This window comes from Cinclus cinclus, chromosome 7 (genome assembly GCF_963662255.1).
Source record: "Cinclus cinclus chromosome 7, bCinCin1.1, whole genome shotgun sequence".
Lineage (NCBI taxonomy): Eukaryota > Metazoa > Chordata > Aves > Passeriformes > Cinclidae > Cinclus > Cinclus cinclus.
The window spans coordinates 19,170,993-19,315,171 of record NC_085052.1 but is presented as its reverse complement, the minus strand read 5'-3'; the positions used below and the strand labels follow the sequence as shown (position 1 = coordinate 19,315,171).

Here is a 144,179-nt window from a genome sequence, read left to right as displayed (position 1 = left end):
CTCTGCCCCAAAGGTCTTACAATTTAAATTGGCAGTTCAGAAGAATTATCTCCCTATTTCAGGAACTGGAGCATAGCAAGATCAGTGATTTGCTCAAGGTGACATGGAATGTACAAAGAAACAGCACCAGCTCATTCCACTGTCCGGTTGAGATCTATCCTCCACGTTACCCCTCACTTTGGGAGCACTCTGACACCTGAGCTGCCTGGCTTTACTGCCCTAAGGCTTGAGGTGTGGACATGGCCAGTGGCTGGGGATGGGAGTGGCTGGCCAGCTCTGCTGCAGCACTCACTGCTCTTTGCTGATCGTTGCTGTAATCCATGGTGCCTGCTTTTATGGTGCTAATTAATCTCTCTTAATTAATGAAATCCTTCTACTTCATGTTCCTCCCCTTTTTTTCCTCTTTGCCTCTCTTTAGCTTCCATAGCTGAAACCTACAGTCCTCCTTGAGCAGGGGCTGATAAAATCTCTAGCCTTTAAACATCTCTGTGTACTCATCTGTGGCAGTGCTGGTGGCTCCATCTGCTTTCCTCCTTTGGTGCGATAGCAACTTAATCTTCATGGCCTGTTATATTTGAAGCTCACTTGATTTCTCAAAAGAAAAACAGCTAAGCATTTTAGCACCTGCTGCTTTCCTTCATAGGCTGCTACATGTAATTGCTGTTTAATCATGACCTGAGTTTGCAAACACTGTATTTACAAAGTACTCCTTTGAATAGACTTATGGGCTTGACTGAGGTCAACACATCAGGAAATATTGCTTGCCTGCATCTTTGCACTCCAGGACTATTTTTAAGTTTTTTTTTTATTTCATCCCTTAAGTCCTACCCATAACCTTTCCTCTCTTCTCAGGGCACAGATTCTATTTCTTGCCCTTGTGCTATGAAACTCGCAGTTCCACGTCAGGTAAATTCACAAGCAGAAAACAGGCTTGGGAACTACAGGACTGGGTGTATCCAGCCTGTCTACCAAGTTATCAGTTCTGGTGTTCCTGAAAAAGCAAGGAGCAGAGCACACTGCATAAGCAATAACACATAATAAAATACAGTTCTCATTCTGAAGGACATTCGCTTCATCTTGGGACACAGACTGTACTTCTGGACTCACAGACACATGCCACTGCTTGGCTGAAAGGTGACAGAAAATTCTAGGGAGCAGAGCCATCAGTATTACAAAAGAAAGTTTCCGTAATTCTGCACATTCCACTGCTAATCACAGCATAATCTTCCACTTTGTAAACCCTGCCAGTTAGTTCTCTGTTTAGATTTTTTTCATCAGCTTCTTTACCTCTCTCAATATCTAAGTTTACAGTGCCTTTCCTCCAGCTCAAGTGGCTGATTTACATACAAAAGTGATCAGCTGTGGGAAGAACAGTCTAGCGAATCAAATAATAAGTGACATTAAATGGCATCTAAATGATATTACTTCGATTCTCTGAGCTATGAGTCGCAGTGTGACCATGCACACAGTAATTATTTCCTATGCCTCTGGTCCCCAGCTGTAAAATGGGCAAGGTTCTGAGTTCCTGGGAAGTCCTGTGTCAGTCTGGAGTCAAAGTGAGTAGTGTCTGTGCAGAACTGAGAAACTGGTGGCGGGATCCATTCCAAAATGTCCTTAGAAAGCTGCTAGAAAGGCAGTTCCTCTGAGTGGAAAGAATCACACTGTGTCTTGTTTATATGACAGAACAAGGACTGCATAAGGACCCTCTAGTTATATTAACTTTTGCTCTTTTTTTCTGTTCATCCCTATCCTTTTGTCAGAACATGCAAACAGTACAGTGAAAGGTCGAACTGCAGATTGATTCATTAGCACAGTGGAGGTCCAGCCCCATGAAGCAGTACAGGAGATATAGTGACATCAGAAAAACTTCCATGGCTCATATAAAATTTAATAGTTTAGTCAGAGAGAGAGAGAGAAGAGACAAAAATCATGTTTAAAAGTGATCACAGGGAAGTGGCTGTAAAAAATCCCAAACAAAACCAAATAAAAATTTATATCTTGCTGAATGTATCAGCTCACACTCTATGATTCTCACTTTCCTCATGGACTTTCACATGTAAATGCAGAACTGTTCTGTTAAAGTCGACAAGAATAAAATAATTTGCAGTGTATGTTTTCAATGTGCTTGAACAAAATCAAGTTACTGCTCTAGCATCAAGTCACTGTTACACCAGAAACTGTAAATAGACTATGCAAGGCATATGATCTTTTACAGTAAAGGACTAGATTATTTTCCTGGTTGGACTGATGTATATCACAGATGATCTTTTCCAGGTCAGGGTGAACCCTTAAAGGCTGAATAAAGCCTGATCAAGATGCAGAATTACCTGGAAAAGGAAGGGAGTAACAGGGATACCACAGAGACTTGGTAAAAGCTCCTTTCATCACCTTCTCTTGTGGCTGCACACAAAAAGTTCTACCCCTACTTAGACTGTCCCAAAAATACACCCCAAGCATCCCTTGCAGAGACCTTTGCCTCTGGATGAGGAGCAATTTCAGCCAAGCAGTGAGGTGGACATACTGACCTTTTCTCCCCAAAGACCATCTCATCCATCCTTGAAAGGGGACATGAGGAGTAGCACGCAGTTTCATGTCCCACCGTGCTTCTCAAGTGGTAAATGAGTAGCACAGAGAGAGAGGCTGTGGTATCTCCACTGACACCAAGCATGTCACTGAGCTGCCAATACAATGGGAGCTGGGAGAGCTGCTGGCCTAGGATCGGGTGTCAAGGAAAAGTGGCAGGAGGTGAGAAGTGCCAGGAATACTGCTTCCCAGCTGGCTCTGGAAACAGTTTATGCCTGTGTCCATCTGCACTCAGATCAAAGCTTCCCTGAATTATTCAGGTGCTCTTTGAAAATTCTCATCATGCAGAAAGTGAAGGCAGCTTGGCTTTACCTGCTGGAAAACAAGCACTCATTGTAAGCTCCAGGGCCAAATCAAGGTTCCTCTGCTCACACAATGACAGCAGCTCCTCCCACCTTTATGGCAGAGTTCTCTCCTCCTGTTACACCAGGTTCTTACATATATGTCTCAAATGTGTGGGCGCTCAGTCCTTGCAGGCTTCAGTAGATGCTTTGCACCTAATTCAGCCCAACCTTGCAGTTCTTCCTTCTGCAGTGTGTTGGGCATGTGGAGATATATGTGCTTAAGAACAACTACTGGCAAACGCACGTGGGTGGTGTTGAGTCCTTCCAGCTGCCTCTGTGAGAAAAACATTCAGTTCAGCCTAAAAAATATAAGATAACAAAACCTTGGGATTTCCAGGTGGGCAAGGGAAGCAGGGATCTTTTGTGCTGTGATGCTGCAAACACACTGCTGAAGAAATTGGGCCCCAGCATTGACCTCCACACTCTGAGAGCAGCAGCACACAGTAGCTTAAAATAGAAAAAAATGGCCTGGGAAGGATAAGATGGGGTCAGAGCTCTCTGCTATCCTTTAAACTACCAACAACAACAACTTCTGGGGAGTGAGTCTAGAAGTCCTTGCATTAAAAGAGCTGTTCTGGTGTCATGGGCAGATGCAGCTGTCTCATAAGGAGGGAATATGTATAGTCTTTGTATTGCTTTCTGTGTATAAAGCCCCCTGCCTATCCAAGGCATTATAAACTGTGATGTCTTTGTAATATTTCAGTTGCATTTTTTCTTCTAAATGTCAGCAGCCGGAGAAAAACTTTTACCCTGAAAAGTAACTTTTAGAATGTAGCTGTACTAGCCATGTAACTGAAAGATGAAAGGGTTAAAAGATGGAAACAGTCATCCCTGTCATTTTTTGCTTTTGGACTTTTCAGGCAGTTTTTGGACTTGCTGAACACTTGCAGATAGCAGGCCTCATTATTAGAAAGCTCATCAGCCAAATACCACTTTTCATCCTCTGCAGTTAACTAAGTTAACAGCCTACAGAGTCAGGCTGCTCTTACAAAAAAAGGTATCAGCAATAGTAGCGCTCATGATAGTCCATACTGATCTCCTAGAATCATAGGATTCGTTTCCCTGATTGTCAGTATTAGTTATACTGCAAAGTTTGTGTCCTTGATGTTCATAAGTGTGGATGATGAGGGTCTGTACCCTCTGAAACCCCCAGACTCCTCCTCATAAATCATCATCAGCTGCATTGCAGTATAATTCCCCAATAGACAGTGAAGTGGTTTGACATTTTCACACTAGGAACTCATGACCTGTAGTGCTTTAGCTTAGGCAGGTAAGGTGCCACATACTACCAGAAGATACTTTGACGACAAATGTATTCTTCAGAGAGGAAGTGACTTTGCAGAGCTACATCCACAGCAAAGCTGCAGTGCAGGGACACACTAATGGAATTGTTTTGACCAGCAGAGAGAGTTCCTTGAGGTCAAAGTATCAAGCAAACTTAAAACAGCAAAATACAGGATGGTCCTATAATGGGGATGTCTCTTGAAGTAAGCAAATGGAAGTCCAAAATACCTCTTCATACATGGAATAAGATCTTTATTACCTCTCTTTCTAGATAATGAAGGCAATCAGAATCTCCATAAGAAAGTCTATCCAAGACAAAAGTAAATTTTCTGACCTGTTATCAGGTCCTCCACTATCAAGACTACTTCCTGTATGATTTCTTCTGTCACGCCTGCTCTGTGGAAAGATAATTTATTTCTGGTACCTAGTATTTAAAAAATACTTCTTTTTCTCATGTTTTGTTATTTATAGTATCACTACAATATTTGAATGACATCAGCAATACTTGTGGTTAAAGGAATTCATGATTCCTAATGCAAAGAAGCTATAATTTACTGAAAATTATATTAGTCGGATGATTCTTTCTGAATATTGTCTGCAACTTGAGAGAATGAGTTTGTAATATGATCCCTTTTCTGGATATTTGAAATAGGAGGTTTTTGAAGGCCGACAAATTATATGTTAAAGTTTAACTTTTAAAATTTGTTGTTTTCCCCATCACATTTCATATGAAGCACAGGGAAGAAGTGAACAGAACTAGCAGTGAGGTAGTTGAGTTTGGGTTTTTCCCATTGGAAAATGACTGGGCTTTTTGACTAACACTGTATTGTGATGATTATAAAAAGTGAAGGGAGTGGTTGCTGTTTCTGTATGCATGTTAATACTTGCTCCACAGGCAGCTACCTAAGACTCGGTGGTAAAGATTACTGCGGACTGTACATCCTGCAGATCAGCTAAAATCATCTTTGCCTGTACAAATTACTCATTAGAGGAAATAAATTATCTTCCTTTTCTTATGTAGAATTAAGGAATAGAAAATATTTTTTCATCTAAATTCCTCTATAAAATGTATGTTATTAGTAACAAATAGGTGCTAAAAACACTCTTAAATAAATGAAGAAACAATGCCATGGTTGGTCATGGAAGGGATTTGTAAGGATCCTGTGTGACTTAAGTAGTCCTTTGTCAAATGAGTTTCCTGATCAGACTGTATCTTCAGCCACACACTAACATTTACCTATTATTGAGTAATTACTGAGAGAGTGGAGCTGTAAATTAAATAAATATGTAAATACGCATTGCTATTAGATCGGGTGTTTGTTTCCTTTCTCTTGTTGTTCAAGATAGGCTCTTTAGAGATATTGTTGTCTCAAGGACAGGATAGATCTCTCTTCCTGGCTTGTATAGAACAACTCTCCCTTAAGGAAATTGACACAGTTATTCCAATTTGTCAACTAGCCTGTGATGTTGTAAGGTGGTTGTGGAACTGTAATCTTGGAAGATTGCCTTTGGGTTAGGGATGGGTACAAGGAATAGCCTAGTATAGTCCTCCAAGCCACAGAAGGATCTGACTGTGGCTCCAAATCAGGAGAGTATGTTTTTGTTGTTTGTGGTATTTAATGAAATCTAATATGCCACCTGATGTGCTGGAGGGTCTCTTTGTATCTGAACTGCTAGATGTGTTCTCCCCTCTGTGTACTGTGATAGGCAGGGCAAAGATTTCTGGCCTCTTTAAATTGAACCATGGTGGGGTTGGGAGAGGTAAAGGCAACAGCTTTTTGCCAAGATATGACTGCAGCAATTCACCAACACAGATTTTGCTGTGGTGTCCCTATTGCACTGAGAATGAAGAGGGAGGTGTTTATTTGGAGAGACATCTGCAGAAGAAATGCACTTAAGCCTTGTTCTTGAATATTCCCGAAGGTCAGGACAATCCTGACCAGGAACCCAAAACTCTGAAGTACAGCTCTTTTTCTTCAGGCATCAGATGAAAAAATAATGCAGAATAGTCTGACTTGGAAGGGACCCACAATGATCATCGAGTCCAACTCTTGAGTGACTGGCCCGTATAGAGATTGGAGCCGTAACCTTGGCAGTATTAGCACCATGCTCTAACCAGCTGAGTTCTTCTCAGGGTCAGCTGGGAGGGTCCAACAGTGCAGTTCTTCACTGGACATCAAGTGTGAAGGAAAAGTTGTTTCTTCTTTGGTGAGCAGAGCGGCTAGTGAGAGGTTCAGAATCTGCACTGCTAGTGCAGTATCACCACTCCTGGGAATTCTTCATGTTTTTAAGCTGTCTAATGGAGATGAAAATTTGGTTCTACTGGTCCAATTGGAAAATGCACGTCCTGTCAGATTAAACCAGAATGTATCCCATTGTTTTATAAGCAGGCAAGAAAATGTTAAAGATCAGCCCATGCATCATCTCTAAATCTATACCATGTGGTAGAGACATATTTCTGTCTATTTCTGAAAGATGGAAATACATTTCAGGGTCTGGCCTGATGTTTTTTGTGAGGGAATTGATATTTTCAAATCTTAAAGCCACAGCAGGGTGAAGAGAAAAACGAGGTGGTGGTGGACTGTACTGGGAGGTTGTATAGCCTTGGTTGTTCTTAAAAACAAGCCAGACAAAAAGGTGTAGTACTTCAACAGTGGTTGAACCTGCCTTGGCAAAGGCATGGTCTTATCAATCTCCTAAGGTCAACTTCAGAACTTCAGCCTTATTTTCTGTAATTCTGTGAAAGGATAGAGTTGCTGCTGTTGTTATTATTTCTGTTACTACTGTTTGAGGAGCACTTCTCGGAGATCAGGCATTGCCTGGCGTTGTACTTGTGTGTGAGAGAAGGATGGTGTTGCCCTCAGAGAGCTTACAAATACGAGCCAAGAAGCAAGGGCTGGTACGGACAGCTGAGGGAATACAGTAAGGAGCAATGAGATGCTATTGATCAGCAGGATAGACAGTACTCATAATACATCAGCAGCCTAACTGCTGTCAGATTTCTGCAGGCATCATGGCTAAAGGAGAGTTTGAAGGAGGATAATGAGGAAGCTTTGCAAATGAAATCTCCAGGCTCCCACCATCCCTGCTCTAGAGCTGGGCAGCAACAGGATAATGGTTTGCCTCCCACTTCTGACTGCTCTTGTGTCCCCACCTGCTGCTGCCCACTGCCACTGAGGGCACAAGTGGTCCTCTTCCAAACTTGCTTCTATACTGTATTGTAGCAGGATGGCAGGAGACAGAGCCAGAAAAAGGCCTGGCCTTCTATCTCACATGCTGTGGGATCTCTTCCAGTGACAAGAAGTAAAGTTGATGAGTCTGTATCGAGACAGTGAAGTGACCCCCGTGCTGCTCCACATAATTAATAAATAAAGCACTGGGGGAGTTTTTGCCATGCCGGCTGCTATGACAGGGCTGTCTACGGTGCACTTAAGCATTAAATGACCAATTTCTGTCAGACTAACTTCCCAAGCCTCTCTCTCTCTCTCTCACACACACACACACACACACAAAGCTAGCTTCCTCGCTCCCTGCACTTGGAGTTTTTCAGCAACTGATGGCTCCTGGTTCATTTCTGTGGAATTAATTGGTCCCTGAATGAATTCTGTTGACAGGGCAATTTATCATGTGTTTGGGTTGACAGTGTTGGATACCGGTAAAGGGGGGGAGTGGTGTGTGAGTAGGATGAGGGAAGATGGACAGGATGGGGGTGGGTGGGAGGATGAAGAAGAGGAGGAGTAGAAGAAAGAAGAGGTGGAGGAGGAGATTGCTTGAAAAATAAAATAAAAGACAGAAGAAAAATTCTATTCCTTTTGGCACTCTTCGTTACAACCCAGTGAAATGGATAATGCACAAGAAGGATTGGGAGAGGAAGGGGAGAGGAAGGGAGTGCCATGTGTCTTGTAATGGGAGTCATGATGCTGCTTTTCCACAAATAGCATCATGGCTTGGGAGGAAAAAAAGGAAGAAAAAATCCCAACAATAATTGTTGTTTGTTGTAATTGTTCTGTGGTGTCTTTGGGGCTCAGCCAGAAACCTCTACCTGTGATGCCTACATCTCTATTTCTCCCTCATACCAAGTGAGTGAGAAGTTAGGGACACATCTGGTTAATCCTCAAAACCCTGACAGGTGCCCTAATACTGTTTCAGTAGGTACTGAGTGATGTCTAGCACCTCATGATACTTTGGTATCTGTCATTGTCAGGGACATCCAAGGAGGAATCACATCTTGCAAAACAAATTCTGTGATTTGGGTTCCCAGTTTTCTCTCTGTACAGGTCAGAAAGGGATGACTGGTCCCACATATGCCACTGATGATCCTAGGTTACATAATTTCACATTGTCCAAGATTGAGACAATGCAGGGCTTCCCAGTATTATTAAAATTACATCATCATTACATTTTCATTAAAATGCCATGATTCTGGCATATGATATGGATTCAGTTCCTAGTCAGAGCAATGCAGATGATAACTTTACTGCTTTTGACTTCACAACTTGTGAATACAGAAGAGTGGGTATCATGCACATGCATGTGCTACACAACATGGATAATGTTAAAACCAAACACAGACAGAAAGAAATTCAATTTGGTTCCAACAAAAGTATTTGCATAAACATTAAATGGATTTTTAAATTGTGTATCTTCCAGGAGTCTTTGATGTCCTAAAGAGATGTACTATAGACTTGGTCAGGGGAAGATAGGTCTGTGAAATGTTGATTGTATGCATGGGTAGAGGACAGGCTTCATTATCTTCATCTTCACCTCAGTAAACTCCTGTAAACTTCTCTCTACTGCAAGTGGGATGTATCAAAATACTCAATGCTGAGATCAGTGGAATAGTTGCCAATAGCTTTCCTGTTCATCTTACTGCAAGCAGCATTAAGTCAGAGCTCAATATTTCTGGAATGGCCATCCAGGGCCTTTAGCTGCTGGCTAGTGGGACCTCTCTTGGTTTTGTAGCACTGTGGCTCAGTTTACCAGCATTCAGTCATCATCTTTGTCTTGGGACCCAAGGTTTCCTCAGTCCAGCTGTCAAAATGAGAGCCTATATCATAAACAGCCTGGAGACAGAACTGAATTTGAGTGGCAAGCCCCAAACTGGGGGTGGTAAAACACAACAGTGTGTGATAAATGGTCTCTTATTTTGTTCAGTCATATTAAAAGCAAATGCAAATATAATTATCGTCTGGTAAAAACTGTGCAACTGAGCTTTGAGGAGACCAAATGCTTGTTTATGGTTGTCTTTACATTGTTGTGTTTACCCTGGATTGGGTCAAGCCTCTAGCCTGCATCCTGCTGGACAACATATGAGCATCTGAACTTCTAGGGTGCTAAAACAAAGCAGTTTGGGTGAGAAGATATGCAGGAAGCCAGAAGCCAGTAAAACTGCAAAGGATATAAGACAGCCTTTTTGTAGAGCCCCCAAATTTTCTGCTAGTTAGAAAGACATTTAAAGTTACTATGTTAAGAGCAAGTTTACAGGAAAGAACATAGGAGTTGTCTCTTTTATTTACAGTGTCTCCACACACAGATATAAAGTCTAAATTCAGGTTATTTATAAAGGGATTTTTTCCCTTAAATGTAAGATTAGTAGTACTGCTGTTTATAAATATGAACAAAAATGAAGGACATATAGTTTGGTAATGAAGAACTCTGCAACATGGTTCAATCACAGTTTGGTACCTGGGAAACTCCAGCACTTATAACTTGATACCAGGTAAATTCAACCAGAAAAAAGTGCATATTTCCAATAGTGCAGGTAATCAGCTGTCAAAATATTACAGTTAGGGTTCACTGTATTTTCCAGCACTTGAACCTTTACAGTTGATAGCAAATGTTCCTCAGAAACAGATTCTCCTACTTCAACTCCAGCTATTGGGCCCACAGCAGGAATTAATTCAGAGCAGCCCTAAGGGTATCTCATATCAGAGGCCAGACAAGATGATCACAGTGCAATAGGAGTCTCCTCTGGGGTAGCTGTGGCAATGAACTTGAAAACAGCTATCTTAAAAGTCAGTGCCTGATTCCAGTTTCACTTGCTCACTGTTTACATGAATTCAGAGGGCTGACTGACAGTGGTGCGTACAGAAGGCAAATCAAGCTTCTGAGAAAAATGGTTATGATCAAGCTGCCCTGAGCCAGTGAGGTGAACATGACATAGGACACATTAAAGGAGTAAATGGCATATTTTCTCCTCGAACACTGAATCTTCAGGACAGGAACACAAACAACTTTACTAAAAATTTACCCCTAAAAATTGAAGAGAGAATAAAACCTGAAAAAAATACAAATATTTCTGCATTGTGAAATATAGATGGAAGAACTATTGCTGAAGAGGCAATTATTCAAAACTGAAGTCTGCATAAAATAGTGGAGACAAAATTAACCAAAGCAAGCTCCAAGAGGGCTGCATTTGGAACTAACCAGGGTATAATATGTAGCTAAAGCAGCAAGGCAAATTACTTAAAATTATTCAATATGCAGTCCTGCAGCAGGCCCCACAATGAGAAATGCAAGCCCAAGTTGCAGGCTGTTTCCTTCCTTTTAATGGTGTTTCTGTGGATTTAGAAGTATAGGAATTGTAAGCAGGCTCATGTTTTGCCTGGCTGACCATCTCTAGCAGTAGTTTCAACAGATTCTCTATAGGAAGGCAGAACTGTGCAATGGGCAGACAGAGGAATCTCCTGCACTTGGTTGTGAGCTCAGATAATCTGCAGAAGGCTTGTTGAGTGCTCGTAACCCTGGATTTTTTTTCTGTTTATAGAACTGTCCAGCCTTCTCTGAAATCTTGGTAACTTCCTGTGGTTATAAATTCACTTGGTCAAAACACAGACTGGTGGGGAAAAATTTTAATCAGCTTTTCATTTGCTACTTTGTAATTTAATCAATTGCTATATTTTTCTTGTCTTCTTGTGACCTGCAGAGTCTGGTTCTGCTAAGGAAGCCTGTGGCTTATCTTCTGGGGAGTGTTCAGGAACCATTTTAATGAATTCCAATTAAGAATCTTTCTGACACCAGGGGATGCAGAGGTCAAAGAATGCCCTAAGCAGCACAGCAACAGACCATGTGGAGCACAGATAAAGGTAAGAAAATGTCACAATTATAAATTTGAACAGAAAATTCCTGAAGACACAAAAAGCATTTGACTTTGGAAGGATTGTTGAGTGAATTGTGTAGCTAGGATTTCTGCCTGGAGCCCTGGAGAACTATGTAAAGATTCTTGTATACTTGGTGAGGAAGTAATAGGAATGCTATGCCTCATTTATGTAGTGACTAATCTGGAATGGAGGTTTACAGAAAGTTGTAGATGGTCTAATCAGAAACAAGAGGTTTTTATTCATGTGTGACTTGTAAGGGAGAATTATTGTGGTTGCCTGAAGATAAAAACATCCCTGAGTGCCTTCTGGTGTGCTTATGATTCAAGCAGGAGATTACAGTGGTCTGCATAGCAATTTGTCTTTAAGCAACTCTGTTTATGACTAGTAAAATGAAATTCAGGGGACTAACCTCATGGCCAAGTGGATACTCAGTCAGGAGCAGAACTGACAGATTCTCACTGACATTTGTAGAGTCAACCTCTGTTTTTAAAACAGCACAGGTAACTTGTCAAACTGATATTGCAGTGTTAACTGAGCTTGATAGGAGTTCTCCAATGGGTCTGAGTGAGTTACCCACCATATAGATGAGCATCCTGCAGGATTGAGGAAAGGGACAGAAAAGACAAAATAAGCAAAATCTCATTGTTCAAGTTGAGACCATAATTGATTGTATATACAAGTTGGTTGCTATCAATATCATGTATTTTCAAACACTGGAGTCAAGCCTGAATTCACAGCAGAAATTTCTGTGAGTAGCAGTCTGCTACTTTGGCACCCAGCGAGTAGTGTGAAGGAGTTCTTTAGCACTGTGTTTATTCAAGGGACATCAAGACCTCCATGGAGGAGGTGTGGCTGGTGCTTCTGGTTTAAACTCTTTCTCCTCCTCCTTCTAATAGCCATTTCATTCTCTCTTTGGCTTCTTTAGTCTGGGCTATATCTTAGATGACTTGTTCAGCATTTAAATAAGAGGTTGACAAAAGCTCATTTTGGGGGATAAATATAGAGTGGGGATAGATGGTAGAAATAATATGTTGTTATTATTTTGGCCCTTCTAACCAAAACTAGAATCCTGCTTTTTTTTTTTTTTTTTTTTTCCTTCCCCCAGAAGATTGATCAGTTTAGGAGCAAGCCATGTTAGACAGACTGCCCACTAGTTTTGAGTGCCAAAGGAGAAAGTGTCAGGAAAAATGTTTTCTGTCTTTACTAAGCAAACCAGATGATCAGTGGCTTACAGATTTACCATGCTTTGAAATAGGGTTAACAGGACCAAGTGAGAGGACCTGCAATCACAACACTTATGTCTGAAGAGAAGGAGCATAAAGAAGTTCTTGAATGTGTATGATTTTTGACAGTATATATCTGCTCTGGTAGCAGCATGAGGTATTTCAAAATGAGTGTCTGTTTTGGCAAATTAGGAGCTATCCTGGAGCATAAGCCAAGCTCATTAGTCTAAGTTTTCAGCTGCATTTTGAGGCTTTTGTTTGGTCATTTAATGTGGGGTATGATGCTCACTGTTAACATAGATAGATACATACAGCACAAAAGACACGTTCCGTGCGTAAGCAACCAAATATTCCAGGCTCAACTTTTCTGTGTTCTGAGTGGTTGTGCAAGGGAAGATATACACCAAAGCTTTGATTTTCCTGAATTAAAACCTTTGTAGTTCAGACATGACAAAAACCCCCTAGTACGCTTGCCAATGTATGACTCATTTAGAAGGAAAGACTCCAAAAAGCCTTCCAGTCACCTTAGAATGGAACACAAAAACGATGGGGCCCAGCCCTTTCATATGACCTTGAAAACATCTTCCTTTCCCTGCAGACTCTTCACCATGGGTCTCAAATGTTCTGGTGTCTCCCTCTCTTCTGAGGGGAACGGATGATGTCTGTGCTTAGGCTCAGCTTGGGGATACAAGCAGGTCTCAGGGCAAATAAAAATGTTATTTATTCTTTTTTTTAGTTTTGTTGTATTATCCAAGCAAAATGTAAAACACATGCATAAACAGAAAATAATGAGTCAAGTTAGGCAATCCATATTCAAAGACAAAATTAGAAAAGCACATTTGACATTATTGGAGATATTGATAAATAGTGTGAAAATTTTCCAGAATCAAAGAGTGTTCTGATTTACTTTTAGTCTTGTTTCTACTCCCTCTCCCTTCTTTTGGTGGAAGCTTCACATGACCCAGACTAGGATTTTCCAGGAAGGCAGTAATTTCAGAGAATTCACCTCCAAGGAGAAGATACATTCAACATCAACTGGATGTTTCACAACAATGGTACTTTGTGGCCTTTTCCCCAAAAATACTTTGCTGCTCAAAGTTTATTCTGTGAGAGCTCTTTGATACATCTGGAGGGGTTCAGGAGCCCACTGTGGTATGTGCAGTGCAAGCACAAAGCAGCATGAGAATTTCTGCTGCAGACAGAAATACCTAAATCTAGTGAGAGTGATCAGCTGATACAGACAGAAGGGGGAGCATAATGAAATAGTTGGAGCACAGGGTATAATTCAAGTTTATTCTGATTTATACTAAAACCTAAAAGGAAATTGAATGGTGACTATGTAATCTAATTAGTATAAGAACAGGATGAGCTTTTTCCTAATCAATCTAAACCCCAGAATTTTCAAAGAAGAGCAAGTTAAAAATAAATGAATTAATTAAAACTAAGGTCTGAGTAGATGGAGACAAAAAAGATGTATAGATTTTCAGGGATCTTTAACAAAAAAATTCGGAAAAGCTAAAACTCAGTGTATAATGTGCAACTGAGTGTCTGAACACTTTTCAAAGTCTTGTAGTAAAAATACTGAGCTGTACATAATTACATACCTAGCTCACATTTGGACCCTTTAGAAGAGCTGGTCACAACTGCAGAGGTTGAGCCTCTGGAATATTTTGACAAAGGTGAAACCAAATAACAAAAGATTATGCAGTTCAGAGTACTGGCCAGTTTCTTACAGTTGGGGGGCAGTGAATCTTCAAAGCAGAGTCCTGGGATGGGAACAAACCACTCTTGCATGCATCTATAACAAGAAAAGATGCTCATGAACATGGAAAGTGCTGGGATATTGGTGGTTCTGGGAAACCTGTGGTGTTTGGTTAGATCCTTGAATATGAGTTACATTTTAGAGAGCTCCTTTTGGGAATTTTGGCCGAGTGTCTCCCAAAACACTGAAATTAATTAATAGCTTTATGGCCATTCCTTGGCCTATTGGTGTGCTTCTTGTGACCTCTTTGTTAGCACTTTATTTCCACAATGTAGAATTATAAAGTTTATCTTTTATTTTGTCAGTGTTTTCCTATTCATTTACTTAGACATTCTATGTATTACATGTAAGTATTCCCTTGCCAGAAAATGATGCAGCAGGTAGAAAACCTATGTTGAAAATTCATTAACTTTTCTTCCATTTACTTTCTCAATAATCTGTTAAAAAAATAGCTAGGCTAATTGATGATGCTTTTTCCCTTTGATTTTATCCGTACCTGTATAGAGGGCAGGGGGATCCAGTGTGCTGGCAGAGCTGGTGAGATTTGTGTTATTCCTTTTCTGTCAATGATCAGGTGAGCAGCACTGAATGAGTCACTTTCCCTTTCAGTTTTGTCTAATGACAAGTAGGCTGGTCAGAACCGGAGTGATGTCTTACTGTGTACAGAACATAATGCACAGAGTCGTTGTCTCAGCATCTGTAGCTGATATTAATATGGTTCATGGTAACAGTTTGTAGTATTCCTTTCCAAGACTGCAGCCTTTGGCTATGCTACTTTGTGTACTCAGTACTCTGTAACCTGCCTGCTAAAAGCAGTCTTTTAGCAATCTCTTCTCAAGACCTCAGACACTGATGTACAGATTGTATTTTGACCTGATATGTGTAGCTCAGTAAATGTGTATATGAAAGCTAGCTAGTATCACCGGGTCAATATTTGACCAGATTAATCTCATGTGAAAAATCTTACTTTGTATGTCCAGTTTGGCAAGTCTCAAACACTTAGTAAGCAAGAATTATGACATAAACTTTAATGTCCTAAAGAGCTTTTTTTCCACTTTGATTTTAAGCTTTTTGTCTTTAGTTTTTGAGCCTGTAATTGACACTGGGTGGTAGAACCAAAAGAACTCACAACTCTTTAAGGAAGGCTGAGATTTCAATCTTTTATGACATATTCTTCTTGGAACAAAACTTTGATAAGACTTGTAAGGTAACTGTGAGAAATAGTCATGTACTGTATTCTGATTTTGAGAGAACTGTTTGGCTACTGCCAAGATAATAACAATGATACTTGCAAACTGTGTAAGTGACATATGAAGGCAGAGCTGTTCTGAGCAAAACAAGGTAGAAAGATAAAATATAAGTACCTGAGATGAGGTTTGTGATGAGGTGCCTAAGAGGCAACGTAAGTCCACCATCAAGCAACAGCTCTGTGGAAGAAAACTTTCTTGATTGATTCAATAGCAACCTAAAGCAAGTATGCGAATGAGAACACTTCAACAAATAATTTAAAACCTGTTTTTGGAAAGCAAAAGAAAAAATTAGTAAAAATTTTCCCCCCCTTTTTTGGGCAGACAGCAGAGTTCAGAATTTTCCAGTGAGAACTGGAGACAATTTGAGATGTCCTATGAAGTTCTGCTCTCCCTGGGGATTGTTCCAAGAGTATCATCAGCTCCTAAGTGCCAGCTCCTTTCACGTCCCATGGTGTGAGCTATTGACCTTTGCTGCCATTTTATTCCCTATTTTATGCCTTTATATGAAATACTTCATTTGACTTGCAAACAGTTTGCAATCCCCTTCTTTCCTAGCAGACAGGTAGAAATACCTCCTCTGCTTTTCCTCAGTGGGTGACCAGATAGGCACGGTGGCACAGCAGCTTTGGAAAGGGTTTGGAATATGTCCTGTCCCTCCTCTGGCATTGTGGCTTAGTTCCCAGTGCCCCAGGGATATAGCATGTCACATTTACTGCTCCTTCTACATCCTTTAATCATCAGAAAACCTGCAGTTTAAGAAATCAAAGAGCTTGCTTAAGATGTGAAAAAAGCATTTCCAGAGCAAAAGGTGATGCCAGTTCCTTGCCTCCCACCAGTGCTATGAGGAAGGAGCCAAGCTGCAGATTGAACTGAAAGTGAGAAGGGTAAACTCCCCCTTTCTCCTTTCCCATCCCAGACCCAACCCAGCCCCCAGTAAGGCTTCATCTCTCCAGGAATCGAGTCCCTCTGAGCATGATGCTGAGCCAGAGGAGTGACAGGTGCCTCCTGATATGCCTAAATGAGAAGAACCAATCGGAGGAGCCTGCCCAGCTTTTGTTGTCATCTGGCTTTGCTCACGAAAGATGAGTTTGATTGACAGATGCATCAAGGTTCACAGTTTATTGGTTTTTGCAAAAGAGCCAGATCTGCCAATTTAGACAGGGGAGTGACACAAAACTTTCCATCTAAATGGACTAATTTTACCACAGGGAATTCCCAGGCAGAGCGCTCCAAGGCAGGCGCAGTCCTGTTTTATTTTTTAACAAGGACTGAATGACAAATATAAACGACAGTTCTGGGCTGACGGAACATCAGCATTTGACACTTCACAGGGGAGCGGTGAAATAAACAATAGGCAGAGAAATTGAATTAGAATCAGATGAGAGCTAGAGAGGGAGACGAGGGCCTGATTCTCTACCAAATCATTTATAAAAGAGCAAACTGAATACTAAGTAGCTATAACATGCTCACATCCTGGTTTATTAGCAAATTTAATCTACTAGGATATTATATTTGCTTGATGTTAATGGGTTGCTGGACAAAGGTGAAAGGTAGGGAGTGTACAAGGAGTTTCTGTTCATGATGGTGCAAACTTCTTGTGCTAATCTTACCCCGTTACTAATAGAATCTACCAAGTTGGAAAGCAAAAAGTATGACAAGTTGATTTAATTTCTCTCCTGTTCCCTCTGGCACATTGCCTGAAGAGTTCTGTCCAGTCTTCCTGCATTCTGGCACTTACTAAGTTTTGGGTACCCAGCTTTGTAGCTTTGGCTCAATTCTTTTACTGCTATTTTATTCTTTGTTACTTTTCAAGTTCAAACAGGCAATTAATGACATTTTAAGGAGAATGATTCTGTGCGGAGTCTGTCTGGAACTTTATGAGTGTGGGGTGTATCTGCTTGAGATAAAAGCTTGGCTCAGCTAGTAGAATTAGCAAGCTATTATCCTATTTTTACTCCGTTTTGACAGGCAGATAGGATATATAAACTTTCCTGATGGGTTGGACAGCTAACTGTTAGCTAGATGTTGCTAGTTAAATTTTGGATTCCTGGATTTTATGTCATGTTCTGAGATTTGAAGTATATCTAGAGAAAGGATTGTCAATATTTTTTAATTAGCAACCAGTAAGAACAAAAATCAAGCAGTAGAAGAATAGCTGCATGTAGAATGCATCTATGTGCATAAGCTCACCTTTCCCAGTTACATTAGAAGCATTTTCCTGAAAGATAAACTAGTGATTTTAAAAGCGTACACTAAAAACTATGGGTCTTGATGTTACAGAAAGCAGCATGAAAATAGGGGGCTTTGGGTTGATTTGCTTGGTAATGGTAATTTGACTTTCATAGTTGAGTCTGTGAAGTATGTATGTGGAAGCTGATTATCTAGGCAGTGCAACTTACCATTGCTGGTGTATTAAGGAGGTTCTAAATGCAGAATGCAGCTCTGTGGTTAAAACAGGATTCTCATGGATGCTGGCATGGAGAAAATAAAAAAAGCTTCTTTCTTCTGTGCAGAGAGGTTCTCTACCTGTGTGAAGTTACACCCTGTTCAGTCTGAGTTTTCTATGTAGTTTTTGTTTGCCATCCTTTCATGGGTGTTCAACAGGGTGTATTTGAAATTAGTCTCAGTTTAAAAGTCATAATGGAATCATAGAATGTTTTGGGTTGGAAGGAACCTTAAATATTTTCTCAGTCCACCTCCCCTGCAATGGGTGAGGATGCTACCCTCTAGACCAGCTTGCTGAGAGCCTCATCCAACCTGGCCTTGAGCACTTCCAGGGATGGGGCATCCATAACTTCTCTGGGCTATATGCTCTAATGTACCACCACCCACACAGTCAAGAATTGCTTCCTAAAATCTAATGTAAATCTATCTTCCTTCAGTTTGAAAAAAAAAACCTCCAAAAAACCCAACACCAAACAAACCCCATCAAAACAGTTCCTTACAGCTTTTCTCCCAAAGGTCAGAAGCCACATATCGTCCAGGTTTCAGTGGATCAGCATTTGCTTACAAGCTCTGGCAGCAGGAAGTTAGGATGTAAAGTAAAGATGAATATTGCCTCTTACCTGAAGCCTGCTGTTCCTTACTAAAGGGGACTGTGGAGAACCACAAAGACCGTAAGGATAGAGAAGGTCCTTTGAATGTGTGGGGGAAAGGGAGCAGTGTGGAGAAGCCAGTAGTACCTGAGCATGGAATGTGGGGTGCTGGATGCTCTCCCCATTGTGTATAAGAAACATGTGGGGGGTTATAGCTGGGAGGGTAGGAGGCAGGGAGGAGGAAGGGGGTTTACAGAGAATCCATGTTTTCCTCATCGTGGGCAATATCAGGGGCCAACATCCCTGGGGCAGAACTGTCAAGGCACCGAAAGGGATCTTGAAGGAAGGGCATGGCAGGAGACAGGGCTTGCAAGAAGCAGCCAAGGTTGGCAAGAGGGTTTCTCCAGCTACATGGAGAAAAAACAGTGGAAAACAGTCCTTTCCAAATTGCTACTACAGAATGAATTTCCAGGTAGAATTTTGAACATGAAATTATCAAATAGACTTTGGATGGCATCTTCCACCAAAATGTCACACAGGAGAAAACAGGAAAAAACCCAAGCCTTTGATAAACTTCGGTATCAGACCAACCCTGTCAGCCTTGCCAGGACTTACTGAGCCATTTCCAAGTCTTATGACATTTGTGACATGTGCCTCCAAAAACACTAAGCCACAAGGTCCCTGTGATGCAGTGAGATGCTTCCTTTACACTAGAAGTAAATTTACAGAGGAAGAGGCACCATTAATAATGTAGCTGTAGATGTCTTGAGAACACTGAGACTAGAGTCAAATAAAAGTTTTATATTTAATTTATATACATGTATATAAATATACATATATACAAAATGGTGCTATATACAGTTTAATTATTTCTGTCTTGTGATTTTTGCCTGTACTTGGATCATGATTTTTAAGTATGAGGTGCTGACAATGCAAACATTCTTTACTTCACTGCAGACAGAGCCTGAATCATGTAAGTTAACTGTCCTGAGGATATTCCCAACTTTTTTTCTAAAGCAGAGAAAAACTGATATATATAGAGAGAGAGAGAGAGAGAGAGCGAGAGAGAGAGAGAGACTGTTTATTAGACATACCTTCATTAAGCACTTCTTTTTTAGTGGGTGGATTCTTCCCTTAATATTTTAAAATACTTTTGTTTGGACACAGACATCATTGTATAGATTTACTAGATTATTGTTTTCAGGATTAATCTTTTCCTTTAAAGTATTGGTATTATGTTCACTGTTCTTCCATTTTTGCCACTCCCCATGTCCTTATAGTTTTTCAGTACTGATTGTGTGTCCAGTAAATTAATCGGCTACCTAAATGAATACCTTGAGATGTGTATTATCTTCTCTTGTTTACACTTATTACAGAGTGTATTTAAAGAAGGTTGTCATAATCTCAGAATGTTCAAACTTTTCTTTATTTTTCTTTTCAGAGTAATCATAAAGAGGATTTCTTTACTTAGTGTTGTATAAACCCTCACAAGATCATTTTCCTCATTAGGAGACAGACTGTGGTGCTCTTTATAGTTTTATCACATAACATTTTCACACTGAGATCTCCCATTGATTATGCAGGAAGATTATTAAAGGAACATAATATTAGTTTGAATGGTGGAAATAGCTCTTTCATGCAAGTGTTTATTTTTGCACGATATATAAGTTCTTGAAAGTTGAAAAAGTTTTGCTGTAGTTCTACCGCCAGTTATGAAGACTTACACAGGCATGTCAGCGTGAAGATCTCTGGGCTCTATTTTGTGATACAAATGAGATAATCATGCTAGTTTCCAAATCATTCTTGTAAGATTATTTTACCAGGATGAATTTTGAAAATCCATTTTGCTTTTGTCTGACACATCTATCTGGTAATTCTTAGCCTGTCTTTCACCTCTGACGGTGAATGTGCTTTAATAATTTCCTTTGATTCCAGTCAATTTAACATTCAGGATTAATCTATCAATTTGCTGTTTGATTCTTATCACCTAAACTGTGGTAGAGAAAAAGAATTCTGATGCATAAAAAGTGTCAGAATTGGGGAATCCAGTTTTATTCCAATTTTGAATGCAAGCCTATCCCTACATCACATCCCAGGCCTGTCTGTCTTGCAGGCAGCAAACCCTGGAAACTGAGGCCTCCAGCTTCAGGAGAGTTGCCAGGCAGTTTTGCAGCAGTGTTGCAAAAACTGAATTGCTTCTTCAGACTATTTGGATTTCAACAAGTTGACTTTCACTTATGGAAAATGTCCTGTTGGGGGATTTTCAGCCTATGCCATTAGTACTGCAAGGGAAAAATAGAAAATAAACCAAAGGAAATGCTTTAACTCTCTGATTAGCAGAAGTATTTGATTTCATGACAGCACTTATGCACAGGCTTTCCTTAAGATACACATGTACTGGCAGAAAATGGGGCCCACTGGCTTCCATGAGGTGTTGTGAAAATATTTTATAATATGACTAAAAACTGTAGGAGCAAAATTGGTTTGGCCTGGCCTGACTTCTTGCTACATTTTTAGTCTGCCTCTAATGACCTTAAACTGCGTAGGACTTCCTGGAGAACTAATACTTAACTGAGGAGAAATTGGCTGAATACCTCAGTATTTGTTATGTTTATAGCATACCTGAATATAATGACCAGCTCTTTGTTAGGTGGATGATGAATAGCTTGGAGAATGGGTTACTTATGACTCAACATTGGGTTTTGCTCCCCAATTGGCCTAGACAGAGTCTCCCAGCTGGGACTATGAGGAAACAAGCTACCCCTATATTTCTGATGTTGTGGCTACCCAATAGCATTTTGATTTTCTGAACTACCTGGGGTACCTGATGTGTTATGGATCATTGGGAATCAATTGAGTGAGACCAATAGAAGAGGGAGTCCTGCTGGCAATGGACAGGAGCGTGTGGTGGCTGCTGGGGGCTCAGAGGCTGGATTGTACTGTAGGGTGCTGCAAGTGTGTGCAGTGCCTTCCATCACGCAGTGTGGTGGTTGTTAACAATCATAATGGCGTTTACACGGTGCCCAAAAGGTGCCAGGTGGAACAAATGTAGCATCCCAGAGACCTCAAGGGGAATCTATTGGAGAGTGAAGTGCTGGGGGAGTGGGGGAAGAGAGAGAGAAGGAGAGGGAAAGAGAAACAAGCCAGAAGCCACAAAAATGACATAGAAAAAAAAAGCGCTTTTATTTCTCATGTGCACAAAAAGAGAAAAGAAAAGAGTCAAACAGAACTGAGGAGATGAGGAAAAGCCAAGAGGAGCTGCAGAAGCCGAGAATGGATGTGACCCTGCACCTGGCACTGGCCCCCTCCCGCCCTGGTCTCATGTCTAGCTTAGCCTGGAGATCAGCAGCAGAGCTGCTCTACGCTCGCGTTTGTTATCAGTTCTGTAACTGTCAGTGTGGTCCCTCCTTCCTGCTTTTCAAGTCTTCCACCATCCTGGGCTCAGCCAAGGAGCACACTATGGTATTTGTGGGTCCCTCAGAAGCCCTCACTCTGTCAGTGCCAAAAGGGGCAGCTCAGCTATGATTCTTATTTCTTTTTCCAGAGGGGTGCTTTTCCTTAGGATCAAAGGCGTGGACTTTTTCCAGCAGTTCAGCAAAACAAAAAATTCCTTTAGGAAAATGTTAATAAGCATATATAATTTTATACTCAAGAGAAGAAAGAGGTGCAGGGCATTTTGTTTTCCTGTTCTTGTTCAACATCCTCACATTTATGCTGTGATTAATTTCAAAGTCTTACTCTGAGTTCGATTCATCACTACTGATGGGCCAGAAAGCATGCAAACTTCCCCCTGTTTCCACAGCAGAGCTCAATGCCACCAACTCTCCCCAACAGATTTACAGGCCACAAGTGCCAGCTTTACTGCATCCACCTCATGCAATCCTCCCCACATCCCATTGGGCCAAAAGGATGTGAGAGCTTCAGAGAGCAGGACTCAAAGGTACTGCCCAGTTTTGAATGCCATGGTCCCTGTTATTTCCAGCCAAGCACAGCATTTGAGATTTCGTGAGATTCTTCCCCCATGATGGAGTGGAGACATGAGACCCAGTGTCACAAGATTTCTGCTTGGTCCATTACATAAAGCAACTGTAGCAACAGAACTAAGAATGACACGAGAAGAAAGAAGTGAAGGGACAGCTAAGAAGAATAAAGAAACAAAGAATGATTTGTCAGGAAAAGGAAAAGAGAGAAATGCCATGGAAACATTAATTATTATTCACAATAATGCTTAACGTTTTGATAGAATTTTCTATCCAGAATCATAAAGCACTGAGCCGGTGCTAATTAATTCAGCTGTGCAAGCCCCCTGTGAACTAGAAACTGTTGTTATTCCCATTTTTGCAGAGTGTTGGAATTGAGGTGTGTGGGGAAATTGGACTTGACAAAGGTTTTCTAGAGCTGCAAGGAGAGCTGGGGGGTTTGAGGTCCCAGATACCTGCTCTCATATCAGCAATGCTCTTTCCTCCCTGGATAGAAAAGTCTATTGGGAATGAGAAATAATAAAAGAGAGCGGTAGATATTGTATGGAAAGAGGATATGAGAAAGAATTGTGAGAAAGGTAAGAGACAGCAGAACAGAGGAGTGGTTTGTGTTATAGACTTCACTGGATTTTGCATAATGATTTCTTCCTCCAATCCTTTTTCATTTTTTCCTGTAACATTTTTGAAAGGAAAATAATTTAAAACCCCCCACCTATAACAAAGCAGCTGTTGGCCTGTTGGGGAAAGGGTCCTTACAAGGTTTGGCTGTTCCCTCAGGTTCTGGATTTGTGCTGTGCTTTATTGAACACATTGTTTTGTTTTCAGTGAGCACAACGAGACTTGCACAGTACACACAGCGTGTTCCTTATCTACAGGATGAGACGAGGCTGTTTTAATAACTACCATGATGAAGATGGAGATGAACTTATATACAAGAGGAATTGCCTTCACATTACACACATTATCTTCCTACAAAGCAGCAATTGTTTTTTGCAAATAACATAATATTAAATAATTGGTAGAATTTTTGCGTTTCCTGCATAGTCCAGTCTAATGGAATCTAGATGAATATTGATGGTTTTCTTCTGCATAATATCACCACATAAATCCCCATGTCAGCTACTAGACTTGGGCTATAATACTGCTTTACAATGCATCCACCGACTGTAAATCAAAACAACCAACACAAGAAACTCTTTGGCAAATGTAATTCAGTACATTCGCATGAGGGTCTACAGATGGTGGTGGAAGAGGATTAGAATGCCCAGTCCTTTGTGTAATTCTGCTTTCCTTTGAATTTTCCTGGTCAAACTACATGCTGTACTTATGAACTTTCCAGACGAATCCAATGCCTAGTGGAAATCCTCTTTTACCAGTGGAGCTAAACCAACAATAGATTTGGCCCTCCAAGGGTCAAATCAAGCCAGCCATGAGGGAGACAACTAAATCCTGCTTTCAGATTCTAGCTCATGTCCTCAAGTTTAGTGAAACACCGTCATAAAAATAAGCATTTCTGAGCTTCTGGCTTCTCTTGACCTGGGCACTGGGCTGTAGGTGGCCAAGTGTGAAGTGTGACAGTCTCCTTTTGTCTAGCTTCCTCAGGAGCTTCTCTTTGCTTGTCCTGGGATGTCTTGCTTCTGCACTGACTACCTGCTGAGTGAATCTGGGTGGTGCACAAGTAGAGCAGAGGTTGTACTGAGAGACTAAAAGAGAGACCACTGTAACAGGGCTCAGCATCTACCTCGTGTCTGTGAAGGGAAACAGAAGGAGTGGTGAAAGCATATTTTTAGAAATTTATCAGAATTTTCTTCTCGTAGAGTAAGATCAGACAACAGGCCAAATTCTGGTCTTGGTGACTGTGTAAGTACTCTGCTATTTGCAGCAGGTTACTCAGAGGTAAGATGCGCAGAATGATACTTTTAATAGATCAGGAGTAACCGCTTTGATTTTATTCTGTACAGGAACAGATTTTAGCTCTATATCTTCTATGTAAATGTCCCCCCAAATACCCTTAACATTTGGGCACCGCATAAAAGAAGACACAGGCCTATAATCAGCTAAAGCCATGCAAAGGCTGAAAAAGTTAGGTGAAAGGGGCCTTTGGGATCAACACAGCTGTTTACTGATGGTAGATTTCATACATACAAGTTAAACTTGGAGACAGAATACCAAGTCCACTACCACATCTCCTCAGAGGCTTGGAACTTTGGATTTTATACATTATGTTGGCTGTACAGATTGCTCCACTGTTCACTGTTATGGCCTTCAGGGGTTTTATTCTCAATCCTGTCTTTGTCCATGGACAACAGCCCACGAGTTTTATCTGAAACCTCTCTAAAACAACAAGGATCTACTTTGGCAGACTTGGTGCCCTGGGGACAGGCTATAGCTGCCTTCATGTTTTCTTTGAGTAATTTTGAGGAAGTGTCAGTGCAAGGAACAGTTTATGAATTTGCTGACAATACATGAGTAATAAGCATTTCTATTGACAGTTAGCCTTTTGCAGAACAGTGTTTGTCCGTCACTTGGGAACCAAAATGAGCAGAGAATCCCTAGAGAATCATCAGGTGACCATTTGGGATAAGGGGTAAGTATTAGGGTGCACAATACAGGATTGAAGATGAAAAGATGGGGCTGTATATTGGGTCTGGCTGGTAGGATGCAAGCATATGGATTTGAACGGGGACCTTATAAATTAGTAGGTGTATGAGCAGATGGGTGGGGAATCAAAGGGGGGCCCATATAGCAGGGCTATAATGGTTAGGAAATTAGGTGTTGGGCACAGAGGTGGCTGTCACCAGCAGTGGAGATCTGGAGAATGGGTGTTGGGCATATCTAAAATTGCAAAAGTTGGGATGTGGGTGAACTGAAGTCGTCACAGGTACAGAGTTTAAGGTAAAAGGACTGAAGGCTAAGGACTAGGGAACCAAGCAATTATCCCAGCCAATCCTGAATTTGTCCATCTCAGTCTCAGCTGTCCAGAGGGCAATCAGATGGGCCCACATGAAGCCCCACACTTTCCACCACACGGCGCAGTGAGAGCGCAGCTGGGCTTGTTTTCTTTGTTTGCCAACCAGTGACATGGAAAACTTTTGTTGCCTCAGAGTGCTTTTTTTTGTTGACTGATGTATTTGGTAACTTTGTCAGATGTGACTTGTCCACACTGCTCCCCAGAGACAGGATTTGGGAAAGGAGGGGGAGGAGAAGGCGACCGGGTGGAGCTGGCATCCAATCCTCTCCAATACCATCATCCCATTGTAGTGCAAAACAGAAAGGAAACAAAACCCTAGAGTGAAAGAGGAGCATCAAACGTCAGAGGAACTCGTCTGCCATTCAGGTGGTGGGGAGAGATGGGACTTGGAGTTTTATTTTTGTAGGGTTTTTTAATTATTATTTTGGTTTTTTTGTTGGTTTTGTTTGCTTGGGTTTTTTTAGAAAATTGGGGATTTTTTTTGTTCCTTTTTACAGACCTTCATGACAAAGCATAAAAACACAGTTATATTTATATATCTATTTATATATTTCTTCATTTCGTTGGTTTGTTTGTAAATGTTGCTCCATCCTCCTGTCTGAGCTGATTGTGTGTCACAGAAATTGTGGGTGTATGTGTGAGGTTCCTCCCAACTCTGGCCTGCAAAGTCACCACCTGTGAGGTGCAGCCAACTCTGGGGGAATCCATGCTGGAAAGTGGGGATGAGGTGCACAGAGAACCCCTCGTGGGGTGCAGATCTTTACTTGGTCCTTTCTTCATTGCCAGATGGGCCAGGTCTCTGTGCTGCCATCTCTGCTCTAGCCAGACCGTTCCCTCTGTCCTGGGAAACAGGGTGAGCATCACAGGTTACATACACTCAAGAGTCCACCACAGAAGAGTACATCTTTGGGGAACAGTGTTTCACGAGCGGCATTCTCCCCTGTTTCCCTGGCCCTTACCGCTCCCAGAAAGGGGTCCTGTAAGGCAATGGCTGCCAGCTGCATTGCTTCCCAGCCCCCTGGAGTCCTGGAAGCCGAGAGGACTTTGCATGGCTGAGCTTTCTGCGGGGGTGTTGGAGGGCTCCTGCAGGAGAAGCCGCTTGGCCGCAGGCTGTTCCTGGCGCGGGGGCAGCGGTCGGGGCGGAGGGCAGGGGAACCAGGGGGTCTCAGTCTCATGTGGTGAGCGCTTGGTCCGGCGCTTTCGTGGCGAAGAGGAAGGAACTGGACTGTGGGGAGGAACGGAGAAGGTCTCTTCACCCTTCCCAGGGATGGAGGGAGGTGATCAGACAGGTACAATGTGGAGGCCTAAGCTGTCGCCCTGCAGTTTCATGTGGTTTCCATGGTAACTAGTGGCGGTCATAGGCAGCGGCAGCAGTGGGAGGTGCGGAGCCCCGGGATGTGGCACTATAATAATAAGGGGAACCTGAAAGTTAACACAGGAGAAGAATGGACTGGTTGAAAGGACAAACAGTAAACAAAAAAAAAAAAAACAAAACAAAAAACAGAAACAATCAAACTAAGAAAAGAAATAAGGGACAACTGAAAATAAAAAGAAAGGTAGAAAGAAAGAAAAGCTAAAGAACCAAAATAAGAACTTGGAGACCAAGCTCCTAATGGGATTAGGGAAAGGCAATCAGTGGAAGCCAACTGAGGGCCACACTTGAGTCGATAGGTGCTACTGTGACCCCTGGATAGGACACGTCTCTGCAGGAAGGAGATCCTTTCGCATCGTCTGACAATCAATAGTAAGCCCATGAGCATTTGTGCTGGTTTTGGCTGGGGTAGAGGTAGTTTTCTTCAGAGTGCCTGGTAAGGGGCTGTGTTTTGGATTTGTGCTGAGCACAGGGTTGATAATGCAGAGGGGTTTTTTTTTTGCTGCTGAGCAGGGCTTACACAGAGCCAAGAGTTTTTTGCTTCTCTACTGTCATGCTGGGGAGGAGTCTGGGAGTGCATGGGAGGCTGGGAGGAGACACAGCCAGGGCAGATGACCTGAACAGGCCAAAGGGATATTCCAGACCAGACAACATCACGGTCACTGTGTCAAGGGGGGAAGGAAGGAGGAAGGGGAGATGTTTGGAGTGACACTGTTTATCTTGCCAAGTAACCCTTCTGCATAATGGGGCTCTGCTCTCCTGGAATTGGCTGAACACCTGCCTGCCCATGGGAAGGAGTGAATTAATTCCCTGTTTTGCTTTGCTTGTGTGTGTGGGTTTTGCTTTCCTTATTAAACTGTCTGTATCTCAGCTGAGGAGTTTTCTAGTTTTTATCCTTCCAATTCTCTCCCTGATCTTCCTGGATGGGGGAATGACCGAGCGGCTGCATGGGGCTTGGCTAATGCCTGTGGCAAAACCACAACAAACATCACAGCACAAATATGCCACACCTGATGCATAGCCACAAAGAAAGTGTCAGGGCCAGATGTTCTGAGTGTACCTGACAAAGTGTAATGGGTCACTTTAAAACTAGGAGGGGAGAAATGAAACAAAATTACAGTGTTTTACTACCTGGGATTTGGGTCACATTTGGCATGAAAGCTTTTTAGATGGTTATCGAGTGTGTGTTAAATAGTGATTGATTATTAAGGTCACATTTACTGAAGTTTAACAGCACTGGAATAAAATGTGCATCTATTATCCAGTTGTTAAACCTCAGTAAATATATAGGTAATAATCACAACTGATTTATTTTATGTATAATAAATCTCTTCCTATTCCCCTGCAAAGAAATGTTGTATTGGAAGCTAAAGTCTCATAGGAGTTTGTTTTCCCCTCAAAAAAACCCTATTTCTGAGCATATCAGTGACTGGAGATGGATATATATCCCTGCAAGAGAACTCTACTGGCCATTATAAATCTTGTGATGCAGCCTGTCTCCCACTCTAGACATTAGTCCAACTGGTCCAGTAGGAAGAAATTCTATGGGATTTAAAGATTTCCCAGGAATTGACTCTGGATTTAATCTGGGAAAGGAGTGAAAGCTTATCTTAATCAGGCCTTGAAAGTATGCTGGTTGTGGCCTAAGAGCAGCAGAACCTAAATTTCAATTTTGATATCATCTGGAATAAATTGTGGATGCAGTCCATGGAGAAGCCAGACCTGAACCAGAGTTCTGAACTGTCTCATGAAAGAGGAATTGGCTTCAGAACTGATACAAAACATGCATGGCGTATATACCCGTTTCAAACTGGACTGGGGAGTGAGGAAAAAGGCCTCTCACCTGCCCAAATACTTGAAACTCCTCTTCAGAAACAAACAAAAAATCAAAGAAAAGAAAACAAAGAGACAAACAGAAGGAGCGCGAGGCTGGGGGTGTGCTGTGGAAAGGTACTCACTTAGTAATGCAGGGTTGCTGAACCGCCAGGCCTCGTTGTAGGTTGTGTACTGAGGGTGGCTATAGGGGTTCCCTGAGAACTCGCTCCCTGGAACAAAACAAGGAAAGTGTGAAATACAGTTTGGAATAAAGATTTATGTCTGCTGTTCCATCAGACCACTGTTCATGCTGAATCTGTTTGCCAGCAGGAAAACTGGTGTATGTAGCTTCCTAGTCTAGCTGGAACTCTTCCCTTCGAGTCACTGTAGTGTCTGTCCAGTGCAAAGTTGCTTACCCATACCATTAAGCATCACAAAACTGACTCCTTCACAACCAAGAAATCAGTTCGAATCCAATAATACAAATAAACTATTAAAGTGGGGTTTTTTGTTTCATTTTTCCCCCATTGCTTTCTGTCTTTCAATTCTCAAGCTGCAGTAGGACTGCATATGCAAGCTTTTATGCACTTAATTATCAGCTTTCTTATAAATAACATTGAAGGTTCTCCAGTAGTGTCAAGGCAGCAGGCATAGAAGGTTGATGGGACAAGCTCACAAGTAACTCTGGAATTAGTAGTGCTGTTAATGGCAATATGTATGGCTAAGGTTTTGGTTTTTTTTTTATTAGGGTACTGAGGCTGATGGTATATTTGTAGAGAAGAGTATCATTCATTTTTGGAAATGTTCTGAGTTGGCTGTGCTTAAATACAAAACAAAATGGAAAATACATGAATCACTTTCTTTCTTACTCTGGATGATGGTATTAGAAAAGTGATTCATACATGATTAACCTCCCTTTTATGCTTGGTTAGTGAGTTAGAGAGAAAACTTGCTGCATTTTAGCTCTGGAAAATATTTTTCTAATGATTAGCACTTTAGGTACTATGCTGAATCTGAAAGAAAAGTTGTGCTTCAGCTCCCCTTTTCACATTAGGAAAATGGGCCCAAACCAAAATTGTTCCAAGCTTTCTGATCTAGTACGACTCTGAACCAAGATCTGAATGGCTCAGAGTCTTCTAAAACATTCAGTTTTATTGTGCAGAAGGAGCTGAGTCTCCCCATTTCTTAGAAGGCTGTGCAGCATATTTGAATTGGTAACTGAAGGGGTATGGTGCTGCATTCAAAATAAACAAATCTCCCCAAACTTAAACATGTATCATTCTATTATGGAAAATCACGGCATGATCTGATCATAAGCTCAATTTAATGTAGTAACAACAGACTGTGGACAATCAACCCCGTCTGAAAGACCTTATGTGCTTAAAAGGCAGTGTAAGAATAGTGTGCGTTTTAGCTTCTGGTCTGCCCAAAGGCAGAGGTGGAATTGTTACAACAGAAGTGTTTGAAAAGTGCCTGACAGTTGATAGACACCATGGAACAGGAAAAGAAGGTAATGCAAGATGGGATGTATGCCTGTGATACAATTACCAAAAAATGTCAGTTAATTATGGCATAATCTCTGCAAATCTCCTCTCACTGGAGTGTTAAAGCCAAAACCACAGATTCTCAGATGGTAGAAATGAAGTCTGTTCAAGTCAGGGGATTTGTACTGTTTTAAACTTGAGGAGAATCTTTACAGCAATGTTTTAGTGTTTCAGGTTGACAACCAAAGTAGTCAGTGCAAAAATTAGTATGAATCAAACCCAATCATCATCCAAAGATATTTTAGTATAGTAGCTTTTAGTTTCAGCATAAAGCCTCATTTTGTGTGAGAGATCTTGCTAACTACTGTTTTAATGATAATAACTCAGCATAATTCCATAGCTAGAAACATCCTGCATGGCAAATCTGACAACTAGCTGAGAAGGAATAGGTGAAACCTGCAAAGATGACCATGCAATGTAGTCCAGATTTCCCTCTACTGAATTGACTTATCTGTGGAATATACTGGAATGAATTTGCTTCCCAAAGGAGAAAAAAAAACACTATTCTCATGAGAATTTCTGCTTTTGAAGTGCTTCATAAGACATAACTTCACTGTGTGGAGAGAAATTGTTCTGATATTTCAAGACTTTTTTTCTCACTTCCAGCTATAAACTGTTTATAGCGTTGCTAAAGCACGGGTTAAGCACAGGAGAAAGAGCCACAGCTATGGAGCGTGGGGAGGAGGGAGGGCAGCCACTGGAAACAGTGTTTATTGACGAGGAGTGAAAGCATGCATGCAGCAGGATAATGAGCTTTTGAGCTCAACTGTGACCAAGAGGAACTGAGCTATCGCCTTCCCAGATCACTAATGAAACAAGTGTAATTTCCTCATCAACATTGGATTCTGTTTAACGACTCCCTGCCGCTGCTGTCCCCAGCCCTCTGCAGGCTCTGCACTGCTCTGTGTAAACTTCAGTTCCTCCACTGGATGCTCACTTCACTCAAATAGTTTGCAGAAACTTGATGTCCTTTCTGGGAAAGAGGAAGAATTGAGAAAAGGATCAAAGGTATTCTGTTGTTTTTATAGGAAAACTCTCAGATATGCAGGTTAAGTGTAGCCCAATACCTGATTCATCTTTTTGTGAGTGACTAACCCCTGCTTTTCCAGGAGTGTGCTCAGGACCACTGGCTTTTGTCCATGTTTACAATCCAGGACCTGAAGTTACAGGAAGGGCGAGCGCAGGAATCTTGTCACATCATCCACATAAACCTCACAGACGTTTGCATTTGCTGGTCATGTTGCATGAATGCAGTGCTACAGGAGACAAGCTTTTCTCTAGACTATGTGAGTAGAAGTCTAGTGAAAGGTTGTCATGGGTAGAACATAGCAGCTTTGATTAGCTCTGGTTAAACAATCTTCTCAGAAACAGTTTTCCACTGGAAAATGCTGTTGCATTGAAATGGAAATGTTTTGCTCGAGCTTGTCAGCTTCAATAGAATTTTAGAAAGAAAAGTTCTGAAGTTATTGCAAATTGAAACAAAGTATTATGTTTCAACTTTATTGTTTTGTTTCATTTTGCCTTTCTCATTTCATTTAATTTCCTTTCAATTCTTTCATAATTTTAATATGTCTTGATGTCTAGAACATGTTGATGTTATTGAAATGTTTCATCCTGATGTTTGCAAACCAAACTGTTGCAAGGTTCTGGATCCTCATACCAGTGCAAGATGAAAACAAATATCAAGGAATCAGAATTCTGAATGGGGTTAGAAATCTGTTTTGTGAAGTTGTGTGTTTAGCTCTGCCCCTTTGTTAAGAGAAGGCACAGCCTCTTTCCCATGTTTTCTCACTTCTGAACAATAGGTTTGTTTGCATGTTAGTATGTTTCTTAAAGATACTTCCTGAGTAGTCATCTTGCCAGCTTCTTGTTTCCAGTGTAGTTAAAGCACTGGCCCCTGAACTTTCTTGGCCTAAGGGCACATAACAAACCATTGGCACCACTGTATTTGATTGTTCAAACTGGACTCCTAACAGAGGTTGCAAGTCAGCCCAGAGGACTGATCTCAGGAGGCCTATATTCTGTGCAATCTGTGCTCAGGGAATCTTTACTAACACTATTTCTCAGCATCTGTATTTAAATCTTATTGGATTAGTCTTCTAACACAGAAACGATAAGGCATGAAGTGAGCCTAGCAGGTGGCAGGTTCAGAACAAATAAGGGATATAGTTTTCACAAAATATGTAGTTTAGCTACAGAACTTCTTGCAAAATGTTTCTATGCATGTTAAAGGCTTATATGGGTTCAGGAGATATTTTTTACATTTGTAGAGGGAAAACCTATCAAGGGTTTAATATTAAATAGAAAGGTACTAAGTCTGGCTTAGAAAGTCTCCTGGTTGCAACATGGAGACTGGGAGATCTTTTGAGAAAATACCAATACATGCTCTCTCTACTCTTACATCCTTCCTCATATTTCCCCTATTGGCCCCTGACACAAAGTAGTGGCTGCAGAGATCTGCAGAGTGACCCATTAAAGCAAAGTCTTCTGTTTCTTCCCAGGAAGCCTCTTTATCTCCATCTTGTTGGCTTCAGTCACACTAGAAAACAGGAAGAAAAGGGCTTCCTAGCTGGGTCTGACCAGTGGGGTATGACTGAAACAGCCAGAACCTGATGCTCTGTTGAAAGATGCAGTAACTACTGCAGGATACCCAAGTAGGCCACTGGAAAAACTCCCTCTGCTTGAATGTTGACATCAGATTTAATATGAAGATATCCATCTGAACAGATTTTTCTTTTTTTGAAGTAAAACTTAACTCTATTCTGTATAATTCCGTTCCTTTTCCCTTAGGGTATATTTCTGGGTTTGTTTTTTTTTGGGACATTACTGTCTTATATGCAGCCTCCACATCAAGGAGTTGAAATGCGCTATTCTTGGATAAGTGACCCCTGATATTAGTAGTCTTAAAATTTTTGTCCCAGTTTAGAAGTCAGTATCATCTTTGTTGTGAGGACATTAAATTTAAATAGCAAACACTGAACAGTTTCTACTCAAAGAGCCAGCTATTTTGTTATTATTAATAATTTCTATATGCTGTGACCTCCTTTAAGTTTTGATCATAAATGATCTCAATATTGTCAGCTGAATTTACAGACTGTTATTGGGGGGCATTGTGTGGGGTTTATTACTAGGTTTTATATTGTTTTAGTGCTTGTATGGTTCTGGAGCCGAATGATCTCCCTGAATAATTTAGAGTAGGACATGCCCTGAAATTTGCCACTGGAATAGGTTGCTCAGAGTAGCTGTGGTTACCCAATCCCTGTAAGTGTTCATGGACACGCTGGATGGGGCTTTGTATGACCTGTCAAGATGTCCACCATGACAGAGTGGTTGGAACTGGGTGACCATAAAGGTCCTTTTCAACTCAAGCCATTCTATGATTTGTCACTTAAAAGATGTTAAGACTTTGACCTGAAAACATCTCCTAACAGTTATATTTTCACTGTCCTCACTGAAATTAATGTTCATTTAGCTGGGTGTTCCAAGATCTGGAGGGAAGGTAAGTTAGGCTTTCCACTCGTAAGCCCTGGCAAATCATATGATAGTAATTGAAGAGCTTTCTGTCCTCAACTTTTTGCTGCTTTGGTCTGGACTCATCTCTTCAGAAGCAGAGGTTGCCAAATGGGCTCTGTACCTGCCCCTTAATCATCATGACTTGCAAGCATAAAAAGCAGAAATCAGTGGCAGATGAGTTCTGAGTTACCATGTCTGAGAAAAGAAAATCCTGCCTCTTCATTTATCTGCTGGGGGACAACTGTCATCAGAGGAGAGTGGATAATGGAGCCTGAGGTAATAAACTCTTCAGTTGTCCTAGACCAAATGCTCTCTCTTCTTCTAAAAGACTGGAAGAATCCATATGCTGAGATAAGGTCTTTCTCTAAAGCATGAGTTTGTCTTTTGATGTAGGGTTAGGTTGATAGTTTCTTGGTTTGGAGGCACTGTTTTACAAACAGGGGATGGCTAAGTAGTTGGTTGTTGAGAGTGAATAGTTAGCATTTCTCATGAAATGCTGTTAATAATTTCTGAGTTCTTAGTAAATTTAGGCTATATAGACAGTAGGTGTTCAAATACGGCAGGTATTAAATTACCATTTTCAGCTTGATGCCATGGCTTTAGACAGAAGGTGAGTTGTCACCCGTAGTTAGTGGATAGGTGAGTATCTTGAGCCATGAACAGTACATAATAATCTGCATGGGTCATTGGAAAATAATTACATTAGTTAATGAATACTAGGGTTAATTAATTACCAATTAATTGCCACAGGTTATAGCTAGCTAGCTGCCCATAGCAGCAGTGAATCAGTTACTCGGGGGAAAGTGATACATTACAAAAAGGGTTGTTAGCTGCATTGGTTATAGGCACCTGATGGTTTCTTTATGAAAAGAATAGCTCTGCATGTCAGCAAAGCAATAGCCAAGTCAGCTGTGAAAGCTCTCACAGTGCTGGTAATGGTTCAGACATGTGTGCACCATCAGTGAGGGTTGGCAGCTGACTTACCAGGAACCATTCCTGCAAGAGTTGATGTTGGGTAGCTGCCTTGTCCAGTTGGGGGAACATGAGGTGGGTAGCCAGGCAAGGTTGTGCTTGCCATATCACGACCTGTAAAGGGAGAGAATCAGAACCGATGATCAATACAGATAAGATCTTTCCATATTGATTTGCTATCACCTCTTTTCCCACTGTCACAAAACTTGATAGGCAACTACTGCACAGCCTTCTCTTACATGAGTTCTGTCCACCCACTGAAAATTCTGGGTGAAGACTGGGGGGCTTTTGAACTCACACTGTAAGGATGAGTGTCAAAAGTTAGCTTTGGTGAGGCTCAAAAGAATTTGGTTTGTTTTATTGTAGATTTTGGATCTATTTTAACTAAATCAAAATGGCCCTGATCTACACAGAGAATGGCAGCATGTTCATTGCCAGAGTAGCTGAAGTCCTGTCTATATGCAGTGGATGCAGTTCCAAACTGTGGTGATGTTGCTTTAGGGCGTGATCAATGTGCAAGGCACTGGGAAATGATCCAAGAGTTTTCTGTGCCTCTCTTCCCACTTTTGTCATTCACCTGCTGATGGTTTTAGGCAAGTCACCTCTCTGTATCTCTTCTTTGTATGCTGCAAACTCTTTGGTGCAAGGGCACACTTTTAGTACATTTGCACAGTGCTTAGCATAAGAACAATACTGGTTGGACTCTTTCCAGGTGCTGGTGTACTGTATATAATAATAGGATCATGCAAATTAGTTTGAGTCTCACTTCATTTTTATCACAGGTACAAGTTTTTGTTTATAATACTTAAAGCTGTGATTTCTTTTCACCACCAAAGAAGTAGAGAGGGGTGTGGACTGGGTGTATGATTGTAGTATATTTTTCCTCTCTTAGGAAGTGCAGCTGGGGGCTTCTTGGTTGATGCCAGAGGCATTTCCTCATTTGGACTGGTTAGCCTGAAAATGGGCCAGCCAGAAGGGCATTTGCTGTTAGTGCTTATTGCATTTAAATGAACTAAAATAATCTCAGAAGCTGCTGGGAGTTTCAAGCCAAAGCAAAACAAAACAAACAAACTAAAACAAAACAAAACAAAAAGCTAAATAAATTAAGATAATCTTTCCCCCACAGCTGCTGAGAGATTTACAGCTCAACCTCCAACACTGCCTACTGAGATGTCAGCCTGGTCCAGGCATCGAAGGCCTTTCACATCCCCTAGGTGAACTGTAGCTCACCAAGAAGTTTGTGTTATTTGTTCTTCTTTTGTTAAATTTGTCTCTCCTGTCTATTCTACCTGGAGGGCAAGAGTCTGATTGGCCTTTAGGAGTGACAGGTTAAGTATAGCCCATTAACACCATTGGAGCCAGCCATGCTGGGATATGCCAATGAAAGAAGAGGCAGTATTGGTTTAGCTCTACTACCAGCAGAATGATAACTGATAAAAGCAGGCCCTGGAACAAGCATGAACCTTGGCTGGGGAATCAGAAATAATTAACAGTTACAAGGCAAAGCAAAAACTAATAAGCATGGAACATTAACCTGAAGGGAGGAAGTTTCTCTGGGATGAGGTAGGCTAAACCAGTGTCACTGCTTTCACAGGACTTGAGTAAAGATTACTGAGGTGATTTACTCAAGAAAACAGAAATGCAAGTTCATTGTTTCTCCCTGAAGAAGTTCCTGATCAGTGGCTGATGTTCCTAGCTTATATCTTCTTAGAGAACAGCTGAGCCGTTTTCCAGCCACTCCCCAATACTGATAAAATAAATACATAATGTATCAGGGATTAATATTCTACACTCTTTTACTCTTTTATCACCATCATTCCTTTAGTGATTTGTAGCTGTATGTTAAATGGAATGATTAACACCCAATAGATGTAGTTATTTTTTTCTCACTTTGGTTTAAGGCAAGAAATTTTTTTGCTTAAAATTCTTGTTCTTTTAGTTTCATTTATTGACTAGCCTGAGAAATAACAACAAGTGATGAGTGAGAAAACAGTGTCACTGAAAAGTTAAAAATAACATTATGTAGCTGTAGGCAAAATTAATTCATTTTGACAATTTCATTCAGGTGGGATCACATATACACTCACTCTGCTACTTGATGTGTGCACATATGCCCCTGTGTTTTTATTCAGACATGAGCGCATAGAGGTTGATGTTCAAAACTGAGCATGGAAAATTTGTTGGGAAGTGATCATCTGTCAAAATCCCAGTCTTGAAAAAGAAGATGACAAACAAGTACTGTATCTGTAACATCAGTTAAGAGTCTCACAGAGAAACTCTTAAAATGCTGTTATATACAAACAGACCCCTTCTATAACCTCCTCTCACTTTAAACAGGTAGAAAGGATTATTAAATTCTTGTACGGCAGGGCCATGGCAAAGCTAGCTCATAACATGCTTCCAACTGCAGCCAGTTTCCCTCCTGCAAGAACTTTCTGAGTAAGGAACAGTACCTGCATCATTGTGACATTGTTTGCACTTTTCAGTGCTTTGTCCCATGTCTAATTCCCTCTAAGAGTCCTAAGGCACATGCCTCTCAAGAAACAGTGCCTTCTAGGCTAGAAGATGGTCATGCAGAACAGTATCCCCAGATATCTGTACTGTTGGAGAGAGTTAGGAGACTTCTGGGTTTAGGAAGTGCCCAGAACTCAGAGGCTCTTACTGGCTGCAGTAAGGTAGGACCAAGACAGTCTTATGAACACAAGTCTTCTCTGCTGTTACTTGCTGTTTTCCTACACAGAGGTTTAGAAATGGAAATCTCACATGACAAGACAAAGGAAGGATATTAAGCCAAAAGAGAAAAATAATATAGGAACATGAAGGAGGCAGAGGTAAGATATGTTTCTTGAGTATTAGGAACTGTGGTCTGCAGTAAGACTTGTCTGTTCTGAAAAAGTCCAGATTACATTCTTTGAAAAATGGTCAGTGGTCACCCAAGATTATACCCGCTGTTTCACCCAAGTCACCCCTGAAATTCTGCAATTCAGTGTTGCTTCTGTCACCTTGCTCAGGAGTTTCCCTTAGTACATACCTGAAACTTGACCTTTCTCCTCATCTTTCCCTCCTGCCCATAAATGCTGCTCTTCCCTTAAAGGCCACCTACCTCAGCTCTGTACTCCTTTGGCTGTAAAACATGGTCTCTCACCCATCCTTCCTGCTCCTGACATTCAGATACGATGCTAGGTTCTTTACTGCTTGGTCTGCTGTGTGAAGGCACCAGCTCACATTGACACTCCCAAGCCAGGTGACTGCAATACTGCTCACAGCACAGCTCTGGCAGTGCTCACCAACTGCCCATGTCTATCCGACTTAACAGCTGCAACCCATGCTGAACAACCCAGGCAAGCCTAGAGCTGGCTGGGATCTTCACACTGCTGTCATGTACCTTTAGGCTAGCACACCGTATTCTGTGCCTGCAGTACTCAAGGACATGATGGCTATTGAGGCAACACAGAATTTTGTTGTTTGCATGTTTCTATACTAAGCCCCAAACTCAATCCAACTGGGACACCCAGTCACTTTTAGACAGTTACAGCTTCTTTTCCCATTTTATTCTAAAAATGAAGGACCGGCATGAAAGCTTTTTGTTTCTTCATTGAGCTGAGAACATATGCTGCAGATACACACCTGGAATGTGGTTGCTCTGGTTCCCACTTGCACTCAAAGAGCTTGCAGCATTTACTGGCCTCCCCATCGGACGAAACTGAACCCCTTGCCTAGAGCATCCCCACTCAGTGTGTGGCCAAGGCCGGTTACCTGCTATCAGAGGCTGGCTGCTGGACTGCCCAAAGTGGGCACCATGATGAAGGAAGGCACTGTAGCAAGGCGTGGACGCATCATCTGAAAGGGCCATGTGGAAGGGCTGAAGATCAGCCTGCCCAGAGCCGACCGGCGTGGTGGGGGTGAAAGGGGTGAGAGAGGCTCCATGAGGCTCTTGCTTTATACTGAGGGGAGAGGAGAGGTTTTCTGTGGTAGGGTAAGGGATGGACACAGACAGACAAAGGGAACAGGGGAAGGAAGAGGAGGGTGGGGAAGGGAGGAGAGGAAGAACAAAATGGGTAAATGAAAATGGAGTGGTTAAAATCTATAGGGAAATTAATTTTAAAACAAAAATAAAAATAAAAAGGCTAGGAGTAGATCAGAGGAGCCAGTGCTGAGACAACAGCAGTAAATGTGCCTGGGGGCTAGGCTCTGACTGCAGGAATGCCTCTGCGGGGCAGCAGGAGATGAGGGGAATGGAGTGCAGTGGCAGAGGGGAGGAATGGGAGGCAAGGAGAGGAGAGGTGAGGAAGGGAACATGCAGGAGAGGGAAGACAGGAACAAGCATAGGATTGGGAAGAAGAATGCTCTGAAGCTTTTGTGCGCCCTTTCCTGCTGCTTTTCTTGCTGGCCAAGGGCATATGAAGATGCTACACTTACACAGTTTGGCCCAAGGAATTGCACCATGTTTTCTCTTCAAACCCAAGGTAACCTTCCTCAGGAGAGTAGCCTTGCTATAAGCACCTATTAAACAGATTGCTGGGTGTAATGGCCAAAGCTTCTCAAGCCAAATTTTATAAAAGCTTGACAAAAATGGTATAGCTGGAGTTTGAGGTTAAAATACAAATCGGTGGATAGACAGATGGATGAATCAATCGTTCTTGCTCACAGTGGCATTTTGGAGATTTAAGCATAAAAGCAGTCAAGGCTGACTCTGATTGTTTCCAGAGTGTGGTTTTGCCAGATAGATACCTTGACAGAGAGACATAATGAAAGAAAGGAAATATGGGGGACTTATAAAAGGTCTAATTTTTATTGTTGTTTCCACTGGTCCTCAATTTCTGATGTGCAGATTTTCATAGGCACAGTAGATTCAGCTTTGTAACTGGTCCTAACTTGGCTGCCAAGTAGGATGTTTGAGAACTGGAGAACTCTGTGACCTAAAGCATGTGTACTCCAGAACACCCACTGCTGTTGGGTCAGCAGTAATAGAGTCTTGTATTTGGACACCTGAAAGCAAAGCATGGATGATGTGATCAGATCCAATCCAAATTATCTGGCAAACCATCCATCCTCAGGTAAACAAATTCAAGCCAATAAATGAAGGCCATCTCTCTGCTGTGATGGAAACTATTGCCAATGGACTATGAAATAAGTTAGTTCTGGTGGTTTTGATTTATACAGAGAAATAAAAATGTGACATATAATTAGGTCATAAATCTGACTTCATTAATGTAGAACTGGCTTAATTAACTTTAGGCACATTGTTGCAAGGCTGTAGTGCTCACCTAGACAATAAAGGGCTGGGCAATTCCCCTCTGTGAATGCTGTTTATTCTGAGATATTTGTTTCCTAAAGATTTTCTACCTGGCAAAAATGATAGTTTGCCATCTGTGTTCTCCTCCAAGTACTTCTAACATGGGTGGCCAGCAAAGGTCTCTCATCACCTAGACTTCTTTGCAGCAAAGACACGTATTCATGTTTCAATTAATTGGGAAGGATCAGTCCTGGCCAAAAGGGATACACTTCCTCTCTCATTTCATTTACTAAGCTAAGTGAGGATTGTAGTTTCTTTTCCCTTTTTGCTAGGAAGCTCTCTCTGGCAAGGACCTTTTGTGGAGGATATGGGGAATGGAAGTTGGAATGTCTGGATTTTGTTTTACAGTTAACAGAGTAGGCAGCACATCAGCACCCAGCTTCTGCTTTTTACAACCTGTAAATACTGTCCTACTGTCCCATTAGTGAGTCTTCATGTGCCAGAGCCAGTCTCTGTAGATCAAGGACCCCCCCAAACTATTTTTCTCCTGCATCCTCTGTCATCAGATGGCAATCAATGCACAGATTTACTTTCAGACCAAACAGGCAGAGTCACCACCAGCATTCTGGGAATGCTTGAAGCCTTTACCCAAATAATGTTGATACAAGATAATTTGGATGAATAGACCTATCTGCAGGCAGAGGGCCGAAAGTTCCCTGGGCTTTCACAGGTTGCGAGTGTAAAGGTATTTTTCAAGGAATCTGTTTGACAGTAAATAAACTGAGGACACTTCAGTCCCGGGCATTTTCTATACTCCTTTTTCAATTCTCTTTATTATACAAGAGACAGCAGGTATGGGGAACTGCTGAGGAGGAAAGGGCAGAGAATAAGGTGGACGTGGAAGCGTGGGTGGGCAGAAGCAAGAGGTGCTATGGGCAGGGGTTAATCCTGTTTGCACAGCCCCCAGGCACGTTGGATTTCCTAGTCCTTCCCTTGCTTTATTTCTCTTTTAAAGCATGGAATTTTCAGCTATAATCCCTCCTAAACCACAGCATTTTTCAGGCGCTCTGTGTAAGTGAAACCATAATCTCTGGTAAAACAGACCGCTTAAGCTGCTGTAGCATTAGGCCAATCTGATCCAGCCCCTGGATTTCTGCTCTGCCCAGCCACCACAGAGAGGATTTCAGCCTGAAAGACTGTGTAAAGCCCTTGCAATGGGAACAACGGTGCTAGGCCTTGCCTTGCAAAGCTGGGAAGGGTTAAGGGACCAGGAGCTATTTGTCCCGATGTTGTGAGGCTGTTAAAAGCCCTGTCAGACTCACAGTGGAGATGAGCCCAGCCCTCTCTTGAACACATCAAGGTTTATGAAGAAAAATTCCTCACACCTTCCAGAGGCATCACCACTTACTCAGTGTGTGGGGGTATAAAGAAGTCAACAGTAACACGGCAAAGAGACTTGAACACAATAATGCTAAACACTCTTCTCTTTAAGAATAGTGGAAAGGAGGCGAGGATAAGGTCAGACAGTGAATGATTGCACAGGCAAAACTCAGACTTTTATGTGTCTATTTATCTGTCTGTCTATCTTTCCCTCTACATTCTGCAACTGCACAGATATAATTTATATCCCATGTATCTTTACTGATAGATGGAATTTACCATTTTTTACTCCTTTGTTGTCCAACTCTCCACTGACTAAAAGCACCTGAATTCTGTCTCTGGTATAGCTCCTGCCACTGCTATGCTGGAATAATTGCCCCAGCAGTGAATTATAGCTCCAAAGTATGTCACTGTATACGAAATCAATTGATTGATCTATCTATCCACGTGTGAATGGCACAGTCCCATTTTTCATTTTAACCAACTCAAACTTCAGATGCATCTTTTATGTTTTCAATTTTGATTTTCTCCATTCTCTAATTCTTTCATATTTGTGATGGAGAATTTGCCTCTGCCTATCCTAAGTCCCACTGCTGCCAGCAGGCTGTGGAGCAGTGCCATTTTGGCTTGTCTGTGTTTTGTTGGGAGTGTTCCTCAGTAAAGCTCCTTTAGCAAATCCCAAGGTATCTCTTGCTCCTAAGGCTGGAATTCCAACCTGTAATTAAATGGCAAGGGAGTGGAATGAGTTTGCAACCCCTTTCCAAAGCAGCAGAAATCGATTCCTGCCCAAGTCTCCTTTTTTCTTCTAAAAGGCAAAGTATCCTTGTTTATAGGTGGCAAATAATAATATCACACACTGTCATGGTGGGGGAAACTTGAAAGTCAGCAGGGTGGGGATATAGCTGGGAACATAGCAGATTTTGTGACCTACTCCTCTCTTTCTGACTGTACTTTCTGAGTTATGATGGTTTTTCTTCCATTCTAACCCTCTCCTCTGTTATTTTGGTGGAGAGCAAGAACTGATGATCTCTAGCCTAAATTCTTACTGCAAATGAAGGGATTTTGGCCAGACAGAGTGAGAGGAAGATTCACAGCTTTGGATTCCTATGGAGACTCCTCTCAGCTTTTACCATGCTCTCTCCTGCTGAAGGGAAGGGAAGTGGGGTGGGGGGGTGGGTGGATGTTGGTTGCAGGGCTAGATAAGCTGCTTGTTTTTCATAAACTGCTGGCTTCCTGGAGGATAAGCTATCTGCATCTAGTGCTTCTTTTCTTTACAGTACACAAAGAATACCAAGGTGGCACATCCCATGCATGAGGGATGGCTTTTACATACCCGCTCAACACTGCTTACCATCTTGACAATGTTTTCCATTCTTTGTCTTTTCCTGAGGTCTCTATTAAATATTTGTATGACCCCAGTGTGCCCCACCCTTTACAACACATATCCTTACAGCATTACTTAGGGATCACTCTTTTGTGATCACAGACAAAAGTCTGTGAGGAACTGAGCTCAGAGAGGAATACTCAGGTTCATGTAGAAACCCTGTGCCAAAACTGAATCTCATCTCAGGTGTTTTGAATTCTATCCTTGTACCCGCTTCTGAAACATCTTTTTCTGTTTCATTGTGGTAACAGAATGGGACTAGGTCCTTAGAACTCATGGGCTGGTGAGTTTACACTACTGGTAGTGAAGTTACATCACCTTCTTCCATGTGGGAATCTTGCCTTCAATTCCTATAGCCATACAAAAGAGTAGACAGGACTCACACAGCATACTGTTTGCTTTTGTTTACTGTCCTATCAGAAAAACCACTTTTTCTATTCTTAGTTTCCTAGGTTTTCTGTTGTGAGAGCTTTTTGCAAATTGCACTGAAAATAAATGCTGTTCTTTTCTCCTTTTTTTGGTCTTCTCTGACCATAACAGACCTTTGCTAGAAGGACTTAAAGGTGTGCCGAGATTAATCTGCTTCTCATTATACCTTTCACTGACTGGAGAGCCTTGTGTGTTCAGGTTTATTTTCTGTTTCTGGAGACATTCACCCATGTTCTTAGCCCATTACATTGTTGAGTACACGCTTAAAGAAACAACCTTGGACTGCTTTCCCCTAACAGTCAAAACTGTTGTGACATCACATCCCATGTCAAATTTGGTAATGTATTTGCTGTACTTTTTCATTAAACAGAGTGTTATAAATCTAGATTTTATGTCTGACCTGATCAACTGCTGCTTTCCAAGTAAACTGACCTGCTAACTCTGTATGTTACTCTGAAGAGAAAATTTTATACTCTTCATACAGAGTAAAACATGGAGCTTCCAGTAGACCTGTGATCTGGACTTAGTCTTTGAAGCTACTTGAATACTGATTAATCACTTGAGAACTCCACTGAAGTTTATTTCATGTGGCTCTCAGTATGTTTGTTAAAGATGGAACTGAAGAAGGAAGATGTGCTTTGAAATTCAGGGTGGATTTCAAAGAAATCCAGAAAAATGCAGTGGAGTTTATATTGTCCCCTTTCTTGAGTCCCAGCCCATTGGATTTGGCAAGTTCTGCCTGTCTTGAAATGTAGTGTGTGCTTATTCCTTGTTGTTTCGTGACTTGAGTGTTACCTCTTAAGCAAGATGCTTTTGAAATAGATACTGGGCAATGCAACTAGAACCTGTTAATTTTTCACTCAGTCCTCATTATAGGTAACTCCAAGGTTTCATCATAATGGCATTTTACTGATCACAAGATAGGATAGATCTTCCTTGGTAGCCCACAGTAGTTGTAAACTTAAAAAGATGGGACAAAGATTATTCTAAGCTCTCAATTTCTCTGAAAGACTGCAGTGGGCAATTTCGGTTTTACAAGAAGTAGGCCTGATTAAATCCAGTACAGCTGATGGACACCAAAAGATAGTAATGTCTGCTTAACTCAGGTATAAAGCACAGCCTTTGCTACACTGGGAAAATGTCTACATCATAAGAATTTTTATCAAAATCGTACTCATTGGATCCTTCATTTAACCTCAGAAGAAAAGGCAAAACTTGAATAGCTGGAAAGACAATATAATACTATTATTTTCTCTAAAAAAGTCCCCTTTTATCCAGCAGCATAGAGTGTGGCAGCCTGCAATGCTGTCCTCTGCTGAAGAAAATTGGACTGGGAATGCCAATTCACTGCTATTGTCACTATATGACATTATTTTCATTCACTGTTATTGTTCACTTAAATGCTAATTTAAGGAAAGCAAAGATATTATTTCTTTTGGGCTCATCCATTTCTGTGTTCTTCAGTTGAATATGCCTTTGAAGCCCACCAGCTGCTTTCTTCATCATCATAAAGTTACTGTCAGTGAAAATTCCACTGAATGCATATAAATAGTTTATGTGATTCCTTCCCTTCCACCCCCATTCCTGCCTGTTTCAGGGATCATTCATCTGACCATCTATCACTCTCAGCCATTTGGTCCCAGAGAAGAATAGTAACACCTTTTGCTTTTACAAATTCCTTGACTAGATAAGAAGATATTATCTCTTCCTAAGGAGGGGAAACACTTGATTAAACTTGGAGGTTCTCTGGTCTTCTGCTTTTGCCAGTTCTTCATCTTAGATATGAGAGGCTTGCTCACAGAAAATACTACCTTCATTTTAGTGAGGCAGGATAGAAACAACCTAGCAGCAGATGCATGAATGACTATCACATTCCATTTTCAGGGCATTGGAGCACCCAGAGATGTGCCCAAGAGGCTGTTTTGTTTGACTGCTGCTGACTGCAGCCATGCTGCTGGGCTGGGTCAGCATCTGTGGGATCTACCATCACCAAAGCCAACTTAGGCCCCCAGCAGTTTGCTGAACAGATTTTTAAAGTCAGATTAGTCAAGCCCTGGCCAGCACCATTGCTCGCTGGTATCAGAGGCTGAAGTAGACTGGAGTAAGACAGGAATTTTTCACCAGTACAAACAAGGAAAAGGGGAAGGTAATACTTCCCCTCTCACTGTAACATTCTAAGTACAACTGAATGTAATGGTCAGCTTTTGTCATGGTTTAAAACAGCAAACTGGATCAACTTGTTTTACATTTCCACTGTGAGGCTGTTTTCTTTAAGCTTGAAATTTATGGGAGGTAACAAATATTTTGACAAATACAAAATTCACCCTAAACATAGTCATTTCAGTTTTTGCTAAGTAGATGAACTGCACCATGTACACATTTATTTCAGCAATTATGTTGTTTAATATAATTTGTCTTCACATATTATTGCATGGCAAAATAGTGAACGATGAGTCCATATTATTATTTTATTAGATTATTAACTTTTTACTTGTTATCTGTGTCAAGTTATATTTGGATGGAAATTAGAATTAAATTAAAAACAATATTTGTAATTATTCATGCTAATTAAATAAAATGACCATAAGTTCCCTGACTTCCTAAATATTAGAACAGAAAAAGCAAGATTTTCTAAGCAGGTTCTGCATTAGAAAAAATATTTATTACCTGTAGGAAAGGATAGCTATAAGGAAGGATTTGGACTGGTTTAAGAACACTATTTTAATACTAATAGATATTATCCTTTCATACCAATTCTATTTCACTTAGTTTGAGGAAAAGAAATGTTCCTGCTTTTTCAATTCCTAGTTTGTTTCTTCATTTTAAATGACCAGGTTGTTGAACTGAACAAAATTCTGTTTGGTCCACTTGCTAATTGGAAATGAAGGAAATAGTATCATTTCACCTTGCAGAAGGTTGAAGTTCTCAAAGGATAGTTTAGCATTTCAGAAAATATTTCCAAGCGTCTAGCCAGTGATTTCTCCATGATTAGCATCACAGCTTTCCTGGAAACTTTCATAGAAATCAAATGCTGTTTGAGTACTACTTTTTTATGTCTTTCAGGTACAGCAAGTGTCCTTTTTTCTCAGTAATTCCAACTTTTTTTTTTTTTGCATACATTCATTAAGAAAAAAAAAACTGAAAAAAAGTCTGATCCTGTGACAGGGACAGGAGGTCTGGAGGAAAGTAAAATCCATGAACTTTTTGTTTCTGTGGTGCCTTTGTTCAATACATCATGGGTTGTCATCAGGATTTCTCACCCTGGATGATATTCGTTCCTTTAGGGAAAAAAATTATTTCCCAGAGAGAAGGAAAAATTTTCCATATAGGACATGATAACTGTTTTGGTGGGTGGTGATGACTTTAGAAGTTCTCTATTCCTTTTAATAGGTGCTAACTGTAGCAGAGAAGCACTCATAAACTTCCTCACAGGAAGAGAAGGGAACACATATGCCCATTTCAGTCGCAATAGAAGTTCCTGATGTGATTATTTTTTTTTCATCATGTCTTTCACCTTTACTTTTTCTTTGTACATCTCATGGATTGTAGCAGGCTCACAAACAAGGTCTACTTAGTTGTAACAACTGGGAATCAACTAAGGGAAATTTTTCTTTACCTTTGCTGTCAATTCATGATCCATACAGTAGGTAAATCTTCCCCTTTAGTAGTCTGTTAACAAGCAATACCTTGTTAACACAGTTTCAATAATAATAAGTTTCAAGCCATACATGAAAAGTCCATTGTGCTCTAGTACTGCCTCTCTGTTGGGTAACTCCTGGGCTAGATAATTGAGTTGGAAAGCATTCTGTTCCCAGACTATTGATCTAATGCCCCAGGACTCAGAACTTGCTTTGAAGACTTCTTTGCATGACTATTCCAACAGCTGTGCTTAAAGATGGATCTTAACCTTTGTTAACCTTCTTGTTAACCTTCTCTTCTTGATTCTTGAACATTTTTGTGCTTTTAAAGTACTCCTATTGCTAGTGCCAAAATCTTGAGGTTCTTCTCCACTCACCTCTTGGCCATTGAGGACGTACCTAGCTATTGAATACCTTCCAAACTCAAAGCTCCATGGAAATGAGTGAATGAAAGAAAGTTATTGAGATTTTTTTTTTTTGTGTTTACTTAGCACTATACAGATTTATGTACTCGTCTGCTTTGACTGTTTGCCTTTAATAGAAATGACTGAAGTGGAACAACTCTGAACAACAGAATTCTTGTAACGGTGTTCAACTGCACATACTTGCCTTATCAAGGTATGTTTGAGCTTGGATCTTTCCTTTTGGGAATTCTGATTGGTGTCCATAGATATTGCCCAAGAAACTGAGAGGGATCTACACCAATCCAGCTATGAGAGCCATGCAAAATTAATGTAAGATGTAGCTTGCCTGCTGGCCTGTATGTACAGAAAGAGGTGAGGTGGTATTCTCAAGCAACTGTTAAGAGCTTTCTCAGAATCTTCACAAGGAAGTTGAAAATGTCTGCATTGTCTGTTCCCTATGAAGGACAGCAGAGTATGCTTCCTAGCCGAGTGTCCAGCTTGTCCCTAAGTGACAACTCATTCATGGAAATTCCTTGCACATACTTAATAGGGAGAAATAAGGATGACCTGTCTGCTCCGTAGTAAAAAAATGGTTCTGTTTACCTTCCTTTGGAGATTTGAGTAATAAATGAGCATCTAAAATATGTTAGTAGAATAATTGTCTGATTGTCTGAAAGGGAGTGTTTGATATTGGGAGTACTAGACAAGGCTGGGCTGTACATAGCTGTGGTGCTAAGCTGTGTCTTTGAATGGATGCCCAGGACTTTGAGGAAGGCCGCCTGGCATGTTGAAGAGGTGGATGCCTGTTTTGCAGCATTTCCAGCTCTTCAGTTCCAAGAATCCCCCAGACAGACAAAGGGACTTCGGCAACACTGTTCCTTAACTATCTCACTACATTTCAAGATCTTAGGTAGCTACATATTATTGATTTTTTGATGGCTTTTGGAGGGGTTTAGTTTGAGAATGGTGTGAGCTGAAAAGGCTTGCTGGGGACAGCTAGTCACAAACCAGAGAGAAGGACTTTCTCTTAAGTCTTCAGAAAGGACAAGGATCTGGTATCATACAGCTATGGTTTGGAAAAACCTAGTCATACTTTTTTGACTCCACACAGAATTTGTACCCTGAATGGGTAGATTTGTTTCACATTTGTTTCAGGTATCACCTGAATTCACAGACTGCCTGGGACAAAAGTATGAGGCATTTCGAGGATGATACCCTAGTAGCAAAAGAGGCAGCCAGCAATTCAATACTCACTGTTACTCCAATATCCCTTCCTGGGAGCAGGACCTGTGTGATAACAAAGAAATCTGTATGCCTCTTCCTTAATTCCCTAGCTGGGGTAGACCAGGAGGCAGCACTGACTTCCTCACCTCTCTGGTCCTTCCTGAAAGCATTGCCCAGCCCCATAGCAAACATATAATGAATCATTCATCTTTAATAGATTATGCAAATTGAGAACATCAGATCAATGAAGATCAATACCTGCAACCATTTAATTGCCAGCAAAAACATTTTAAGAATGAGCATTATCTGAAGTCCTTTCTTGGGTAATGGCACCATTAATCCAAACATTGGATCCTGGCCTAAGTGTACAAGAAAAATTCTCCGCCCCTCTTCCCCTGATGCCCTTCAGGGTGTCGAGGGTCTTTTACTTCCCCTTTTCATTTCCACTTTCTGAGTTTCTCCATCATTACTACCACTGAACAGCTCCCAGTGCTAATAGTTCTGCTTTTGTTACTCTGCAGTGATTGAAATGTCGCATACAGATTGAGATGTAAGTGCTAAGTTGCCACCTGGGAATGTCAAGCTGGGTCTGAAATGAACTTTTCTCACTCTTGGATCCAGATGGATCAGATAGGGATGTTCTCAAGCTGAGCTGGGAGTGTGGCAGGGAACAGAGTAGGGGTAGCAGAGGGTATGAAGGACATGAAGAAATTTTTTTTCTCTGCCTATAGTGTCTTCTGTGAGACCAAGTCAGTCTCCTGCTGTGCCCCTGTGAGAGTCATGTCCAAGGCTTGTGTAGTGTCTCAGCCTTAAGGAAGCCTTCTCTCACATTAACAGGCTGGAATGCACCATCTTCACTTAGGCAGAAGGACTAAAAAGAACTATTTTCATGGCCTCTTTAAAACTTAAACTCTGATTGTAGACACATCACCTTTACATTTTGCTGTGGGGCTTTGCCCCTCAAAGACAAGAAGATGTTTCCTGTAAGAGATGTGGATCTGCTAAACAGTAGATGAATGCCAGCTAAGTTTTGCAAATACAAAGAAAGGAAGAACACTTTTGCCACGGCTAAGCCATTTTTTTCTGGTTGGCTAAGAAACTGCATGGCTACAAGGATTCTGAATCAAACCTGATAGCTGTAAAAGCCATGAAAAAGGTCTGAGATGTCATGCTTTCTAGACACTTCCTGAATAATATAGTTCATCTCCCATGCTCTCCATGAGATTTTGCAGACTTCACATTGGATATCCTCTGTGTTTGTTACTAATCCTGCCTGCTCCCAAAGTTCCTGGTAGTCAAAAGTTGTACGCAACAATATGCCTTTGTTCAAATGACTGCCTGCTTCAGCCATGAGCTGCTTTAACATTGGGGGCTAATAGCTGGGGCTTCTGCAAGAAAGCATTGAGGTACAAACTCCAGTGCTCTTGGTTCTGTGCCATCAGAGGACAACTTTTTTGGTCAAGAGACAAGAAGCTTCTTTCCTTGCGAACAGGACTTAGACCCCATGCAGGGGTCATGAGCTGTTTCTCAACTTCTGCTGTGAGGTTTATAGAGGGACTAAAAAAGTTGTTGAGAAAGGGCGATATACCAAACAGGGGCAAGTCACTTGAGCCTTGCATCCGCTTTATCTAGGAGGAGATGTGCAAGTCTGGCAGCTGTGTGAGCAGCCACCGATGACAACCAAAGCCTTGAGAAGCAGGGCTGTGGCACCAGAACACTTCCTTACACCTCTAGACACACAGAGGACAGGCAATCTAACACCAGTATCAGAACAGTGTGGGAGTGACCCATGGCCCACGCCAACCTGGGCCACTCAGGTTCTGCACATGCCACCAGCAAAAAGGAAGTTTCAGTGAAGCATCTGCTACAGAGATTCCCTCCTATTTCTCTGTATCCCAGCTCATCTGCTTCCATGTGCTTGCTCATAGTTTCTATTCTCCCAGGCACAACTGAGTTTAATGTGCCCACACATGACAAAAGGCTGTGAACAAAATTTTTTGCCAGCTTTCCTAAGAGATTCATGGGCTTAAGGAGGAGGGAGTTTAGCAGTTGCAGTTCAGCAGATCTCTGTATTCAATTTGTAAATGAGCCTTCCAAGTGCCAGGGCTGAATAAAACTTAAACTGTTATTTCTCCAAAAGAAAACCAAGAGGAGATCATGGGTAAGCCATGACCCTGTTGTTCTCAGATACAAAGGAAAAAAATCACAGTGAATATTTGGACATGTTCGTCCTCCACCAACATCCCAATCTTAAGCCCCGTCTGGACATACAAGTTCATGATTCACATCTGGCTTTGCCTGTCTTTGAGTCACACCTGGACACATCTAAATGTACCCAAAACTGCCAACACTCTGAATTTCAAACTTCTATTGAACCCTTATGTTCTCCAGTCTTCCTGTCTCTTTCCTTGTTTGCCACATAGGGGTATCTTGCATTAGCAGAAAAAGCAGAAGCTAATGGTGATGAGGGAAATAAATAAAAAGCTTGGTTCTGCTGTTTGGTCAGGCAGCTTACCGGTCACCACAGGGTACGTCTGGGGTCCTGACACATTTGTCCCCAGGTCTGGGTTAGCAGAGGTGGATAGACTTGATTTGACTTCATCGAGACCAGGGGTCAGAGCTGGGAGGGAGTACTCATTACCCTGGGGAAGAGAGGAGAAAGACAGCTCGCTATTGATGCGATGGGAGAAAGGGAAGGGTGTACAGATGGGGGGGAGGAAGAGGAAAGATGCAAACCCCTGCACAGATGGAAGAGGAGGAGGAGGAGGAAATGGAGAAGATAAAGTGACAAGAGGGTTGAGGGGGATGAGGGGGAGGCATCCTAGGATGAGCTATCCCACCCGCCTGCTTGATGCTGTGAAGGGAAAGAGAGGTGAGGGATCTGGCCTGTTATCTGTGGTATGTCTGAGCCTCCATTCCATGCTGTGGGGATAGGGATCACTGTCTCCACCAGCCCAGGGGAAAACAAAGGGGAAATCCACATCCCTTCCTCTCAGCTGAGTGGAGGTGGGAGGTATTTGCCCTGGTGACAAGGACAGCTGGGGCATAGGACTACAATGACATGACTAGGACAGGCAGGCTGTAGGAAGCAGCCAGTGTTGGCCCACTGTCACCAGGGTCTCTGCCTGGGTCGTCTACCTCCCCTCCACTGTTACCTCTGTCCTAGCTTTTTAAAAAACAAAGAAGCCTCATCCCCTGCCTCTGTCACTCTGTGCATTGGGGTATGAAATTGGGGAGGGGGGAGCCACATGGCTAACAGAAGGGTGGGAGGGGGAGAGCCATTGAATCTGAAAGGGTGTCCTGTCCGAAAGGCTCTGGTAATTGCCTTTTTATTGTGGCAGCCTCCAGACCAGACGCGGGAGCTGGAGAAACCAAGAAGGCTACAAAACAGCAGGAAAAGTTGCTCTGATTAATATTACGTTAAATTAAAACTGATTTTCTGCTCTTTCTCCTCCGTTTTTTTCCATGCGCCTCCCCAACCCCCTCCCCACATCTTCCCCTCCTCCAGCAGGTTCCATGCATGCTGCCCCCTCCCCGCCCCTGTCCCTGCTTGGCTAGGACTGCCTAGTCATTTCCAATTCCTTCTTGTATTGATCTTCCTGTAGAAATCAGTTTTGTAATTAGCTGCAAATTAGGCCTTCTACTGGGGGTGAGCCTGCCCCCTGATTTATCACCAGAGTAATTCGCTGTGATCGGAGAGAAATTAAAATGAACTCAATTAGGCTTTGGATTTGCTTTATGGGCCCTGCTCAGAGTTTCAGGGGGAAAAATGACTGTGCTGGTGCTTAATAGTCTAATGAAAGTAAATAAAGGTTATTCATTGTAATAAACCCAGGGACTCTGGGATGAAGGGAGTCCACAGCCAGCCTCTCCTTCTCTTCCTTTGTTGGTTTATGGCTTGGGGCGGTTTAAAAAGACTTTTGATTTTCATTTTATTAAGACAAACAGCTTTTGGGATAAAAGGCCAGGAGAGCGGGGGAGTAAAGAAAAGGTGGGTAGAGCTGCAGAAGTGTGGAAAACTATGTTGGAGATGGGAGTCAAGGCTCAGCTTTGGTTCATGAAGGAAAATGATCCATTAAAACCCAACCCTGTGGCTTGCTGGTCACCAGTGTGGTCTCAGGGTGCAGGAGTTTCTATGCAGTGCTGCCTGCCAGTGAACATGGATGAGGGTGTAGGCATGTTCATGGCAAGAACAGGCTGTCATACAGGCAGGTGTGTGTGCAGAGGGAAAAGTGGTCACGGGGACATAGGGAGAGCACAGTGTGCATGTATATGGCAAGTTTAGGAGAGGATGTAAAGCTTGTGTGTACATGAGCATCAGCACAGCACTACAGTTACAGCTAGACAGGGCTGTAAAAGATATGTGCAATAACAGATCAGTGTCAGAACAAGGGACAGAGGGGGGAGAGGGATTTTGGTGAGGGATTCTCCCTGCCATCATCCTCTCAGTGCCTGTGGGTTCCCATTACCAGGCCAGGCCCTCACCTGCTCAGATTTGATGTGCTCTGATGTTTGAAAGACGTCAGGGTAAGAAGGACGCTCAAAAACTCGATCTAAAGCTTCCAGCTGCTGCTGGGTGAAAGTGTCGCCACGAAGGTGCTTCCGCAAACTGTCCACGCTGCTCTGGGAATCTCCATTGGGAACTGAGCCCTCGGATACATCTGCAGGGCACAGACAGAGAAAACAGGGAGTTAGCACCACCCTGACTTGGACTGGTAATGGATGAAGGACAAGGACAGAGTGGGAAAGAGTGAGACTCTGCCTCCAGCCAGGTAGCTGTGCCACTCCTGAGGGAAGAGGAGGCTGCAGAGGTCCAAGAAGAGCCCCCTCCTCTCTGATGGAGTGGCCAGGCTGCTCTGGTAGGTTCTTTGGGATTCTCCTGCCCAGGATGAGTGAGGCTGTGGAGAATGGTGCTTAGCTCAGAGATGAGTTTCGGTTCTGCTGATTTTCAGTGTTAAAAATTGCCAAATCTCCACTGCTGAGCATAAAATGGGAGCAAAGCACAGCGATTAGCATCGCTAGAAGACCACTGGAGAGGCAGTTCACAGAGAAACAAGAGTGCTGAGGATGGGCTGTACTGGAGAGGACTGAGGGAGCCTGCAATGGGAAAAAGGCTCTCTTACAGTTTGGAGGGGAGCCAGTCTCTGTTGTAGCTCCCCAATCCTATGAGCAGCTATCACTGTTATAATTTCCTTTTCATCTGATCATATTCTAGATGAGTCTTTCATCCCCCTTAGATAACAGGGAAATCTGGTTTCTGACTCCATGTTTCACCAGAGACAAATCTCTCCCTATGGGGCAACTGTCCCATCCAACATATGTTGGTTTCTGTCCCATTCACCTATGTGTAGCTTGTGATTTATCATGACCCATATCTCTGTTATAAAACTCTCTCCAAAATGAGATGAATCTTTGTCTCTGCCTGTCTCTCTTCTTATCCAAAATGAATTATTGTATCACAAAACCTAGTCCTGCTCAGTGGGAATCAGCCTTCCTGGTATTACTTTGTTCTTACTAGGAATATAGCTGCCTTCTGGTGGAAGCTTCCCTACAAGTGCATCTTTGTCCCTACAGCAGCCCTCAGACACAGTCCAGTCTCACAGCAGTGCCTCCTGCCATGCTCCAGGGTGTCTCTATTTCTGTTGTGCCATCCCACATCTCTTACAGCCCACTCATCCCCTCTGCTGCAAGTCTGTTATAAATGCCCTGCCCCATCCAAAATTATTTTTTCCTGTGATAAACCATCTGATCACCTATGTGACTTTGGGTTTGGTTTGGATTTTTCCTCTGTTATCCCCCAACTCAAATGAGGTGCATTTTTCTCTGTTATAACCCCTTTTTATCTTGAGTGAGCCTCCTGCTATTAGCATCTGTCATATCCAAGGTGAGGCTGTCTGTTATAACCTCCTGTCCCAGCAGAAGTGAATCTTCCTCTGTCATAATCCCTCATCTCATCTGAGGCAAGTCTTCTTATTATAATCTTCTCCAACTGTGCTGAGTATCTTTCTGCTGTCACATCTCAGCCTAACTTTGGTGTGCCTGGTTATAATCCCCTGCTTCATCCATGCTGACATACTGCCATACTCTCCATTCTGAATCCTTACCTACTGTGTTTCATCAGAAAAAAATGTGACTGCCTTATCACCCCGACTAACCTAAGATCAGTTTCTCCCTCTTGTGCTGTAATTATATTCCTGGTTTTTCACTAGTATGCCTCATACTTAAGCCCTTCTTGGTGGCCTCCAGTTTTTGAATCTCAGAAACCTGCTGTCTGTCAAGAAATTGCTCAAGGGTTCTGTATAGACCTTTTCCTTCCTCCATGCAATCATGAGGTGCTCATGGACACATGATGCTCCTAGGAGCCTCGAGTGACATTCACTGTGCAGCATCCAGAACAATGCCACTCTGCTGCTTCCTCTTTTAGCTCATGGATAGCACCAAGGTAGTATTTTCTTGGCACAGTTAATGCCCAACTGGTGGCCCAGAGTTATGACTGAGCCTGCTGCCTTCTGGCTATGAGATATATCCGTTTATAGGTGATTATACGATATGATATAATCAATAGTACATTATATACAGTAGCGTAGTACAGTACCACTCACAAGACCATAGAAAATATTACATATTGATTTGTCCCTGCCAGCAGCCTTCCCTCAAACAGACTCTTCTCTCTTTCTTTTCCACCCCAAGCCAAAGCAAGGCTGTTCACTGGCACTGATCCTTGGAGTTTTCTCCTCTCCCCAGGCTAATTTGCCCAAGAGAAAGTTATCAATTTCCTGAAATCTGGAGTTCATGACAAATTTGACTAAGAAAACAAAACAAGGATCAGGCTTGGTGGACTGCGCACTGTTTGGGTCAGTACAATTTTCATGTTTTAGATGGACTGGGCTGTTTCTGCAGGGTGTGACTTTAAGGACTAGAACTCTGCTCTTCCCTGCAGAAAGCTGGCACAGAGCTCCTGGGTACAGACTCAGAAAAAAACAGTGTTTCTCTATCAGCCTCAACCTGTCTGAAGCCTGTGAAGCTGTTTGCCTTTGAGGATTTTTCCATGTGTCAGTCAGTGTGTATGACTGTACACACCATGATGCTAATACATGTAAGTATTTTTGCAGTAGATAGTTATTCTGTTATTCTTTGGATTCTGCATCACAGTATATGCCTGACAAGGCATTTGTCTGTGGCTGCTGGTTTTGGCTATACCTGATTTTCAAGGATGGCAGCCCTATACTCCGCGTTTGGTTTGAGTGGACAGATGTACAGTAAAACTTTAACTGATTGTCATTAAATTAGATTTTACCCTTAGTGAGTTGCCCTGAGTGGTAACAAGAGATTTGTGCACACACGCACAGGCATTTGCAATTCTGTCTGGCTTCAGAGCCCTGTGCACGTGTGTCTTCTGCGTGTGCACAGGCCATGCCTTTGTGTGAAGAAGCTGAAATCACAGCTTTCCCGAATCGCTATAAGAGTCTCTTTTCCTTCATTTATTCAGGGGCCCTTCAGATCTTGACAAATCTGTCACTCTAAATTTGCGAGAGATTATGGTGCTCTCTGCCTAGCACGGAGAGAGGTGATATATGATATCTGCTGCCCCTATTGATTGCCTGATCTGGTGGCAGAGGGCTGGCGAAATGAACTTGAAATGAACATCATGCCTCAACTCATTGTGCGTATAATACACTACTTAATCCCACATTTTTGAGCCGCTATGGAATTCAATTGATCAATCATGTCCCTCTGATAGTACTGTTTTAGGGGTTATTGCTGCACTGCTCACTGACCTTTCTATTTCTTTATTTATTTATGTCAGAGTGTGTGCGTGTGCATGTGCACACATAAGCATGTTATGTGTGTTTGGGAAACCCAAGACCAGCTGATGAGAAAGGACCTATACAGTCTGTGGGAAATTAAAGATAAGGATGAAGGAAATAGAAGGGTAAAGAATGGGGTTAAATAAGAAATAAGAATGATCAAAGCAAGCAAATGGATAGAGAGGGGTGCAAAAGTTGTAAGGAAAAAGACAGTGCTTTAGTTTAAGTGGAAATTCTTGGAGGGGAGAGTGAGGAAGGAGGGGCATGGGTCACTCTGCCGTGGCCTATGCTTTAAAATCTGCAAAAGCAAAGGAACTTTTGGCAGAGGCGCATAGGGTACCCTGAAGATCTTAACAATGGTAGGATGCACGAATCCCAAACTTCACAGAGCAATTATATGAATCATGCATATGTTTTTTACTTGTGAAGCAGAGAAGGTTTCACAGAGGTGATCCTGAAAGACAGATTGGTATGTCTTGTACTGCTAATGTCGAGACATTCACAGTCACAGATCATTTTATTTTCTTCAAAGCCAAATGATTGTAAGTCCCCTCTGTTTGTCTTCTGGTGTCAAAACCTACAGAGGATGTGTTTCATTTTTCCCCTGAAACTGCAAGGGCCAGACACTTATATCTGGTTTTAGATCAACACTGCAATTCTCATCTAAGTGTATGACTCTGTAGGCTGGACTATCAGGAGAAGCTTCAAATAGTGTGATGCACAAAAATGAGAACTGGCAGCCATGTGGGTATGCAGAAAAGACCAGAGAGGACTTGGGGAAAGAGACGGAGTCCGTCAAAGGGATGTGGGGTGCTAGTGAAGAAAGGGCTTATGGGGAAAATTTGAATTGGGAAAAACTAGCAGATCCTGTGAGGAATGGCACTGCGGGGAGAAACAGTCAGTTCAGCTGATGAAGAGCAATGCTAGGAGTAAAAAGCCTAAGGGCCAGAGATTTGCCAAGAAGGCAGATATTAGAAGGGGTCCTTCAGCTGCAGGATGAGTCTGAGGATGCCACCTGGGTAACTGTGACAACTTTACCCAATAGGAAGCAGCACCAGCACCTTTCTCAGTTTTCTTTTAGTGGCAAGGAAAACCTCTCTTTTAAATCATAAGAATCTTAACAAACAGCTTGAGAGGCACAGCACAGCCTCAGTCACTGTATTGCTCACAAAGGCACACGTTGCTGTCAGTGTGATCAGGCCTTCCACGTGTGACAGGAAATATCTCTCCTCCAAGGGACAGCCAAGGGAGTACACACAGTGAATGTTCAGAGTAAACTCTCAACACAAGACACAGATATGCTCCGTGGGTGTCACCAAAGCATTCTGACAAATAACAAGGAAATGCTGTGCCAAAGACCAACAGCACAACCTTAACTACATCTGACACAGGGAACATGCCCATTAAATAATTCCAAATCAAAGAGACATTCTCAGGTCTGGAAGCCACAAAGACACCATAATGTACAAGTAGCATAAAGTAGCATAATTCATTAGTTCCCTGGCTACAAATGGCAGACAGAACTCTTTCTCAGGGTAGGACAGGACCGTCTCAACAAATAACTCAGAAGTATTGCTGACACAGGGAGATCTTTGTGGCACAGAAATGTCTAGGGAGGTCATGAGAAGCTGTGCAGGTATCACACAAACGTGGAGATACTGCTCCCTTTTAGGGAAGGGGCTGTTACCATCCCTATGACATGTCTGCCTGCAGTGTCATGGGGCCCTGATCTCAGCTGGGCCCTTGCAGCTCTACCAATAAAAATCACAGTCATAATAAAAGCGAATGTGACTGGCATGAGAAGTGCCAGCCAGGTGACACAGCAGAACCCATCTAATTGTCAAAGGCTCCGAGGGAAGCACAACTGTCTGATGCAGTGGTGCTGAGCTGCTGCAATGCTGTCAGTGCTGTCCTCTCCTGCAGCCTGCCTGCACCATCCCTGCCAGGGTGCTTAATTCAGAGCAGCCCTCTCCTGCTCCCTGAGCATTTGTGGCTACATGTGCTACCCCTTCCCAAACCACACTTTTGTGTTAAGACTGCTCTTTCCCTTTTTTCCGATTTCTCTTCTCTTTTTTCCCCCTCTGATGTGCTCCTGTGTCCCCATGCAGCGTGGGCCTGTCAGGCAGCTTTCCTGTCCATCCCAGGGGGCCTTTCCCCACACTGCCAGTTGTTGCAGTTTCAAACTCAATTGTTCTCCTCGGTACTGAGGCAAATGGAGTCATTAATTACTTTCTATCGGCTGGGCCGAGTTCAGAAGGCGATCGATAGCCAGTGCTTGTCATTCAGGGCAGCCAGCCCTGCGCAGCCCCTCGTGCTGCATTCAGCACGGAGGACCCCAGCACTGCCAGAGCTGGCCTTCGAACCCTGGTCTCAAGCTCCCACTGCGAATAGCAGACTTCCCATATCTGCATCTGAGCTGACCCCCACCAAGAGAGAGATAAGGACAAAGACCTTGTCCTGAGGTAGTGGGCCACACATTTCCAGATGGCCAGGATTGTCTGGTACTGATATCCTGATCTACACAAGCTGATCCAGTCTAGCTGTCACAGGGTTTCTAGAGACACTGCATCCTCGATAACAGTTAAAACTAATTCTGTACTCCCCCCAGTAAGGACAAGCATAAGGACTGGCGGTCCTAATCTAGTGATCTTTTCAGCTATGTAACTTTCTTGCCCTACTAGTTAGAGGTTTGGAAAAGGAAGGCTGTAAATTTTGGGTTACATTCCTTCCAGGAGAATTTTTGTGGTCTTTTAGACAGTGTGAAAGATGTCATCTCCAGATAGATCAGTTCTGTGTTTCACCATGCAGTAGTGTTGCAAGAATTTTGCGTGCTTTTATTGTGATAACTGGTGGGGAGAAAGGCGAACCTCAAATTCAGAAGGGAAGGACCCTAAGCAAGTGCAGAAGATGATGGAGCATGGAAGGGCTGGCAAAGTTAGGAAATGCATAGGGAAGGAATGTTATCAGGGGTCTATGCTGCAATGGTGAAAGAAGATACAGTACAAGTTCAGGTTATGTACAGTATCCTGCAGAAACAGCGATAGTGGGACATAAATACTGGAGGATTATCACCTCAAGGAAGACCATCAGCCTTCATGAACTCCACAGTTGCTCACATTCCTGTGTCCATTTGCCTCAAGCGAATCCACAAACCTGAATTTCAGTATGGCAATTGATAGTACTGTGCTGGTCCATGTGTCTCTGTAATTTAAGCATGTCAGCAACACATAGGCTGTGTGTGTTTCTTTCTTACATGCTCAGGCTTAAAGCAGAAAGGCTCAGAAACAAAGGATTTTATGTCTTGAAATGAGGGTGTAGCTCACATGAGGAACTGGTGAGTAAGGAAGGCTGCACATTCAGTGAAGTGAGTGTGCCTGACTGAGGAAGAGTGAGATGTGTGCTGGTGCCCGATAGTGCTTTTATCACAGGTGTTGTGTATGGCTGAGTACCCTAGATGGAGCAGGGACGAGCAGTGCAGCTTTCATACAGGGCTTACATGAGCAAAAATGGCAGTGTTCAATGAAAATGTAAATGTAATGAATTGTGTGTGCAAATGTGTAATGAAGTGTGTGCTCAGATCTCTCCTGGATTATCATGGGAGCATGAAAAATGCATTTAAGGAAGTGAGTGTGTATATACATATGAAAATCATATGTATTTACTACTGCATCTAAGTGTATGATTGCAAATTTGGACAAGAGCATCTGGGAAACGAAGTCTGTATTGGATAGTAATAATCAGCACATCCAGCCTTACTGAAAATGCCAGCAAAAGTCTTTCCAGGTGTTAGGATGCAAGTGGCTGTCTCAGATGTGCATACAACATGTACTACAGCATGTGTGGGTGTGCAGGTGAGGGGTTTTAGCCTAGGTAGTAATTTCTTAGGTCCAGTATCTCTTACAAGCGCTATTAGGCTTGAATGTTAGACTAACAGAAATGCAGCTGCCTCTAGGATCCAGTGGCTTTGTTTATGTTGACAGAGTGAACAAAATCATCACTCTCACACAGTGAGCCAGATCCTCTGGTAGGTGTAAATCTGTAAGTCTCCTGCTAAAAGTTATATTACTTACACATGCTAAAAGTTATCAGAAGGGTTATCCTGATTTATGCTTTTGTGGCATCCACAACCTTGCCTTTAGTGCAGTGCCCTCAGGGGCAGCTGCTGCTGCAGGGAAGCAGGGCCCCAAAGCTATGCTTTCCCTCTGCCGGAGAAGAGGATGCTCTTAGCATCATTGGCATAATTTAACTCTCTTCTCCTGTCTTCCTAAGCATGTTTGTTGGGGAGCTACTTCTTGGCAGGATCCCCCTTGGTGAGCATATAAAAAACGGTGGCTTTTGTTAGCTCCAAAGGACAGAAGCAACACAAAAAATTACATCGCATGCAGCCCTAACTATGCTTGTTTAGAGAAACTGCTTGCATTTATGAAGTCTTTGGTGCGGAAAGCAGGGTTGCAAATGACTGCATCAGAGCGACAGTAAAGGCCATTAATTTCCTGTTATGTTTTCCTGTGTTGGGGGCTTTATTAATTTAATTTTACACTGTCGAACAACAGCGAGCGCTGACACCGCCACACTTGGAGGGTTTTTTTTTTTTTTCCTCAAGCAGTGCTTTGCCTGACATGCAAATCAACACTGCTATCAGGACTGCTAGACACAAGGCAGGGAGCCTAGAGCTGGACTGTCCAGTTCTAGCTTCCATGTTCTAGGAATCCCTGAGATTCCAGTGGAGAGCACTGACAGGACACCAGCATAAAGACTCAGCAGATCTGTCAGACCATGGACACCTCTAATGCACAGTCTACAAAATATGAATTCTCTTTAGGCTGCTTGGTTCCATTGGCTTGGTCCCCCACTAATATGCCACTTAATACCTCCTTTCCTTCTGTTTCCCTTGCTCTAGGCTTTTCATTCATTTCATTCCACCTGTTTTTCCCCCATGCATATTTCTACCTCAACCTTTCCAGTCAAAGGAGTCTGTACCTGCCTCTGAGCCATACACTTGTGAATCCTGTTATTGGAAGCTCTTCTGAGTCAGCACTAAACCAGTACTCAAGCAGAGTGTTTTTTAGAGCTGCCATTTTTGATGTGCCATAAAACAAAGGCTCCAATCACTCAGAGTCATTAAAATTCCCATGGCATTTTTTGCAAGAATGCAGACATTAACCTGGCTGTCCTGAACAAAATCCAGCCTGAGTGATTACCCACAGCATATCTTAATTCTCCTGTGGTTTCATTTGGACATGGCACAGCAAAATTTCACAGTTGATGCTCTGTATTGTTCAACATCTGCCATGGTCCACCTGAGAGTCAGCCACATTTCAGCAGAAAATGAAATCTTAAGAATGGGAAGGTTAATAAGCAACATATGATACAGGATGGGTAATTGTGAAATGCCATGCAATAAAAGAGCTACAGGCTTGCAATAGGCAGCAATCTGCTTGAAATGTCACCATGCAAAATATGTTTTTTTGAATCCTCATTCCTATAATAACTGTAAACCGTTAGTAATTTGTCATCTTTCTGCATAAGGTTACTTGAAGGCCATTACAGATTCATGAAGGAACCTCTATAAAACGTATATTGCAGATGCGTTCCAAAATGTAAGAGGTAGTGTCCGAACAAGAGAAGGCCCAGCCATGGGCAGCAATCAGTTTCACAAACAAGTGAGGTCTCTGCAGAGAAGAGCCATAAGTATCTTTGAGGATTATCTTGTGGAGTATTGGTTTTCATTTGCTGGGATTTAATAAAGTTGTCCCAAACTCTAGAACAGTTCTGACCTTCTTGGAAAGTCAACCCTTCTGTTCAAGGCCTACCTCTTCTCAGACTAGATGCCAAAAGCCAAAGCAAAAGAACACTAGGTCCTTTGGGAAACCTGGCATGGAAGTATACCTGTCCTTCATAACAGCCTTTTCTAGAGCATTTAAGAGAGAAGTCATAAAAGGTTTGCTGGACATTTTGTACACAATAACCACCTCATTAAGGTTTAATCAGATGTCTACAAATCTGTTGCAGTGCAGACCCCCTAGCTTAAAAACAGAATAGCTGCTCTGACCAAAAAAGGCAGGGCCAAAGAGAGAAAGAAATCCTGTCCTGATGCACATCCAAATGGAAACTGATACCCATGACCTAGCTCCTGCTCTGGCACTGTACTCATGTGTGTTTTCCTGTAGCTGCTGACCTCTGTGGGAAGAGCCTTTGTACCTTGAACCTGTTGGGATGTAAGCAGTAGGATGCTTGGATGAATGAAGGAAAAGTGAAAGGAAAATGTGAATCTAGGTATTGTTTTAAGGCCCCTTAACAAAACTGGTACATTTTAAAGGGCCTTAAGGTGGTCATGAATTGCATTTGACACCTATTTAAAGCATCCTTTATTTTATCTGATTGATGCTTGGAAAAATCACCTTTGAAGAGCTGTGCATGATGAGAGACAGAAGACAGAATATGTCTGGTGTGTGTCAACAGATAGATAAAAATATGTATCTGTAACTGCTCCTTTCCAGCCATCGACTACTAACAGAGTTGTCCTACACATGCAATTCCTAGAGCTTAGCATAGCTTCTGCAGGCCAACACAAAATGCTGATTTTCAGGTCTTGCTTGGCAGCTACACAGATAGCTGGAGCTCTGAAAGTCCTGAAACCATCATAAAATGTTCACAAACTGCATATTTTTAATGCAAGGTCTGGTGAAAAAATTAAGCACACTGGTCTTTCTCTTTCTGTCTTTCTCCCCACCAATCAAATTGCCTTCTTGCCCCTCATCTATCCAGCCAAGATTCTCACAGGCTAATCACTTGGTGAGATCTTGTTGATCCCACTGGGATCCAGTGAACCGAGGCTAGAGGATCTGATACTATCACTTAGGGAGGTAAAGAGCTTCTGCTTTCCTTCCAAACAGCAGCAGCAGCTTCCTTTTGGGAGGAGGGGTTTCTGTGTCCCTGACTGAGAACAAGGTGCTTAGTGTTTTCCTTTAGCACAAGAAGACATTCCTCTACAGGAATGATTTACATCTGTGAACAGCAAGCGATGCTTAACATTATGTTGATGTAGACTTGGGAGTACAGCAATAGCCAAATTAGGGGTTAATTGGTGCACTGGGGATTGACTGTTGGGCCCCCTTGGCTGGTGGATGTGATCATGAAGAGAAAGAAAGAAAGGGAGAGAGAAGGAGCCATCCTCCAGCCAACGCCTCTCTAAAGGTTGGGATTCCTGAGGCCGCTGCTGTCTAGTGCTGTCAAGGTCAGCAGGTTCAGGTTCACTGAACGGTCAGGATGGTTTGAATTACTGGCACTGCCTGCCGATTCCTTTGCTGATCGTGATCCGTCTTCCAGCACCAGCTGTGGGATGATGCTCCCCAGCCATGTGCTGTGCACGGTGTGGGGCACAGGGAATGTCAGAGAGGCAGATGCTCTTATTAAAAGGATAAGTTTTTAGGAAGATTTAAGGACCCAAGGCAATGCTGAAGAAAGGCACTTGCTCCTACCACTGAGCATGTGGAGACCAGTTTTCTAGAACTAGCTGTTCTGATCCATTTTTCTTTTACCTGGGTAACTGCACATTAGTATATGCAAGTTTTTATGTAAACAACACTGCTTGGACATTTTGTCCCCAAAGACACGTAGCTGTGTGACCAGGCTAAAAGGCAGGGTAGCCAGCATGTTCCTACAAGGCTGTCTGCAGAGAGCACCAGAAGGTGCTTATGCCCTGCAGCAGGTGGGCTTGGAGCCACTGATGAAACCTCACCAGAGCAGGTGGGGAGAAACCATGCCTGCAGAGGTTTGAGTTTGTATAGCCAGGCTGCCAGTGCCACAGATGTGTGCCTGGGGTGGCACCAGAGTGTGGCTGAGTGCCTGTGTGTGTGTGTGTGTGTGTGTCTCTATACTGTACATGTGCTGTCCAAGCAGCCACAGCAGCAGTGATAGCAGAAGTAACTATGTGAGAAAGACTGTGGCAGGAAAGAGCAACAAGAAGGATTTAGAAGACAACAGGGCTGTGTGCAAGTAGTATCTAATGTTTGTCTTAGACAAGAACATCTCCACAGGCTTCCTTTACTTGATTTCAATGGAGTTGTACTACAGAGAAATCTGGCCCTCTCAATCTGTAAGCTGAAGTGCTTACTCTTGCTTCTTATTCCGAACTCTGTTGTCTACCTCTGTGAGTCAGTCAGCTCCTGGTACAGTCACCCCACACTATAGCTATGGATATGCAGCTTTTGTACTCACACCTCTTTGTCCACTTGCCACATACATTTCTACACCTGTTGAAAACTCTGTAGGGTTGACAATGCAAGGGACTGCCCATAACTGGTGCCCATGCAAAAAGCTTCTTGCACAGCACCCTCAGTGCTCACCAAGACATGGAAGAGGTCAGGGTTGATATCATGCAATCTGCTCCACAGAAGGGAGGCCCCCATCTCCTCTAAGCTTAGCACAGGTATTCTAACAAGCTCTGTGTGTAGCCGGCACTAGGAAGTATGTTGTGCCTGCTTTCACCTCTCTTCAACTCCTCTCCCAGTTCCTTCTTCCACTGCAAAGCAAGGGGCTATGGCAAGAAGGGTCAGAAACAGGGCCCAGTATCATGCTGGTTTACATTAATGAGATACACACAGTGTAATCCAGCAATGGAATCGGCTCTACAAAAGGAGGTAATAGCAGGCTGCCATGAACAGAGCAGCTCAGGTAATTGGTTTATCTATCTAGAAGCAGTAGTAGCAATCTCTGCACAGAGTAGCAGTAAAGTCTCTTCCTTAAGGCTATTTCCTTTGTCTTTTCAATTGCTTGCACATCCATGTGAGATAGAGAGAGAGAGAGGAAGAGAGAAAGAGCTAGAGAGAGAGAGAGGGAGAAATGTTAATTTGTGAATTAATGGCTTTTCTCTGCGGAATTGTAAATTCAAATGTCACCTCACAGGGTGACACTACGCTGGGCTGCTGAGGAAGCAATGATAAGATCCCCATCCCCACGCCGACATATACCCATGCCCCTCCCCTCCCTGAAAGATAGCTACGAAGTGGAACATGCTACTTTTAATTTGCAGTAACACCACAGCAGAGGGATGCAAGAATGACTGCTTTCCAGCCCTCCCTTCCACAACAAGCTGGGCCACATCTTTCTCTTTCTACCTCTACCTCCCTCCACCCCCTCTTCAACCCCTCCCATTTTAAACTGTGTCCAAGACAACACATTATCTCAACTCCCCCCACCCTGAACTAATCAAAGGATGAGCTAAGGGAGGGCTCTTTAGAATGGATGCCTCCGCAACCCTCTCCTCTCCTGCAATAATCAGGTGAATTAATGACCCTGAAGTTAAAGTGAGCGCTGATACTCGGGCGTTGTGCAGCGTAGGGGAGAAAGCCTTCATTGTTTTCGAGCAGGAGGCGGGCAGCAGCAAGGGAGATTCATGGATGGAGATTGAATATGCAATTTTCTTTCACCTTGCCAAGAGCTGCCCCTGGGCTGTGCCTGGCCTAAATTTTTTTTTTTCCTCTTGCCATCTCTGCCTTATCCGGCCCTCCCACCTCCCTTCCATTCTTTCCAGAAAATTACCTTCAAAATTGATTTCCACTTTTACAAACAAATATAATGGGAACATGAGGGGGGAAAAAAATCTTGGGCTGTGATGAATTAGGGCTGTCAGGTGCTTCCAAGTCTCCTTTGTTTTTGTTTTACTGCCTGTTAGGTTCTTTGTTTTTCCAGCAACTGGGAATAATGCCCCTGCCCACACAGTCCCCATGGTCCACGTCTACCTTCACAGGATATGGCCACCACCTGATGTCATCACTCACTGTGTTATCCCTTCTCTCCAGCACTGTGAGCAAACAGCCACTGCTAGCAAACTGCCCTAGCCCTTCACACCAGACCACAACTGATCCCATGGAGACACTGCATATCCCACACTGCTGGTGAGTGGGGTCCTATAGCCCAGGTACAGGTCTGTTGATTTGCCTCTGATCTTCTTCACCCTCTTCCTCCTGTTTTCCCTTGCCTTATTCAGCTGATGGACAGATTCCAGCTCTCCCTGTTCTGACAGATCAGCCTGGATCATTGGCATTTCACTGTGACCCAAGTTTTGTCTCAGTGCCATGTCACCTTGATTCTACTGTAGTATTGCCCTTATGTCTCATTGCCATGTCACCTGACCCCCAAATCAGTGTCATCTCTCACTGTCATGGCATCCTCATCCACTGTTGTACCAACAACCCTCTAAAATACCATTTGCCTGCACATTGCCAGCTATTTCTGATTCCTTTTATAGTTGATTCTGTCATCCACTGCACATTGAACTGGGGTCCTCATGGATTCAGACACCACGCTCCCTCTGACTCCCATACTCTTTACATCCACAAAAAACATATAAAGTCACCTCCATGACTGCAGGCAGACCCAATGCAAAACTCATCTAAAATAAACAAGAAGATCCAGAGTAGCAGGCATCTAGCAAAACTGAGGATCAGCCTTTGCACAGGTAGAATCATGGAGGAGGCAGAGATGCTGGGAGTTGTAGCTGCCTGACTCCTGTTGACACATTAGCTGCAACAACCCCTCCCAAGAATGAGTCAAAAAGTGGAAAAATATCTAACCACAAACTAAATACCCATAATAAACAGTCAGAAAAGCACACACTCATGGTACTTACACAAATAGATGTAAAGAAAAGCACTATGCATAAGTAGCGCCCACAAAACGTAGCAAATTAATATTGAAGACACAAAAATGCAAACTAGGACACATAGAGATACTAATGCAGGTGCATGTCAATTAAATGTAATTTCTGAATAAACAAATAATTTACAAAAGAGTATGTACACTGACTAAATGAAAACCTGTAACTCAAGGTAATTTCCTTAAATTAACATGTACAGAATCAAATAATGTAAACAAATACAAAATATTTACATAAATAAACAGCCTTATACAGGCAAGAACAACCAATATGAGTATAGATAGATAGATAGATAGATAGATAGATAGATAGATAGATAATATACACACAAATATATAACCTCAGTGCAAATACACATCTGTACAAACTGTATACAGAAGTGCACAGCACTAGCAGGTTACATATTTGTATCCAGCAACCACAAAGGTACAGTGATACTCCAAGTATGTAACAACACATACACTCAGAATATACATACAAATATACAACATTCATATATATGCTCAAAATGTGAATACAAATACCTTGTATTCATAGAAATACATAGCACTAATACTGAGCCATACATGCCCAGACATCCATATGATGCACAGTATGCATCCTCCTATTAGGCAATATTATACACAGCTTAACATACACATTTTTCAGATGTCCATAGGCATTGCACAAAATACGGGTCCAACCTGCCACTCACCCCATACATAAGCACAGATAAGTAGAAACCAGTGATCCTAACATAGAAATACAGAAAACAAACAGGCGTGCATTCCTAGAGACACAAATACACAATCAGAGATGTACACAAATAAAACCGAAGCCAGACCAGCTTGTCTTCAGAGAATACCAACCCCTGCCAAAATAAGCAGCATTGTAAGCTTTAGAAGCAGGGCATTCCATCCAAACTGCTTTCTGTGATGTAAGCTGTTAACTCTCCCTTACCTGACTTCCTCCTGAGCAATGCATACTCCCCAAACTCCCAGCGTGTGTGCAGGAACACTCACACAAACACACATATCGTGTTTCTCCTGCTTACAGACTGACTTCCAAATTCCTGGTGCGGCAGCCCACATTTCTGCCACTGCTGTGCTGCTTATTCATTGTCTTCTGCTTCATTCAGTTTCCTCCTCCTCTCTTTTCCCACACATACTCTCCCTTTTCTGACATCCTCCTGCAGTTTATTTAAAGAGGTGCTGGATAAGTAGCAGGTGCTTTTCTTATGTCCTTCCAGGGGTTTCACTAGCCAAAGACCTTCAGAAGGGAGAAGTGGGTGCTTACCTAGAATAAACTCCCTCTTCAATTTACATTTTCATCTAGAATGTCAGGGAGTGTTACCTAGACTTGCGTGTATAAGCACAGTGAGCCTGGTCCCCTGTGACTGCTCCTGTTTGCAGAGATACACCATTGCTGCAAGCTGCCAGCCACTGGAAACTCAGCCATGCTGCATAAACAACAGTCCCAGGGAAACTAAAAGAAAGACATTGCGAGAGTGTGAAAGACTCCAGAGTCTGTTCAGCCCATCTGCACAGCCATAAACTGCTGTGTGTACGCCCCACAACTCTGTGTGATGGCTGGAACATGGGGTTAGCACCTGAGGCAATATAACTGCATGTGTCTCCAGTGTCATTGAGACTATTGCTGACCTGCAATAAAGCAGTCATATAGAATAGTACAAACAAGTCTGTTGTGGTGACAAAAAAAATCACACTGTGAAACAATGCAGGCTCGCCACAGACAGTAGTGCTGTTCCATCACCTGCAGGGGTCCAAACACACCCTGTTGTCCTCAATTATTACGGTTTGAGTAGAACAGAAATACACCTAATATGCCCAGAGATGAACATGCATCAAGCCATGACACGGTCAAGTGGAATGGCTCACTCATATTCTTTGCAAACATATGCAGGCAGCATATAAAAATGAATGAATGCATTTCCCCATAGGACAGTTCTGGGCTAGACCTCTGCTCTGGTACAACTCCAGCACAAGCAAAGCATCACCATACTGCAGATGACAGCATATGAACACTGTATGTTCTGAAATGACCCCAGTATGCTGTGGAACACTAATACACTTCATAAAATACACCATTCTGAATGTGGTGCTGTAGTGACATAGTTGTATTGACTTCACTGTCATGGCCAGGTGACAGTCTGTTTTCAACCAACACATGACATCAGCTGCAGTAACAACTCCATGAATTGCAGCGACAGCACAGTAGAAACTGCACCAGTGAACCAAAAATTACCATGTTGAAACAACCTTACTGCATGCCATGATGCAAATGGACCACACGAAACAATTCACAGCTGCTTCTGCTAAGAGTGTAATGGCCTTGAGTGTAATGGGGCAGCAGAGCAAGTAGTGATACAGTTAATCTCATCATTAGTGTCACAAACCCAAACCTATAGTGATAGTTAAAACAACAGGATAACCACAACCCAACTGCCTGCAAACACATGCTGTGTGCCACTGACAGTGACACAGTCATCTGAAGTGCCACAGCTACGTCTCTCAAATTATATTATCCCTGCCACTCCAAATAACACATACCGATGATACTTGCAGTGGCATACCCAGCTGCTGTTTATCTGCTCACAAACTTAGACACATTACACACCTCTCTGCTCTGTGCTACTTTCCACTTAAAGAAAATTTTTAACTCAAGTCTTTAAAACAGTCTATGTCCTGGGACAGTATTTTAGAAAAAAACTTTCAGTACTGGGACTGTCACAGATGTCCTTGCCCCACACTCCACCAGAAGGAGGCATTTGTAATTTCCCAATACAAAAATGAGATCACGGCAAGGTAGGGAAAGTTCCAAGCTAAACACTGTCAAGACTCTGCTCTGCACTCAGATTCCCATTTGGAATGAGGAAAGAGAAAACCACCTGTAACAAAAGCACTGATTTTCAGTAGAGGCTGTTGTGGCAATAACAGAAAATTATATGTGCAGTGCTAAAGAGAAGGGTAGTGATGCTGCCTATCCTGTAGCTACAGGATTAACAGTGCGGGTGCTCCTACAGATATGTGTGCAGCACCCTTTTCAGCATAGCTCAATCCTGTTTGAAGAATATGGTGAACCATCTGCACTGATACAGCTAACACTTCTTGGAAAACACCACCAGATTTGTAGAAATCACACTAACAAGCCTTTGGGTTTTATTACTACTGATACTAATAATACTGGACACATTATGTCTGCTCCCGCCAATAACAGGCTGCAGATATGATCCCTGCTAATGCTGATAATACTGGGGGATATTATCTCTGCCATTGTCAGCACTGCAGATATTATTGCCAGTAATGGTGTCAAATACTACAGATACTGTCAAGGACCAAGATTAATAATGCTGAGAATGTTACAGCACCAACCTCACTGGAAGGTGAATCCCAAATGAGAATTTGGGATTAGACAGGAAGTCTGCTCGCAACCTATTACAGAAAGAAAGGGCCACATCTCATAAGAACGTTTTTGTAAAAATTGCTGAAGTTTCACCCAGCTGAAGATGCTGTGGTATGTTGGCAGCAGCTTGATATACTCTTTTCCTGTTATCTAATTATCTATCTATATCCATCTGTCTGTCTATTTATCTGTCTTTCACTTTCTCTGCATTTCTCCTTTTTTTTCCTTGTGTAGTGCTCAAGACTACAATATGAGTGATACCAAATTTATGTTAGTGCCTCTGGGACACCCCAGTTCTCATTCTTTTAGCTGTCAATTAAGGGGCTATGAAGCAGCATAAATAGTTGCATAGTTTTCCCCTTTGTCCTTCTGGACATTATATTGCTGCTTCTTAGTCTGGCAATGACCCTGCTGAGCACGGTTGGCCTGTCATCACAGAGTACTACAATGCTCAAACCATAAAGAGCCAGGAATTCATGTTCTCTGATGTAACTTGATAATGTAAGACCCTCAGTGGTCTTGAGAAAGTCATTACATGGTGCAGGGTCACCTCTGCCTTTGGAAGATGGTGGGTCTAAGTGATGGTGGGTGTAAGGTCAGAGGGAAGTTGCAGTTGTACTGGCAGTGCCCACAGATCACAAGAAATTGCACACATTGTGCTACACAAATGGTGAACTTTTTTAGTTAAATTATTTTCAGACTCACAGGAGACTAACTCTATCTATCACAGAAGTCAGGAGTTTTGCAATCACTGGTTATAAACTGAAACAAAAGGATAATGTGGTCTGAACAAGGCAAATCCTGACCATCCATTCTTGGCATTCACCCGAGGGAGACATACCGAGTTTTGAGGAAAGACTCACGGCCAGCTAGTTTCTTGTTGTGACTAGTAGACACTCAGAGCTACTTCCCAGCTAGCTCTTTCCAATTTCGTACATTTCCCAGGCCACCCTTGAACTTGCAACCAGTGTATTTGGTAGGTTGGGATTCCCACTCTTCCCTCTAACTCCCTGTGAGGGACACACCTGGCTGTCAGTGTCCATCTCTGAGCCCACCTCATGCATCTGTCTGGCTCCTTCTGTCCAACTCGGGAGTTCTGCTACATCATCTTGACACATAATTATCTCTCCTCTTCTTAATCATCTGTGCTACTGTCTAATGTAGGCACCAGCTGCAGCAAGGAGGACCTGGGGGAGGAGTGTGTGCTCACATAGAAGCTTCTCTGTCTTTCTCCCACCCTGCTCCCCCCAGCCATCACAGAGGTTGCTAACAAGGTTTTCAGAACTGGTGATTCAGGAACAGCTTGGTACTTCCCCTTTCTGCTGAACTGCATTCCTCACAGAGGAATCCTTGCAGCAGAGCTGGTCCAACAGAGCGGAAAGAAAGAGAGAGCAGTGCTGCTTCTTCTGTCTCCTTTAGGGAAGAACCACTCCCTAAATGCTTGAAAAGTAGATGTGCAAAGCTCACAAGGGCTTTTGAATGTGAGAATAAAATCTGAAGTTAAGGAGGAAACTGCAACAATGTGTTCAGAAGCTCTGGGAAATACTGAGAAGGTACTCATCCAGCATGAACATGAAAGAAATACTCTCATTTAATCTCTTGACAAACTTCCTCCTCCCCATCTCAACTAGAAACAATCAGAATGTTCAGAGCTACAGAGGAGACTGCCTAGGAATGAGTGCAGGTCACTGGCTTTGAAAAACTTCCCTTTGAACCCTTCCAAACTTAGGACCCAGCCCCGCAAAATTATTTTTCAGCATTTCTGAAGGCCAGTGTGAGCCCAGATAACTCGACTCATGGTTAGAGATGTTCAGCAGCTAGCTGGGGGGCCCATGTCAGCTTTCTATGGGTCAGAAGCCCAAAGTGTCCCTGCAGCAGATATCTGGGATGGCAGGATTAAGGCTGTTACCTAAGGCAGTTGCAATCATGTCATGTAACTGCCACCTAAAACTCTGAGAGCTAAAGACAAGCAACATTTGCAGGATTGTCTGGTTGGTACCTTTTGGATTCCTAGTGGGATATATGGACACTTGGCCAACAGCAAGGAGCTGCATAGTGTCACTTGCCTAAATCAAATCTGGAATGAATTAAGGACAGACACAAAGAATAGTTCTTAATGTCAATCTATTATTGTGAAGTGTCACAGTCTTAGATGGCTGCTCTGATGTTTCTATGTTTAATTGTACTGTTCCAAAGAAAGCTTAGGTTCTGAGGCTGGAAGTGACTGTGTGGCTGCATGTAAAGTGGGATGATCTTTTCAGGTATAGCCTGAATAGTAGTTTAAACCAGACTGAAGAGCTTCATTTCTAATGAGATGTGGAGGCACCATGTTGAGAGCTGGTGATCACCACTGTATGAGAACAGGGATTCACAAAACCCCCAAATAACTGTCAGGAGATTTGCACAACCATTAGAGAAACCTGTAATTCAGTTTGAAATGTCACTATTTCCTATATATGCAGTGATGGCAAATGCTGGAAAGGTTTGCAATACTTGTCTCTTATTCCTGACATTTTTTGACTTTGAGGCATTGACTCAGCCCTGCCATTGCTACACTTTTCTCTTAGCTGGGCCCTACTGCCATCTAGCTGGGAAATGGATCTTCCTCTGGGGCCCGATCCAATTTCCAATGACATCAGCAAAAATCTTCCCATTTGCTTTAGCAGAATCTGGATTGGGTCCTTGCATCTACTTTTACTTTGTATTAGGGAGAAATGGAACATGATGACTGCCCTTTATTCTTAGGATTGCTGTGTTTATTTGGATCAAAAACTTACAGATGTGAACCTCACCAGAGCCAATACTGAGAAAATTACTAGCAAAACCTCAAAATGCAGCATCTGTCTCAGGAGAGCTTTCTCTTCTCACCACATATCAGAGAGAACTCTCGTGTTCTTTTGCAGTGCACAGCCTTGGGATTACAGCACACACAGCACATTGAGCCACTTGTCCTAAGAGGTCTTTCCATGCAACAAGCAACAAAACATACTCAAGTCAGAGTGGAACCCAACAAACTGGTCAGTCAGTATTCTTTAAAAAGTTCACTGCCTGGCCCTCAATTTTAGAACAAATCAAATTAAAAGAGACAGACTTAAGGAAAAGTGTTTGAAAGCCACTCTAAGAGCACCAAGACCTTACCCAACCCTACTGATTCAGTCTATTTAGACCCGAGGCTCCAGCTTTTGATTCATTTCAGGATCTTTGCCCCGAATACTTCACAACAAAGTAGAAAGCAAAAGGACATAGCTTAATCCTATTTCCTTACAGCCTTAGTGAGAGGCTCAGAAACAACCTTAGGATCACAGTACTCAGAAGACCTCCTGTTCTGCTTTCAGACTGTTGCAAGCATGACCGTTCCACTGTGGTAGATGCTACTTATTGAAAACTGGGCCCTTGTGATCACCAGCTAATGTAGCTTGTGGCACATCACAGGGCAGGAACTCGTTTGCAAGGGGGATGAAAGACAGCTCCCACATTGCTGGTGCTTCTCCAAGATAGCATTTAGTTTGAAATCGAGTGAGTCAGGGAAACCATCTTTCCCCACAGTTCAAAGTCCGGACACCTGCTGGCACCTGGGGAGTTCAGTTCCAGCCATTTCCAGCAGTGAATGAACTTGGGATCAGCTCCAGCAATGGAGACGGCTCTCTGCCTGCTGAGCAGATGTCTGGAGACACAGCCTGTCATGAAAGGGCCTCGGAAGAAGAGCATTCCAAGCCAGCAGGGCAGTGGCGGGGAACTGGTCTCTGTTGCTAAAACTGATCTAGCCCCTGGAGCAGCTGCAAACCTTGGCCTGAAATTGGAGCCTGTACATGGGGACAAAGAATATAAAAGGGAGGATGAGCTTCTCCCCTCCCCCTACCTTCATCACGTTTCCTCTTCTCGCCATTCGACCGAGGAATCCCCAGGATCCCGTTAATGGAGTAAGAGCCCACTGGATCATTGGAGGCACTGGAGACAGGAGGGGATGCTGTGCTGGGCACTGGACGAAAGGAAAAGGGAAAAAGGGCCATCAGGAAAGCAGCACAGCAGTCAGGGATCCCCAGCAGAAAGCTATGCATGCCACCAGTCTAATAGGAAGACCTGGGCACTAAGCAGATTCCCAGTCCCTCATGCTGAAGGACTTACTCTACTGTATCCCAGCAAAGCTGCATCCCAGCTTTGCTTGTCCACTTCTGTACTGTAGCTTCACAGTCTTCCAGTACAGGGCCATTGATAACAAGTAAGTGTATTCCATCAAGAAACTAAATGTTGTTTCATCCCAGCTCAGAGAAGGCTTTCAAGGTAATCGAGTGAAATGCTGCATAGGCCACATTCTCTAGTGACTTCACAGTCCATCCATATTTTACCAGATCATTTCCTCTCAGCATTTTTTCACCAGGACTGCACATGTTCTGTCTTAGGCAAACTAGCCTCTTACACGCCCACCCAAAACACTTACTGGAAAATTACCTTCTTAACACAGATTAGAAGCACTTCAGTGCTGGACTAATAAATGCAGCTCCCTACTGGAGTGACTGGGTGATACATGCTACCATCCAGATTAATGAAAATCTAGTGCTTAATTTTTGTACTGACCAGTATCAATAGGCAGAATGCTCTGGCCACTTGGCTCTCCAAGATTGCTCATGAATTTCCAATGTATCAAAAGTGACAAGTTATCCAGGTTAGAAATTATCCCTTCATGATAATCAGGCCTTTAGAAGACAGAACAAGTAGACCTGTAGGTATGCATCCAGAAGGCATACCTATTTTGTCCCAGTGTGTCCCAGTAATGGAGAGAATATCCCAGTTCTCTTACAGGCCACTATTCATCATTCAGCTCATAAAGCACTGATCTGATGCAATCAATACGTCCAACAGAAACCTTTCAGGATGAAGCAGAACCTTTCAACACTCCAGTATAGACCCACACTTCCTAGTACATCCCAGAGCAATGAGAGAGTCCACCAGAAGCACTCACAATCACTATCCCAACGCAGCCATTGCATTCCCTGGACATTGCACTGCTGTTCCAAGAGCAGTACTGTTCCATTGCACTACTGTATCTGCCAGCTCCATCTGTTGTGATCAGTGATTGCCAGTCCAGTAAACAAGTCCATATTAAAAGGGCATCCAGAAATGCTCTTCCATATTGGCTTATTGTACACCTGAATACACTTCGTGTACAGGATAATATTTATCAACTCTGTCCCATGTAGATGGCCATTTTCTGATAAATCCTTGTGTAGCAGCAAAGTCTCAATAACCAACAGAATCTAGCAAAGTCATAGGTCACAAAGAAGCCACTGTACTTCACAGTATCCCAGAATACTGCATGTTTTTCCTGTTCTAGTTTGTCATTAGATACAGCTGTGCTAGCAAGAGCAGACATATCCTCCACACAGCCCACAGATTAAAAGGTATCTCATCACACATCTAGCACAGTACTTTTAAACTAGAGGCAACTGGTCACTTTATTACGGCCTCCATCTTCTGTTCACCTCAACAAACCAGCAAAACATCTCCCCCAGGGGAAAAACGAAAACAAAAACATTTTTCTCAGTGAAATACTCCCATGGGATGGGTGACTACAAAGCTAGAACAATGAAGAACTTAGTTGTGAGGCAGCTGGAATATTTTACCCATGTTTGTGTATTACTAGCACTAAGAAATGGACCAATTCCAGCGAAGAGAGAGAAGAAAAAGTGGTAGGGGGGAAAAAGAGAGTCAGAATAAAGACAAGAGAAAAGTGAAGACTGACACTTAGGACAGCAGTAAATACTTCTCTATACAGAGAGGAAGGAGACACCATGAACGTGAAATGGACGTTAAGGCAGAATCACTTGGGCAAACCCCTGCTTTGGGCTAGTTTCTCTGTGATTCACTTTTCTGCAATGCAACAGGGGAGATGAAGAATACAAAACTCCCATTTCCATGGAGGCTTTCTTCCCCCCACCCCTCCTCCAATTTGTTCTGCTTAGCATCTGCTTGTCAGACTTTGTTCCCTCAACTAAGCTTCATCCCCATTTCCACTTGACCTGTCACCACCCCTCATGCCAGTCTACTTACCAATAGTATGTCCTGGTGCAGTCACACCTGTCCCACTCCCGTCTGGTGTTGGGTGAAAAGGTTGCTGAACTTTGGTTCTGATGATCCTGGAAAAGAGTGAAACACATTCAGAACTCAAATGCATCTTCTCTGTGCCTTCACAGACCCACAGTCCAGCTATCAGAATCTGAAGTCTTGATCTGAGCTCTGGGTGCAGCAGCTTCATTTGCCTTGTGGTCCTGATTCTACTGCTTTAATAGTCCAGCTCTCAGAGAATCATCGTACTTCTGCTCTGTTGTCTTTATCCCAAACTTGGGTGTTTGCTGTGTAAGGATGGTGTTCAGTGAGCAAGCTAGGATCTTCTGTGTGTTAAAAGCTACATTTTCATTTATGATCTGATCTGTGAGCATAATCACATTGCAGTCTTTGCAGCTAATAGAGACTGCTGAATTTACAAATGGTATAGCTTTAATTTTGTTGTCTACCTGAAAAATACCCTTCTGACTGGTTAAATGCTTTGTACTGTGGAAGGCTTGCCCAAAGCCCTTGCCCTTCATAAATGAGGTGAAAGCTGAAGGCATTTGTAGGGAGTGGTGATGGGATATAGATCACCAGGGGAAAAAAAGGTCCATCAAACAGGGCAAAAATTGGTGTTTGTCAGGTGGTGAATGAACACAGCGTGGGAACTCAAAAAGACATCACAAAGCTTATAACGTAGCTCAGAATGACAATAAACTGAACTGTAATTGTCAGTGCTCTCTTTCTTGTTACATGAAATCTTTCACCTCTAGGTCACTGGTTTAAATCCAGCTGAGGTCAGTGGTGAAAGAAAATCACTAGTACCTAGTACCTGACTGGCAAGGTCCCCGACTACTGGCAGATATTGGGTATCTGTGAGCTGGCAACAGCTCTTCCACCAAGGAACTCAGTAAATAAGCCATGACCTCGACAGGCCATGGAAACCAACTTCCCTTCTGAGATTAGAACAAGTCTCTCCTCTCTTCAGCCACTCCAGTTAGGGTGTTAGGGTGTAGGCTGCAAATTCTCATCAGCCTGAGCTTCTGGAACTCTTAGCCCTGCATTAGATTAGTTTTATTTTCTACCCAAAAATCTCTCCAGAAAGTGAAAGCAAATAGAAGATTCTTCCTGCCCACTTGAGAGCTTCCCTAAAAATTTGTTCTAAAGAATAAATTGGCAAAACTTCAAATAGCAAATGTGTGGCTAATGGGTGATGTGGCATGGATAGAGATAGGCAGAGACATTTTGAGGGCAATTTTTTAAAACCACAACTTCTGAGAGTGAAGCCTTCCTAGGAAAAGAAAGAGAACATCTCACCTCAGCATGTTAGAAAACTCTGCTACATGCTTGATAAGGCCTGACCAGTAGCTGGAGTGCCTGGGACATTGCTGGAGACAGAGAATGTCAAGGTTCTTAGCTGAGGATGGAGATCCAGATCCTCACTCCATATAGATCAGTGGTGCCAAATGCCCTAATCTACAGTTGCTGAGAACCTATACAAAAAGTGTCTGAAGGCCTCAGGGCCAGATTCTGAGGTCATACAATTTGTACTAGGTGAAGAGCTGATCTGAAAAGTGTGCTACAGCAAATAATACAACTTTTTTTCTTCTTTTCTGTTTTTTTCTTTTTTCCCCCTCTTGTCTCACATTCCCCCTAAAACCCCCTGAAGTGCCACTCTGGTTGTGTGAGTTTATTGATTTCCCCCAGCCCAGAGAAACAGAAAAAGGGGATGGGGTGCAGGCAAAGGGATGGAAATAGAAAGCTATAAATTATTTGTGACAGGAAAGCAATAGTGCCAGAGTGCTGAGCACAAGTCCCGTGTCACTATTAGATTCCTTTTAGCCTGATGACACTGTAAAAGAGGTTAAGTGTCTGATGGAATCGTACACCTTGGGGGCAGGGGCAGTCCAGGAGCAGAACAAGCCACACAGAGCGGGTATATCAATTCTCCACGCCAATAATATTCCCCTCATTGATCGCAACACAAAGTTCAAAAATCTCATTATAGCTAGGCAGTCCTGGAACTTTTTTAAAATCAATAGAGTGATATAATATATGTATACTTTGTATAAATGTTTCTATCCATCCATCTATCCATCTATCCAAAATCTGCCTGAGGGTGTCTAAGTTAACCTACACATTATACTGTGTTATGTTCTATTGTAATGTAGCAGAGTGAATGGATTAGAAGATTTCCCCTGAAGCCTTATATGACATATTATAAAATGTCCTGTTAGCACTGAGGTGACATCAGACTGTTCCATTCATACTGAGATATGACATCATATTTACCATTTGTACTGGGACATGGCACCAGACAGCTCAGCTTCTACTGAGGGGAGCCATAAGATGAGTCTAATTATACTGAGATGGCAGATCAGGCTGTGCTGAATCATGCTGCATGAAAATTGCAAAGTTTCAAAAACCCATTTAGAGTAAAAACAGCCTGTGAAACGCTGCAGGTATAAAATGCCTGTCCATAATATTCCAAAACCCAGGCAGGGGATGAAGAGGAAGATTCAATTTCCTTCCCCATTCAGTTTGAGGTCTCTTGGCTGAGAACACCAGTTAGTACCAGTTGTGACTGTGTTTACTGAGATGCGTCCATTAGGAACTGGAATGAGACTCACCAGCTCATTGCACCAAGTAGCTGTCAGCTGGTAATGATTTTCGGTCACTACCAAGCAGGGCCAGATTTCTGCTAGTGACCCAGAGGTGAAGGGCTCTGTTCAAAAACATTCCCTTCCTAAGAATGAAACTGGTTTTATGTCAAAAGAAAGCGTCCAGAAACTGTGAGCAGAGGGGAGCAGTTCTGGTTGTGCAGCCTCCAGTGGCTTGGATCAAATAATTTTTGGCATCAAATGCACAGTGAACCTAATGAGGTATCTGGTAGAACATATTTTCTATGGCTAAAAGAAGAGGCAGGTCTTGATAAGACTCTCCCCAGCAGTGTTCCTTTGCCCTAAAGTCATGACTTAAGTCAGTGTTTTAAGGAAAGAGGGGAAATTTCAGGATCCTAATGCTCAGTACAGAAGACAGCAGTGCATCCCCCTGGGTCGATTCACTTAGGGACAGTGATAAACAGCAGAACAGCTGGGCAGCACTGCTGCTGCTTCGGGAGGCTTCAAGTGAGTCTGTCCTACACAAGACCACCTAATGAAACAGCAGATGAAAGATGAACAGAGCTGACCTGGTCCTATAGCAACAAATGCAGCATAATAATGCTGTCTTTAAACTTCAATGTTGCTGAAAGCTTTTCACCCTTACCAGGGATTGGAATACACACTAAGCCAGCTCTGCTGCCTCAAATCTAGGATTTCTGGATTACTGCTGTATAAGAGGCTGCAAAACCTCGACCACCTCTTGCTGTCTTTGATGGCTTGTTCTTGCCTTCAGACACTGGAGAAAGACAAGTCTAGCACATTACATCCTCAGCCCTTCCCAGAAGCAGAAGGGGCACAAGTTCTGGCCCACCAGTTAGCAGTGCTGATTTCTTGAGATAAACACCAATATTTTCAAACATCTTTTTTTCAAGAAAAATGGACCCTTTGGACTAAATTCATCCCTGCTCAAATTCCACCACAACCAGTGACTCCAATAACAGCATTTGCATTTAATTAGGAACATAAACTGGTACTCATTGTAAATTCCCATTTTTCATTTTCCAGTGGGAGATTTTTGCACAAGTTGACTACTTTGAGTTTTGGATAATATAAACAGATTTAATACATAACCTTCTGAAGTTTCAACAACAGGACATTTATAGATCTTTGATTGCAGTAAAGCAACTGAACTTCATTTCACAATCTGAATTTAATATGCAATATTATGTTAAGTGATGGCATATAATGTCATTACAGTAAATAGTATCATACTGTGAATTATACATCCATTCTGGAATTCATGAGTTGCCATAGTTGGCTTGTAGTAACTCCTTCTATTCTTAATATTGCATACAGCACCAGCTGAAACCAACTGCTTATTTCCAAATGCCTTTGACTTTCTTAAATGTTCAACATTAGATCATGGATTTCCAATATTTGATTTCTATTTCATTATTTTTGTCAGTTTTAATGGAATTCCTTTTCCTGATTCTGGATACAGATGGACAGACAAAAATCTAGTTTTACAATTGTAACAAGCTCTAATCAAGAGGCGTAACAAGAAATAATAGAAGTTAAAATTCGCTAAGCCAGAGTGTTTTCTGAGAAGAATTTTCACTCCTTGTAGATAAGTAAGTAGAAAATCACTTCTAAAATTGTCCAGAAATTACTTGCTAAAAGAACAACAGATCACAGAAAACTCACTTTGCTTCTCTGACATTTCTATCCAGGCTGTCTTACAGCCTAACATACTCTGTGGTTTCTTCTCTCTTACTATGGCTGGCAGAGTATTTTGACAGTATCTCTAATAAAAAAAAAAATTTCTAAAAAAATACTAGGGCTGATCAGATGGAGATAAAGTAGGACTGAATAATCTGGAGTCACAATCTAGCAAATATTTTAATCCTGGAAGAACAGAGTGAAGTTGAATTGACGGAAAGATTAGTGTGTCCTGCTGCCTCAAGAAGACCCTGACAGATTCCAGAAAGCATTGCTATCCTCACTTTGATCATATTCCTTTGTCGTGGATTATTTTTGAGAGGGGAAGGATGCACTCAGCAGAGCACCTAACTCCTTGTAATTGTTTTGGAGTATTCATATTTTAAATGCTCCATATTAGAAGCACATTACAAGACCCCAGGGTGTGCATTACTTGGCAATTAAAGCAGTTCTTGGAAGGCTAACATTGTGAAGCTTCAGCCTTTTCTCTGCGCCGTGTCCAGGGGAGGCTGTGATGGCCAAGGCACACACACCCTGCTGTGCTGCACCGTTTAATTAGTGCCGGGCTGTGCCTGCGCTGCGCACAAGGCAGCGTGCGGGGCACACGGGGCTGGCCTGAGCCACACGATCAAGCCTTCTCTCTATCAGATGGCTTCCTACAATAGGGCTTGTGATCATCCCAGTGATGCTGGCAAAGAGGGACAACATGGGATGAGAAGAGGCAGCTGTGGGGTCTTTGGTGAAAGCCCCCGTGGAGTCAACAATATCCCACCTGTGCTGCAGAGGCACAAAGAGCTCTGAACGCGGCTTCGGTTCAAAGAAGAGACGGTCTTATGTTTCTGTGCATAGGTTGAAACACAGCTGAATTCACGGTTGAGCAAAAGAAGGGGGAGGGAAAGTCTTGTTTGCACAAAGTTCGAAATGGAAAGCAAGCTTTGTAACATGGTGAGGAAAAACAGCCAAGGGATTTGGGGGTGAAGGAAGGGAAATAGAAAGTCTTATAGTTAGAGCCTAATCCGATTTAGGGAAGGGCTTCAGTTCTTGCTCTGTCATGGACCTCTCTCATCAAGAGTTTGGACAAATGGCATTTCTCTCTGTGCTCTGTTTCCTGCCTGAAGTGTGAAGATAGGAGCATTGCCGTGCCACCTGGGGCACAGTGAGGACAGCTGGAAGGAGGAGTGAAGGGCTCAGACTTTCTAATAAACAAGGACCAAGTAAGTGCTTCAGCGAGCTGTAGCACAGTATTGGCTTCGTTCTCCTGCTTGAAGCAGAAGTGACATGTACCCTGCTGACAGTGGCTGTATGTGAAGGGAAATGGGCAAGGCAACAGGAATTGTATTTCAGCCACACAGGCTTTGGTGGTGGTGTTTGAATTTGCACCAGCAGATGTAATTGGGAATATCGGAGCTGCAGTTGCTACATAAAAGCCACAACATAATTTCCCATACAAAGTAGGGTGGGAGCAGTAGAAGCTACGGATCTCAAAATCTGCTGGAACACTTAGAACCCTCAGAAAAACAGCTGACATTGGCAGGAACAGCTTCCTTGCTAGCTGGCCTGGGGCTCTGGCACTCCCTGCCAAAACAGCAGAATGCCTTCAAACCCTGCCATAATCAGGGGCCACAAGCAATATTCACACATTCAAACTTGCTTCTGTCATGAAAAATGCATTTTCTTCTCCCTACCTTTTGGAAAAGGAGAGAGGAGTGATCATGTACTATGTTAGTATGTATGCACAAGTATGATAGATTAATTACACTGATTTAGATTAGTAGTCCTAAAAGGTGCATGAAGAGGGATTATCTGTTTTCTCAAAGTTTCCAAATAGATGAGAGGTCAAAATGGAGATACCTTATGTATCTTGATACACAATACCAGCCCTCTCTGAGGTGAATTGACTCTGTATCTGCTGTTAATCTGTGTAGGTCCATCAATTTCACTGGGGCTAGACTAACATCATGCCTTCAGACACGAGGAAAAAAGTGTCACTTTGTTCCAGGTTAGCCTGCTCACTGTGAACATGAGAGAAAGCCCAATCCTGCCCATTTCTCTCACTGCATTTCTTGACTGCACTCTAAGAAGACGCACGATTCACAGCATCAGTTTTACTATCTGAAGGGCTTAGAGAGGAGCTAGGATTTTTTTTGTTGTTTTAAATCAGTGACCCATGATGACACCATATGGTTTTATTTCATTTAATTTGAGCAGAGCATTAACGTTCAGCTTCTAGCAGATCCCTACCCATTCCAGTTCTGCTGTGCTATGTGGTACAGGTGCAGACATAAGGAAGAGTTGTAGAAGGAAGAAAGGGGAAGATGTCTGCCTTCTGAGAGTAGATGTGCCAGGCAGGAGTCTGGCCTGCCACCTCATTCTGCTGAGCAGTAACATGCAGCTTCATGCCCCTGGCACTGATGATTGACAGTGGTCAGCCCCACATGTATAGGTTGCCTAGCCTGACCTCCTTGAATGAATTGTTGCATGAGGCTCTAAGAACCATTTGCCCACCTGTGAAACAGGTGTGCTTGAAGCTGTGTTATGCAAAGCTGTGGCTACAGAGCCATCAGGACCCAGGCTGGCTGGCTTAAAGGCAGCTAAAGTATGTCTACATGAACTGCACTCAAGCAATGACTGCAGCATAGAAATGTCCTCAGGCCAGTGTTTCTACTTTCATTACACTCAGTTCATGTCTGGAAGGCTTTCTTCCAGGCATTCATTAGGAGCCAAACATTTAGAAGATATCATACAGTTGCCAAAATATTGTAAGCAAACTCGATCCTGGGTTTTTGACATCCTGGTTTTAAGGTGAATTAAGGAGATCTTAAACGACAAAAAGAGTTCTAGTGGTCTTGGATGTAGAAACACAGGTCTGGGAGGAACCACCTGGGTCATCAAGTCCGAATTTTAATACCATAGGCAACCATGAGGCAGACATTCAACTCAGAGCATCCATCAAAGTATCCATCAAAGCACATACAGATCTATCTTTTCCCTTCAACAAATTCATAATCTCTGCAGCAGAAGGCCAAAAGCTATAAAACCAACAAGCTACAGGAAGAGAACAGGAGAAAAGCATCACTAGGAGCTGAAGTCTTTTTCACTAGCAAGACATTTCTGCCATAAAAATTTTGACCTCTTAGGAATTAAGAATTGTTTTCTGATTACCCCCTACACTGCAATGATGTGCATTTCAGAGTGTCATCTTCTGTTATCTCTAGAGTGTCTGGCTTGAGTGCTGCCAGCAGTGTTGCTGCAGCAGCATGGAGCTGGCATAGGGCACAGCCCCACAAGCTGCCAGCACACAGTGACTGCTGCACAGCACAGGCTGGAGCTGTCACAACAGCGGCTGTGCCAGCAGGTGAGTTAAGAAGACCTACAGAAACACACGGGCTTGCCAAGGTTAAATATCTTAATCTGGAGTATGGGAACTTTTAATTGAAAGCTTTGCTTTGAGCCCATTTCCAGTTATTAAAATTCAGGAGTCTGTGCTGAATTCCTTGTGGACATTCATTTTGATTAACAGAAGACATGTGTGTACTAGGAAGGGAGTCTTGAACTGGGAGGAATCAGATAAATGTAGATAACATTCTCAGCCCTCTTGCAAGTTATGCCATACCTGGTATTTTGTATAAAGCCTCAGATCTTGAAGATAAACAATTAGTTCAGCTTTCATTTAATACCAAGGTATTTCTGGGTTTCATAACTTCAAGGACCAGGTGGAAGTGGGACCTGGCTGCCTCCCAAGGGGCCAGAACCAGAGGCAAAGGGAAAAAAAAATTCTTATTTACTGCATTGTGAATTTTATACCAGTCTCTTCATTTTGGAGGGTATTGACTCAGGACTTTTAAACTTTTGGTTTTGGCAGCACTGTGTATTATCTCTGTGTCCTGCAGAGTGCTGCACTGCAGCAACTGCTTGCTTGTCTTGGATAAGTAAATGTTTCCCTTTACAGGGGTGTCATTTTGTGTGCCTCCCTTACACTCATCAGAACTGGGGAAAATTTTCACAGTGAACCTTTTATTTTTGCCAGAAGATATTTGCCAAAAAAAAATCCCAAAAACAAAAGCAGTGCTGAGGATGTGTCTATTTAATCTAATGTTATTTTTACCTCAGCTTTAAAGAAATCAACAAAATTTTAAGAAGAATGTAAGTCTTATTAGAATGGGAAAAGTGTGGGTTTTCCCTTTTAAATTACCTTTTTCAGGTGAATTTGTGACTATGCTAAAAATAAAAATAATATGTTTTGATTATATTGAAAAAGCAGGTTCCAACTACACTAAAATGTAGAATTCTAATAAAGTTCTGATTGAAAAGCACATAGAAAATATTCACAGAGAATCAGAATCTTTCCCTTCCTGTTCTGGTCCTTGTTCTTGGGATAACTTATTCCTTGCTTGATCATGTCACCCAAAGCAGTTAAGCACAAGTGAGCACTTCAGGGTGCGGGTGCTACATGGACTCCCAGCATCACGTTGGTGCCTGTCAGTGTAGAAGATTGTCTAGTTTTCATATTTATAGGACAAAGCCAGTTTTATATAGTGAAAAGACAAGTATGTAACCAGTCTGTTTGGCTCATGTAAGTCACTGTCAGGTCCAGTGTTTAGAGATACAAGCTTTATGTTTATGTGTCCATATTGTGTTGGCAAATGCATTAGCTTTTGTTTCTTGGTATGTTTTAATGCACCACACAGCCAGCATATTTTTTTATCTTTACCTATAGGTTTGTATTTATAACTGTGGCTACATGGAATTAGACATTTGGGTCACATATTATATGTTCAGGCTGCATGAAGAATTAATAAATATTTTCCAACCATTTCAAGTTTTAACAGAGTTTTATGGGAAAATATTCAGATGTGTGTCTTGTGACCATCATCAACTATCTATAGGGATGTTTTTGTACAGCACTTATTACAAATCACAAGTTACAAATCATTACAAATTACAAGTCACAATCACCTAGCATTAGTCTTTAACAAGGCTATAACATCTATGATGTAATAGCTAACACATCTGAATACTGATCCATAATTTATGTGGAACCTCTTAATTGTGTAGGTTTGTGAATGCAGAACTGCTCTATTCTTAAAAAACATATCTGGCTTCCAACTGATTAACTGCAGAACTGAGGGTTTCTGTGAGCCTTCACCAACCTATTATATCCATCTTTTTCTGTTACAGTGGCTGGTAGAGTACCCTGAGCCTCTGGGTCCCCTTTTCCTGGCTCCTAGATAAGTACAGTCTCTGTCCATAGAGTTAGCAGATTAAGGCTCTGCAAAATAATTTTAATTAACTGAATGTGTGAAATTAAAGTGGTCTAGTTAAACTGCATTACACCTCTGACTCCCTTGTTTAGAATTAAGGCAGCTTTAATTTAGTTTAGCTTAATTCACTTTGGAAATGAAGTGAACTAAATTCAATTTAGGACACTCAAATTTTGAATGAGCACCTGAACAATGTTTTAATGCTTTTAACCAATGTACTTGCAAAGTTAATTCAGATTAATTTTCCTGTTTGCCCCTGTGTAAACAAGCCTGTTTTCTATTCCCTCTCAGTGAAACCTTCTCAGCTGAGGCTCCTTCAACAACTCCAAATTGACAACCAACCTCCCAAGAGGAGCAGTTTAAATGATCCTCCCACATGCACAAGTGTTTCCTTATCCCTACATCCCCGTGCAGGCAACTTTTCTCCCAGTGAGCTTTAGTGATCTCTAAGACTGATTTGTCTAGAGCTTGACTTGCTGAACCAGGCACTAGCTGGGGTAAACACAGAAGAGATACAGCAGTTGTTTAGCACTGTCTGAAGACCTGAGTTATAAATATTATATTATACAAATTTTGCAGTTTAGGATTTTGCAGTGGAATACAAAATTGCAAATTACGATGTATAATTTCTGCAAATCATGATATTCTAGAGAATTTTAGTGATTTTATTCTGTTCCATTATTTCAAAACATGGTCCCCTTAATCTGAAGTAAATACATGTTCTCCTAATGAATCAGAATGCTTCCAGCTGTAAATCGGCATGTATTGGATTTTTTTAATCTAACTTCAGTTCAACAAGATCAGATGCAATCAGGATTCACAGACAGAGGAATAGAGGGACGTAGGCAACGGTATTTAAAAAACTATACTCAGTTTATATTTTTTCTTGAATGTATTGCAGTCTGAGAAGACAGAAGGTAGGAAGTAGCATAAGGTGAATCAAAAATTCTATCATGTCAGTTTTAAAATGCAAAATCAATCATGAACAAAATCACATTAGAAGTAAGACAGAAGCATATTTTAATGCAAGAATATTAGTATTTTTAGAGCATCATTATGGAAATTTCAGAATTTTCATTACCTTACTTAATTTTAAAACACATTGTGTATTTGGTCAAAAGATACCTTGGAAAGGAAATGCTGTTAAATATCTTTATCACAATGCAAAAAAGCCCTTGAAAAATTGCCTTTTGGAAATTGCCTTCTGAGAAAGCAGCTGCCCTAAGATTTTGCTAAAATGTCAACCAGACACAAAAAATAAAAATTAAAAAAAAAAAAAATTCCAAAAAGAAAGCCACTTAAATATCCCAAGCCAGCCACTACTACTTGATTAGATGGTTAGGCAATATTTTCTGTGCTGTTTTTTATGGAGTTATTGCATATTAATAGTGTTGTTTGATGGCTACAGCAGTCTCAGATCTTTGAGTGGTAGAAAATTAGCATGGTTTCACTGAAACAGCCACAGTATAATGCAATAAGGAGACAGTCTTATATATTAATATGCTTGTGCAGAATGTACTTCAGTGTATGTGGGCATCCATTTATGTGCAGCTAGCTAAGCTGTAAGCTGTAATTTTACTTTACTGTAAGTAAAATCTAGGCTTGCAGAAGCAGTGGTTTCAGTGTGGCTGTGCTGCTCTACAGGGCTGTACTGATGTATCAGTGTGTGTGTGTGTGTGTGCTTGTGGGTTTGTACACACAGGCCACTGCAGGTCTGTCTGTCTGTCTGCAGGTGTGCTCCTACTTGTGTGTGTGATCTGGCTGTGCTGCTTTCTGAATATCAATGAGCTTAGTAAAAGCATGTATGTATTTGTATCTGTGTGTGCATCTATCTGCATATGGATGGGCTTGTATGGTGTCTCTAGATCCATTTCTTTGTGTGGTTTGTGTGTCCCTCCTGTGAGATGGATGCCTTCTTGAGGCCTGATCTTGGTCACTGTGAGTGCTTTCATTCCCACACAAGGCACCATCATTCAGCAGCAAAAACACAAACTGGGCACCAGGAGACCTGGATCCCTGTTGATGAGCTCTGTGAGTGAGCAGTCTTTTAATTCATTCTGTGCCTCAGTTTCCCCTCCCAGCCTTTTTTTAAAGGCTCTATCTAGTTCAGTCAAGATACCGAGTCCTGAGAGGACCTTCTGATGCTCTGCTGCTGCCTCCCAGTAACATTCATCCCTGCATGTACCTGCCTTTGTATGTTCATGTTTGGGGTGTCCATCTGTGTACTTTGTGGCTGGCTATTTGTAGTTTTTATCTCCCCCATGTAAAAACAGAGCAGGGGAAGATGGAAAGGAAGGAGTTATTAAATGCCAAACGGATATGCAATAAATCCCATTGATTTTACAAACTCCAGCTTGTCTTCAATCTCTTTCCATTCTTTATCCTGGGGGCATTGCAACAAAACCCTATTTTAAATACCTTTTCTTTCCCTTCCCCCTTCCCCCTCCTCTCACTCCCAAAAAAGTGTCAATATTTTATTTGGATTTTTAACTTCACTCCATAACAGTTGTTTGACCTCCTGACTCATGTGAGTCACATAAATTCTGGGACTTTATTCAGGAGCCATGTTCCTTCTATTGAATAAGCAATTTGGGAGGGTGAATTAATGACTTGTGCTGTTGCTGGAAAGTCCCTGAAGAAATATTAAAATTGCTTGCAGACCAAATCAATACTCACTGAACACCCAGCATGAGGACCTGGGCTTTTTTAATGGCTACAAGCAGCAGCACTGGGTAGAGGAAGGGGAATTCCTGTACACACAACGCACGCAGGCACACACAACCAACAGCAGCCTTCCCCCAGCCTCCCTGGCTGTTTCAATAACAGCAGATTCTTGTGCACACAACCTGCTACGAGTTGCTGCCTGCTGTGCCAGGGAAAGGACTTACAGTCCCATTCCCCCATCTCCCTCCCAAGAAGATCATGCAGGATTTGCAAAAGCTGGCTGTTTGGGCTGTGTGTTAAGCGCTTGGGTTAGCATGGTCTGGCACAATCTACGAGGCACAAGGAAGGATGATTGGCTGTGCCATTAATGAGCCTGTTCTATGTGTCACTTTGCTTTTTTCCTCTCTAAAGAGGAAAGACATGAGTGCTGTTCTAGGTTTGGGGGTGCTTTTATGGTTTGGGAAGAGGATCTGGCTGTGTTGCAGAGAAATGTCTATGAGATGGTTCTGTGGCTTTGGGTGCTGAACAGTATTTTCATCTGTCCATGGTGTGAATTTGTTTTGTTTGTGATATTCTGTAACATTTTCTTTCTTGGCTTGTGTTTTGGTGAGGCTTGAATGTCATGCACCCCTTCTTGTGTTAAGAATGCCTGCGTGAAGCTTTTGGTCATTGAGCAGGTGTCACTTCACTAGACCAGTCCATTTCAAGGCTGTGGGTGCAATCCTGAATGGCTCTGAGTGCCTTGGGAGTCCACCAGCCTCACTAGGACATGAATGTGCTCAGTTGTGCTGCTCAACAAGGCTTTTACTATTTGCTGCTCACTAGACTGACAACTGCCCGATTTTGCCCATACCCTAAGACCCCTCTGGCAAGGGTAGGTTTTGTTACCGGAGTTTTCAAGTCTCCTTTGAGAATGTGGTCCCATGTTTTGGTGTTTTGCCCTGTGGTCGTGAATGGCTGTTTTGTATTCGCTTGTTGGGCAGCTGTTATTGTGTATTAACACCAGGCTGGGTGTGCTTTGTATGACCACATGTCTGTCTCATTGATTCCATCAGTATTATTTTGTAATTGTGTGATTGAGTTAGTGTGCATTTCAGGGCTCCTGTGTATTGAATAATGATGTCAGCGATTGGGTTGTTTGACTGGGTAATGGCCTCTTTTCTGTGTTGTAAGTGAATGTGTCCTTCTCCTGTTTCCCTATCTCAGCTGGGGCAGGATCATTTACACTAGGTGATTCCTTAAGATGCTCACATGCACTAAAAGAATTTCCCTTTGGCTCACAAGCTCTCCCTGCCCACTGGACATGCTGAAGGTACATCTCTCATGTGTGTGTGACATGTGGGGTGCCAGGTCTGACTGGTTCTCAGCTGCATGCTTCAAGGTGTGTGTGTGTCTGCTGGCATACTCAGGGATTTGCTAAGACCTTTCAGTTATGTTTTTGGATAAGGTTCTTCACAATTACATGCAAGACGATTCTGTGCAGTTTCAAATAAGATTTGACTGAGTCTTGTGAAAGGCTCTATAAATTACTACATGTCTTCTGTGAAGTGCACGCTTGCCTTTGCAAGGGTCTTCTTGTATGACTTTCTACACTAATGCATAGAAGGGCATCTGTGTCAGTTAACAGATGCCTTTGATCTGTGTGTGACTGACTAGCAACGTTCCCAGATCTGAACTGACCTGGGTCTCTCCTATATGTAAGAAAGAATGGGATTTTGTGTCAGCAGCATTTAGCAGTAAATATATGTGTTAAGAATTTTTTAATGTACAATGAATCTCTGGGTTTGTGCAATGGCTTATGACTTGTACGGGTATTGTGCAGTAATACTTTAAGACAGTGTGGCCACATTTGGTCCCTTGGAAATGAACAAGAGGGTTCAGTTATTTTTCAGCTGATGATTATGTGTCATTGGTGCATGAATTTATTTGCTCTGTGCAGGCAATATGTCTGGCATTAGGCCTGCTCTGTCCTTCCTCAGCCATCAGGATTCAGCCCAGCAGCAGTCACATCCAGACAAAGTCTATGAAAAAGACTGTGAAAGATCCAGAAAACTTCCAGAGAGAGTTGTCACTTGTACCCTCTCATCAAAATATCTCATCAGGGAAAGATCTATGACCTCTCTCAGTCAGGCCATCTATATGGCTGAGATTTAGCAAGCCAGTGAATTTAGCTTATATTTTTCAGTGAGCTTGCTAACAGGTAACTGCTTTCTCATCCTTGCATTAGCTCAAGCCTTGTTACTTCTCTTGCTCCCTTGTTTGTGCTTTCACACTATTTCCCCCACTTTCTCCTCTGTATTCTGGCCTGAATTTGACCTTGAACAGATTACATGATCCTTAGCCCGCCCACTGCTTTACCAGATCCCACCCCTCTCACTGGGGTAGCAGCATCAGGGTAATAGGGAGAAGGGAAAAAAATGAGGGAGTGAGGAAGGGAGAGAGGGAAGGAAAGAGGGAGAGAGACCTGTTTGAAAAATAATTGGAGGCTGTTAAACAGAGGAGCCCAGCATATCACTCTAGTAATGGAAATAAATTCCATTGTATTTGCATTTTAATTTTCCACATAAACAAAGGCCCGGAGTGAGCTGGCTTCGCCAGAATCACCGGCCAGAATTTAATTAGAAATGAAAAGTTTATAGGGTCCTCTTTAATGCGATTAATGCACAGTTAACATTTATCACATACATATGCTGGAATCGCCTTTTTTAAGCAACCACCGGCCATGAAATGAATTTCTTTTCAACTTTTTTAGCATGCGTGAGGAAGGCTGTCTCTGGTGAGGCGGTCCAGTGAGCACACTCCTGACAGCTTGGTAAACTGCAGCCCACAGAGGCTTAGTAGCCCCCATCCTCACTGAGGAAAGTTCAAGGTGGCTTAGAGGGAAGCATGGTCTAGTGGTTAAAGCCTGAGGTTGGGAGTCAGGGGATCTGGGTTGTATTCCCAACTCTGCCACATGCTCACTGCATGACTGACTTGCTCTCAGCGTCTGTTTCTCTGGGTGTTAAAAATAAAAGAGAAATCAGCTAAAAGAAGATATCTCAGCCCCAGACCCCTCGGTGTCTCAGTCTCTCCAGCAACTTGCCCAGCCCTGTTGTATGGGATCTGGATTGTATCCTGTGCTGACCTCTCAGCTCATCTCCCTGTGCTTGTACATTCCTATTCCAGCTGCAGGGACAGAGGAACATCCACAGAGCTTGCCTGATGTGAGAGGCTGGGCCTCCAGGAGGGACTTCTTTACAGTGCCCCAGCTGCCTGTGCATTCATATGCATCTCACATGGGCATGGGTTCCTATGGATCTCACATTGCTTCTGTGACAAAGAGCATGAGCCAGGAGTGGAACAAACTCTGCCTTTGCAGTGTGGGAGCCCCAGCAGCCCTGCCATGAGGACATGTATTCGCTGCTGAGACAGCTTCATGTTTCTTAAGGAGATCCTTACATGCTGGTTTGGTCCAAAAAAATACTAAGAACAACTTGTGAGATACTGGGTCTGTCAAGCCTGAACTTCAGATACTAACATAAACCTGCTCAGGAGCAGCAATCAGGCCTCCTTATGGAAGGGGTAATTATGCCTCTGTCACCCTGAGGGGCCCTGAGAGATTGCCCTGAAGTGCTTATAAAAACCTTGAGTTTGTCTGCACATGAATGCAAGGGAAAGCAAGTGTGAATCAAGAAAAATTATCAATATCCTTTCCTTGCAGAGCACAATTATGAGCTAAAAGGCCAAAGGTGAACACCTCCCCTGTTAATCTGTGCCCTTGCCAGAGCCAGGAGGGTATCAGACTTGTCACCTCCCTGCCTCCTCATGAGTCCCAGAGGGGACCGTGGTCCCTTCCTTATGCTGTCTTCCCTGCTCTGGCTGTGTGACAGACGGGCTACAGCCCCCCTCTACTCCTGCACTTCCTTTCCAGCCTTGCAGACAAGCCGAGTAAATAAACCAGGCCCATGGACACAGAGTGTTAGCGTGTTAGGGACACAGCAGGGGAAGGAGGAACATGAAACCTCTATTGATCCCTTGAGGAATGATGTCCCTTCCTTATCTTATCAGATTCTCTTCACTCTTCAATTATAGTCTGTTGAAATTGGCCTCTTAACCCAAACAAGATAACCTGCGTAATGAGGAAAAGACTGCAAGGGGAGGGGAGAGGAGAGAAGGGCAGAGTCCAGTGCATTAAACTAAGCTAAAATTAGAAATATCTCCTTTAGTGCAATCTCCTCTGCCCCCGCTATCCCCAGGTATCCTCTTCTTGTATCATGTATCAGGTGAACTACCACACATCCACTCCCTGATAAATTTATCACGCCATATACACCCCTCACTCCCTTGGTCACACTTGGTACCCACAACAGGCGCATGTCCCCACATTTGTGCATGACATTTTCTTGTATATATGTATTTGCCCTGCCATACACCTTTTGTGTTCACATATCTCAGCGGATGCTGATTTGTCATACACACTCTTGCACACATTTGTGTTACTGATGCTGCCCATCTCACCCAGATATGTTTTCTCAACACATTGGTGGTGGTTTCCTCAGCTGCCAAAGCACCTTATCCCCACATCTGCCCAAAAGAACTGCTCCCATATGAGCACTGTTAGGGCTCCCCCCTGCATCTGCTTACAGCCATAGTTCATCAATGCATTTACAAGGCTCTCTGGCCATTGGGAAGCAGTGGCACAGAATCCTGTGCAGAGTTCTACCTATTGCTGTGCCTTTGCTCACCGCTGTGACTCCCTGCATGTAACTGCAGAATTGTGACATTGTTTCCATGGATAAGACTATTCTTAGTTCTCACACAGACCGGTAATACCTACTTGATAAAAGTCTATACTCCCAGCTGGACATGTTGCCCTAGTGATATCCCCATGCTCCTCCTTGTACACATGTCGTGGGGTATAGGGCATGTCTCGCCCAAATATCCATTACAGAGAAGATTGTCTGGTGGAACAATAGAGACTCAAAGGTTTATCTGCACAAATGCACCCAAGTTTCCATGCTCAAATTACTTCACTGTGCACAGGGTGTTCCTGGAGCATATTCAAGGGGTGCAGAAAGTGCTTTCATTTTGGAAGGTGGTGCTCTGAACAGTGCTAAAGCTTCATTTACAGGGCTGGCATCCTCCACATGCGTGCATGCTTCAAAAGACTGTGTTCCCCAGGATCACTTTATCCCTTGTCTTTCACTGTGCCAGGGGCATTTCCTTGTATACACATCCACTTAAAATGGGCCACACTCCCTTCCATTTCATGTCTCCCTGTGCCACCATCTCTCCCAGTTGTGTCTGTGGGGCATAGGTATGCCATAGGCATGTATTTTTCTTTAAATATTTGTAGGTCACAAAAACTCATGTAAACTGCAGAGGGGGTTTAGAATCACAGCACTCATCTTTTTACAAATTTGTATGTGCAATCATACAAACTCGTCCATGCAGTTCTTCCCTGCTCTCCAGCCTGCAGCCCTCCCAAGAATCTGCATGCAGCCCGACCCACTTACTCTGTCCCCATCCTGTCTGCCTTCATGCTCACAGACCCTAAACTCAGGCACATGTGTAGCCTGAAATCGTTAAGGCCACATAAGGGAGTTGGATGCTAATAGTGAATGACTCGGCATCTTATTTGGACAGTGGCCCAAACTGCCTTCTGGAAAGCCACAGCAGGTCTGATTTTGACAGTATACAATTCAAATCTGCTTTAGCCTTTCACTCCATCCTTATCTCTTGCCCTTTTCTTATCCAACCCCACCCAACTGTGCTCTCTTCCTATTCTGGAAACTTCATATTGTGGCTCATGTGTCAAGAGTGAGCACTACAAACATTGTCTCTTTTAAACTCTAAATTTGCTTTTTGTTCCATAGAGAAAGGGAATCTGGACATTGCACGTTTTCCTCTCTGCCTCTGCTTGCACTGCCTTGGCATGCTTGTACGTACAGTATCCCTGAAATACACTTCCCCATGCGCTCGGTTTGCAAACATGATATCCTTTTCTCCAGAAATTTTATTCCTTCCTTTTCTCTTCTCTTTCTCTTATCACCTCCTCCATTCACACTGATTTTATAAATGAATATGTAGTTTTTGTGTATGTGTAGTCTATTTAAAAATGTTTAATTTTTCAAGTTCAGACATTTGTAGTTAACCAAGAAGTGGCCTAAATTTAGGCAAATATTAACAGCAGGCCCTATTACTTAGCTACATTGTGCTGTGGTCTTTCTTTTTAGAGACAGATAAGCAAAACTTGTTCTTAAAAGAAGTTTTAGAGAAACATGAGTATATTGGAAGACAGTATTCCCTTTAAGAAGAGCCCAAATCTTAGTGCTCAAAGAATCTAGTGCAATTTTAAAGTGAGAGCTTGAAAGTGGGCAGTGGGGTAATGAGGTAGCTGTTGTATTTTGGCCCAACTTGAAACAAATGAGGATTGGTTTTGTGAATCAAAGGGCTGGGATATTAATCCTTCCTGACCAATGAAATGAGTGCTCTTTTTGTTGCCAGAACTATGCAAACTACCCTGGAACTAGAGGTGGTATGGGGCATCCTGTCTGACAGATACGTGAAGGTTTCTTTTGTGACTTTGTTGTCTGGTTGCAGTCTCTGCTTTTCCTCATGTAAATTAGCAAACAGACATCAGTCTGCCTTGCAAAACATGGGTATCACCCTTCTCAAATGAAATACAGTGATGGCCATTTTGAGCAGAGCTGATCACTAATCTTGAAGCAATTTGTCTTCCAAGCAGATGGCTATTTAACCCTTATGCCTTGGACCCATACAGAGAAAGAAGAATTCTTACCTTGGAAGGAGGAGGATCTGCTGAAAATGGAACTAAATTTAAGAATAGAAAATTTGCCCCCAGGAGAGAACAAGTATTAGAGGCAAACTTCATCCTACCTGTGTATGTGTGCATGTGTTAGGGAGTTGCTAGAAGCCTGGGGAACAATATGCTGTGCAGGTTTTAGAAATGCTACAGGTACTTCAGAGCTAGGGGATGACAAAAGAAAGAAATGTCCTCTTTCTGTTTTTCATAGAGGCAGAGACAAGCCACAAGAGACAGAATCTCCCTTCCTGAATTAACAGTGAGGTTTGAGTAAATGTTTCATATATAGCATTTTCTGGGAAGTGTATCTGTGTACTCACAGTCTGTTAGCTCAGGCTTTTGGCACATCACTCTTCCTCTTCTCTGTCAAAACTAGTACACACATAAATCCCAAGCCAGACAAAGGACAAAGGAATATCCTTCCCTGACTGCATAAAACTCCTGCATATGCTTCTTTTTGTGTACCAGCATTTGTGTCACCATCTACGTGCCTGTTCAGAGACACGTGTTCTTTACCATATACCAATATGTAGTGTCCCACCAGCAAGCACATTTCACCAAAGATACCTGTCTGCCTTGCACTTAGAGTCCCTATATAAATGTCCTGTACAAAAAAATGCAGTATAGCTTGGCTTTTTTGTTCCCCATACCCACCTCTGGACACATCAACCTTTCAAATCTGCCTACTATACACTAATGTACCCCCTGCACTCCTTCTATACCATCACTCCTTCTCAATGTCTATATGGACAGACATATGTCTCAAACATTTCTTGCATATATCCTGTCATTCTTCATATCCCAACCACAGCTATTCCTCTCCTACGGCTCCAGGATTGAACTACTGTGTTGTCCATTTCCCAGTGACAAGGGGTCTAGTTACAGGGTTATTGATTAGTTTTCATGCAGACAGATGGATCTGCCTTTGGTCTCTCCACCAAAATCCACCTCTGTATGGGCTGATTGTCACTGCTCCAGGGATAGGATTTCACCAGGAGACCACCCTCCATGCAAACATCCTTCACCCAGGCCACGGATGGTAATAAATGGAGTCAGGCTGAGCCATAATAAAAGCAATTGAGTGGGTTACCTGTGCAGACATGAGATTTATACCTCCTCATATTTGATGTGATTGTTTTATTGAGTTCTCAGTGCAGTTAGGATGCCATTTATTTATTTATTTATATGCCTACTTATCATGGAAGAGGGGGGAGGCTCTTTCAGCCTAGCTGGTGTTCAGCCTCTGTCTTGTCAAATATGAGCCCACAGAAAAGGATTCTCTAGTTTTGCTCTGCTTTTAACCTAGACTTGTACTTGATGAGTGAGCCCTTCCCACATATCTCATTTTCTATGACAGACAAAGATGTTTGTTTCAGGACCCCTGAAACCTTGAGGACTGTCTGAATTATGAGCCTAGTGGAAGGTAAGGGGCTGGTGTAAACCAAGACATGTGTGCATACTGATTTTCTAAAAGCACCCTTGGAAGAAATTCCTATGTACTCTGTGCCTGTTTTGGACAATGGTTTGTGATCTATGCACAGAGCCTCTTTATACTATTGCAATAGAAACAGTAAGCACTGGCATTGCTTCTGACTCTGTGATCACATGTGAGCATTGAGAAATATTAGCAGGTGTAAATTGATTGGAAATGAATATTTGTAAGTGCACCCTGAGGAGTTTGGAAATCAAGTGATTTTCAGCTGGGTAGATAGCCATATAAGTGCTGCAAAATCAGCCCTCAGTTCCTGGCAATAGAGAAAATTGGAGGCTAGTGCTGAATATCAGTGTCTAGTATTTTATTGCAAACCTTACTGTGTTTTTTTGGGGTTTTCCAGCTCCTCTAGTCAAGTGGTAGCATGAGCATTTCAGTTCTCATTTAATAAAATATGTTGCCAGTGCTTGTGGGGGCTTGAAAAGGGAGCTGTCAGTTCTCAGTAGACTCAAAGTACTGCATTGTTAAGATGCTTTTAAAGTTGTTTAATAGGAGTCAGATATCCAAATCCCCTTTAAAATTTAGAGTAGAAAAGAGAAAACAATTGAAAACAAACTTACATTGTATTAGAAGTGCTCATGATTCTTATGCCAATTGCACAGTTTGAGCTCTGCCTTGGCACTTCTAATCAGTTGGGACTGATAAATATGGCAATGCAGCTATAAACTCCAATAGATTAATTTGGATTATGGTGGAAAAAATCCTCATTCCTGGTGGTCTCAGTTTTAAAAAAATAATAATTTGGGAGAAGAACTCAAACCTTTCTGATGCTTTCATGAGTAGTAATCATTGCTAGAGCCATCTACACACAGATGGGATTTCCTAAACCCACAGTGAGCTGCATGGCTGTCAGACCAATGGCAAATGCTTTTAGAAGTCTCTAGTTTTCCATTTACAGAGACCAACACCAAAAGTGTTGATCTCTAAATATTTTGCTGATTTTAAGTGGAGAGCCTAAATTCCATTTGAATTTCACCATGCCTTAATTAAGGTCAATGGAATCTAAGTGAAACTCAACCTTGTTCAACTGTTTTGAAGTCATATATTGTTATTCAAGTAATATGGGAATCTTTTTTTTTAATGGGCTTTGGGGTTAGAGATGGGAGTTTTTTGACATTTGATATATGTCTGAAAACATGACTTTGTTTTGTATGCACCATGCCATCATATCATAAAAGGTCCAGCTGGGCTGCTAGACCATTATCTGTCTCTTTAGCCAACACAAGATTATTTCTTACTGTATATTTCCTTGTTATTAATGCCACCGAGTTACATATATTCCAAGAAACCAGGAATTCCTATGGAATGCAATTCCACATTTTAATGTACCTCCCTATCAGGAGATACCTTCTGCTACTGTTTAAATGTTTCCTTTCTTATTTCCCTCCCTTCGTTCCTGCCTATACTGCTTTGTTTAAATGTGAATAATTCCTTCCTGTTGGAAGGACTGTGCCCTTTAGATCACTATATTGTTCTCACCCCTTCGTCATTTCTTGGCCAAGCCGCTTGTATTTTCTCCTCTTTTCTCCCAAAGTCAAATGAGTTTTTTTCACATAATACCGATTCTGGTAAGTGAGGTTTAGGTCCATAAGACTCACTCACCCAGCACAGAAGTACAGCTACCTCTATGGCAGAATGCAGCAATAATTCAGTAGTTGCAAAATCTTGAAAATACTTAATTTCCAGAAAAAGTCAAGCTTTTTATACATCCATAAAAAAGGAAGGGCTGGGATTTTTAGGCGATAAAGGGGCTGATACGGTTCTGAACTTCAAGGTTCACAGAACAGGGAGTTCAAAACTTCCCAGGCACAACCAATTCTACTTGCTGACTGGCTCTGTTGAGCTAATATCTCTGCAATATGAAAATAAGAAAAAATGCAGCTAGCTTATTGTATTTCCCCCCATCCAACCTTCCAATGGCCAGATAGGATGAATAAGACAAAGAGAAATGCTGTGAGCATTCATTTACTCTTTCAGCTGCAGTAACATTGTCTGTAACCTCTGCTTTATGAGCCTGTCCTTTATTTGTAATGATAAAAAGAAGATAATACCAGGTTTGTGTCTGATGGAAAAGTCTGAATTTAAAGGAGTACATTCCCTGTAATGAAGCCCTGTGTGACCCGATTACATTCTTTGCTCAGCTGAAAGCAACTGGCAGTAGAAGTCTTCTACCTTGAGAGCATGCCCTGATGCAGGAAACTGCATAGGAACCTTAGACTCAGCATCAGCTGGGAGAGAAGATTCCCGCTAGAAACCTGAGTTTCTTCTGTGCACGCTAGGAAATGCCAGGTTACAGGTCATGGTAATCTCTGTTGAATACCGTCAACAGGACAAGTTTCCTTCACCCTTTGTGCCAAAACAGTGTCAGACAGAGGCAAATCCAGTCTATATGAGAAGTCGAGTATTTGGTGTCTGTATGGAGAAAAGTGGATTTTGCCTACTAAATACCAGCAGTGGTGAAAGGTTTGTGTGATGCACACACCCACACACATGCTTGCAGGTTAAAACTCCAGCAGTTCACCCTGAGTTCACTGCAGACAATGCAGTTGTCACTGCTTTTGATCACTATGAACAAGCTGCCATTAGAGATGCTCTGTACTCTTCCAACTTCTCACTAGACTCATTACCTGTCTCCCAAGAATTCCAGGTTTGTTCAGTGGGAAAAACAAGAAGTGATTCACAGTGACTTTGGCCAGGATGTCATTGGGGAATTCTCAAGTGCCGCTGGCTAGCGAGCGTGGCTCAGAAAGCTCTGTTTGCGTAATACTGATTTCTTCCGCGTGCAACACAGCCCCTGCCCCAATGTGCCTGTTTCTTGCCAGAAAATTGTTTGTCTTGAAATGTTACATTTACCTCAACTGCATGATCTAAAGCCTCAGCTGATGTAAAACAACCTAGCTCCTTTTTCTCTTTTTGTGTTGAACTCGATATATATTTTTTGTGAAAGATCATACTGAGTTTTACAAAAGTAACTAAAAGCTGTTATTTTCATTTTACAGATGGCAAAACAGCTTTCTAAGGAGTCCGTGTGACCTGCCTAAGATCAGTCAGAAAATTAATGTCAGAACTGATAAGAGAAATCTGATCTTCAAATATGCCTTCTTTGCTCTAAACTGCAGGCCTGCCTGCAGCCACTGAAATTGGCCATATGCTCAATAATATTTCAATGTACAAGTATATTTCACTGGTCTTTATAACCCAAGTCAATGTACGCGTCTTTCCATATGTATTTTTAAAAGCACATCATTATTGGAGACTTTAACTAGGCATCATTAGCCAATTGTTATATCATGAAAATGGAAACATCTCCCTAAACCATATGCTTAACACTAGAAATTAATGAATACCCAAGACAAGATCGCAAAAGTGTCCAGCAGTTTGACTGAGATAATATATCCACTAAACTCTATTCTCTGCCATGGGGTATTGGGTTAGATCTGCTCTCTGGAACTCAGGGTCCAAAGTGTATCCAGAAGACTGACTGAACTTTCAAATGATTTACCTTTGGCATGCCTTGACTAGGAACTAACTGGGAGTTCCCAGTACTGAACCTGGCCATCCAAGAAGTGGGATATTGGTACAAATCAGGGGGCGGTTGTTTTGCTTTGCCTTTCTGGACCTAATTCATTAATCCAAGATAATTCATTAATTTAAAAGAAGCAGGACATGGTGCTTAAATGACAATGTCCATTGCATAACCTGCATTACCGTGAACGTGTGTTCGTGATCTGCTCCATACAGTTTCTACTAATGTACACTGTCTAATTCAGAAGATTTCTCTGGGATGATTATCATCTCATGAAACCTATGTTTTTAGGTGAACTGTATGTTCTGCTAAACAAAGGAAAAGCTCTCACTAACATCTGCCTCCAAGTTTGTTTTTAGGAGACTACCACAAGGAGCATCTAAATTTAGCAGTGTCTAAATTCAGTTGAAATAGTCTAACCTGAAATGACCAGAGATAACTCATTTATAGTCATATGATAGATGGAAAAGTTCGGGCTGGCAGAGTGCTCAAGAAGCAAGGAGCTCAAGCAATTTAAAGCATTAATTGCTTGCCGAAGAATTAACATCTTCTGTCATTTGCTTGCTTCTCAATTACATGTACTGTGTATATGTGTGTGAGTTTACATATATGCATGTATATATCCACATCTGTATGAATGCATGTGTCTATACCTGCACATTCACAACTGGTTGATACTGCATAGTACTTAATGTATGAAGCGGGAACAAGAAAGCTGATCTCAATCCTGTCATTTCTGGTGCATTTTGCTTATTAATTCATATACTCTCTAGATTTTTCCATAATTAAAAGAAATCTACTGCATAGCAGAAGACTTTAGTATTTTTCCTGAATCTTGACAGAGTAGCTAAGTCATGTTTTTTTTCACTAGAACTTGTTTCTACCATTTGTCTGCATGAGTTTTGTATGAAAAGTTTCTGATACAACTCAGAACTAAATAATATGCTGTGCAAGTGTGTCCTGCTATTCTAAGTGTAATAGTGACAGATCAGTGCAATGTAGGCACACAGAATTAAAAAATATATAAAAGTTTAGAGTGTTTAAGGGAGACTTTAAAAACTGGATTGAAACTGTGTTGTTCCATAGTCTCTCACCCGAAGACTTTTACTAATCAAATGTAACTAATACATTTTTTTTAAAATCTTATAATAACCAGAAGTAATTTTTTATCTGTGTACAAGGGAATCTCAGTTTTGAAGCACAGTATTCAGAGTCTGTCTAGGGATATAGGTAACTTCTTTTTCTGTAAATGCCTTGCTAATTGCCTTAAAATGTTTAAATGCTCCTAAAAAGCTCTAACTGTCCTGGACACTGGGCAAAAACAGATTTTGCATTGGAAACTCCACATTTTGCAAAAGTAAGAAGATGGATATATATTGATGGCTATGTTTTAAATTTGTCATCTCTCTGAAGCTGCTCAAAGACTAAGTGTTAGTTTAACTCCAATTTGTGATTGGAGATCAGAGAGATGGAAATTTACTGCAGGTAAGGGATTTGCTTAGAACTTATCCAATTCTGTATGAGAATTTTTACAGTGAGGGAGAGAAAAAATGTATATTTAAATTGTGAGCTTCTTTGTGTTTTGTGAGTTCTTTGAGCTGGAGTCATGAAAGTCACTGGAGTGATGAACTTTGCGCTACTCTTCACAGCACTAGGATTGAGCCCTAATATACTCAATATTTCCTATTTCACTGCAATTTTTTTTCCAGTTCGCTGTCCTGTTCTTGTCTAGGGCAGGCTTGCAAATTTTATGACCTGTGCTATGGGCTCACTTCCTCACATATGTGAGTTTTGGGGAGCCTCATACAAAGGTGAACAGTGGGAAGTTTGGTCAGGATTTTTAAAAAGAATGGGGAAAGTCTGAATCTTACTAAGCTAAAATGCTCTTGAGCCATGGGGACTACACACTCAAATGCCATTGCCATGGTAGGTGACAGCTAAGCCTCTCTAGTATAATAATACTTAGCAGCTACAAAACATTTGTCCTCAAAGTATTTTATAAACACGATCTGACATCTGTTTCTACCTCCTTCTGAGAAAAACCTGTTTTCATTTCCAGTGTGGGGAAACTGAGGTACAAAACTCCCAAAACCCTGCTGCAGACTAGTAGCATGGTGGGAGCCAAATCTGGTGCTCAGCTTTCTGCCTGGTACATCAGAACCCAGACGTGAGGCACTGGGTCCAGCAAGCATAAGACTGAGACTTCAGGGACTTTTGGATGTTGAGATCCCTTAAGCTGGCTGAAGTATGAATATATGTTGGATCCATACGTGCTATTTATCCAAAAAGCCTGTGGCCATTCCTCTGGACTTCCATAGCATCAGCTCAATTCCTTACAGGGATAGCTGTCTGTCCTTCCACAGCTGCCTTTGTAAGGTGTCTGAATGTCAAACTGTTATTATTTCAATACCTGACTGAGAGAGTAACAGAGACCTGGAGGTTTTTTAGGAGGGTGTATAATTAGCCGATCAGTATTATGTTACCCTGTTCATAACTTAATAACCATTTTAATACAGATGGCACACACAGGGATAATTTCCTAGGGTAGCCTAGCAGTATATTACAGAGACAGTGTGTCTGAGGGAATCTCTCTTAGCCAAGGTACATTCCACTAGCTAATTCTACCTGCTGTTTTCAAGATGATTTGGGATAATTCCATATCATTTGCAAAATATTAAAACCCATTTATATAGGATGCCAGATTTAGAAATACACAGTCTGAGTTATTAGACATATTTTGATAAATCTGCCATGAAGAGTGCAAGACAAAGAAATACCACTGTATTTTCCTTGCTATTTATTTTTTGCTTCCCTTGCTATAAGTACAGCAGGTTTTGGTTTTGTTTTTTTTATATTCTGGCTAAATTTGTTATATATCAAAGGGGCCAGTATACCAATTTGTGCATTTTATCTATGTAGATGCTACAAAACCCTGCATGCTTATTTACACATATCCCGTGTATGTTTATTTGACTGGGAAGAGCAATACATTTGGAATTGCTCCCAAAATTTCATGTATTTTTACTCTGTTGATGAGGTATTTCATGCCTATGTACATACCTTTCGCAAATATCTTTGCATTACTCTGTTTCTAGAGGTTGTAATTCTGTGGGCACAGTCAGGGTATCTGTACATACATAGCTAAAACAGCATCATTGCTTTTACTGCGTGCACAAGAGTGTTGTGTTGCCGAAGTGTGAAGATCTGATGTACTTTGTGTTTGAATGTGCAGGCATGTGGACAGTCTGAGCACTTTGACGTCTGTCAGTACTTGATTACATCTATTCCCTCCCTTTTCTCCTGCATCGATCCTGGTTTTTTGCCTGTCAGACGGTGATTTTTGTCACCTCAAACCTGAGACCAAATCGGAGTCTCTCCAACAACGAATTCAACAAAATCTGCACCCTAGCAGCCGGGGGAGGAAATGGGGAAGGCGGAGGGGGGGGGGAAAGGTCCGCTAGTGCGAAATCGATTGTGCTGCTGCCCAGCCTTCCGCGAGAGCAGGGATCAGACCGAGTCGGGGCCGCAGGGACCGCGGAGAGCAGCGCTGCCCAGCCGGGTAAAGAACCGCCCGGCAAATTTAGCCGTTCCCTCAGGCTACCGATGGGGAGTGAGCCGGGGGCGTGCGTGCCAGGGAATCCTTCCTCCCGCGCTCAGCGCCTCGCGGCTGCGAGCCCGGCTTGGCAGAAGATGACGGCAGCCTTTCGGCTCGGAGCTCTAATACCCTGGCAAGGCTGGAGGTCATCTACACCCCGGTAGGGGTGTTGGAGGGACACTGCAAACCCCGGCTCCGCAGCCCGTCTCCTCTGCAGCCTGAGCAGCACCCAAACCTTGCGGCAGGGCCGGGCTGTTCGGCGGGGGCAGCGCTGCTCGGCCCCCGGCTGCCCCGGGCCGGGCTGCGGGCACAAGCTGCGGCTCCGCTGCCCGGAACTGGGCTCGGAGGTCTCGGCGGGGCCGGGAAGCGCCCGCTGGACCGGGCCGGGGATGGCGGGCCATGGCCCACGGGTCCCGCTGAGGGCAGGGGACTGGAGAAGGCTGGATCTTCCCTGACCGAGGAAGGATTAGGCCGTCCTCGCTGTTGGAAGGGGTTTTATGAGGCCGTAAAGATGCGACTGGGCCGCGAGCTGCGGGGTTGCTCTTACCTGTTTATGGAAGAGACGCTGGGGACCGTGTCGTTGTCGCAGATTCCCTCGGCCAATAGCCTGTCCCGGATTTCCCAGGCGAACATTGTCGGGTTTTGTCTCTTGTACTCGGCGATTTTATCCACTACTTTTGGGGTGGCCACTTTGGGTTTGGAGCCTCCGATCACGCCGGGCTTGATGCTTCCCGTCTCGTAATACCTGCACAAAAGATGGTCAGTGGCCTGCGGTGCCGGGAAGGGCTCCGCCGTCCTCGAGCACTCAGAGCCCCACTGAGCCCTCCGAGCTCCCCGCAGACCCTGCCCCGTGCCCCACCTCGCCTTCGGCCCGCGGTTACGCGGCGTCGGGCCCTGGCCGCTCGGGCGCTGCATGTCGCCGCTCCGCGAGTCGCCAGGCGGCCTGACCTGGGGCTAAGGCAGTCGCTTCGTCTCTCTAGGGCTCGCTCTCCCTTGTCTTTTGGTCTTTTTTTTTTAAGTTTTTTTGGGGTGGGGGTGTTCCTTCTTTTTTTTTTTTTCCTCTTTTTTTTTTTTCTTCTGTGTGCGTGCGCTAGAAGCGAGAGGCGCTGCCTCCCCCTTCCCTCTCTTTACGAGCGCACACACTTCTTTTAGGCCCTGGGGTCGGGAAATAAAGCAGAAATCCTCTCCCCGATGCAGCCGTCCGGAGGCGAAGCCCGCCGAACGCGGGATCGGGCCGGGCGGCCGGGGAGGGGCCCGTGGGGTACGGGCAGCGGCGGCTCGCACTCCCCCGCCTGGATCTCCCAGCCGGCCGCTCCCGGATCGGGGCGCTGGCCGGGCTGCGGGTGCAGGAGAGCGGTTTATCCCCGCCCCGGGGTCCCTCTGGAGCGGATGCTCGTACAGAGCCGCTCCAGCCCACTCCCCGCTGTCCATTAACTCTGCTGCAGGCAGCGTTTGTGTCCTGGCCTTCGCGGGGCACGGCAGCGCGTACCGGGCGCACCGGCGGCTGGGGCTCTGCCGCTTGTTCACACGGCTCCGCATCCGAGCGGCGGGGCCAGGGCCCTGGGTCTCCCCGAGTAGCCCCTAGGGATATTGCACACCTCATTTGGCGGTGATCTGTTACCGCGGGCCTTTATTTATTTATTTGTCTGCCCCGTTGCTTGTTTATTTACCCGTGTATTTGGTAAGGCTGATTACGGCTTGTTGTGAGTTAGGAATTTTTTTTTTGTTTTTGCTGGATTGGAGGTTTTTGTTGTTGTTCTTTCGTTTTATTTCTCCTGTCTCTTCTCTTTCCCGCCCTCCCACCCACTCTTCTGAAATTATTTTGTCTTCCCAGGAGTTTTCAAACACTGCCCGTGAGGGAAGGGGGGAGGCGGAGGAGGAACACGTCCTTGCCAGCTGGAGGAGGGGGCCCTGCTCAGCCGCGGGCTCCCACTGTGAGAAGGTGCCGGGGCCGCTCGGGGTCGTGGCGGGGAGAGCCCGGTGCCGCGGGAAGGGCGGAAGGTCATACTGGAGCAGGGAAGGGATGCAACGTAGCAGTCTCAGGGGAGGGGAAGGAGCTGCCTCTTTCCTTACCTGCCCAAAATCTTGCTGACACAACCGTGGCTGACCCGCAGCTGCCTGGAAATGTCACAGGGTCGCACCCCCTGGTGAGCCAGCTCCACTATCCTTTGTCTCACCACATCAGGTAGGGGCCTGCCGTTCACAAACACCCCCCCGAGCTGGTTCACACCCCCGTGCCCTGCTGGGGAAAGAGAAATAAAAAAAAAACACAACAACCCACGCACACCAGAAATACACCGTTAGTCGTGGATTCTTTACCAATTCGTACTGCAAAATCTCCAGTCATTACAGATGCATGGAGGTAATGGCGGGGGGTCGAGAGTGGGGAACAGGACGTGGGGAAGTGAGAGAAGATAAACAGGGAGAAAGAGAGGAAGAAGGAGCTAAAAACAGGGAGAATGAGAAAAGGAAAGAAAGAGATAACAAGAGAAAGATAAAGAGGAGACAGAGAAAGAAAAGAAAATAAAAGAAAGAAAAGGAAAGAAAAGAAAAGAAAAGAAAAGAAAAGAAAAGAAAAGAAAAGAAAAGAAAAGAAAAGAAAAGAAAGAATAAGAAGGAAAGATGGAAAGGAAAGAGAAGGCAGAATGAATTTTCCCGAGACGGAGGAAGATTGTTCTCCACCCTCCCGTACGCCGCCCTCCCTCCCCGAGCCGCTCTCCTCCTGCGGTCCCGACCGGGATGCGGTGGATTCTCACGGCCATTGTGGTGGGCCGAACATGGAAACAGCGCCCGCGCCCTCTCCTCTCCCCAGAGATGCACTCCCAGACTCCAGAGCTCGACCTCTTAGAGGCTCCGGACGGACTCTGCCGCAGTCCCACTTCTCTTTACTCGTGGGCTTTTTTCTCTCATTTTCTTTCCAGGATTTTCTATCACGTTGTCAATTACAGTTCCTCGCGAACTCCGCCCTCCCTCACCCCGCGGCATGCTCCCCATGCAAGCAGTCCTATCCCGTTATTTTGGGATGCGAGTTGAAAGGACTCACAGAGAAACAGAGAAAGGGAAAGAAATGGAGGGGGAGAGAGAGAAAGAATATATTTTTGAGTCCCGCAGTTGGTGTTCCTTTACAGGCGGACTGTCTCTCTCACTAGCTTTCGATCTTTACAGGAAAAAATTTCCAGGGGAAAAAAAAATACTCCTACTGTTCCGGTTTTTGTTTTTTTTCCCCACCACACAAATGTAATTCAGGGAGAATTTAAATTCTCCATTCTCTTCTGTTCCCCCCTTCCCGGGGAAAAACCTGCTCTCTCTCAGACAGGACTGCCAGGATCACTTTTTTTCCCTCCGATCTATCTTTCCCCATTTCTAGAAATAACTTTGGGAAGGAAAAAAAAAAAAAAGTATGCACCTGCTAAGTGTGGCACGAGAAACGGAGTAGCGGGAATAAAGGGAAATATCTAATTTTGGGACGCAACAAGACACTTGGTCGTGAATCAAACGTCTACGTTAGAGCCGAGAGCAGTTCGCCGCTGCCAGGGCATGGGGAGATACCCGCTCGCAGGCGGTACAGCTTCGCTGGCGCTGCTACCTGGGTGTCTGTGTCTCCGGAATATCCAGCTGATATAGCTGTGGAGTGCACTCTGTATTAAAGCTTTCCTTTCACGCAACCCTAACCTCTTCTATTTTCCTCGCCAAGAGATCTTAGTTCGTTTTGCAGTTTGCTGAAAAATGATCTGTTTGTATTTTCGTTGAGGTTTTTTTCTCTCCTGCTTCTGACACTGACTTATTGGCTCTGAACTTAGTGGAAACTCTCATTGCCCTGCGATCGATCCAAGTCTTTTCGCACAAATAGAGTTTTTCCCATCTCCCCCACCCCTTCTGTAACACCTTCACACATCCCCTCCCAGCCCCATCGGCCGGGGCGCCGCCTGGCTTTCTCGTCGTTCCCCGCTGAACCGGGGTTATTTTTTGCATTCTTTTCCAAGTATTTTTTAAAACATATTTTGGGTTTCAGAAGGGACGGGGGATATTTATCTTCCTCCACTAAAACCAGCGGGGATATATATTGTGTTCTTCCTTCATTTGTTCAGAACCCCTTCTGCACATGTTGCCTCTAAAGTTACAAGATAGCAATTTCTTCGGCAACTCCATGATAAATAATTCAAAGCTCCTATTATAACTCGCATTACAAAGTATTAAAAGGCAACAGATGCAAAAAGATTAAAAATTAATAATTCAAATTATTGCAGTCCGGATATTTTTCACACGAGTTTGTTTTGTTCTGCCCCGTGGTTTTCTAAGATTCTTTCTATCAGAGCAGTCAGATATTTACGTGTATTTATCTGCCTGTAAGTGCCGGCATCTGTATCTGCACAGACTCAGTCGTGCCGCTATCGTACCGATCGTGTGTTGCTGTCTGTGTGTCAGGAGCCTGTGCCCGCATCTGTTTTAATTGCTTAATAATATCCAGGTCTGTAGCTCTAGAAATGTACTGTAGGAAACGAATCAAATGTTGGTGGGGTCTTGTTGTTTTGTTTAGATTTGGTGGTTTTTTTTGGTTTTGTTTTTTTTCCTCCCTAATCGGAAGCCAAATTGGTCAGGAATCTCCCTGGAGTTTTTAAAAAATCAGCGACAGTGAAATGCCTCTTTCGTCTGCAGACATGTTTCAGATCGTACTGGAGCCGGAATTACTGACATCGCGTCTAGAAACAGATCGCACCGCTGAAACTAAAAATAATGTCTAATGTACGGAGTGTTTGCTGTTAAAGCTCCTTGGAAATCAAACCTCACATTTTAAGCAATGTATTCTGGAAATTAGTTATTAGGAAACAGAAAGGCAGTTGCCTACCATCCGTGTTTGGGGATTTAATCGTGGGTTTGTATTTCTGCGCCTTCCTTCTCAAAGCAAAATCGGGATTTTTTAAAACTTCAAGCATTTCTATTTTCTGTCTTTTCGATTTGTGTTTTATGAAGCGGGCAGGGCGTGTCCTCAAAAGTTTCGGTGTCAAAAGTTACAAATTGCTCTTAATTATTCATTTCCTGACTCAATATACTCCCAATCTCGGTTTTCTATTTGTATTTTTATTTCTTCAATTTAAATATCGGAATTATTTTCTCTCCTGCGGTTTAATTAAAATCGCTGGAAATTCCTTATTACAGTCCCTGGTAAAGGGGGCTTTTCGCGTTCCTTCATCCCCCTCTTAAGAAAGCCTTTAAAAATCGAAAATGTAGCACGAATGCCCTTTTCTCTGTGCCAGGAATGTATTTAAAATTCACACCGGGTATCTGGTAAATAAACCAGGAGGGATCGTGACTTCTTGGGAGCCTCCAAAGCCACTTCATCTCCCAGCCATACAATTGTCCTATTTTTCCCGCAGTCCAACCTTTCGCCAAACCAAAACGACTCACAGAACAGCTACTGACTAACCCGCCATTAATTCGAAACTGGCGTCTTCCCTCTCTGCCACCGAAATCCGGAATCAAATAAAACAGCATCGGATCTCGGGGAAATCTGGGGGGTTAAAGCCGCGGAGGGTTGCGGGGTGTCCCGGCCTGGCTGGGCACAGGGACAGGGAAAGGGCCCGTCCCGGGGGCTGACACGAGTCAGAATAAACTCTTGTTTGTCTGAGGGGCGATGGGAAAAAGTGTATTTGCGGAGGATGGCTCTGGTTCAGAGGGATGTTTGGCGCACCCAGGGCACGCAGCACAGGCACAGCCGCACTCAGTGCCCTGCCCTCGGACTGGTGGTCCTGGCTCCCGCCCCACTGCCGGCACGGAGGAGATCTGCTCCCCTCAGCTGCGGGGCTGCTCGGCATCCTTGCTATGCTGCTGGGGCCGGCAGTATCCGTCCTGCCTTCTGAACGCCTCTCTACACCCGGTATCGGCCAGGGTGAAAAGGTGGACCTGGAGGAGGATCAGGTGAGGAAGAATAGTTGGGGAAGGAAGAATGAAAGGATGAGAAAGGGACAGCGGCGGAAGGAGCCGGGCTCCAGTACTCACGGTGCATTGCTGAGAAGGGGTCTGCTTTGCAGTGCATATCCATGGGGAGGCAAAGGAAGGGGAAGAAATCGGCTGAAGCCGCCGTGTCGCCTCTAAAACTCAACTTCAAGACTTAGGGGAGAAAAAAATTTAAAAAAAAGGAAAACAAAACAAAGAAGCACACGAGGAGAGGAGAGGAGGAGAGCGGCGGGATGCGCTGGGCCCCCGGCCCGGCGGAGCGGGCAGCGAAGTACTTTCCGGGGGGCGGGAGGGCTGCGCCGGCCTTGGGGAAGTCAGCAGAGTCCGTGGGAGCGAGGGACTGGCGGCGCCGGGGGGCAGGTGGGTGTCATGGCTGGGAGGGCTCACAGCATCCCCGGCGGCGGGGAGGGGGTGCCGGAGCAAGGTGCGGCCGGCGGCCAGGCGGCAGAAGGCGCAGGAGGACGCGGCTCTCCCTCCTCCTCCTCCCGCGGTCCGGGGTTAGTTCATTTAAGTTCAAAGCAGAGTAGCAATCCCCGGGAAAGCGGCGAGCGGCGGGCGGGCGCGACCCCTCCTCTCGGCCGGGCGGCGGATCCGGCGCCCGGCGGACTTTCGCCCGAGGTGGGAAGTGCTTGCGTGAAGCCGGGGCCGGAGACTGGAGCCTCCGCTCCCGGTGTGTGTCTCTCTAAAAGCCGCAGCGCCCTCAGCCCCCCGCCCGCCTCCCCGGAGATGGATGACTTGTCAGACAAAGGCAATAGATTCCGACACTCTCTGATTCGCCAGCGCGCCGAGCCGAGCGCGGCCAGGAGAGGAGAGGGGAGAGGAGAGCAGAGAGAGGAGGGCCGGGCCGGCGGCGCTCGGCGCGGGGGGGGCGCTGCCTGCGGGACCCGGCGGCGGGGGAGCCCCGGCCCCGCGCTCCCAGCGCCCCGGGCCGTGCGTGTGCGGGGCGGCGGCACCCCTGCCCGGCCCGCGGGAACGGACCTGAGCCCCGCTTTGTTGTCACTTGCGGCTCAGGATCCTTAACTCCCTTATTTAACACAAGCGCACACGCCTTGCTAGTTTCACCTCCCTTCTCACGCTCCGCTTTTTTTTACCGGAGACTTTACTCGGGGTAAAGCGGGACGGGAGGGGAATTCGATACATATCAAGGCTTCCGTGGTGTGCGGCTTAGTGTGGGAGAAAAAAAGAAAGGAGGTGAAGGAGAGAGAAGAAGGAAAAGAAAAAGGAGAGGGACAGCCAGAGGAGAGAGAGATCAAGAGAGAAATGTATAAAGAGGGAAAAGAAAGAAAAATAAATAGACGCTAGTCAGACAGAGAAGAAAGAAAAAACGAGACAGAGAGAGAACGAAAGAGCAAGCAAGCTTCTTGCACCTCTTTAAACCAAGAGATTAGGCCCGTTTCAGTCATTGCAAAGTTTTCCCTCACATGCATTTGGGGAAATAACAGCAAATCCAACCTCACCTCACACTTCCCACGTCTCCACATCTCCACATCTCTGTTGCTTCTCTCTCTCTTTTTATTTTTTTTTTTTAATGCTAGGGTGGGATTTTAAAATTATTTTATAAATAAGTCTACTGCTAAAATGGCTTTGATCTAGCAAAGCAATATAGAGTATAGAGCACATAAGAAACACCTTCTTAGGGTAATAGCCAGGGCAAAAAGGCAAGACCGAAATTGCTGTGAGCTCAATTTTGATTTTCAGACTTGAGAGTTTACCATCACCTGAAATGTACTTCCTTCTCTTTTCTTCCTTCATCCTTCCCCATCTCTATGCTTATATGTCACAAAACAGCCCCCCCCCCGCCTTTTTTTTTCTAACCGCTTTAAGTAAAGAATGTCTGAGAGATCTTTATGAAATATTTTCCACAGTCTCATAAATCATTTTGGCACTTCAGCTGATGTTTTATCTTTCTCTCTCCTCTCTCTCTTTCCCTTGTGTGGAAAAAAAAAAAAAAAGGATGATTTGGAAAATAAAATTTTTGTTACACCATCGGGATTACATAGAAGTGAGTCCTCGGTGACTGCGGGGCTGCGCTGCGGACAGGCGCGGCGGGCACGGCTCAGCCGGCCCTGCCCGCCCCTGGCAGCAGCTCCTGCACAGGGTGAATTTTCCCCGGATTTGCGGGGCTCTGCGCTGCCCGCTCAGGATCTGCGCTGCCGCCCGCCCGGCGAAGGCGAAGGCACGGCTCCGTTCTCCCGGGGAGCTCCCACCGCACGCCCAGCCGAGAGCGGCCGCTGCTTCCCGCGGGCTGCCCCGCTGCCGGGCCGGGGTGCCCTGCTCACCGTGGCTCTGACCGGCCGGCCGCAGCTCGCCCACCCTCCGGGTTCCCCTCGCCAGGGCTCCCGGCCCGGGCCCCGGCCCGGCCGCGGCGGGACCGCCCCGCGCGGGGCTGAGGGGCGGCCGGGCCCGGGCGCGGGGCGGCGGCGCTCCCCGCCGCGGCCTCTAGATGGAGCCCTCCGGTCGCTTGGCAGAGCGGGGAAGGGCCGGCGGCGGGCCCGGAGCGCCGCGATCCTGCCGGGATCCCCGGCACGGCACGGCACGGCACGGCACGGCATGGCATGGCACGGCACGGCACGGCCCATCTGTCTGTGGGACAAAGGTGGCTTCCGAGTCCCCCCGGCAGCAGTTTCCCGTTCGCGGCGGGGCCGGGAGCCCGCTTATCGCCGCTGCGGGAACCCCTCCCGAGCTGCCCGCGGCTGGAAACGGCCCTGTTACAACTCCCTGTTACAACTCTCCGTCACCGACCGGTCCAGGTCGCTTCTCGTCCTCTAGCAATCACCCCCGCCCTCCCTCCAGTCCCAGGCAGCCCCGACTGCCCCGCACTCCTGGAGCCATGCTCAGGCACTGAGCCGAGCCCGAAGGCAGAGCGGGAGGTGCGGGAGGGAGCCCCCGGCAATGCCGGGTGCAAGGGAACTCCTTGCGCCTGCACTAACACTTGGTGAGTTCATGGACCCTCAGAGATGCTCTGAGCCTTTGTAACTGGCGATTGTACGGTGTGAAGATCACAGCTTGGTGGTGGGCTGGGGCAGCCAGCAAATCCTAAGCCTCCTCCCGATAATGTATTTTGCCTTAGTTTCCTCACTATTTTCCCATATCACTGAGAAGAAAGCCAGGAATAGCAGGCTCGAGAAATACACAAAATGGGCCCTCTACGACACGAAGCCTGAATACCACTGCACGGAGGTAACCCGAATAAACCGGGGACCCCCGAGCCTGAGAAAACAGGCTTCCCCTTTCTAAGGGGAAGGGAAGGGAAGGGAAGGGAAGGGAAGGGAAGGGAAGGGAAGGGAAGGGAAGGGAAGGGAAGGGAAGGGAAGGGAAGGGAAGGGAAGGGAAGGGAAGGGAAGGGAAGGGAAGGGAAGGGAAGGGAAGGGAAGGGAAGGGAAGGGAAGGGAAGGGAAGGGAAGGGAAGGGAAGGGAAGGGAAGGGAAGGGAAGGGAAGGTTCTCCTCTTGCTGTCCCCTTCCCCTACCACACATACCACAATATCACCTGGTGCCCCTTCCCACATCAGACTTCCTGGAGGTACTGCTTTGTCAACATTTAAATGCACTGAACAATTTCTGCCAACCCAAATTAAAAATACCGGGCTGTCAGCGTGCCCCCGGGCACTGCCGTGTGCCCCGAGGGACCGACCGGGTGAGGCCAAGACCACGGGTCTCTTTTCACTCCCATAGTTTCGCATCTATTCCACTTCACGATGCCTGTGTGCTTATTTCCCTCTCCCACTTCAGATTAATATTTTTATTTGGTTTGCTTTCCTTTCCCTTTTTTTGTCTCCTGCTTTTATTTCTTTTTCTCAAAGAGAATCTGAGGATCTCCCCCTTCTTCTCTAACCCAGCCTTCCCCCCCCCCCCTCTTTCCCCCAAGCTAGAAACATTTACACTTCAAAAGAGGCAGCCGCCTCTCTGCGGAAATTTCAAGAAAAATAAACTTTTTGGGGGAGTTGCAATGATAGCAATCTTTCGATTTGCTTCATTAGCTGGCTTTCTCCAGCTGATCAGGACGAAATCTTCTCCATTGATCCTGTTTCCCACCCTTGGTTCCAATCCACATAACCTCGAGGGCCTTGTCAGCTTCCCTTCCAAGTCCTTTGAGTTCTCCCGTGCTGCCTTGGCTTCCCTAACTCGCCTTGTCCCTGGGAACCAGTTTTACAGACACTGCTGTCGGAAACTGCTTCCCCTGCTCCTCTGTCCGCCCGGGAAGGCCGCTGTGCCCGGGAACAATGGGGGCCGGGCGGCGGGGGGAGCCCCTCGGAGGGCTCAGGCCTGGACCAAGTGGTTGTGCTGTTGGCTCCAGAGCCAGGACTTGCACGCACGTCAGTTGCCTGTTTTCTACGGGTTGTCTATAGCCAAGTTACTCTGGAAAACAGCGAAACACTCCCTTATGGCCGTAGGATGCAGGACGGTGTGCTGCAGAGGTAGAAGTTTTGGATTTGTACGCCACGGAAATGCTGCTAAGTTCTCGGTTCCGCACTCTGTCTGTCTTCTTCCCCTTGTCGAGTGCTCAAACGCTTATAGCCTAAATGTTGGTAGTTTGGAGGTAGTTTAGCTCAACCCTTGTTATTCTCAGCACCATACTTATGAATTCACAGAATAAATCTACACTGACCTTCTAGGTGTATTTTTCCGACACAGTTTCTGCGTCAATTAATTTAACTTTCACCGTGAGAAAGTCGGTGGTGAAATCCCTGTCTGTGAAAAGATAGAGGAAAAAAATGATACCTCCTCCCCCCACCCCCAAAGATGTGAGCATTTAAGGAAGGAAGTCGGCATGTGTATGAGTGTCAGAGGGATCTTCGAGGAAGGGGACGCTTTGATAAAACATTCCTGGACGACTTTTGGGCTGCTTTGTCTGAGGACAGGATGATTTCTGGCCCGAGATTTTTCACTGCCTCTCGCCAGCGAGCACCCAGATGAAAGGGGTATCCACATCTTCGCTGTAGGGCTGCTGAGGTCGGATCATACCGGAGGGGAGCAGGTGATGGGGCAAGGAGGAGGCGCCGAGCAGTAGCGTGGAGATACGGAAACAGGACCGAAGCTGTGGGAGATTTCCGAGGGGTGCATGGTGCCGGGCAGGGCCGAGCAGGGCAGGGGGAGGCAGCCAGCGTCCAGCTGCTCCTCCCTGTCCCCCCAGCCGCTCTGCCCAGAAGACCCGAGATTGCTCTTCGTGGCCAAGTTTAACAAATAAACATAAAGTTGGGTTTTAAACGAACAATTAATAAGAAAGAGGGCGCGAAAAGAATAAAAGACCCCCATCCTTCCCCTCCCCCTGTGTCTCCGAGCCCCTCTTCCCCTCTCCCTCTCTCTCCCCCTCTAAGCACCTCTGGTCACGTTGGAGGATGAGTTTTTGGAGAGCTTCTGGTACAATATGGAGCACCACGGGCTGCAATTTCACACTCCACAGCACATTCCCCCTAAAGCTACTTTCTTTTTTTCCCATCTAAGACCCCCTCATGTCTCCCCCTCTCTCTTTCTCTAGCTCTTTTGTGAGCCATGGGTGGGTTGCATGTCTGGGGGACGCCGGGGCCGTGAGGAGGCCGGCGGCCGGGCCCTGCCAGCGGGGCGGGTGCGTGTGTGTACCGGGGGGCTGCGCTCCCCCCTCGCCCTGCCTGCTGCTGGCTTTTCCCTTCTCTGCATTTGTTTGCCCTGAATGGTAATAGCCCACGTGTGCTGCTCTTTATTCAGTCACCGACACTTTAACCTCTTCTCTTTACAAGAGAGCGTTTGCCACAAAAACGAGACAAGCCGAAGACCTTTTGCAGCCTCATTGAGGGGGAAAAAAGGGAATAAAAAAGAAAGGAAAGGAAAAAAAAAAAAAAGAAAGAGTGGAGGTGGGGGAGAGCCAACAATGTGAAGAGACACTTCTGCAACAAAGCCGTCTCTTAGCGCACCGGGACGGCCGGAGCTGGGGCGAGTCTCCAAGCTTCTCGGGCCACAGACATATGGGGACAGGGCGGCCTCAGGCGCAGGCCGCCCCAGCCGGCCCCTTCCCACCCTAAGGAGGCAGTCAGGGAGGGGGTACACAGCTCCCAGCACCGAGCTGGGGCCTCGGTCCATCCCTGCCCCCGAATATCGCACCCAGTGCGGGACGAAGGAGCCCCCGCTGAAGTGGGGTCCCCAGGCCTGTTTCCCGTCGAGGCGGCTTCCGCGGGCCGGTTTCACCCTCTCGCCACAAAACTCCTGCCACCGACCTCTGCTTTTGTCTGTCCCGCAGTCCCAGACCCCCTCCGGTCGTCTGCCTGCTCATTTCTTTGCCCCGGAGCGGCAGAGCGGGCGTGAGGGCAGGGGGGTTTCGTGCTGCCCCTCTGACCCAAAAACGAACTGGCCCAGATGTGAACCCTGCCTATTTCGTGATAGGAGACTGTGCCACTGGCAAGGCTCAGCTGTCTCTTGCCTTTGCCCTGGGCTGCCGCTGGGGTAGAGGCGTGGGAGCCCCCCTCTACTGCCTCCTCCCCCCCAAGCTGGAGATGTCTTTTTTTTTGTCCTCTAATTTCTCCATAAAACTCCCGATGAGTGAATTAGACGCTTATTAAAGTCTCCTTTTAATCAGCAGTAGTGGGAGATCCTCCCTCCCTCTATCTGCCCGTCCAAGGTTAGTTTGCCTCAGGGCGATTTGCAAATGTTAGGATTTACAGTTATCACACGCAAAAACATTTATATAACCCCTAACTATAATACACCCATAAAAACGGGGAGGCAGCGAAAACTGCTGCGGATCAGCGAAAAACCCTATGGCTTGCCCATTAAAGTCCCCGGAAAGGGTAATTCCAGCAGTCAGAGGGGCCAAAGTGTGGTAATGACTGCCTGGGATTCACATCTCCAAAAATGATCGCACAAAAAGACCCGCCGGGGAGAGGGGCGACCGCTTCGCTCCACTCCCTCCGCTGGGCCGGAGGGGGAAGTTGGAATCAGACTTCTTCACACATGCACTAGAAAGTGATAGATATGTCTCGAGACTTCCTTCCTTCCTTCCTTCCTTCCTTCCTTCCTTCCTTCCTTCCTTCCTTCCTTCCTTCCTTCCTTCCTTCCTTCCTTCCTTCCTTCCTTCCTTCCTTCCTTCCTTCCTTCCTTCCTTCCTTCCTTCCTTCCCTCCTTCCTTCCCTCCTTCCTCCCTTCCTTCCTCCCTTCCCTCCCTTCCTTCCTCCCTTCCTTCCTCCCTTCCTTCCTCCCTTCCTTCCTCCCTTCCCTCCCTCCCTTCCCTCCCTTCCCTTCCTTCCTTCCCTTCCTTCCCCTCCTTCCTTCCTTCCCTTTCTTCCTTCCTTCCCTTCTTTCCTTCCCTTCTTTCCCTTCTTTTCCTTCCCAGCCAAGCTGACCCCAAACAATTTCTATGCACACACAAATCCACCTCCCCAGAGAAAGTTGCGGCAGTCGCGTTTCTGGCAATGGTTCCCAAGCCCTGTTGCGAGCCCTGCCTCTGTCCCCCACTTCCCTCTGCCACGGTCGGCTCTCCGGTCGGATGGGATGCGCTGGGAGCTGGGTCGGGGAAGGCAGGATCGTTTCCACCGCTAAACAAAGGCTGGAAACGCACCAACAAAGGACCTGGCGCGTCCCCTCCGCCCCGTGAGAGAGCCGCAGGTGAGGGCTGGGGCTTGCCCGTCCGGGCGCGGGGGTCCTGCTTGCGGGGCAGTACATGAATTGGCGGCGGGGGGGAAGATGCGAATCTGCAGGACTTCAGGAGAAAGTGGTCGTAAGTTGGTGGGGAAACTTTCTTCCCCCTTCCCCTCTTTGTGGGAAAGCCGGGAAATAGGGCGAATTTAGCTCTCTCTCTTCCTGTGCCATTCGCAAAGACGGGCTCGCTCCTTCCCCTTCCCGTGGCTGGGAGCCGCCAAAGCTCAAGTTAGGCGCCTAATTAAAAAAAGTGGCAGGAAGACTCTTGCCTCTTTAACATCAGCTGTTAATGGCCTCGGAGTTTACTGCCTCTGAGGAGGAAGACACAGAGGGAGAGGCAGAGGGATGAAGTATGCGTGTAAACGCAGGGGCTGAAAGAATTGGGGGTGTCTCTCAGCGTAGTTGAGGAAGAGAGGCAGAGATTAAAGGAAGGGTGGGGGAAATGGAGAATTCTAACTTATAAAAAGGAGCTGAACTATTGAGGGGGTAGGGAACGACTAAACTGTGAGCCGACACCAAATCCCTCCAGTTTCCCTGACTGCCTCATCTGGGCAGCTCGGGCGGGATGCGGAGTCAGGGAGCAATTGTGCGGGCGCGGAAGAAGGCACGCAGAGGGGAGAGGACGAGCGGATCCGGGATGGAGGGACTTGCAGAGGGAGGGAGGTTTTCCGAGAGCGGAGCGTTGTTCCCGGGTGCCTGCCTTTCCTCCTCCTCACTCGGACCCTGGTACTTTCCTCCTTCCTCTCCTCGCTGAGGTTTGCAAACCAAACGTCACCAATCAATACGAACACCGACTCGAGGGGTGCGTGCGTGTGTGTATGTGTGTGTGTGTGTGTGTGTGTGTGTGAGCGTGGTTGTTGATCCTGACCTGCTGGACTTCAAAAATTTGCCTCTTCTGACTCCCTCCCAGCCTGTAAGTTCAGAATTACAACCTTCTACATCAATGCAAACTTTTATTTGTCGGAGAATTCCTTTCTCAAGGAGGAAGACAAATTGTCACCATGTGAACGGCTGATTTCTGACACACGGGGCTTTACCCTTCCCCCAGCATGGGGAAAAGCATCTCCCGTGGATGTCTTTAAACTGTGCACAATCCGTAACTTTGGCATTGTATATGTAGTGTGATTTCTGCAAGGCTGTTTTCGAGGGTTAGGGGAGGTGGTTACATTTTGCTAGATAGATCCTTTGTGGTAAGCGCAGATTTATGCCCAGTTTTGATTTATAATTAAATTAGCTTCTAATTTGCAATATGTGCGTCTGTGTTTAAAATGTATCTAATCTGTGAAATTGAGGACTGGGGCACCTTAAATGAAAATCTACCTTTTGCCTCAAGGGTTTCTTTATGAAGGGATAGCCGGGAGGGCAGTAGGAAAGTGAGGCTGTAATTTCCATTAGGAGATGTCAATCAATCTTTCTTTTCAATACATCAATTAATAAATCCGATTGGTGCTGCGGGCTGCTCTCTCCCCCCCCCCCCCCCCCCCCCCTCACCTCCCCATCTCCGCCCCCGGGGCACTCTTTTTGGCCGGATGGGGAAGTGTGAGGGGAAGGCAAACTTTGGCAGGGAAGTCCCCGCAGGCAGAACCCGACCCGACCCGCCCTCCCCCCCTCCCCTTCTCCCCCGCTCCGGCCCTGCGCGGGGCTCCGGGACCGGCTCCAGCCTCGGCGCGGCGCTGGGGGCGACAGGCGAAGCCGGCGGGACTCCCTCCGTCGCCTCTTGGGGTTTGGCAGAACTAAATTGGCACAACTTGGTGAGATGCGGTCAATTTTTTTCGCCCCTATAGTGGGGGTGTGCACACGCGGTTAGATCTGGGCCCGGGACCCCCCGTCTTAGCTGACTTATATTTAGGCTTCACTTAATTTAAGCGACCCTCCCCCACCGTCCCACCTCACGCACCTCTAACCCGGTCAATAGTATCGTCGGTTTCTTTGGTTATTTTCCAAAGGAACCGCAGCCTCTAGCTTTAATTTTTCACGATTATAAAGCGGCCGGGATGGCGGGGAACTCCTCCAGCCTGACAGCTCTCCCTAGCTTTCCCTGTAGGTAGCGTATGCTCCGCACCTACAAATTACCACGGAAATGGGGGAAAGAGGGTATTTATTACTTTTTTTTTTTTTTTTTTTTTAACGGGCAAATACAGTAATGCCTCTAATTTAGCAATTACACTGATCCTCCTTTACTTTCAAGTGGCGCTGGTCGTTCAGCAGAATGTCACCGTGGTGGGCAGGCGGGTGGAAGACCGAGGACAACCCGGTGCAGGAGTGTCCAGTGCCCACTTGGGAAAAGTTGTCCCGGCGGGGACAGGGCAGGTGTGGGGAAGGGGGACAGCGCCGGGACAGGGCAGCACCGAGGGCCTCCCGTTGGGTCTCTGCTCTTAGAGCTTCACAGTCCGGAAAACCGGACAAACAAAACTAATTCAATGTGTCGCCTCTCCCTGACAGAACACACACAGTATTTTATAGAAATCCGGCTACCAAAAGGGCTGAATTTCCTGAACCCACGACCAATCTAAAAAAGACGCTCAGAAGGAGGAGAACATCCTCAAACTACTCCGTTGTCATCGTCATCATCATCATGTCCGTTTGATTTAAAAACAGCACGATAGGGAGCACGCTCTCACTGAACGCTGTCTCCTCAGCTTTCTTTTTATTCCTCCCAACCACACGGCTTTGTACCCTCAGATTTGCGGGCTCTGCTGCCGGTTTGAGTTGCTCGACACAAGCAGCGTTTTGCGTGTCTCCAGCGAGAGGGGGAACGCTGGGTGAACAGAGGGCTGCGAGCGGGAACACGGGGGCTACGGGGCTGAACTTCGGGAAGGAATGAAGTAAAAAGAAGAGAGAATGAGAGAGTCTCCCAGGCAGCTCGATCCCATTAGCTCCGTCCTTGGGTTGCATATTTATACGGTCTAGGAGGTGAACAGATGGACTATCAATTTAATTCCATCTTCAACACCATCAGAGATTGATTTTCTACTCGCTTTTAATTTTGCCATAATTAATTAGATCATTACAACTGTTTTCTATTGATCTCCCTATTTAAACCTCAGATGCAAAGGGACTTCGGCAGATCCTTTAAAAACACAGAAGGGAAAAGGAACAGAGGGGTTTGCAAACTTTCTGAAGGTTTTTTTTCAGTTTTGGCTTAGAAGATTTTCGGTGCAGAATAGCAAAAATCTGCCTCGTGGCCTTTCCTTTTAGGAGGCCTTTTTCATTGCCTTTGTAATTTTCTTTTATGTTTTGGTAAACCTTTGTCATGTTTATATCTAATATACAGCATATATAATAGATTTAATTGGTTCGATTATGAAAACATAAGCTTGCACGTGTATATGCATATATATATATTCACACACAACGTGTTTAATATTAAGATTTACAGAGGTGGTGCACACACATTTATATATGGGGAAACTATCGACATAAGAGATGTGGTTTCCTGAAGGGCGAATATTTTTATTTGCCTCCGTACGTGTCTCTCTGTTTGCGCACTTGAATCCCTCTCTAGGTGGGGGATATTTCACCCTGCGTCTCCATCAGAAATGACAAAGGAAAACCAGCGCTGTTAGCTCCGGTTCCTAGCCTCGGTTCCCAGCGCCCGCCGCAGCCTTTCTTTTCCAAGCCTCCCCTGCAGCAAACGACTGGCAGCCGGGGCAACAGCACGGCTCTGTGCTGGCAGTCGGTGAGGTTTGTATTTTAAACCTCTATGTCCTTTCCCCCCCAAAAATATCCCTAAATTAAAAGCTCTGTTTATATACTTAATTTGAAGGAACCAAACCGCGTAGTTGTGCTTTCACCGCGAGCGGCAGCGCCGAGGAAAACCTCTCCGGCGGGGTTTGTTTGAAGCTTTGTTTGCAAATCATAAAATTGCTGACTGGGAGACGGGGGCGATCCGGAGACGCGTCCGTCGGCGGAGCAGGTTTGGGGGGCTCAGAGGCAGCCCCCGCTTCTGGGCGAGGTATTCCCGGCCCCCGCCCGCCTCAGCCCCGCGCTTCGGCCCCGCAGAACCCGGGCAAGGCGCTGGGCTGCCCGAGCGGGGGACAGCGCAGATCCAGAGCCAGCGCGGCGAGCAAAGTTTCCCGAGGTGGGGAGGGAGTCGGCGAAGGAAGAGTTTAAGCAATGCCCTGAACTTTCTGCGGACGGGAGGGACCTCCGGGATTGGGGCAAATAGACAAAGGCCGATGGAAGGGGCTGGCTGGGGCGCCCGGGGCGCCCGGAGGGCGGAGAGGCAAAGCGCCCGGGGCCGCTGGCGGTCGGACCGGGCCGGGAGGGAAGGGACCGGGGCTCGGCCCGGCTCTCGCTCGCGTCTGGGGGCTCCGCTGCGGGTCCTTGAGAAGCTCCCACGGCAAACACGGTGGGAACCCAGTCTTTCGAGGGGTGCTGAAGCGGACACCCGTAAGGAAAAGGGGTATTTATCAGGTGAGATAGCAAGTGTTAGAGGGGGATCTGGCGAGGCGAGGAGGGTGTGCGTGAAAGAGAGCAGAAGCAGGCTGCCTCCTGCCAAAGGAGGGAGTTGGGGGTGACGGTCTCATCCCTCCCTGCTGAATATTCAGCGCCCCCCCGCCTTACCTGCTCTCCCTGAGCTCTGAGCCATGGCTCCTCTGCCTAATGGCCCGTCTCCCCGGGACGGCTGCAAGCCAGTAGATCCGCCGCGGCCTTTTCTTCGCTGCTCTCCTCCCCGCTTGGGTGTCTTGCTTTCCCCCGCTGACTTTCGAGATCTAGGCGCAACCACCCAAAACTAAACGGTTTAGATAACAACACACACACACCAGAGCACCACCACCACCAAAAAAAAAAAAAAATAGCCAGCCACAGAGAAAGAAACGCCGCTCTACTGAGCCGGGACAGGCTAAAAGGAGGGGAAAATAAATAACAATCAAAGCAAATACAGCGCTGCTGCTTATAAAATTGGAGAGGGGCTCACCTGCTCCAGTCTACCAGGGCTGTGCAGCCAGGGAGGAAAGGGGCTGGGGGGGTCCCGCGGGGATCCTGCGGGAGGGGGGAACAACGCCTGGACTTTGAATCTGCTTCCCCTTGCCCCCCTCCCTCAAGCTGGATACCTGTAGGGAAGTCTTGTTGCAACAGCAGATTAATTTGTTGTCTTATTACCATAAAAATGTGCTCGGAGAGGGGCTGGCAAGGGAGAGGGGGACGCGGGACAGAGGAGGAACTTCCTCCAAGTTGAAAAGGGAGGCGGTGGGCTCAGGCTGAGGGGGGAGCGCGTCGGGGACGGGCGGGGGATTGGTCTGGATGGCGGTGCAGCCCACCCGGGAGCTGGTAGCTCTCAGCTCGGGGTCCGGGCAGACTCCAGGTGGGGTGGCGGGGGACGGGGATTCCGCCGTTTAGTTTGGAGGCAACAGAAGCCAATCCTGTGAAGTCTACCTCTGTGAGCGCCTGGCTTTTTGCCTTGGAGAGATTATCCATCCATCCATCCATCCATCCATCCATCCATCCATCCATCCATTTATCTGTCCACTCGTGTCTTTTATTGCTCTTACGACCACCTTTTGATAAAGGCTTTGCTACTGAAAATAAATAAATAATAAATAGAACAAAGCTCTAAAGAAAAGAAGAAAAATTCCCAGTGCTAAAGACATCACTGAACGAATATTTTTCTTTCTCTCTTTCTACTCCCCCCCTCCTACCTCCCCATTGATTGAAAGTCTCTCTCAGCTCCAACAAGGAGTCCCAGGAAAAATGAACCATTCTGCTATCGATTCTTCATTAAAATTACATTTCTGCATTTGCTAAATTGGTTTTAAAAAGCTTCCCCTGTTATTATTGTCTTGTCAGAGCCGGCGGTGCTGGGCAAACAGTATTTAAAAGCTTGGGACCTCTCCAAGATGAGGCTGTTGGGGGTTATGTGTGTGCATGTGTTTCTTTTTCTAAAGTGTTTAGGAAAATGTTAACAACGCGGACTGGCGAAAAGCACGCCCCAGACAAGTGGAGAATTGTAAAAATAAGGAAGGCGGAGGGAACGCTTTCCTTCATATCACTTAAAAATCATGGATTGTCTCTTCAAGCAAAGAAAAAATGTTTAATTTCAAATATTAAAATGGGGCACCAAAAGTCAATAATTGCAGCAACGAGTATTTGTCTCAGACGCTGTCTCCAGCCCGGTCTGCAGCAGCCGCCGGATCTGTCTGGAGTGGTTCTTCACCTCCCTGCAGCCCGAGCCCTGCTCGCAGCCGCGCTGCAATGTTTCCTCGGTGAGATGTTTAAACAAGTCCAGCTAACCCTGACACATGCACCAGATTCCTCCGACCTCACCCCAACAAACCCCACGGAATCCCCGTCCTCCCTCCCAAGACTGGTGTGGGAGAAACCCAGAAGGGTCTCTGGAAGATACACTTTGAATTCTGCAAATCTCTCTCGAAAGAGCAGGGAAGCAGAAATGTCTTCCTGATGTGTTTATCCCCTAATCAGTTCATTAGTTATAAACAACATGACATTAGAAGTTAGGAGGCAGTTGATATTAATTTTTATTTAACTAGTTGATGTTTAATCCGTCACGCCAGACTGGTCAGAGAGAGCTGCCTGACACAAACCAGTTAGAACTTCATACACCGCGATGATCGGCCGGGCATTGGGACAAACAAACGGCGGCGGGGGGGCGAGGGACAAGGAAACAGAACGGAAGGGAGCAAGGGGGAGAGGGGTAAACCCGGGAAAGAGGGGGAAAAGAAGCAAAAGAGACTGGGAAATTCCCCCTTCCCTGTATAAAATATTTGTGTGAACCGGCAGAGAAGGGGCGGGGGGGGGCGGGGGGCGAAGCATGAAAAATATCATCAGGAGGCTGAGCCGAACGGGCCGAGAAGGGCAGATGCTCATGCCAGCCACCCCTGTGGGCTGTGATGCGGGTCGGCGGGTGGCCCGGGGCTTGGAGCGGGCTGGGCGACAGGACTGGGGCCGCCCGGGGGTTCAGTGCCCGGCGAGCCGGCAGGGGCGACGTACGGCTGAGCGCCGTCGGGCAGAGCGGGGGGCACCGCCAGGAGAGTCCTCTCTTAATTAAAAGGGGCACAGGTTAATTAGCACGAGGCTAGACGAGGGAGAACCGCAACACCCGGTGGGGCCGGGGTAAACGGGAACCGGACTTTTCCCGGTGTTCCGGTGTGTAACATTCCTCATTGGTGTCAAACCGCGACCCTTAACCAAGGAGCGCAGGTGCCGCTACAGATTAAAGAAGTGAACGATTATGGGTACCTTAACGGACACACGACTCTTCCTATCTTAAAGCTGTGCTGAAGTATAATCTAACGCGAGTCTACAATTACAGACTTCCCTGTTAAAATTTCTTGTTTCTCCCCTTGCAGCAAACTGGTGCCCCACGAATGGTTATGGCGTACCTGTTTGGCCCTACGCTATCTCTACATACGTGAATCTCTGCTCCTTTCCCTGCCGACACCTTGGACGCTCACCCTCACCTTTGCTCCCGAGGGGAACGCCGAGCATTACCCCAACACCTTCCCCTTCTGTGGCGGGACCCCCGGCGTTTCTTCCCCCGCGTGAGTGCTGCTGTGCGCCCTCAGTGTGCCCTTTCGCTCAGCACTGTTCAGGTGTATTAATGCGAGCTATTATAATTATATCTGCATGTATTTCACAATTAAAACATTTCTTGGCGAACCAGGAAAACCGGCAGCAGAAGCTCGCGTTTCTTGCCCTGGTCGCCTGTTCCTCCGTGCGGCAGTAGCCGTGCGACTGTGACTACGGGGAAAGTGTTCTACGACGCGTATTTTAATATCAATTTCCATATTAATCAATCACCTCAAACATCTATCTGCTGGATAAAGGAAATAGTTCGCATTCCGAAGAAAATTGCCTGCTTTCCTGCAGTTAATAGTTAACTCCGTAATAGAAAGTTCCCAGGGAAATGCGGAGGCAGAGAGAGCGGCTCTCCCTGCTCCCAGTCAGCACCGGCCGCCGCTTCCCCCTGGCCGCGGCCGCTCGTACCACTCGGGAAAATCTCCCCAGTCCTCCGCTGCGGGCTCGGGCTCTGGCTGCCCGCACCTTTTAGGAAAGAAACCAGGACGGAGAGTTTTAAGGAATAAACTCTTGATGAGACTGTTGTGTGTAAAAGGGAGGCAGACAGGCCCCATAGTCCGAGACAGAAAGTGGTGCAACAGGTAATAGGGCAGACACTAGCGACACGTGGAGTAGGGACGATTTCCAATGGCGGGGGAAAATTCACATTGCTTGGCTGTTTGGCTTGAGAGTATTGTGACGAAATGGGTGCCTTTCTCTTTGTCCAGCGTCTCTTCTCTCGTCTCTCTTTCTCTGAGGCAGAGTGTGTTTTGAAGGGTGGAGAGGATGTTAAAAAGAGGACCTGCGGAGGAACAGGCAAGAGAGACGCAAGGACAGAGGCGAGGTTGGACCCCGGCCGGGGTCTTCGGCACCCGGAGGCCGCTCCCTGCGGTTCGTCCGGCCAGCAGCCGTGCACGGGCAGATCCAGCCCTTTCCCGAGAGTCTCGGGGTGACTTCAGATGTGTGGGATGTCCGTGCCGCAGCCGCTCTGCCCCGCACTATTTCCTTAGTGTTGGGCTGGCCACCTGGTGCTTTTTCATGGTGATGGCGGAACGGGGGAGGACAAAAGGAGAGGTGAGAGGAGCAGGGCGAGAACTGAACCTCTCCCCTGCTCCTAGGCTGTCCGTAGAGTCTGTGAGATGAGCAGGAGTACCTTGAGCCACCAAAGTTGCAGGGATGCTTCTTGGCACGGGGAAAGGCTGCCTTTCCCGTGGTTGAGCTGGTGTCAGAGCAGCGGAGTGGGAGGGAGTTTGCGAGAACTTTGGGGTGGGTGGGGTGAATGCCTGGGGGCGGTGGGTTAGGGTTGCCGTGGGACGGAACCCACCCGGCCGCCCGCGGGAGGCAGCCGCAGGGGCTGTCGCTGCCTTTCGGGTGTCTCCGCCGGGGCGCCCGGGGCGCCCGGGGATGAGAGATGGGCAGGAGGGATGGAGCCGAGGTAGCTGCGCCTGGCCACGTCGGTGCAGGGGCCTTTGCGTGAAGTTGCCGACCGGGACGTGGGGCAGGGACGAGTGGGCTGGGCTGGCGTGCCGGTGGCGCCCCGGGACACGAAACCAAGCCGGCTGTGGGAAGCCAGGTGCCCCGCCTAGATCAAGCCGGGAGCTCCTGCAGCGGCTCGGGGGCAGCCGGGAGGAGGGCGCGGTTCGGTTGGCTCGGGGCTCCGGTCGGCCCAGCGGCCGGGCCGCGCGTCCCGCCAGAGGGGGCAGTGCAGATCGGCGGGGCCGGGCACGGGGCCCGGGCTCGGCCCGGCCGGGGGATCCTGCCCGAGCCCCGGAGCCGGGGACTGTTAATCCCTCGCTGCCCTGTGGTGACGTTTAGATTCGAAAGCGCTTCCCAGAATGTTTCCACGAGCCCGGCTGGTGGTCCGGGCTGGTGGCGGTGGCTGGCAAAACCAGGCGAAGTTCCCGGGGTCGGGACTAGCGCGCTCCCCGCGCGGGGCTGTGAGCGGGCGGGAGGCAATGCTCTCCCGAGGGTTGGGGAGACGTCGGTGAAGTCTCTTATTCCTTCTCCAAGCAGTTCAACACAAGTTTCTATGGCAAAGAAGGGGACCCGGGAGCCAGACGGCGGCCTGCCGGCGCCCTGTGTTTAGGGACAGCCTGGGTCCGCAGGGCCAGGGGAATCTGCAGAGTTTGGGGAATCTGGAGAATCCCAGAGTGGATTAGGATAGGAATGAGGGAGGTGGACACGTAGGCGGGGGGCTTCTGTTCGCTGTTGTCAGAATTGGAGAAAAGAAAAGGAAAAATGGAAGATCATATCAAAACCATGAGAGACCGCTGCAGCAGAGCACTCTCTGTGCCAATGTGCAAAAAAAGGTGAAAATAAAAGAAGCATGGAACTAAGTGAGAAGATGGAAATCAGGATGAATGGGCAGACAGACAGACATTGATCTTTAAAAATATTAGAGAAAAAGATCTGAATAAAGAAGGGGACGTTTAATTTGATGATGAAAGGGGGATGGATGGATGGATGGATGGATGGATGGATGGAGATGGATGGGTAAATGGACAGAATGGGCGAAAAAATAGAAAATCTGGGAAAAGGAAATCAACCCCCCACCTTTCTAGCTTTTGTGGACAGAAAGAAGTGAATGAGGGGGCAGAGGAGGGAAAGGATAAGAGAGGAAAAGATAAAAGGAAAATAAAGGAAAGTAAGTAAAGAGTAAAGAGGTTTTTAAGAGCCGTCAAACACCTAGTAGACATGAGAATTAGAACAGAAAAGCTGAAACATTTATGGCAGCCTGCGCCGAGGTGATTTCCCCATTGGCATTTTATGGAGCTCCTAAATCTCAGCTTTACGCTGTTTTGAGCTGTAAGAATTATTTTTCACCGCACTTTTCTTTTTTAGGTTCACCTCCAGTTTCCATTGCGAGTGCCCCGGAGCAGGCGGAGCAGCTTCCCCCCGAGCAAGCACCTCCCGTCGGGCAGCGGGCAGCGGGCGCTGGCCCCTCCGCACCGTGGCGGCCGCGGCAGCTCCCGGCTCTCCTGCCCTGGCCACCCTCGGGAGCGGAGGGAGTCCCGGGGGTAGCAGCAGGAGCGGCTCGCAGGCGCCGGTGTGGGCCGGCGAGCAGAAGCAACAGTTCCCCGGCACGTCGAGGAAAGGGAAGAAGCTGCTTTTCCTCCGGGCACGACTTTCTCCGGGATGGGGAGGGAGCAAGCGGCGGCACGGCTGGGCTGCTTTGCTCCGCGGCTCTTTCCGGGCGCGGGGGCGAGTGTTGGGGAACGGCTACGGGAACAACAAAAAGTAGACCTCAAGGTGCAAGAAGTGAGGAAGCAGTGTCTCTCCCTTCCCAGACAACCTATCCTTACACGCGGTCTCCACGTCGATGGAAATCTCCAAACCTCGGTGGAAAACTCCAATACTCCAGGCACTAGTAATGATAAGAGGAACAATAATGACAACAATGATAATGTGTTTCCGTATATTAAAGCATAGAAAATAAATATCCTCCTACATCCATTGCCTCTCTGGTCCCCGGATCTCTTGAACACGCTGAGTTTTCAGTATTTTGGAGGCTGGAGTAGGTTTGAGAGAGGAGCATTGAGTAGAAGAGTAAAAGCCGGGGGAGATGTAACTCGTGTGCCTTTCACCTTTTCCCGGGAACACAACCATTGTCCTTGTGACAAGAATCTCTGTTATGGTCTGGGAGCTGTAGAGAAAAGGGAACTTTGCAGGTCTGTCTCCTAACTCTGATGCGGGCAGCTCCCTCCACCTCCCCCCCTTGCCCCGCAACCCCGGCAGCCCCCCGGCTCTGAACCAGTTGATATAGAAGTGTGTTCGAGGGGTATAAAAGTTCCGGTCTCTCATGAGGGGGGAAGGCTGCAGGGGCAGAAGCAAGTTAATTTCCAGCCGATTTCTCATTACTCTTCTTAACGCCTGTAAGGAAGAGAAAATTAGGCACACAGCACACGTTTTGGCCACTTCATAAAAAATGCAGATTTGAGAGATGATGTGAAATGTGCCCTCGAGTCAATGATTAAAGATAGCTGACTACATTTTTTTTTTCTATTTGGAGTTGAGATGAGAAATGCCCCTGAGCTCTGTAGGTCCAGGAAGGGTCCTTTAATAACTGATAAATTGGCCCAAGAACTCCCTCTTCCCCTCTCTCCCTCCGCCCCCTCTCCCCCCTACAGTCCCCTCCCCGCCCTATACCCTCCACCGTCACACGTCGTCGACCGTCAGGGGAGAGATGCAATCCGCTGCTCTTCGCCCGGCGATCAATAGGAATCGCTCTCGGGGGATTATTTCCCGAGCGGTCCATGTGTGCCTGGACACGGACAGGCGTGACACCCCAGCGAGTGAGTGCGGAGGGGTGCGGCCACTCCTGCCTTTTCCCACTCGTGTCAGTAACTTTCGCTCTCCACCATCCCCTTAGCCTGTCAACTTTGCCTGCGAGCCGGCCAAGAGACTGAGGCTCTGATTCAACACCATTAAAGATTTGCACTTAATACTCGATGGACGAGATGGCCGTTCTGAAAAGAGAGGTTTTCCCATCTCTTTTGAAAGCAGAGAAAGTTAAAGCTAACGGCCACGGGCATCTCGGGCAGTTGTCATCTCTACCCGACTGTCAGCAGTCGAGGATCCCTCCAAGTTTCCTAAGAAAGTTTTGGCATCGCAGAATGTCCATGCAGAGAGGAAGCACTCGCCTCCCCCTGCCACGGCCACTCCTAAACGGACAAAGAAGCGTTTGTCGAGCCCTGCCAGGGAGAGGTTTAAAAGCACAATGAAGGGAAACTGTCAGGAAGAGCCCTGATCTGTCTCTTCCCTGCCTGCCGTCGGAGGTTACAGAGCGCTCGGGCTGCTGGCTGCCAGGGCTGGCATTGTCGGTAGAAACAGGAGTTAGGAATGCTGAGGGTGAGGCGAAGGAGAGCAGTACCCTCTAAAAAGGCGCTTCAATTTCTTTCTTAAAAGCATCTTTCCCTGCAGTCCCCATCACAAACTTGAGAGGAAGAAAAAATAGAAAGGGAAGGGAAGATAAGAGAGAGGGGTTGGGGAGGGGGGGATAAAATCAAAGCTTTCCAACCCGCTGGAAGAAGAAATGTGTATTTCTTTTTTCTAAACACTTCTAATTTTTCAAACCAATTGAAAATAATAAAATGTATAAAGAAAGCAGGGATGCAGTTTTCCAGAGCTCAGCTGCTGAATAACTCCTCATCAGCCACACCGATTTCTTTGATTAATCCCGAGGTTTGAAGTGGAAGCAGTTCCAGTGTGATACCTTACACGCCAGTATGCTTCTGCTTCCCTACTTTGTTAGGCTCGTTTATGCGCATTTTTTAAACAATAATTTCAACTCGTTTTCCCCCTTAATAAATCCATTTTTTGAAGCGGTACCCGCTTTCTAATTGCCCTGAATAAGTACCTTTCCCCATCTCCGGTTTCCTGAGTCCAATGGCACCCCAGTGAGAAAGAGGTCGCAGGTACCAAGGCCGGGGGACCGGACCACCCCAGCTTCTGACAATTTCCTCCTGCTCTTTAGTCAGGAACTTGTAATTGTAATTTCGTGTGCGAAACGGTGCGGACCGACATTCACTGTCTTAATGGGACTTAATGTAACTGTACATGATCCTTTATGCAGCCATATATATAACGAGCTCTCTCATTGCTAGACGTATTGCCAACTCTCAGATTCCCTGTATAACTATATGTTATGTTCGCAACTACGCACATATACCCGAAATAGATTCGTCTGTGGAGAGGAATACGTGGCAATATATAAGAAATGTATAATATAAGCCTGAATCTTTATATCAAAATGAAGAGACTTTAATTTATATATATTTTATTGCATATAACTATTTCCTTTGGAGACAGCTAGGGAGCATTTAGTACGTGGCGAGACGCACCTGTGTGGGTATCTGAACGGGAATGTTCCCTTGTGCTTGCATAGGCTGTGCTTATGAACATATATCACATGTATCTCTCTCCCCCCTCTTCTCCATTTATAAAATATCAATGTGATGCTTTAGAAAAGCTCTGAGCATCGCACAGTTCTTTACCCTTTTGCCAGATGATGCCGTTGTTTATAAAATCGCACTTCTCTGCCAGGCGGCTTGCACCCTCCGTACTAATTCACACTACCGAGTCATTTATCCAGCTTTCACTTCTCCCTGAATTACCCGTCTCGGAGTCAACCAGAAGCACCAAATTCCTGCCTTTCTGATGAATGGACAATATTGTCTGCTATTTTCAGGGCGAGAGAAAAATAGCTCGGGCAAACGAGAGCGAAGCCGAGGGCTTCTTGGCGGCTGCCCCAGAGGGAGCCGAGCGGGGCCGGTCCCCGCTTCCCGGCCGAGCCAGCTCCGCGCCCCTGCCCGCCGCGCGTGGGCGAACCGCAGGAGCGGTGCGGCCGCGGGTGGGAGCCGCGCAGGGGAAGGCTCGCACGGGAGCCGGGCTGCCCCCGGCACGGGCAATCACAGCCCGCCGAGGACGCTCCTGCCTCCGCTCCCCGGCGTGCGGTGTCTGTGTGCGGTTTTCCTGGGCTGGCTTTGGGCTGCTTCGCAGGAGGCGCTAATTAGAGTGTAACTGCCAGGTCATTGATTTCATGTTACCAGAGTTGTTGTTGTTGTTGTTGTTTTTTTTTTTTTTTTCACACATGAAATATCAGTCCAGCTCAGAGGCAGCAAGAGCTGGGTTGGGGATAGTCTCAGAGATCCCCCAGACCCACAAAACCCAATTAACCTAATACACGCACATTGCTGGCTTGGGAGTTTCAAGCTCCAGACCCGCTGATCTGTCTGTTTTCCCTTTGTTGCTTTGTTGTAAGTCTCCTTCTGAAGACGATATCTGAATGCAGGGAGCATTATCAATGACTTTTAAATAATAACAAAGGGGAAAAAATAAAAAATAATCAGCCCCGCCTCTTCTAGTTTCAATTACTCTAATTAAAAACCCGAAAGGCAATTCCTAGGCAATACCTAATAATAGAATTAGCAATCGGATCCATCATTTCACACGGGGATTTACTTGCAGGGGTTCTCTGCGAGCTCTATTAATAATAATAAAAAATCCTGCTAACCCTCTTTTTAAAATTAATAACTCTGTAATTATAATAATTTTATGTGCCTTTTTATAAGAAGAGGTTAATGTTGCCACAGTCTGGGGATGGGAAGGATGAAGTGAAGCGAAATACTGCTGCTTAAACTGACACCTTCCTATTTTATTAGGAGACATTATTATTATCAGACATCTGCAGGTAGAGAATTAAAATTAAAATCGCTTTCAACAATTCAATACACTTTTTATCAGCCATCTATCTGAAAATCATGAACATTCATCATCGGAGGCATTCTCCCTGAAAACAAGAACCCATTCAAATTTTATACAAATTATCATATTTATCATAGTCTGAAACTCTGGAGTAACATCTCCACAAACTGTCTGCTAACTCCCCAGGGAACTGAATTCCACTCCGCAGTCGCTCAGAGCAATTCTCTCTCCCTCTCCCTCTCTCCCGGCCCTTTCACACTATCTGCTTCCCGCGACTCCGCAGCCCCCAGAACAGAGGGAGCGAGGACGCAGAGGGAAGGGGGTGGGGGGAGAAGGATGCGGCGACAAACAACATTAAAATAACACACAACACGGGAAATGCGTCCCTACTTCTTGCAAGAGAAGTAAGTTTCGCCTGATGTAGGAGATTCTAAAGCTTAAAACTCTCTCTGCCGATTTTGGGAGAATGGGCATTGGTTTATCTTTGAGGTTGATGTCTTTGCCTGATACCATTATTAGGAGCAGAATATTAGTAATAGTAATAATAGTAATAATAATAGTAATAGCAAGAATAATTGTAATAATAACATCGGATCCTCGCCAGTTTGGTGGAGATTTTTTTTTTCCTGGACTTTGGTTGTTTTGGGTTTTGTGGGGTTTTTTGTGTTTTTTTTTTGTGCAGTTTTGTTTTGCTTTGGTTTGTTTTTTTTTTCCTTTTCTTTTTCTCCCCCTTGTAGAATTCCATCAGGGAAAGATACTGGCTGTTATTTGTGCGGGCACTAGCTGCTGGTGACAAATGTCACGAATCCGCGCTTCCTGTTTGCGGGTTTGGATGAGACAAATCACTTCCCACGCTTTGTTAATGACATAAAGTTCATCAGTGCTGAATCGGGGGCTGGAGCCGCGCCGGCTCCACGCCTTCGTGCATCCCCTGCGCAGATGCGCTGCTCCAGCCGAGGGACCGGCAGCGCGGAGCGGCTCTGGCTCTGCCCCGGCCCCGCCGCCCCCGGCCCCGCGCACCTCAGCACCGCGGAAAAAAAAAAAAAAAAAAAAAGTAGTTCCAATACAATGTTTGTTAACTAGGTTATCTAGGCTGTAGAAGATTTTAATGTTGAATTTTATAGCTTTACCACGCTCTACCGTCCTTGTGAATATTGTAATATTGCATTTTTTACAAGTTACTCTTCTGTTAATGTTCCAGCTAGTAACTTTTATAATCCTCCTCAATGAAATTTTTTTGTATTCTTCCGCACCGTTAACCTCAATGGCGGCACCTCAGCCCCTGGCAGGAGGCAAAGATGAAATGAATTCCTCTTTAATCAGAAATAATAATAATAAAAACACACACAAGGCTCCCTCTGCCTTTTATTTCAGTTTCCCTTTTCGGTGAGGGGGTGATGCCTTGGGAGGCTCCAGCCCCTGCCCCCTGCTGTGCTCCTTGGGTATGAGTTTGGCAAAGCTGGAGGTGGGGCAGGGGTGGTGATGGCCCAGCCCTGGTCACTTCACTGGGGATGGGGGCTACAGCCTGCCCGGCTCTGGTCCCTCTGCCCCCCGCCCCCTCCTTTGCTGCTGTCTCCTGCTGACAGCCTGGAAGCTGGCTGTGCTGCAGGTGTGAGCAGGAGGCCTTCTCAGGGCTGCCCACAAGAAGGGAAAGTTAGGCACTCATTTTCCCTCTTCTTCCCTGGTTCTGTCTTTGGGTTGATTGGGAGGCTCCACAGAGCAGTGGCTTTAGAGCAAGTCCTGCTGGTGTCAGTCAGTTGAGCTCGACTGGCTCTCTGGTTTCTGCTGACATCAGCTGGGCTGGAGGTTCCCAAGTCCTAGCTGTTTGTTTTGCTGTAGTCTAAGACGCATCTAAAAGAGGTACATGCTCAGAAAATGCATTCAGATGGACTTCTGATGAAATATATCCCTTTGGATGCAAATAAAGCTGGAAATCACCTCCCTCCCACCCCACAAACTCCCAACACCTAGATGCCCTTAAAAATTAATCAGACTTGCAAGCAGAAATGATCATCAACCAGCAGCAAAAGGAATCATGCAGTAGCAATGAACTGACTGTCTCTTAGCTGAGGGACTGCATTTTGAGCAAGGATTGGATGCTGTTATTTCCCTTGGTCACTAGCATTTAAGAACTTAGGCTCAGCCTGGGTCTTGTGTCAATGAAATACAGGAGGGGTTTTCTGTATTCGTTGCAGGGCACATGTAAGGGCTGCCTCTCAGCCTTTACTACCAGCTACCTTGAGAAACTGCCCTGACAGCTCTTGGAATACTGTCCCCAAGATTACCCTAACAGCAATTTGTCTCACCCCCATCTCCTAGAGTCAAGTGATTAAATGCAACTCTCAGCTCTGATGTATTTTCAACTAATATAGTTGTGAGGAAAAGCCTAGCGCAAACCTTAGCAATAAAATGAGAAGGATGTAAAGTTTGTAAATTTGTTTGCATCTCAAGCTGTAACTGATTAATGACTGATACAGGGTAAGGGAATCACAATGGGAATCTTATGCATTTTATGAATCAAAACATTTTTCTTCTTCAAAAACACATAACAAGATTACTAGTAATTTCTGAGTATAATTTTTCTCTTAGAAGTCTACAGCTGGGTAATCACATAAATTCATATGGTCCAGTGTTAAAGAATAACCTGAAACCAAAACACACAAATTAAAAACAACTTAATTTAAAAAATATTTTACAGTTATACTATTTATTTTTAAAATTTATTTTTAAAGGTGAATAAGTCCAATAGATGCAAGTTTCTCTTAAAAATGGTGCAGGTAGGCTAGATTATTTTGACAGAAATATAATATTTTAGCTAGTTAATACTCTGGTGTCACCCTGGAAGGCAAAGATACAGACTAGTCTTTGCTCTAAAATCTTCATTTAGGAAAGAATTTTTCTTCAAAGCACCTATCTGAGAACCTTATGGGATGTTTTTCAGAAATGCTTTTCAAAGCTACCACAGAGCAGATAAGTAGGAAAAACAGATACAGGGTTTCTGCGTAATTGGTGAGAAGCAAAGGCAAAAGGAGATGGAAAGCACAGAGTAAAAGGGTAGCAGGTCTGGGAACCAGGGTATTGCTAAGGTGGTAAAGAACTATTAAACAAAATGTTGAAGTTGTCTCCTCAGGCTTGGACAAAAGCAAGAGCAGGTTTGATCTTCTTTTGTCTGGAGAGCAGCAGGTCACACCAGGTTTCCTGAGTGCCACAGAGAAGCAGCTCCTCCTGGCAGAAGCACTCTGGCAGCTCTTGGGTGCTCTTTCTTGGGACATCTGTGAAGTGGCACAGGCTATAGAGTGCCCTGTTCTGAGCAGGGCTCGGCTGCTAGCATCCTACTGGGACAGAGAACCTTCTCCTGAGAAATGGTATCAAATGTCCTAGTGCATTTCATTGCTCTGACCAGCCTCACCTGTAGCCTCCACATGTCCCACACCCTCTGGCCAGTGGGCTGGGGCCCAGGAGGTCTATTTGAGCTCAGACCAGGGCCCTGCTTTGTTTATGCAGGACCTGTTTTCCTGACCTTTTGGATAGACTTTGGCTTTGCATTGCCTGTAGGTTGTTTCCTGACAGCCTCCCTTACACGTCTTAGAGTTTGCCTCCAGTTATGTCTGTCAGCTGTGACTTTTGCATGGTCTTTGGGCCCACGTTGCAGAGTTTTTTCCAGTCCTGTCTGACCCTGTTGATGGAGCCTGCTGGCAGCTCCTGGCTATGCCTGCTGTGCTCAGGCACTGTGCAATCCTGCCCCACCACTCTGTGCCTGTGCTGGGGCTGCCCTGGGCCCCTGGCTTGTTCTCCCTGAGTGCACAGCTGGCCCTTCTTCTTCCTCCACAGATGTCTTTGCTTATCCCACAGAACTACTGCAGCCCTCTATGCTTCCTCTTGAGGTCTGCGGGGGTTTTTTTTGAGAGTTGAAGTTGCAAACAGAGGCCTCAAGGCTCCATCAAGGGATTACTTGAGGTCCTTGATACTCTTTGTTTGTGTCCTGGCTGCAGTCAAGAATTAGAAAGATTATCTAAAAGCCTTTACTCCTCAGTGTTTTTCACCATAAGAGCTCAATAAATACTTGCAAGGTAAGAGTTTAATATTTTTTTGAAATGTCAGTAGTTAAGATGTGCATGTCCCTCTTCTTTTGTCTGTGAAATCAATAATCAAAACCCCTTTTTCTAGGGCTTTTTTCTAGGATCAGTGAAGGGTTCTTGGTCAGACAAAATTTACTGGAGAGATTAAGACCATTCCCTTTCCCCTTCTCCTTCCCTTTGCAGTTTGGATACTTTATTCAGATCAAAACCTTTGTAGTCTCTGATTATTCCTTATAGAAATTTCAAACTTCTTTTTACTACCTCTTCTCTTACCTGACATCTGTGTTAAGATATCTTAGTGACAGTACTGTTTTTTTTCCTGAAGCATTTGAGAATATTCCAAGAATTAATTGCTAGATGCTTTTCTGATATGACCATGTTTGCTCTTGTATGAGCCCTTATGGCCAAAACCCCATAAGAAAATTTGCAAGACTTGACTTAAATTTGGTGTTTTCTTAGCCTGGGACAGTAGCCCCCATGTGTTTGCTTTGGCACATGAAACAAAGTTAACTTGAATTTCTTCACTTTAACAACAAAAATACAGCAGAGTTTTCCCTCATAATTATTTTCTTTTTCCTTAGACTCACTGCTTCTCTTCTGAAAAACTTTATTTGCGGTTTGAAGCTAGCTTATGACTGCTGAAGTGATTGGAGACAGGTCTGCCAAAGTGTCTCCGGTGTAAGTGCTAGCAGTTTTGGACTTAGCACCTCATACTTCTTGGGGGAAGAGTTATGGAAAAGAGAAGAAAAGAAAATTCTGAAACAAGTAAGTTCATACATGTAGCTTTTCCATTACTAGCAGATCACTGACTGGCGAAGAAAATATACTTTCAAAAAAATATGAGAAATTCCCATTGGAAATATCAGTGATGAACTAGCACCTTTGGAAAGAGGAAAATATTCTTCTGTGCAGGTGAGAATTCAAATTTACATCTGTGATTGTGTTGAGGATGTAAATGTGTGTGTCAGAGACCATGATGTCACCTTGTCACAGCTGCCTGGCCACCTTGCACAGGTCTGTGCTGTCACTCTCTGTGGAGGCTCGTGAGAGCTGGGTGCCTGCTGGTGAGTCCAGAAAGGAAAGCCAGGTGTGCTTGCCAGGAAGCTGGAAAGATTCCTGTGCAGTGGGAAAGGGGAGAGAGTGCAAGCAGGTACTGTTCATCCAGGCTAAACAAGCCCTACTACTGTCATCATCTGTGGTGCTGCACGGGAAGGAATTCAGGTATTGGCTGTAAGGTCACTGTGTACAGGTCACTGTGTGCTCATGATCCCTCACCTGGGACCTGGTACTGCTGTAGTACAAGCAGCAGTGGTGGGCAATGGGAATAGGGCTGATTTTTTTTTGTTTTAAACTGGTTTGTGAGAAATCATTAACGTTAATTATAGTAACAAATATCTGCAGTTTAGGACTGCTCCTTGTTTCTAACCCAGTGATGAACTGCAAAGAGAAAAAGAGCTTAATCTTTAGTAAAGAGCAACTCTTCCCTTTATAGAAATGTCACATTTCTCAGTGAGGTTGTTTTGCATACACATAAGTGAACATGTCTTAAAAGTATTTCTTTCTGTAAATTTTCTGTGTGTTTGCAGTCTCTGCAAGCATGTTCAAATATGCATGTTGCATGCATGTCTTGTATGTGAATAAGTATTAGTTTTTCTTAGCATATGGTATGGACTTTGCATATGGTATCTGTGCTGTGGTGTATGTGAATGCTTGGGTGGTGAATGACTAGGAGATGGAATGCATCTCTGCAAGTGAAGGCACTGTCAAACATGCACACAGGTTTATACGGATAAAATTCTGCCTGAGAGTGAGATGAGAAAGTGTGTGTGCCTATGTGAGGATACAAGTTCCACCGTGCATCCTAGAACACTTGGTGGATACCCCTATGCAGGCAGCCTGGGGATTCTTGTATGTGAACACATGTGCAGGTGTCTGAGTTGTGAGTGGGAGCGTGTGGGGCACATGTGAATGTGAGCCCGCAGGTGGCTGAACATGGGTGGGTGGGTAAGGGAGCACAAGCAAGCTCCACATCTCCTACTTTTGAGTACAAACAGAAAACTATAGTATGGGGAAGACCTTGGCTGACAGTTTGGCAGAACCAGGCATGTTTGCAGAAGATGAAGCAGAATAGACAACACAAAAGTTATTTTTTGTTTATCAGCTGAAGCTTTATAGAGACATCAACAAGGTCTTGTCTCATGCCAGCTTAATTCCCAGTTAATCAGCAGTCTGCTTGGGCAAAGGAAGGAACTCGCATCAGGGGCTGATGATGAGCCAAACTTCCTAATACTGTTTCGGGAGCCTTAGTACTGCTCTGCCTGCATTTGGCTACATTGCTAACCACTGGGTAATGCTCTGGGATTGCTGAATGCTTCACCAGTCATATGCTGGTAGAAACCACACCAGCATAGGGAATATGTGTTGGTCCTTTGGGTATCCCTCCTCAGGTTGTGAGCTGAAGTTTTTATTCACTTTGTGTCAATAGATGTGTTATCCAGGAAAGTTTCAAGTGACCTAAACAATCCCAGGGCTTTCTCTCTCTCTCGGGACATTTCCATGTACTCTGCAAGCTGACTTTTGCTTGCTTCATTTCTATTTAATTTAGTGAGATCTTCCTCTAACTGTGGTGCTCTATAGAAATACTGCTTTTTCCTTCCCTCGTTCATGAACAAAACGCCTCTTTTGCTCATGGGCTTTGTCTATTGCAGCTGAGAGCCATCTCACTGTCTTTTCTAATGTGACTTTCCCATCTACTTTGCTGAAAAAACACCTTTCTCTTTTTTTTAAAAAATTTCTGGCTGATTTCTCTAATGCCACCACAGTGGTGTGGGAGGGTATCTGCCTGCTCTGTGACTGGCATGTGTTTACCACAGACTGATAGCCAAACTAATTAAAGTGCTGATTGCACAGATCCTGGCCACCAGCCTGAAAGTTACTTTCTGGGAACAAGTGCCATGATGTTAAAATGTCCTCAGAGAGTAACAGGAAACAGAAAATTCTCATCTGCGACTGCTCGAGATTCAGTCTGACTGGTTACTATGGGGTGAAAGGACCCTGGGAATGCCTTGACTGTTGGTTATTTCAGGCAGGTCCTGCAGCACTCCATATGAGGGCAAACTCATCCAGGAGAAACATTCCTCATTTCTCTACACTTCCTGCCAAAAAAAGCCCAACAAAAAAACTAAGCTACTATGAATTTCCTATGTCTTGGAAGGCACCCATGAGTAGTTGTTTTATATAGCTGGTGTTTGTCTTGTCTGTTTTTATATTGTGTTTTTATCATGATGAAGTATAGTGTGATTCAATCATCAAGCATTCAGGTAACCCCCAGCACATCATCTTGCCTCCAGCTTTGCTAGGCAGACTGATCTCTTTTCCTTTTGGATGCTGAGCAGGATGGGGTTTATTTCATTCCTACAAGGGAAGTGATCATCACAGAGTGAGTGCTGTGACCATAACTGTGGCACAAGAACTTGTGACTTGTGTCAGACCATAGGTGTAAAATGACAGTCTTCACTTGGCCCTGTCTTTGTTGCTGATAAAGCTGATAAAGGAGAAAATTTGGTATCATCTACTAAAGTGTTTGATATCCTTTGCTCTGTGTCATTAATAAACCTGTGAATTGGCCTGACATGAAACTCAGCTATTCCCTTCCCCATGCTGATCATTATTATGTTACCTTTCCTTTGTTTCACGGGCCATCAGCCAGGTTTCAGCCCACGTGATGGTGCTCTGTGCAAGACCATCTGGTGTTGCTTTCCTACTTGGGTTTTGCCAGGCCCTTTTCTCAAGGCTATGACAATACTGCTGATCTTCCCACTCTCTTTTCCTGTTCTGATACAAGTTCATTTGTGTCCCCGATCTTTCCCAACTTCCCCAGTAGACTGTCTGCCAATGGAGTTTGTCACTGTCACCACTGTAAGGCCAACAGCTGCGTGCAAGGTGCTATAGAGACAGAGCACCTGTGTCTAGAAGCACTGGGGTGAGTGTGGCTGGAGGGGAAAAGTTGAGAAGAGATAAAAACAGGCACTGAGAATGGAAGTGGCTTGTATTGCTTCCCCTAACATGCTCTGATTTATAGTTCCTCATCTCTGTTTGTTAGAAAACCAGGTTAAATACTTCTGAACATTTTACTACCCTGCTTCTTTTCAATCAAGCACTCCAGAATCAAATACCTCCCTTGCTTTCTGAAGCTCTTTAACAATAGGTTGTCCACTCTGGGATCTACCTGTGTAACTTCAGCTTCTTTGGCCTAGGGAAAATGGAAAGCAGATCATGAGAATACTTTGATGGAAAGCACCTGGCCAAAGCCTGACAACAGAGGAACAGCTGATGTTGGCAGGAGGAATGGAAGAAATGATCTGGAAATGGGCTCCTATTCTCTTCAGCAGAACAGTATTCCTGCTGGGTTGCTGGCCTTAGGCAGGTATTCCTCCTGATGGAGCCAGGTTAGCCAAGTTGTTTCCATGGCAGTCATCTGGACTGCATGTCCATGGGTCTCCTGAAGTCTCCATGTCTCCTTGCAGCTCACGGTGCAGACTGCTCTGTGAGTATTATTGGGCAGTGTGCTGAGAGGGGGCTGCATTATTTCACGTGATCTTTTAGTGTGCTAGAGGGGAGGGTATAGATGCACAGTGACCTGCAAGTCTGAAAGACTCCAGTTACCTCCTGGTATTGAACAGGATGTGACATACTTTCCAGTTTGGCTTGGGGAAACTGATGGCAGTACAGATGAAGCCCCAGCACTGTCAATGGTATATGTCAATTACTGACTCTCTGAAGTTTGCTGGTATTTTAGTTTTGCCTCTCCTACAATATCATTTATCCCTCAAAGTACAGTGCCTTTATGTTCTGCAGCATTCACTCCCACTCCTTTTTTTATTCTTCCTGCCCAACTGCAGCTCTTTGCCCCAACCTGGCAAAATGTCTTGTTGGATCTTTTCACTCAGTATGCTGGATATTTGAAGCTCTTTCTATTGCGAGCAGAGCTGAGATGTAGTCAGGTGTAAGATCTGACCTAGGATTCAAGTTACTTTCTGGAGCAGTTCCTGTTCTTATGGGTTGACTGTGTGCCAGTGAGGTGCCTAGGTTAGATGAGTGGAAGGGCTGGAGAAGACTTAAGGGAGACATGTCATTAAGTCAGACCTCCCCTGTGGAAGGGAGATGGGGAGGACAGAGCATGGGTAATCAGGTCTCTTTCCTAGAAACTCCTCACTGATCTCCCTGTTAATTCCACAATGGTCAATGATGAGTCAGTGCATATCCCATCTCTGTTCTGTCCTGCATGGGTCTCTAATATTAAATGGTGACATGCAGAGAAGTGTGCCACAGAAAACATTCTGGTACCTAGTAGGCTGTGGCCATAATCACTGGAGCAGGAGCTGAGACTGATGGCAAGGGTGGCTGTGTTTCTACCTCTATAGCCTATTATCAAGACTTAGCAAATGCTTCATATATTGCAGTTGGCTCATCTCTTCTTGAACCCATCATCTTTATTATCGGCGACCTAGGGAGATGTTTATCATCAAGAAGTGGGTGGAGAAGGCAGAACAGATGTTTCCTGATCAAAGTGGCAGGTGGAAAGTGCCCTGGTATGTAAGCTTTGGTCTTGTCCATCTTCATGTCAGATTGAAGGGAACATGTAAACATATTCCAGCTTCTCTGGTTGCATCTGAGTAATTTTGGGCTGTGCCTCTGGGGCCTTGTTTACTGTTTGGGAAGTGGTCTTTCCAGTTCTCCTTCCTGTATCCAGATATGGTCCAGGACTTGCTTCCTCCTTGTCAGTCCTAACAGTGATTAATAAGGACACACATTTCCTGGGTTTTTCACCCATTTTTTCTTAAAGACTTGCCTGCCAGTGGTAAGGAGACTGAGATAATAAACCACTGCTGGCATGTGAAGAGCCTGGGGGAGGCGAGTCTTGGAGAAGTTGTCATGCAGGTCCAAGCATATAGAGAACACAGGGCAGCTTACAGAGACTAATTCTCATGTTAGCTGTAGGTTTCTTGAAGCTGAAGTGAAACACTGGAATATGTGGTTCATAGTTATCACACTGATACCTTCTTGGAAGTGACAATCCCAACAGTAGCTTTTGTAGTACTTCTGGCTCTTGTGAAGCATTTCTTCACTGCCTCAAAGATCAAGAAAAGCCAACAAGTGAGCATCATGGTAGATTTCTCATTGGACTTGAGATTCTTTTGCCTCTCATATGGTTTATGTGAGATGCAGTGTGCCATGAATCTAAGTGTTTAAGTGGACGTTCTTTTGCTCACCTTTCTCAAAGGGATCATGGTCAAGTCTTCCCTTGTAATCAGTTAGTCTGACCTAAGTACAAAGCTCAAGGCCAGCCCCCTGTATAAAAATAAATACTGACAGATGAGTGGCAGGGAGATTTCCTGGGACTGCTGTTACTGCCTGCCTGCAGTAATGTCTTGTTGCCTGAGCTCTTATCACCCAGTTCCATTATAAAAGCCATGTCTGGAACACATGTGTTTTGCAGTTAATCCTTTCTTCCCTATTCCATCTCACAGGGGAGTAAATGCCAGCACTTTCCTTTCACTTCCATCTTAAATGACTCCTTTAAATAATCTGGTCACATATTTAATATTTAGGCTTTAATTGAGGATAGGATCCAAACCTCCTGCATATTCCTGTTTGTGGCTTAACTGAATGTTGTAGGAGATATTGGCTGAATTTATTCTGTGTTTTTACCCTGTCTTTAAGACAGCAATAACTGTCCTGAAGATACTATGTAAGGCTCTCCAAAATGTCTTGGTGCTGAAACACTTGAACAATCAAATAAAAGTGATTCAGGAAAAAAAAAACTGTGAAGTTTCCAGACAAACACAGCTGTCCCTTGAAGAGAGAGTGGCACAGCACTGTATAGATGTAGGTAGCAGTCCTATAGGGCATTGAACCAGAAGATTCAATCTTTGTAGTACCACAGCCAAACTAGAATAAAAGTCTGATTGCAGCCAGAAATACAGCCTGGAGTACCATCTCAATCCAAATGACTAGAAGCAAGTTTGAATGGACATTACAGAGCTCTCACAGCTGCTGAGCCTTAAGTTTTCCTTGACCGCAAGGATGGGCTGTCCATTATAATTAAAGTGAAGTTTTAGGCTGAGGAAGCCAAAATAAATGTGTTCTTTAGGGTTGTCATCCTTAGGGAGATGTTCAGTTCTCATCAGGACTTTGTTCTCTCTTACTACAGGATGGCAGTTCTGGCCATTGCTTGTTTGATTGAACACTCTGTTTTTTTTTATCAGAGTCTGCTGGGCCTTTACAACAAGGAAGAGATCTGGTGCTTTTGGAATTCTGTGTCCTTCATTCTACTTTTCTGTAGAGATAGATGACTTGACCCTGAAGCTTGGGATTTGGGCTAGGGTTAAGACCAGGTCTTGGTAATCATGAGCACAGAAGTTGAATGCTCTCTGAGAACAGAAGCTTAGAGTAATGTGAGAGGGAGTAAATTGTTTTCTTGATATAATGCTGAGTTGTTCTAATGGCATGTTACAATGATAATGAGGGTTATGGATAATAGGAATAGTGTCTCTGAAAGTAACCCCATCCTAAGAAATCTGCAACAAATTAATACCTTTAAAATTAGGCACTGAAAACTTTCTCTTGGTATTTTTTTTCTAAGCACTTCACTGAGAGAGAAAGAAGAGAGACAATTCTGTAAATGTTCTTCAGTTGTCCAAAGTATCATGAAAATTCCAAAGTTCTGTGTTTCCATCCATCACACTTTGAGAGGGTCTGGGGACCTGGCACTGGGAGGGGAGTGAAGCCCCTT

The 144,179-nt window shown here is 44.7% G+C and overlaps 1 protein-coding gene across 4 annotated transcripts; it reads right to left on the bottom strand.

The window, feature by feature from the left end:
• Nucleotides 1–25,593: 25,593 nt before the first annotated feature.
• On the bottom strand, nt 25,594–110,485 carry PAX2 (paired box 2). 4 transcript variants are annotated; one of them, XM_062496721.1, is made up of 10 exons: nt 110,021–110,485; nt 106,097–106,265; nt 104,571–104,768; nt 76,362–76,447; nt 74,173–74,292; nt 52,929–53,104; nt 50,959–51,085; nt 34,761–34,862; nt 28,863–28,949; nt 25,594–26,935 (listed from the first exon to the last, which is right to left on the bottom strand). In XM_062496721.1, the coding sequence occupies exons 1-10, from the start codon at nt 110,061–110,063 to the stop codon at nt 26,814–26,816; spliced, it is 1,230 nt and encodes a 409-aa protein (XP_062352705.1). In that variant the 5' UTR covers nt 110,064–110,485; the 3' UTR covers nt 25,594–26,813. The 4 variants fall into 4 exon arrangements, with proteins under 4 accessions (XP_062352705.1, XP_062352706.1, XP_062352707.1 ...); XM_062496722.1 differs by having other exon boundaries at nt 26,761–26,954; XM_062496723.1 differs by having other exon boundaries at nt 26,761–26,954; nt 76,389–76,447; nt 106,097–106,262.
• Nucleotides 110,486–144,179: the final 33,694 nt, after the last annotated feature.

Bases quoted from the DNA above. Each gene is read 5' to 3' on its own strand.
- PAX2 (XM_062496721.1), bottom strand. From the start codon at position 110,063: ATGGATATGCACTGCAAAGCAGACCCCTTCTCAGCAATGCACC. The intron at 28,950-34,760 runs GTAAGTCAGCTG...GTTTTGTTCCAG, and splicing joins TCTTGCAGGAATGGTTCCTG to GGAGCGAGTTCTCAGGGAAC. The intron at 26,936-28,862 runs GTGAGTACCTTT...TTATTATTATAG, and splicing joins CAGCAACCCTGCATTACTAA to TGCCACATCCCGGGGCTCCG.